Raw genomic sequence first — 144,179 nt, 5'->3', positions numbered from 1 at the left:
TCCAAGGACTCCCAGATCCCTTTCTCCTCTTCATCCTAACCCAGGGTCCTTAGCTTGCACCAGAATATCTGACTAGCTAGTTCTCCAGCTTCAAGTCTCCCCTCTAAACCATCATTCACAAGTGCTTCATGATGGCCTTTCAGAAACGCCTATCTGAGTGCACTGCATCCGGGCCTAGAAGCATTCCCGTGGCTAAGCAGTGACTGCACAATGGAGCCCAAACACTTCAGCAGGCCCTTAAGACCCTTTGCAAAGATGGCTTGCCATCTTCTGATTCCATGTCCCTCAGCACCTTATGTTCTAGCTATATCAGATTTTACCATCCATTTCTTGTCACTTTATTGGTTACTTTTCAAAATCCAATTTAAATATAATTGTACAAGTATATTTAATCATTCCTTTTCTGTGTTTCTATAGTATCTTATTTATATAACTAAAAAAATACCTTTATACTGGGTAGTGGTTACTCAGATATCTATCGGTTCTCTACTAGTCTATGAGCTATGAAGGAAGGGTCTATGTTTCTATTTTTTATTTTCTATTAATTTCATAGAAGCCTGATGAAAGCCAAGTTAAGAGGTAAAAGACAATGCACAAAACACATTTATCCTCACATTATTCATGATGTGTGCACAGAAGATACTGCATTTTCCAAATGGAAAGAGCCCACCCATAGCCTGGATGCCATCTACAGGCTGCTATGATATGCTCACTGCTCAGGTTTGTCCAGAAACCTGGCATTTTCCTTGTCTTTGGAGGACCAGCCATGCTTCTCCACTTTTTCCAGTTCATCTGACTGTGCTCTGTGGAAAAACAAAAGCCAAGTGGTTGTTAGATAATCATGATCTTAAATACAGGAAAACTCCATGTATTTTGATATTTTTAGCATCTGTTTGAGGTAAATCTTGACTTAATTCATGTCATTTTAAAATGTTTAAATATGTTTAATACAAAACAGCTCATCTCCAAATCTTCCAAATGCTATTGGCTATTAGTGATGTGCCAAAAAATTTTTTTTTAATTTATTCCAGCATGCTTTAAAACAGTACAGTTTTCCTCCCTTGTTTTTTTTTGTTTTTGTTTTTTTTTTAGCTGTTTATAATGCTGTCTGTAATGGAAGACTTTCATTTTAAAGGGGTATTTCTCTCAGAAAGTAATCAAGTTTAATTTGAAAGTAATTTGATCCTAAAGGTGTTATAACAATTTTAAAGAAAAGAAATATGTATTTAACTATTTCAGTCATTGTTTCTGCCTCTTTGTTTTCAGAAAAGAAAAGTACAATTTAATTATTAAGTCATGGAACAAAAAGAAAAGATTTTGATTCTTTCAAATTTTTTTTGACACAAAACTGGCTCTAGGCTTCTTTTCTTTCTCACTATCCTCTTTCACCCTTTAAAACCCAAGCTAAAAATTTGTTGCTCTCAGTTTGGATATAGCAGAGGATCCTCTGCATTTTAACATACGGCAGAATATTTTATAGGTTTCAAAAAACACAAAATTTATTCTTAATAGAGAATTTAGATGATTTTTATTTTCAGTCTTATCTCTATAATTCACAAAGATGTTTCAAAACAGTCAAAATCCTATATTTTCTAAGTGCATTAAGAAGTCTGAGTTGACCACCATGTCTTGGTTTGAGTCTAGTCCTCAGAAGTTAAAATCCCTTCAACATTTTTTGTTGTTTAAACATAAAGGCAGCTCAGCCATAAACTGCTGTAAATGATAGAACCTGAGAGATTTCTAACAAAGCTATTTTGTGTTTTGTCTTCGCTGATTGATTTGAAATGCAGGCTTTTCTGTTGATGGGATTACCCAGCAAAGGCTAGCTCCTCAAAGGAAGCTTCTTCCAGCAGGGAAAGAAGATTTGATGACAGATCAACACTATCTTCTGAGGGTTTGATCCATTTGGCTATTGGAAGGTAATAGAACAAAAAGATAAAGAGAGGTAAAGGAGATGGTTTGGCTTCAGTATAACCTTCACTAAAAAGCCTGCCTTGCCCACCTTGATCCTCATTATAACAAATCTCTGTCCACAATAACACAGAACCTTATATTCTGTTCTGTGCTTACTACAATGTCTTACTGGTGCTACACATGTATGTCTACTTCTTCTACTGACTGGAGCTTATTGGAGAGAAGGGCTATGTCCTGTGTATCTCTGTGGTCCTAGTGACCAGTATGATTCACGGTACAGTCAGCACTCTGTATCCATGGGGTCTGCATTTGTGGATTCAAAGAAACACAGATCCAAAATACTCAGGCAAAAAATTTCATGAAGTTCCAAAAAGCAAACTTGAATTTGCTGTGCTCCAGTAACAACTTACATAGCATTTATGTTGTATTAGAAATTGTAAGTAATCAAGAGGTGATTTCAAGTATACAGGAGGATGTGTGTGGGTTATATGCAAACTACAAACAGTTTTATTTAAGGGATTGAGCATCTGGGGATTTTGGTAGCAATTCCCTGCAGATACCGAGGGATAACTGTATGTAGTTACAAGTCAGTAATTTTTTTAAAGACAGAAAAATTAAATCAGTAATTGAATAGGAAAAAAGAAGGCCTCCATGTCCTGGGTGAAGAGAGAGATAAAAGGAAGAAAGTCAATAACAACACAATCAAAATAAGAAATATTGAAGACATAATGATATACAGATAATGCCAACTGTTTACCATCATCCTAGAGTAAAATGAGGGTCTTTTTTTTTTATCTTGTATCTCCATTAGGAAAACATAGCATTATTGAGTTACTATTACATACATCCAATGAAGAACTCAATCATTGATCACAGCGTTAAGAGCTCCTGGGTTTTGGTCCCATCAGCCCTCTTTGAAATGACCTATAAAATGAGGGTCCTTATGAGGTAATTTGAAATCCAAATAGATACCTATGCTTGCTTGAGACAGAACTGGTCATGTCAAACACTAGGATACAACTAGATTAAGAAATAAGGAGGCTGCATCCAGCAAAGGTACATGTGAATTCACTCATCTATACATTCATTCAACACAACGCCCTCGTGTACATATCATTTATCTCTTATGCAGGAATACTTATGTGTAGAAAGTTACAAAAATAGAACTAACTTACTGTTAATCAAATCTGCAACATTCTGCTATTCATTGCTACATCAAGGCCAACTGTTTCTTCTTGCCTGATATCTTGGCTTTCTCCTTGCAAGACATGTGGGATCAAGCAAAAGTCAGTATTTTTCTACCTGTCAAAATCCCCAATTTCTCACTCTTATCAGCAACCATCAACTATGTCAAACTAGTGCTACAAATTCATACCAGAACTTAGAGGTCATCTCGATACTTTTGGCTTTGTTTCACCTCCAAAATTTAGTCTCAAGTGTTCTCCTCTGGTTCTTCTTTTAAAAAAATGAATTTTAGAGATTATTTATTCATCCACCCATGCAATCAAAAGCTGACTGTTTACCAGGCATTACACTAGGCACTGGAGATAACAAGATAAATGCTGGGCTTCGGATTCCAGCAAAATCCCACCTCACAAAACACCCAGTTACTCATAATATCACTCTTATTTGCTCAAACCTTCTATAGTGATCTTCTTCCTCTGCTTTTTAAAACTGTATATAACCCTCTATGAAGAGGATGTTGGTGATCTCACTGCCATACCAGTGGTGATGAGAGTTACTTATTGAAATAGGTCCATTTTTCCTTATGGCCAAAGCTATGTGCAAAGTAGCTACACACTAACACATCAATTACCAACATAAAAGAACCTCCAGGTTATAAACATTTAAATAACAGACTTTCACTCTGCAAATCCCAGGCACATACTTTCTAAGATTAAATCATTTCAGTCTCCAGGACAGGGGCTATTTTTTGGTTACTTCCTTTCTTTTACTGTTCACCCCTTCCCACCCTGACCCCGATTATCTGCAGAAGGTTTCTTCCAGAATATCATTTTCTCGGTATCCTATTTGCCTATACATGAACTAGTCCCCTGCTGCTAAGTTGGAGGCTTTCACTGGTTACCAAAGATTCATCCCACCCAACACCCAGACACGCTATTTACCCAACCACAGGCCAGAATGGATCCAGATTCCTGGCTGTCATCTCTGATTTCACCAAATATTTTGACCTCCACTGCTCTAAACCCACAACACCCTGACACTGAACCCTGCTATTTCAACGCCTGAGAAAAACTGTAACTTTCCCAGAGAGGTGGTTGGGGAGCAGGGGTGGAGAGACTGAGGAGGATGTTGAGAGGGACGGATGCACAGTTCTGTGGCCGAGTCTGTTAATGACACCCAGCAGGTGTCTCTCCAGTGCTGTTCCAGAGAACGTGGACTTGGATTCCTGAGAGTCAGTAAGTACTGCTGCATGGGCCGTCCACCCTGAGACTCACGGTGCTAGACAAACACTCTTCGAAGTTATGTTGTTGACAAACTGCTTCATCTTAACAGTGATCCCCATACTTACTCCATCATGAAACATGATTGTGCACGAAAGAGAGAAAAAGAGAAAGACAGAGACAGAGAGACAGAGAGAAAACATGACAGTAACACTCCCAAGGACCCAGTGCTCTAAGGGATATGGATGAAAACACTGTGCTAGGCCAGACTTTTACGAGTTCCTTAATTCAGTTTCTACAATGTTCATACAATTTCTATTCTAAATCTAATCTTTAAATCTTTGCCTCTCTCCTCAGACACCGCCATGCCTCTCACTCTTAGGCTTGCCTCCTAATAATATCCCCTTTGATTACAGTACTGTAACCTCTTTCCTGGAATTCCTCTCACCCCTCTGCTGACCTCCTCAGTCTTCACTGCCCAGTCTGAAGCCCTTGTTTCCATCGTAATCCTTTGTTTTCCTTTCATATCCACACATACAACTACTTTTTCAACATTTCCAAGAAGCATGTTGGATCAAATAAAAGTCTAAAAATAAACTCATGTTTTCTTCCCCCAAATATTCAGTGATCCTGATTACTGGAAACTGGAAACTAGTCACCCAGCCACAAAGCTGAAAGTCATTTAAACATCCCTCCCTACTTTGCCTCCGCATCTGATGCATCACTAAGTCTCCAGTTCACTTACTTCCCTACATTTCCACGGCCATAACCCTTGTCCAAACTACCTCCTCTCTCAATTTGCCTCCTTTGTTACAGGGCTTAGTCTCCTCATAGTCATCCATGGCTCTCTCTAATATAAGTCCTACAGGGCACACAGTGTCATTTCTTAAAGATGTGGACCAGAGCATGTACTCTATGTCACTCTACTTAGGACTCTGTAACAGCTAACCGCCATTCTTAGAATAACACCCTAGACCTTGGGTGCCTACGATGTCCACATGGCTCACCTTCCTCCACCTCCCATCGCAGGTCTTGCTTCTACTTGCTGAACACACTGGTCTTGGTGGCTTTCATTCACTTCCACAAACATGTCACATTTATCTTTCATAAATGCTGTGTCCTGTGTCTAGAACATTCCCCACGCTCCTCAGCTTCCACAGTACCCACTACCTCATTTCAGCTCCAATCTCTCTACCTTGGGGAGGCCTTCCTTACCCTCCACATCCATGCAGAATCCCCCTGGCAATATAACTCCACTGTATAAATTCCCTACCCCTCACAGCACGTGTCACAACTGTGCATGAACACGTAAGGCTTGACTCCCACATTCGAAGGAAAGCTCCATAAGCACAAGGATAATGTCTATTTTGTCATCATCATAACCAGAGCACACACCTGAAATAAAACAGATGCTTAATAAATGTCTGATGGTATAATAATAAATGTCTGGAGTTTATTATATAAAAATTCCTAATGTCCTAGGTCCTCATTCAGTCTCACCTTTCCTCTGTTTCTCTCCTTTCTGTAACAGGAGCTGCAGACTACCAGGAGCTGAAGTGGTGGGTGACAGTTCCAGTGGGTGTCTGATTTGGAAGTGATAAAGGTCAACATACTTGGTGGCATCAGTGATGACAGTCAGGAACTGGGCTTTGTGCTGGATGGGTGTTCAGGGCAGAGTGTGCCTGGTCTCAGGGAATAGTTTTCTTTCCTTTATACCCGGGTATTAAATCCAGTATCAGCAGCAACCTGGCTCTTTCTGTAACTTACCTGTTTATTTCTCCCTCTTCAGTCCTTTATTCTTTCCTATCTAAACTTCACACTCCTTTCTCCCCCAGTCACTTCCCTGAATCCCTTCACAACCCTCTCTCTACTTGTCCAGCAAAATACCTTGAAGGTACACTGACTTCTTTTCTCATCTTTTGCTTGGTTTTTGAATCCCTGTAACCTGGCTTTTGTTCTCACTTAGATCACTCTCACTAAGCCCAAAAACGATCTTCTTAGAGCCAAGAATCTCATCTATAGATAAAACCAGAGCTCAGTTTTACTGGGCCCTTAGTAACAGTCAGGAATCCTGCAACTCACTTTACATGTATAATGTCACAGACACAGGCATCATTAGCAGCAACAGCATCACCCCCATTAGCACGATGAGAAAGCCGAGCCTTAAGTCCCAACCAGGAAGCACAGGTGCCAAGGTTCACACACAGTTGGAGTGGCTCCCAAGCCCTCATCCCTCATCTCCTGGTGTCAATGTCCCTACGCTGAGGTCTCTTCACAAAGCTCTACTGAGTCTAGACCGCCTCCTGAAGTGGCTCAGGTCCTTAAAAACCAACATGGGGCTAAGATGAAGTCACTCCATTGCTGCCAGTCCTTCTTGTGACTAAAAATCCTGGCATTAAGACCACAAACAAACACAGGAAATCTATCAAAAATGGAGGGAAGGCTGACTGGCCAGGAAGCTGACAACGTGAGGAGTCATGAAGCTCCCTGGGTTTTCTTTCCCCTTCACCCCTTATGAGGTGCTGGAGAAGCCTGGACCTGGAACCACCAGAAGATAAGGGTTGTAAATAAAGCCTCTCCCTCCCTCTAGCCCAGGGACAGGGAAAGGAACATCTCGCAGAAAAACCTTGTTCTTAATACTGGCTCTACTCCAGCCAAGACCAAAAGAAAACTGGCCTCTTGTGGAATCAGTGTGGCCACATGCAGAACTGGACCTGCAGCCTGACCTGGCAGCACTGAGGTAAAGGTGAGTGGGAGGCTATGGTACTCAGCAACCTGCTTCCCTCAGCCTTCCCCCAGGTTCTGGGGGGTCAGAAGACACTTCCTCCCTGCCAGCAGCAATGAGGCAGAACAAGGTAGCTCAGAGTGGTGATACTGAGCACTACCATGTAACTAGGACATGGGCAAAGACATAGATACTTTTTATGAAAGAGAGTACACAGAAGACAAACACATGAAAACATTTGCCATTAGGAAACTGCAAATTAAAATCACAATGAGATATTACTCTATACCTACATATTAGAACAGCTAAATCTGTTTTAAATGGTGACAATACCAAGGATGTGGCAAAATTAGATATCTCATATATTGCTTCTGAGAATGTTAAAATGGTACAGTCATTATGGAAAATAGTTTGGCAGCTTCTTAAAAATACATTCTAAATGTACATTTAATATGCAACACAGCAGATGCAATGCTGGCCACTTATCACAAAGATATGAAAATGTATCCACACACAAAAGTTAATACATATGAATATTCATAACAGTTTGATTTGTAATAGGCAAAACTTCAACACAACCCAAATGTCCCTCAATGTATGGAACACATTTTGGTGCATACATAACACGGAACACTACTATTCAACAATGGAAAGAAGTGAACTTTTGATACACTCAACAATTGGATGGATCTCAAGGGAATTAATTCTACTGAGTGAAAAAAAGCCAATATCAAAATATTACATAGTATATGACTCCATTTTTTTAATACTCTCAAAAATGACAAGAATTACACAGATGGAAAACACATTCGTGACTGCAAGGGGTCAGGAAAAGGAAAAGGGAAAGAGTGTGAGAGATTTTGCAGAGGAAGGACAATTCTATATCTTGATTGTAGTGATGGTTACACAAATCAACATGTAATAAAACTGCACAGATACAAAGAGGCATACATGCACACACACATACACGGGTGCCCGGGAAACCGGCGAAATCACAAAAAGTTCTATAGATCATACCAATGTCAATTTCCAGATTTTAACACTTTTGTAAGTGTTATCATTCAGGAAAACTGGGTGAAGGCTACCTAGGATCTCAGTGTACTAGTTATGCTATAATTATTTCAAAATAAAAACTTAAAAGAAATCAATGTGACCAATTGATCCTCTGTTCCTTTATATCCCCAGTGTCCATCCTCTGAATAGCCAACCTTGGTTTATGGCCATCCGGTCCAAACACCCAAGGAAGAAGTCTTCTTCCAGTCTCTCCCCTCCACATCCAGTTAGGCAACACTTCCTATCTAGGTCAGCCCTGAAAAAAAATCTCAGAAGCAGATTTCTCCCTCTCCAATCTCACTGCCACTCCAGAATGCTATGGCCACATCCATCTCTGTCAGTCTCAACCCCTACCCAAATCCCATTCCAATTCCCCTATATATTACCCTCCTCCAACTCAGAATTCCTCACCCCAAATACATTTTATAAGAACAGCCCCAAATGTTGCCTCACCATGAAGATTACCCCAGGTCCCCCAAGAGCAAGAAATCGTGGCCTCTTCAGCAACTATCCTGTTCTTTCCATAGAACTCTAGCCTAGCACTTACCACAGTAGGCTGTAATTATTTAGTTGTGTCCCAGGGAAATACAAACACTCCCAGAAAACTCCCAAGGACTGAACCTGATTGTCAATCTACACAAGGCCAGGCTAAGAAAGAGCAGAAGCTGGTACTGAAAAGCCTTCCAGACCTGTGACAATCCAGACTGGTCACACATGCATCCATGGAAATGCAAACTCCCTCACACTCAGAGGGGAGACACAGTGGCAGATGATGACCCTTCCCAGGAGCTACCATCCTCAAGCTTCAATCAGCTCAAGTTGCACCACTGGTAGCCACATTTAAGTCTTTATTAAGTAGTTATTTATTTATTTTCGCTTTTCCTCTATTATTTTCTATTAAATCTTCCAAAGCCAAAGGTTACTTCCCAAGAAAAATGAACAAATTAGTTTTATATCAGCTGACAAAAGAATGACTGAACTATGCTGGCATATACATTCACATGCAGATTTGGAAAAAGTCATAGGTTTATTAAAATAACGTGAAATATATTACTGTTTCTCATGCAATTCATTCCTTCTTTCATTTGCATTCATACTGCTTACGTAAAGTGAATTACATTTGGGATAAAGTAAACTAGTTAAAAAATCCTTTATGAAATTTCCATTTCAGTTAAGAATTAGACAATTCACAAAAGACTGTACTTTACATGGAAATGGTAATAAAAGCTTGAAGGGAAATGAGGCAGGGAGGTGGAAAGGATGGTGATGCATGGGGCTGTCATCATTGTTCTTACTGGGTGATCACTACAAGGGATCCTGCGAGATCTTACTGACAAGTAGGCATTTGAGCCAAGACCTGAAGGAAGGAGGGAGACCACCACGTATGTGTCCAGGGTGGATTCAACGCAGAGGGAAGAGCTAATGCCAGGCCCTGGGGCAGCATATTCTCAAGAAAGTAATGGACAATACACAGAATGAGAGACTATTTTCCACAAATCATATTTCTGAAAAGAGCCTTTTATCTAGAATATATAATTTCTAATACATACTGCTCCAAAGAAGATATACAAATGGCCAACAAGCATATGAAAGAAGCTGAATATCAGGGAAGCGCAATCCAAAACCACAAGGAGATGCCACTTCAGAACCATGAGGATGACTATCATCAAAAAGACAGACGATGACAGGTGTTGGCTATAATGTAGAGGTAAATTGGAACTCTCATAGTCTGCTAGTGGAAATATGTAAAACGGTGCAGCCACTTTGGAAGCAGTCTGGAGTTTCTAAAAAGGCCAACCATAGTTTCCTTATAACCCAGCCATGACAACCTCAGGTATGCAGCTGTGAGAAATAAAACATAGATCCCCAAAAAACTGGCATACAAATGTTCACAGCAAAATTATTCCTAATAGAAAAAACAATACAAATTATTTGGACACCAGTTCACGTAACCTGTCTTCATCCTGAGGCGCAGCCCCGCCCCAGACCACAGGAGCCAATCCGCGCGCTCGCTGCCAGGACAGGCCCCGCCCCAGAGCCTTCTTCAGCTGAGCCACTCCCTCCGCCTACCGGCCCGCCCCTTGGTCAGGCAGGGAAGCCGCAGTTGGCAGTTGGTCTTAGCAGCCAGCGGTTCCGACGCGCGGCAGCTCTTCCGAGGCGGCTGCTGCGGAGGCGGCGGCGGCAGCGCGGTACCTCCGGGAGGCGCGGCGTGGGCCGAGCGGCGGCCGCGGAGCGTTGAGCCCAGCGCGGCGGCGACGGCGGCGACGGGCGCGGGCCCCGAGCTGGTCCGCGGGCAGGTGTTCGACGTGGGGCCGCGCTCCAGCAGCCTCAACCGCGAGGGCGCCTACCGCGTGGTGTGGTGAGTGTCCGCGCCCCGCGTGCCGGCCGCGCCCGCCCGGCCTCCCGATGGGCCTCGTTGGATGCAGCAGTGGCGTCGGGCCCAATTCGAGACCCAGACCCTGGCTGGACCAAAGCCGGGCTGCCCTGTCGTCCGCGTGCCGGGGGTCTCGGGCGGGGCCGGTCCGCTTGGGACGGGGCGTTACTTGCGGCGCTTCCCGGGAGGTCCTCGCTGGCGCACGGAGTGGGGGAGGGGCGCGGGGGTCGGAGACCGAGATCCGGGAACCCCGGGACCCCCGGGACGGGAACGGCCCCCACCCCAGGGTGCTCGCCTCGCGGATTTCCCTTGACGTCCCCATAGTGAAGCCACGAAGTACTTCAGATGCTTGAGGAGGCGGCTGCGGTCTGGAAAGTGGTTCTCAGCGGCGCGTGTGCACAACCCCGAAGTCACCGTCTTGTTTTCTCCCCTCCCTTGCCTTTTGCCCAGACGGCTTTGGTTCAGCACCTTCCGTGGTGCCGGGGTGCTCCCCTGCACAGGCTCTCTAAAAGGCATTTAGTGGCACCAGTGTGGGTGTGGAATGTCTCCATCTTCAACTGTTTAAGTGGGTTTGGGCATGGTACTGTTCGCGTTTCAGGAAGAGTAAGTCAGCATCGCTGTTGTGATTTATTTAAGGAGTCTTTTGGAGTTGGGCCTAATTTGACTTTTCCCCTCTTTTACCCGGCATAAGCTCTCTTACTAGCATAAAGGTTTCCAGAGGTTTTAGCACAATGACTGTGGACTTTCCCTGTTAATGCTTATGTGGCCAGTGTGTATGCGGCCCTGATGGAGTTCTTGCAGAACCACATGCAGGCTGCCTTTGTCTGGCTCCAGATCCCTCAGAAGTGTTCGTGGGATGGGGTTCGTGGTGTTTTTTTGTTTTTGTTTTTGTTTTTTTGTTAGAACCAACTACCTGTGGTATTTTGTGCTGATGCAGACTTGTGGAGGTGTAGGCTTCCTTACGCCTAACCTTCATGTGAGTGTGTCTTTTGTGTTGAATGAAGGAAGCAGACTATGATCACTTCATGTCAGGTACTGTGCTAGGTACGTTTATCTCATGTTACCTGAACAGCCACCCGCAGAGAGGGAAGGGCAGGGCTAGCTCTATTTCAGATGAGAAAGTGTTTTGAGGTGAAGCCAGTTCTGAAGGTGCCACAACTAAAGAGTCAGACTTGAGATGGTAGACTGAGATCCTGTTTCAGTTGCCAGAGCTCTTTTCATTACTCCCTATTTCCTTAGTGTTATTAATAATTTTGAAATTTTAGCATATTTTACTCTTACAAGCAAATTTATTTCAGAAACATTCAAATTTTAACTTTAATAATTTTAGAAATACATAGAGGGAATATTTTACCATGTATGTTAGCTAGGTACAAAGACTAGTTAAAATACTTGAATATTTGCATTCTCTTCAGGAGCGGAGTGCTTCACAGTACACAGCTATGAAGATTCACGTGAACTCAGTAGGCTAGGAGCCATAAGAGGAATTAAATTAGGTCAGGCCTAAAAGAAATAAGGTCCTAGAAGGTAACAGAAAGATGGTACTGCCCACAACATCACTTATCTGGAGTAAGTCTGATTGCTGTGCACCTGCTGGTATGTCTGCTAGTCACCAGGTCTTGTTGTGAGAGGCTCGGAATTGCCCATCACATCCTTGGGCCCTTAGAAAAAATTAATGCTTAAATGTGTACTGAAAAAGTCTAATTTAATGACATCTCAGTCAAAATTTTTTTTTTTAATCTGATGAATTTGTCCTAGCCTGAAGATGATTTAGATCTGGTAACTTTCTATCTCGGCTGTGGACTTAAGTGACTTAAGTCTCTATTAGGTGAAATGTCAAGTCCACTTACTAAATATATAATTTTCCTTTCTTAAGAAAGATCCAAGTACAAATAATATTGGAATTAGAATCCTGGGACCAGATTATAACTTTTTACCTTCACGTTGATGGTACTTCATATAACAGTTTAATTTCCATTGTGCATTATTAGTATTTAGTAAATGTTGGTTAACAATGCTGGGTTTTTGAAGTATTTCTTGATTGAAATATTAATAATATTTGAAGAACTGATATTTTAAAAAGCTTAATGTTTACAGAAGGACTTAAATTTTAAGGAAGAAAAAATTTTTTTTAATTTTCTGAATCTGTTCATCAGGAATTTTGCCTTTTCCATGAAAAGTCCTTTCCTAAACATTATGTAGGGGATATAAAGAGTGGAGTTTGAACTGAGCCTTTCTGAGTGGTGTGATTTTGATAGAAAGATAATAGGTGCGAGTGACAATCTAAGCTATGGGATCCAATCCTGCAAAAGGACTTAGGTGGCAAATTGTGGAGGACTCTGTAGGCAGAAAGGAGTTTGATTTTATGTTTGTGCAATGGAGAAGCATCAGAGTTTTTGAAGAGAGGCAGGCACATGATCAGTTTTGAAATTCTGGGAACCTCTAGGTTGACACAGGTGGAAATGACAGGAGGAAACTGAGGTGGGGAATCAGCTAGGCTAGTGACCTTCTAAAGGTGAAGTGAGGTAGCGGTGTGGAGGATGGAGATGTTAGAGTCAGTAATGGGCTCTTGTCAGAGGTGTGGTGGACTTTTCATCATGGCAGGTATGGGATGCAAAGGATGATGAGGTCTTACAGGGTAAGAGGCTTAAGAGGTGGGATATGGATTTGGGAGAGATTCTGAGACAGGACCTGGTGATGTGGTATGGGGAAGGTTGTTAGTTGCAAGGCTTCTAGCTTAGGGACATGGTGGTGCCATTATTAGAGGAGGAATACTGTAGGCAGAGGAAGTTTGTTAAGGAGAATTAGTGAGTTCTGGTTGGACTTGTTAAGTTTATGATGCCAGTAGGTCCTTTGGGTTGTATCCACAAGGTATCCTGGAAATAAGAGGGACATAGAATCTGGAGATGAAAATTTGTGTAAGTGGTAGTCTGGTGTACAGGAACACAGATTCTTATTTGAGATCATTGGTTAGGTGAAATTGCATTCATATATGCTGTGTGTTTATCTTTCCAGTAAACGATCCATATCATTTGTAGATTTTCAAAGGGTTCATATCCCAGAGAAGTTAAAAACCAGTGAGACAGAACAGAAAGACCAAAGAAGAAGCCTTGGCAAGCAAGTAGTTCTAAGAGATGGGAAAGTAAGAGGAAGCTTAGGACTGGTGAGATGTATAAGACCAGAGAAAAGGGGAAAAAAATGGCATGAAAGAGAGAAGTTTAAGCTGTATGCTTCATCATCTAATTAAGGTAACCATCTATGTTGTATAAATCCAGCTTGAAACATTTTCTGAATGTAACTGAGAGGTCGTGGGGTCATCTCCATAGATCTGATAATTGAAGGCTTGAGAGGGGACAGATGAGAAAAAATGTGTGAGCTGAGCTGAAGGAATGCCTGAGTTTAGGTGTCCTTAGTGGGCAAGCTACAGAAGAGGAGGAGGAGGAGGTGTGGTCAGAGGCCAGAGACCTGGGAGTCCACATTGTCGGAGGAGCTAGGGACATAGTGGTCACTAGGGATCGGTCCTGAGGACTGTAGAGAGCACAGTGCAGCTGGAAGATAAGCTGTTGGATTTGTTGACTTTCAGCTGTCCTCAAAAAAACATAGTTTTAACAAAAATTTGTCGTGCTCATATTCCTGATGGCGCAGTATCTGGTCCTGTTAATGTTTCTGTGATCACAGCAGGCTGGTAAGAACTACCATTTAGTCAATGTTTTCTGGTATTTTTTTAAGCATATATTCATTAGTCCTCTTAACCACACTGCAGGGGTGGTTCCTTTCGGTAAGTGGGAGTCTGAGACACAGCGAGGTTACTTTATTTGCCCACAGATACCCAACTAGGAAGTGGTAGAGCATCTGTGTCTGCTTCCTAAGTGATACTCAGCCAAAGATTAGAGTTGAGAAAATGCATGCTTTCAATAGCAGAAAATATCTATTGTCTGCTTTTCCCATGGTTTGCTTTTTAGCCTTTTAAAACCTTTCATGCAAGGTCATTCACTTAGAATTCATTCAGCACCAGTTCTCTGCAAGGACTCACGTGGCACCTGCCCTTCAGTAGCTCTTGTTCCAGACAATGGAGTGCAGTTGGGCAGGAACACAGAAGCCCCTGTAGAGTGCTGTGGGTGACAAAGGCCTGAGTGGCATGCGGCTGTCCATGTCTGGCTTCACAAACCTTCGCGCTGGGTGTTGGTGTCTGACTGGGAGTTTGCCGTGAGACGTGCACTCCGGGTAGAGGAGAGTGCACACGCTGAGGCACAGCAGTCTGTACACGGCACAGCCAGTCAGGAAAACCAGGAGTTGTCTGAGAAGTGAGGCTGTGGGTGGGTGCCTTGGGGAGAAAGCTGGAGTGGAGGCAGCTGGGATGGGTGGGGCCAAGTTCTGAGGGGCTTTGTTTTCTAAGGAGTTGGGACTTGATATGGTAGGGTAAGGTCCCCGAAGGATGCCCTTTTTCTGCTGGTTCCTCATCCAATTTCGTGTTTCCCTCTTTGTCTCTGTGACTTTCTACCTGCTGCACTTGTCTCTTCTGTCTACTTATTTAGGGCTACTTAGTGGGTGTGATTTTTATCCAGTCTCCACAGGAATTTTGAAATGTATGTGGGTTTTGTTTCACTTTGTTGTTGCATTGATTAGAAGTATTATTGGCCTCCAGTGTGTATGTGGTGGAGGTGGATGTGCCAAATGACCTGCATGCAGTTTGCATGCAGCACACTCAGTTCCTCCACCAGAGGAGTGTCCTGTTTAGGTACCAGTGGAGTTACCCTCCAGCCCATCCTACAGAGGTGCTGGGCCCTAGTCAGGTCCTGCCTTCCTCTGACATTCGTCTCCTCCATCAACTTGTCCTTACTACTTTCACCTCTAGCCCTCCGTCCATCCCTCCCTGGGACTTTGCTGGGTATTGGTACCACCTGTTTCAAAAGCAGGACCAGGAATGATATAAGTCATCTACAGAGGCTCCAGGCCAGATTCCTAGTTGTGCTGGTTTAGCTGTTAATTTGACTTTTAATAAAGAAGTCTCTTGTCTGGTTTTCAGAGCTCAGAGATGGGATGAGACCATTTTACATGAGCAACAGAAAATCCAGAGTTTCTGAACAGTTTTGAGTGAAAGTAAAATGCAAACAAAATTCATTTTGATATTAGTAACATCCCTAATAATGTGCTTCTGGTGGTTAGCTATAATATATATGCCATTCTGGTGAATTGAATTTGTATGTTCTCAATTCTCAAGTATTAATAAAAATACTTTAATGAAAAGCATCCTGGTTGAGTTTTCCAGAAACTATAGTTTATTCCTCACCTTGCTTGCAGTAATGTACCTACTAAGTAAAAATCAAGCGATTCCCCCAAAAACATCTCAAGCGACCCCACCACACATCCAGCCTGCTCTGCCCACCCACCTGCCTGACCCTGAGATGCTGTTTCTTCCTTTTTGCTTCTCTTTTCTCTTTCACTTCTTGAGGCTTCCATACATTGGAAAGCCAACTGGATAGATGTTCTCCAGGGTCCCCCAGATGCTCAGTCTTAGGGCAGGCTCTGGCCTCTGAACCCATCCATGACTGGTAGGAGCTGGGGATGGGGTGTAGGGGTGTAGTCTGCAGGACTTCACCATGACCAGCTGACTAGGATTAGTTGCAAGCTTGCCTTAGGTGCTGTGGTTTCAAAGTCCTTTTCATCCTCACCTTTGAGATATTATTTTTTTCACTACACAGATAAGGAAACCAGGTCTCAGGTAACTTGTCCAGGGTTCACAGCCCGTATATGTATAGCAGAAGTGGGATTTGTCTAGACCTCAAAACCTGTCATTATTCTTTTTTTCCCGTAAACTACTGTAGACTTTCCTCTGTTATAGCGAGTTACCTGAAACGTGCTTCTTCCAGCCTGGTTTCCTGAATGTATTGTCACCAAAGTATAAAATGATGATTGTCATGGCAAACTTGGGCCTGTTGTGGAGATGGAAGAAGGAGGAACCAGAAACTTGGAATGGGTGAGGAAGGTAGGGTCAAAGCAGCTACATTTTTATCAGAAGGGTGTTTATCAGTGTTGATCCTTCTCACTCATCCTACGTACCTCCACCAGTTTCTTGATTTTCATTCATTTAGGAATGATACTGAGCGTGTACCTGACCTGTGTGCTAAGCAGTACGATCGAAGTGGTTTTTATTTTTTGGTGCTTACAGTCTAACAGGAAAGTAATCACATTTACTGAAAATGATGAGGTGCACAGTGCTTCCCTTTATACCCATAAAAACTGGAGCAAAGCTTTGAGGAGTAGTCCAGGCCGGTTTCCTGGAGGAAGTGCTGTTTAAGCTGGGACCTGGAGAATGACTTAGAGCTTGCTGAGTGAAAGAGAGGGAAGGGTGCTAAAGTGTTTCAGGCACTACATGTGGGAAATAGATGGTAAGAAGGTAGGAACTAAAAACTAGATCAAAGCAGCTGCTCCCCACCCTTTGTACATTTACAAAATCTTCTTGTATCCTGCATCTCTGCACAGCTGTTTTTGTTTGTTTGTTTCTTCTCTTTTCACTTTTACCACATCCCATGCACTTGGCAGAAGAGAGCTGACCCTCGCTCCCCAGAGATATTTGTCTTCAGAGCAGTCTGATTCCTGGGGGAGAGAGTCTGATCCAGCCTGGGATAGTGTTCACCACTGGTCTGGGAACCTGAGACCCAGGTGGAGTCATCTGATAAGGCTGAGCCTCTCTAAGGTGGTGCAGTGAGGTGGGGGTGGTCATGAGATGTCTCCCGCTGGCCTCTGACACTTACCAGGGTAGCTATTGGTGCTGCTTCCCCCGCTCTTGTGCTGGGCCGAGGCCTGCTGATGGGGGCTGCGGGGGAGGAGAAGAGGGGAGGGCAAAGTCATTTAGGCAGGAGAGGGGCTTTGGGCTGCTTTTAGGGTGCTTCTGCTTTCCTGTCTCTGGCAGTATGGGGGTGGCAGCCAAACTGGGTGGCGTTCTTTACAATGTATTTAATATTTGATACGTATCTAACATGTGAGTTATGCAGCCTAACCGTAAACACCCAGGAACCCCACCACCCACTGACTGACTTCACACCAGATTGTCGGAGGCCCATGTTCTGATCTCTGGCTGGGAATCTGTATAGTAGAGCAGGGAATAGTGTGGGTTCTGGACACCTGTATGTGACCTGAGCTTGTTTTTCTCTCCTGTAGAGAGGGGGTAGCGATACCCACCTCAGGGTTGGGAGGATTGAATGAAACACATCGGTGAGTGCTGAGCCCTTGGCCTCGGGTTAGTGCTCTAGTTGTTACTCCCTGGAAGTGAGCAGGCCTGGTGAGACCAGTGTCCTCCCTCCCCTCAGTCTCTTGGACATCATCCTGGAGTGTGAAGCAGAGTCTGTGGAAGTGAGACTGTCAGACTTGTGTCACAGTGTTATGTGGGCTAGGGCAACATCCTCTCCTGGTGAGATTTATCACTTAGAGCATCTTCTCTGCCTGGCCCTGGCCCATGTTCCTGCCCACCCTGAGGAGAGCTGCAGGTGGTGTAGGAGACAGACAGATAAGGAAATAGATAACTGTGTCAGTTGGTGAAAACACTGATACGAGATAATTCTGGACAGAACCGCTAACTCCACCTGGGTTTCCCAGTTTGTAATTAATTCAGCAAGTGGTGTCGGTATGCATTAGGACACGTACTAGTTGTTAAGCTACTTCAGTGAATAAAACACCTAGTCCCCGGGAGGCTCATGAACAGTGTATGCCTGGCTTAGAGTGAGCCCATTCCATAGGTTGTTGTTTGGTTTTGCTTATGTTTTCCCTTGCTGTGCAAAAGCTTGTAAGTTTAATTAGATCCCATTCATTTGTTTTTGCTTTTATTTCTGTTTCTTGAGTAGACTGCCCTAGGAGAACATTGCCGAGATATATGTGAGATAATGTTTCTCCTATGTTTTCTTCTAGGAGGTTTATTGTGTCTCGTCTTATGTTTAAGTCTTTAATTGATTTTGAGTTTAGTTTTGTCTATAGTGTGAGGGAGTATTCTCACTTCACTGATTTATGCTGCTGTTCAGTTTTCCTAAAACCATTTGCTGAAGAGACTGTCTTTATTCCATTGTATGTTCTTGCCTCCTTTGTCAAACATTAATTGACCAAAAGTTTGTGGGTTCATTTCTGCACTCTCTATTCTGTTCCATTGGTCCATAGGTCTGTTTTTGTATCAATGCCATGCTGTTTTGATGACTGTAGCTCTGTAGTACTGTCTGAAGTCAGGGAGGATTATTTCTCCAGCCTCGTTCTTTTTCTTCAGTAGTGCTGTGGCAATTCTAGGTCTTTTTTGATTCCATATAAATGTTATTATTATTATTTGTTCTAGTTCTGTGAAATATGCCCTGGGTAATTTAATAGAGGTTATATTAAATCTCTATGTTGCCTTGGGCAGAATGACCATTTTAACAATATTGATTCTTCCAATACAAGAGCATGGGATATCTTTCCATTTTGTTAAGTCTTCTTTAATTTCCTTAATCAATGTTTTCTAGTTCTCCGTGTATAAGTCTCTTACCTCCTTGGCTAGATTTATTCCTAGGTATTTTATTACTTTGGGTGCTGTTTAAAAAGGGACTGTTTCTTTACTTTCTTTTCCTATTGATTCATTGTTAGTGTAAATAAATGCAACTGAGTTTTGTACATTAATCTTGTATCCTGCTACCTTGCTGAATTATTTGTTTAGTTCTAGTAGTTTTTGTATGGAACTTTTAGGTTTTTCTATCTATAGTATCATGCCATCTGCATATAGTGACAATTTTACCTCTTGTTTTCCAATTTGGATCCCTTTTATTTCTTTTTCCTTGCCTGATTGCTGCGGCTAGGACTTGAAGACTGTTGAATAGGAGTGGTGAGAGTGGACAACTTTGATGGCCCCAGATTTTAGTGGGAAAGTTTTTAGTTTTTCATCTTTGGGTACTAAGCTGGCTATAGGTTTGTCATAAATAGTTTTTATTATGTTCATATATGTTCCCTCTATACCCACTGTGGTGAGAGTTTTTATCACAAATGGGTGTTGAATTTTATCAAATGCTTATCCTGCATTGATTGAGATGATCATGTGTTTTTTGTCCTTTCTCTGGTTGATGTTGTGTAATATATTGATTGATTTGCTTATGTTGAACCATCCTTGTGTTCCTGGGATGAGTCCAACTTGATCATGGTTTGTGAACTTTTTTATGTGCTGCTGGATTCTGTTTGCTAATATTTTGTTGAGGATTTTTGTATCTATTTTAATCAGTGATATTGGCCTGTAATTCTCTTCTTTGGTAGTGTCTTTGCCTTGTTTTGGTATCAGGGTGATGGTGGCTTCATAGAATGAGTTTGGGAGTACTGTCTCTTTTTCAGTCTTCTGGAAGAGTTTGAGTAGGACTAGTATGAGTTCTTCTTTGTATGGTTGGTAGAATTCCCCAGTGAAGCCATCTGGTCGTGGACTTTTATCTGTAGGGAGGTTTTTTTATTGCTAATTTCATTTCATGTCTAGTGATCAGTTTGTTCAAGAGGTCAGTTTCTGCTTGATTCAGTCTTGGTGGACTGTATAGTTCCAGAAACTTGTCCATTTCTTCTAGGTTTTTCACTTTGTTTCTATGTAGTTGTTCATAGTATCCTCATATGATATTTTGTATTTCTGTGATATTGGTGGTCCTGGATTTTTGTTTGTAGGAAGTTCCAAAATTTACTGATTCTTACTAGTTATCAGTCTGCTTTGGAGCTCTCTGGGCTTCCTGTAACTGGGTGTCTGTTTCCTTTTCCAGGTTAGGAAAAGTTTCAGACCTCGTTTCTTGAAATATGTTTTCTGCCCCCTTTTCTCTTCTCCTTCTGGAGCTCCTATAATGAGAACGTTATTGTGCTTGATGTTGTGCCATTAATCCTCTTAGCTACCTTCACTTTTTTTCCTTACTTTCCCTTTTTGCTTCTATCTTTGAGGTAGTTCCTCATACCTGTCCTCGAGTTCACTGATTCTTTCTCGTGCTTCATCTATTGTATTTTTAAGTTCAATTATTGTGTTCTTTAGTTCTGTGACTTCTGTTAGGAACTTTCTTATATTTTCTAACTCTTTGTTGAAGTTCTCACTGTCTTCATCCATTATTCTTCTGAGTTCAGTGGGCTTTATACGAGTGTACTTTGAATTCTTCATCAGGGTAATTACTTTTCTTCATTTCATTTTTTTTTTCTGGGGTTTTATCTTGTTCTTTCCTTCGGTACATTGTCCACAGTTTTCTGTGTTTTCATTTCACTTGACTCTGTTTGTTGGTTTCTATGCATTAAGTAAAACAGCCACCTCTCCCAGTCTTGAAGAGTTGTGTGGGAGATGAACTTTGTCAGTTAGCCCTGCCTACTCTTGGTTGTCAATGAAACTGTGATTATCCAAGCAGCTAATTTTATTTTGACAGCTCCCAGCAGTTGAGGGTGTGCCAAGACCAGTCAGTATCTCAAAGGGGAGGATCTCAACACCAAGGTTCAGACTGATTGGAATCCATACCCCCCAGGTAACAGCTTTTGAAGAATATAAATATCGAGGCTTGGGACTGCAAATGTAGTCCCTGCTGGCCCCTAGAGCTAGGAAGTCTGGAGGTGTCCCCTGGAGAACAGTCACAAAGAACAGGGCTTCAGATAAGTATACAAGCTCCCTTCTGGGAAATGTCAGTGAGCTGGAGCAAGGCAGGCTGAGAGTGTAATGAAGGCGCCCCCAGCCTACCTTCCCTGAGAGCACCTCAGTAGCCTCCTGATGTGTGCCAAACCTGAAGCCTGCCTCCAAGTCCAAAGCTCCTGGACTAGAAAAGGAGGCCTTTTTTCGCATAAAGGCTGGGGGTGTGTCTCAGTCTAATGTGCAGGGCCCTGAAAGTGGTAGCCTGCCAGGAAGTGTGTCTCCAACTGTTACAGACCCATGGGACCGAGACATGCAGTCGGTCCTGGCCTCCAGAGCCAGGTGATCAAGGAGCATGCCCTGAGTGGAAGCCACAAAACCTGGGTCACCAGTGTGTAGACATTCCCTGCTTGGAGATACGCTCACTCTGCAGCCTATCAGAGGGAGAGCGCAAATGTGGCTGGAGTGAGGCAGTGGGAGGGTGCAAAGATGACACCTTCTGAATAAAGAGGAGCAGAAGAAATGGGAAAAGATGAAGTAAGAAATACGGCAAGACAGAGGGAGAGCAGGGAAGATGGCACCTGCTGGCTGGAGCATAAAGCTGGCACCCAAAGGGAAGGGGAAAAAAAGATGGTACCTGCCAGTTTTATTAAGGCAGAGGGAGAGCAGGAGGATGGCACCCACCACCAGCCTCAGTCCATGAGGAGTATCCCAGCAGCCCCTGCCCCTCAGACCAATGCTTTAAATTTTGGAAATGAGTCTCTTTCACATAACGTGTGGGTGCTTTTCCAAGAGCCACTTCTGCACTTGGCCCTGGACCAAGAGCACAGGCCCTTTGAGAGTGGTTCCTGAATTCACCACATCCCAGTGGGTCTCACAGCCATGTGTCCTGAGGGTCTTGCAAGTCAGATGCTTTGGGGGTTTCTCTCTCAGTTGTCAGCCTTCAAAGTTTGAGTCCCCAGTGCGGGGGTACAAACCGTTCACACCTCAGGGAGAAGTTCCATGTTCTGAGCTCCCTCCTGAGTGTGTCTGTGCACACCAGGGGTGGGGTTTCTGGTGAAACTGTGCCTCAGCCTTTCCCACCTGCTTTGATGTGGTTTCCCTCTGGTTTGCCTGATGTGAAGGGGTTGCTCCACCATTTCTCAGGCTTTTCCAGAGGAAATTGTTCCACATATAGCTGTACATTTTGTGTGTTTGTGGGAGGAGGTGAATTCAGGATGTTTCCATGGCGCCACCTTGAATTCAAACTTATTGTATATGTTTTAAATTTTGGTTTTCAATTGCTCAGGTCACTGCTAGTATATGGAAGTATGATTAATGCTGTGTATTCATGTTTATGTATGGATCTCATATTCTGGGATCTTTCTAAAGCTATTTATTATAATTTATTATGAGTTTTCTTACAGATTCCTTGCAGTTTTCTCCATAGACAATGATGTCATCTGTAAATAATGACAATTATATTTCTTCTTTTCTAATCGGTATGACTTTATTTCCTCTCTTGCTGTACTGCACTGACTAGAACCTGTAGTAAAGTTGCAGACGGACAGAAGAGAGCAGACATTATAACGTTGTTTTCAAGCCAAGAAAAGCGTTCATTCTTTCACCATTATAATGTGAGATGTGGGTGTTTTGCGGATGTTCTTTGTTAGGTTGGGGCAGTGCCCTTCTATTAGTTTCTGAGCATTTTTTATATGAATGGGTGTTGAATTTTGTTTAATGCTTTTTCTATATTAATTGATGTGACTGCATGGGTTGTCTTCTTTGGACTCTTCATAGGGTAGGTTACAGTGTTGATTTTTGACTATTGAACCAGGCTTGCATTCCTGGAATAAATTCCCCTTGGTGATTGTCTATTCATGTGGATGCTTATGGCAGGTATTCTTGTGAATTTCCTGCTGTAGGCTAAATTATGGTTCCCCGAAGGGGTCCATGTCTAATCACTTCTATGACAACGAGTGAGTGTTACCTTGTATGGCAAAAGGGAGTTTGCAGAAGTAACTAAGTTAAAAATCTTGAGATGAGTTTATCACAAATTTTCTGGGTTTACTTAATATAAAAGGAGGTACACAGGAACTGAGTCAGAGAGACCATGAGATGATAGAAGCAGAGACTAATGTGATGCACTTTGAAGATGGAAGAAGGGGCCAACTGCAAGGATGACAGACATCCTCTGGAAGCCAGAAAGGGAAAGGGAACAGATTCTCCTGTGAGGCCTCAGAAGCAATCAGCCCTGCTGACACCTTGACTGACATCAGACTGCTGACCTGCAAAACATTACTATAATAAATTTGAGATATTTTAAGCTAGTAAATAGTAATTTGTAATTTAATGATACAGTTTGTAATTTGTAATACTTTACAATAATTTGTCATAACAGCCAGAGAAAATGAACACACATATTTTGTTGAGAATTTGGGTGTGTATCCTGCGGATATTTGTCAGAAATTTTGTTTTTTGAGCTGTCATTGTCAGGTTTTGGTGTTACGTTATGCTGGCCTTATAAAATAAGTTGGTACATAATCACTTTGCTTCTACTTGCTGAAACAGATTTTGTGGCATTCATATTATTCTTTATAAATGTTTGTGATTTTCAAGGAATTTACCCACTTCATGTTTCTTCTCCCTGCGTTTCTTTGTGTGTGTGTGTGTGTGTCTGTATAATTTTTTTTGAAGTGTAGTCGGTTTACAATGTTGTGTCAATTTCCGGTGTACAATATATTGCTTTAGTCGTAAATGAACATACATATATTTACTTTCATATTCTATTTCATTAAAGGTTACTGCAAGATGTTGAATATAGTTCCCTGTGCTATACAGTATAAACCTGTTGTTTATCTATTTTATATATTGTAGTTAGTATCTGCAAATCTCAAACTCTCAATTTACCCGTTCCCTCTCCCTTCCCCTCTGATAACGATAGTTTGTTCGCTCTGTCTGTGAGTCTGTTTCTGTTTTGCAGATAAGTCCATTTGCATCTTCTCCTTTAGATTCCACATTTAAGTGATATCATATAGTATTCATATTTCACTTTCGGGCTAATTTCACTTAGAATGCCCATCAAAGTCTATGCATGTTGTTGCAAATGGCATTATTTTATTCTTGTTTATGGCTTGAGTCGTATTCCATTGTGTAAATATACCACAACTTATTTATCCAGTCATCTGTCGTTGGACATTTAGGTTGTTTCTGTGTCTTGGCTATTGTAAGTAGTGCTGCTGTGAACATTGGGGTGCATGTTTCTTTTCCAATTAGTGTTTTCTCTGCATATATGCACAAGAATGGGATTGCTGGATCATAGGGTAAGTCTTTTTAGTTGTTTGAGGAATCTCTGTACTGTTTTCCGTAATGGCTGCACCAAACTGCATTCCCTAAAACAATGTAGGGGGGTCCCTTATAGGAGGAACTGTTTCATATGCAAATACAAATCTGTGTTGACACCAGTCCACACAGTTCCAGCCATGGGTGGGAAGGGAACAAATTGTAATTGTGGGGCCCCTTTGCAGACTCGTTAGTTCTTAAGGCCACAGCAAGATGGGTCATCCTCCCTCACCTGGACAAGATGCTCCCGCACAGAAATCCCACAAATCCCACAGCATCGCTGAATATCATTCCCCTTTTACACAACTTTAACAGGCACCCCGTGAACTTCCTCTCAGCCCATTCCCCTTGTGTCCTTGGGATTAAGAGGAAGCTGCCTCCACCACTCCCCACATTGCAGTAATCCCAGGAGGATAGAAGAGGCTCCCTCTACAATGGTGCAGAGAGACAAAAAGCCCTGTCTCTCAGGCCAAGTCTTCCCCTCTGCTCAGGACACCCAGACAGGAAACCCTGGCCTGTCATCTGGCTGCCTCAGGGAAGCAGACTGAAGCTCCCCTAAGACAAGGGCTGCCTCCAGGCTCCATTCTAGAGAACTGGTTCATGTCCAGAGGGCTGAAAGGCATGAAAACATCTCTCCATCCCTAGTTTGATCAGGGGTTCAGATGATGATGGGATGCCCCACAGGCCTGTGGCCAATCAGGCTCGAGGGAAAAGGACAATGCAGGGGTCCCTGGGGAAAGTGAGAGCTGCAGGCTGCCAGGAGCAGTGTGAGGACCTCGTGTCAATGCAGAGGAAGAGCTAGTAAGCCCCCTGTGGATCTGTAGCTCCTGGGACCTCCTCAGCCACCTTCTCAGGACCCCTCTCTATAGAGCAGCACAGACGGGAATAAGACTACAGTGGTCTGAGATCATTTCCAAACAAAAGTGTCATTATGCACATTTTACATACATCACCCCAAGGTGCTGCTCCCACCCAGACCCACCTCACCCCGCCTCTAACTCCCCACCACCCCACCCTGGCCCTGATGGTCCACCCTCCTTCCCTGCCCTTCCTCCCTGCCTCCCACATCAGCTGGGATCAGCACTGAATGAGGAGGAGCCCCTAAGGTCCCCTGGGGACCCCCTGGGGGCTGGCAGTGGAGGGCTGGCCTGCTGTTCCCTACTGGCTGCAGTGCCTCGTTCTCCTCCTCCTCCCTGTGACAAACAGGTCACACCTTCTCTTTTTTGCCTGTTAGGGGCGAACCAGCCCCAGAGTTAAGGCTGGCCTCCCAGAGACCCTGAGGTCAGGCTTGGGCAGGGACAGCTTCCCAGCAGGTACTGGGCCTCCACTAGAGGTCGCTTCCTTGACTTGGCAGCTGGTGGAGGTGCTGGGCTGAGACCATTTCTCTGAGGGGAGGGGGCCTGGGGGGCCCCCCGACCTCCAGGGCACACAAATCTCAAGGGCCCTGGGGCAGAGCTCTGGGACATCCCCCAGAGCCAAAGGCTTTACTGAGAGGCCAAGAGGAAGGCCAGGCTGCGGAGCTCCTCCTTGTGCTCACTGGACCCATCCCTTGGCCCTGGGGCCTCCCTAAGAGGAGACGTCTCTCTGAGAACTGAAGCATCACTGGGTCCCAGGCTCCGTGCAGTGCGCTTTCGACCCTGGGGAGGCAAGAGGGGCTGTCCAGCACGGAATGGAGGGAAACCGCGATGTCCTGGAGAGAGAATAAAGTCTTTGGTCCTGAACAGGCCATTGTCTGCTCAGTAGTGCCTTAGAAGTTCCTCAAAATCAGTGTCTGGTGGACTGTCTTTATCACTAACCCCTGGCTGAGGGCCTTGGTCATGTGTCTGGCATCTAGGCCAACATTAGACTCACGAGTGCTTGAGTCCAAATGGGGTGCACTGTGGCTGGTGGGTGCCCGCACACCGAACTCTTTGTTTAGGTCCAGGAATCGTTTCTGCACCACCTGGTAGGAGGGAGGTGTACAGTGACTGGCCCCGCATACATGAGTGAGGGGAGAAGCAGGGCTGGGCAGGGGGATGATGGCATTGGGGAGCAAGAAAAGGGGCATTGCCAGGACTCCAGTCAAAGTACAGACACTAGAGCACTCCTGCTGTCCTCCTGGGCCTTATTCCGAGCTGTGTGTCCTTCCTTTCCCTCTGGGCCCCCATCCTCTCCTTCCTATGGTCTTGCATCGTACCCAGTCCCTAGCAGGCCCTCCACAATGCCAGGCCTTCCAGGCAGGGGAGAGATGAACAGAGCCAGGTGGGCCTCCTGTTCTGCGTTCCCATCCCTCCCCCAGCTGACCTGGGTCCTTGCCTCCCTTGGTTACCTAGGTGTCTCTCGCCTTCCCTCTTCTACCTGGGGTCCATCCCTCCCTTGTCTCCCTGAGTGTCCCTCCCTCCTCTGGCTCACCTCTTCAAGGGTGAGTCCTTCCTTCTGTTCCAACTCTTCAGCTAGGGCCAGGAGGTCCAGGTGTGGCCCTGGGGAAAGCAAGTCTATCAGGAATCAAGGGTGAATGACTGCCTCTACCTAAGAAGGAAGGAAGAGGCCTGGAGTAAATTTTGAGTCATGAATACCAGGAGGGAAAGTGAAAAACAGACCCACCCCATTGTCCTCCACAAGGTAGCCTGTTTTAAACCACCGAGGCAGTCATCTAGACACACAGAGAGAGAGAGAGAGAGAGAGAGAGAGAGAGAGCAAGCAAGAGCACTCAGGGACAAGGATCAGAACTTAAGTCCCAAAGACCCAGCAGAACCCCAGTCCTGGGTGTTGAGAGTGCCAGTCCCTGGAATCTTGCAGCCCCCAGGCTCCAGGCCCAGCCCACCTTGGTGACGCAGGCTTCCTGGGAGCACAGCTTGTCAGTGTAGCCCAGGAGATCCGGGTCCATGTAGGTCCCGTTCTCTTCCTGCTTCAGTTCATTTCTGTCCTCTTGGAATTCTGCATCTAGCTCCCCAGTGGCTGAGGGGACAGGCCCCGCCAGCTCCTCCATGGTGTCCACATGATCTTTCACAGCCTCAGGGGGCATCTCCTTAAGTGCCCTGGTCTCCCAGGGACACTGGGATGTGTGTACCTTCCTGGGCACACACACTGGGGCAGAGCGGGAGGAGGAAATAAAGGTGAGGGGCTCCTGCGTTCAGCTCCTGACCACGCAGCACACATGTTGGTTCAGACAGTGTTTGAACAACATGGACGTGGGTGTGGTTCGAGTGAAGGCCAACTGTATCTTCACCCACAGTGATGGGGAATGAAGAGATAGAGGTAAGGGAGCTTCTAAGAGAGTCACATGTGAGGAAGTGTGGAACCTCCAATTTTCCAAGTGTCTCCCCATCCAGCCTGCTTCTCAGGCAGACTGTATGTGTTGGCCATAGGTAGGGAGGCGGGAGTTTTGTAGCTGACCAAATCAGTGCCCCAGGGTGACAAAGGACTGCTGAGACCCCTCAATGGCTGTTGAAGGTGAAAGACCAGTAACCCCCTTGAGGGAAAAGGACTGATGGGGGGACAGTGGCTGTCCCTAAGCCCCTGTTACCTTTGTGTTCAGCTCCAGTGGGCACATAGGTACCTGGCTGAGAGCCTACTTTTGGGCTGGGAACCCCCAAGGTTCTGGCTTTGGTGGGGCTGGAAGAGGCAGGCCCAGTACCCACTTCATCCACTGCACCTGCTGAGTCTGCATGTCCTCCTTTGCCTCAAACTCCATGAATCTGAGGGGTGAGGGAGGCACAGGCCATGCTGAGAAAAAGGCCTGGGCTCTGAAGCCCACCAAGGAAGCAGAGACAGAGGCATCAGAAGAGGTTTTGCTGGATACAGTCTAGGTCTGTGAGGTACAGTCCCCAGCAGGGAACTGCTACTGGGGCAGATACCAGGCCTGGGGACACCCCTGCCTCCCCAGCACCGGATGGTGTTCAACAGCATACACCCAGGTCACTGAATTGAAATGGGCCTGCATGGAAGGCATAGAGAGGAGATCAGGTAGGATTCACGTGAACTGTACTGAGAGAACTACCTGGATGTGATATCTTGTGTGACGGTGACTCCTGGGAGAATAGAAGCCCTGGAGGGCAGGGCTGTTGTCTGCTGGATGCATTAAATGATGGTTGTTCCTAGGAAAGCACCTGTCCCTAGTGGACCTTCCTATTTGAGAAATGAATGAGCCCAGTCAGCCCCATCACACAGATCTGAGTGGACCTGGGACCCCACTTCTCCCTCCCAGGGGTCCCTGCCCTCACTCTCCTAGGACAGGGACAGCTATTGGACCACAAGTCCCTTTTGAAATGGGAAAACAGCTCCACCCAAGACCAAAGTCCCAGTGACCCAGAGGCACTGGGTTTCCTCATGGGCAGGAGGACAATGACCAATTAGCCCAAACACATCCCTTCCAGCTGACGTTTCCAGGGGCCAGGGCCCCAGGAAGCACTTTCCATGAAGGGCCCCCTCTGTTCCTGCCCTCCTAGGGCCTGATCCTCTCTTGACCCCAGTGTGCAGAGGGGAAAACTGAGGCTCACAGAGGTAGGGTGACAATCCCACATGTGACTGCTAGTAAGTGGCTGAGTCATCAATGTCCCATGAGAACAGAGTGCTCACCTTTGGAACAGAATGTCCAGCACCTGATGGGCGGTGGTGAAAGTTTATAGTTGCCCAAGAATGTGTGCAGGTAGGAGGGGTGGCCGCACAGGATGGCAGGCACCATGTTCACCACCAGCTTCTCCAGCCTGTGTCACTGGAGTCTCCACACCCTGTAGGTCTCATCCCTGCTCCCTGATGGTCCAGCTCAACCCTGGGGTAGAAAGAGGAGAGACATGAGTCAGAGGCAGCACCAGGGACCCCCAGAGGATTGGGGCTGGGGCTCAGACCAAATGGTTAAGCCTAAAGTTCTTGTGCCAGAGGTGGAAGAGGGAAGCCCTGAGCAGACTCAAGGTTCTCAGCATCACCAGTACAAGGGGCGGAGGGCGATGATTAAATGCATTAGTGTCTCAGATCATTGTGTCAGCACAGCAGTGACAGCACCTCCCTGATGAACTACCTCATCCCTGTGACTGCTGCCACAACATCCCATTCCAGAGATGAGAAGACAGAGGCTGATCCCTGGGAAGGAGGGATCAGGGTCCTCAGGCCAATGTGGACACGTGGGGATGGAGGAGAAACAGGACAGTCTGTAGAAAAATGCATAAACTTCCTTGACTTAACATGAACTGAGATTCTGTCAAAGTCTCTGAGATTCTGACTCGTATGTGGGCACTGACTTTCAATCTGGCCAAGGCAGGGCCTGGGTTGTGAGGGCGGGTAGGAGAGATGGGGAATCAGATTCCTTTGCCAGCAAGTCTCTAAGAGGGAGCCCAGGAGAGGAGCAGGGCAGCTCTGGGACCCGGGCTTCCTGGGTGTGGAGTCTCCTCACTTGCACTCACCCTGAGCCTGTCCTGGACTCTGTTGGTGTCGTGGGTCACCTGCCCTTCCTGCAGGGAGATGGCATGGGGTAGTCTATGGACCAGGTCCTGTGAGGAGTCCTGCAAACACAGTGCCCAGCAGCCAGGCAGAAACCTCAGAGCCCTGTCTGGTTGTCCTGACTGGTTCTCAGACCCAAAAGACAGCTCCAGTCTCGACACGCACACACCACTCTCTGCACAGACCTCCATCAGGGCCAAAAAAGCTGACAACCTGAGGGGCTTGGATTCCCACTGGCACGGAGAAGAGGCCCCTCAGGAGGTCTCTTTCCCCCCTGCCAGCCCTGTACTCGGGTGTGGCCATGACAGGACCACCAGGTTACCACATGTTCAATGGCTGGTTCCTGCCCAGAGGGGACACCTTCCCTCAAGTCCCCCTTCCCCCACATGGAGATGAGGGGAAGTGGGCCTGCCCAGGGAGGGCTCCCAGAGGAGGCTGGTCCCAGATTGGCCTGCTCCAGGCTGCCCGGTGTTACCTTAAGTGATCACTTCATAATAGAGCAGAGGTGTTGGGGTTGAGGGTTCAGCCAACACCTACGGCCTCTCAGAAACCTCTCACTCCAGGGTTTCCTGGAGGAGAAGCCCCGAGAGTTCACGAAACAGAAAGAATATGTTTCTCTCTGAACTGTCTCCAGCCAAGTGAGGTTGCTCTGGGGCTGTCCCTAGAATGTGGGTGCCTGGTAACCAGGTTCCATTTCTGTTGGGGTCTGTGGTAAAGGAAGTGATGTCACTTCCTGGGGTCCACTTCCTTGAACCCCCTCCTCAGACAACACCTCCACACACTGCCCTCTGGGCTGCTGCCTGCTCACCCCCTTCTCGTCACAAACCCACCTCTTCCACAGTTACAGCAGCTGTGCCCTCTCCACGGCTCCCGGGGAGGCTCTGTGTGCAGCTGCGAGGAGAGGACTTGGCTTCCAGACTCAACTCCTCATTGTTACCTGTTCTACATCTTGGATTTATCCTGGTGTTTCTCCAGGATGGTCTCCCCATCTGCACAGTGGGGCTGACTCTAGTCGTACTTCTAGAGATGTCCTCAGGCGCATGTGCGGTAAGACCTGAGAAGTGTGGGGGTGGTGTCACTTATAGGTGATGCCTCCAACCCCATGATTTTTTGTCCTATAACCAAGCTCACATCTGTTCCAATCCTGATCCCACCCCATAGTCCTTAATGTCACTGTGCATGTGTGTCTATGTGTTTGTGTTTCTATTTTTTCTTTTTTTTTTTAACATTTTTTATTGATTTATAATCATTTTACAATGTTGTGTCAAATTCCAGTGTTCAGCACAATTTTTCAGTCATTCATGGACATATACACACTCATTGTCACATTTTTTCCTCTGTGAGTTATCATAACATTTTGTGTATATTTCCCTGTGCTATACAGTGTAATCTTGTTTATCTATTCTACAATTTTGAAATCCCAGTCTATCCCTTCCCACCCTCCACCCCCCTGGTAACCACAAGTCTATTCTCTATCAGTTTATTTCTGTCCTGTATTTACGCTTTGTTTTTGTTTGTTTGTTTTTGTTTTTGTTTTTTAGATTCCACATATGAGCGATCTCATACGGTATTTTTCTTTCTCTTTCTGGCCTACTTCACTTAGAATCACATTCTCCAGGAGCATACATGTTGCTGCAAATGGCATTATGTTGTCAGTTTTTATGGCTGAGTAGTATTCCATTGTATAAATATACCACATTTTCTTTATCCAGTCACCTGTTGATGGACATTTAGGCTGTTTCCATGTTTTGGCTATTGTAAATAGTGCTGCTATGAACATTGGGGTGCAGGTGTCTGTGTTTCTGTGTGTGTGCTTGTGCACAAGTTCAAGCCAGTGCTCACTCTCTGTGTGGCCAGCAGAAAACTCCCCCAACGTGGGAGGGTTGGGCAAGAGCTTCCTGAGATCTGAGGGTTTCTAATTTCCAAAGCAAACCCGGTGAAAGGGGTTCAAGCCTTGGCCAGCAGGTCAGAGCCCCGTGACCCCAGGCCATTCAGGCAGCAGGGGCTGGAGCTGGGGTCACAGACTCACACAGTCTGGTTCCACTGTCCACACTCAGAACCACAGTGCTGGGGGCAGGGAGACTGTCCCCTTCATGGGCACACAGCCTGGCAAGGTCATCTCTGGCTGGATACACAGTGTTCCAGGGACAGACGGGCAGTTGAAGGGTTGCTGTCACCAGAGAGATTTGACAGTCTCATTTGTTTCTACCTCTATGTTCCTGTCCTCAAATCCCTCTCCCCAAGTTCCAGCCCCAGTATAAACCGTCACCTTCCCCAGGAACAACAGGATTTTTATCCGCTGGAGTAAGAAGACCCTCAGTCTCAGTGGAAATTCCCTGGTAATCAGCTTCTCCCAGTGATTTCATGAGGAATGTGTATTAGATTTGATCTAATCTCCTAAGTGTCTAAGGTTCAGTCTGCCCCAAGCTGCCTTCAGGAACTCTCTTCCCGCCCATTCCTCTGTCCATGCTGCAGCTTCATCTCCCCACCTGCTCAAACCAGAACCTGGGGCCCTGTCTGTTCCCTCTTTCTTCCTCACCCTACATGCAGCCAGCTCCTCCCCTGTCCCTGGGTCCCAACTCCAAGTGCATTCATCACCTCTCTGTATCTCCCTCCCCTCCCTGTCCAGGCCACCACTGACACTGTCCTGGATTCATGCTCTTTGCTTCCCTTTCTCACTCCCTCTGACCCAAGGGAGGGATGGTTAAAAGACAAATCTGTTCCTGTCACTCTGCTAACAGACAGGGAACCTCTCAGAGGCACTTTGGGGAAAAGCCCCAATCAGCCAGACCTGAAGGCCCCCTCCTGCCAGCAGCCCACCTGGCCTTGCTCCCCTCAGTCCAGCCACTCTGGCCTCTGTCTGTTCTTCCAAGAACCACCCACAACCCCTTCAAAAGCCCTAAGCTGGGAGCACATTGAGCACTTTACCTGGATGACTCCTTCTTCAGGTTTACCTCAAATGCTTTATGTTGGTCTGCCCTGGGCCCTCAGCTCCTCCCCCAGGGCTCTTTCCATCAACCAGGGAGTCGTTATTGTAGTCTGCTGGGCCCCAGGGTTGGTTTGGGGAAATTTCAGGAACCTGGGATCCTGGGCAACCTCCCGGTGCCCAGCCCTGTGACTCCTCCTGCCACTAGCTTGCAGGTGACCCAGAGTGCTTTGTCACTCCCTGTCAACCTGGGAGAAGAGGCCCTGCAGCCCTCCAGAGCCCCTCCTCCCTGCTCATTTTCCAAGGTGAATTAAATGAAGGAGAAAGCCAGAGCAGTGGGAGGGGCTTTCAGATCCTGACCTGCCCATTACAAGCACAGCTCTTCTTTAGTTTCCTAGGTTGGTCTTCCAGGGCTCAGGGTTCCTAGTCACCTGGTTGCAATCCTCACTTCTTTTGTTTTATGATGTGGCTGGTACAACTTGCCTGGCACCATTCCAGGCACTGGCAATACTGCAGTGAATGAAACCTACAGAGCCTGCCTGCTTGGAGCTTACAGTCTAGTGTGGGGAGAGTGATCATTAATATGTTTACATCTCTGTTGGATCTGACCCCTGCCCTCTTCATCCAGGTGCTACCCCATCTCTCCTTCCCTTTAAAGGAGACACTGTCAGAGGCCTGTCTAGACTCTGCTCTGACTGCTCTGATGGAATTATCTGTCTGTGAGAAGAGCATTCTGAGTGGAGCAAACAGCAAGCCACAGGGGTGTTCAAGGGATTCAGATAGTCCAGGGTGCTGGGGTGGGTGGCAGGGCAGCAGGGATGAGGCCTGGGAGGGAACCCTAGAGAGAGGTGTGCTTCTGCTCTGCATGAGGGGGAGACAGGAGGGCTCTTGGCCCAGGAGTGACAGGATAGACACCCAGTAACTGAGTCACTGTGGCTGCTGTGGCTGAGAACAGACTGCAGGGGACAAGAGAGGAGCCCCAGGTCCAGGCAGGGGTGATTGTGCTGTCAGGAGGCCAGGGTGGTGCTGGTGGATGGGTGAGAAGAGGTTGGATTCCAGGTCTCAGTTGAAGCTAGAGAGGTTAGGGTTTGTTGTTGGATTGGATGTGGGGTTTGAGGGAAACTCACAAGTTTCACCACATCAGAAAAGCTGGAACTGTCTGGGTAGGGGAAGGCTATTGGAGAAGCAGGCTTAGGGATGGAGAAAATATGTTAATAATTAAGATCAGCCAACAAATTAATAGTAATACTGTCTACAGCTTTCAAAATGTATTGCAGGAGTCAGGGAGAGAATGTTGACAAAATTTTAGGACAATAGGAAGCCAGAAAAAAGACATAATGTAAACATAAATACATTATCCAACTATAGAGCAGAGAATGTAAGAATGGACAAAAATTACGAAAACTGTATGCATCATGGTGTCGATGGAATAATTCGTGCATGTGCAACATATACACATACTAGAGAAAAACATACCAAAATATTAACCTTATATTTTTGGACTACAGAATGGCAGATGATGGAAGAAATTTTCATATGCTGAAATATGGATAAGTCATTCTGGCTTATACATGATTTGGCTTAAAGTTTATGCTAGCTAGAACAGACTGTTTTGAGGGTTTCAAACATGAATTGTACATCTGCTTTAACTATGAAAGAAAAGAATGCATTCAAGAACAAAATGGATCAGTACCATACTGTTTTAATTATTGTAGCTTTGTACTATACTCTGAAGTCAGGGAGCATTTTTCCCTTAGTTCTGTTCCTCTTTCTTAAGATTGTTTTGTCTATTTGGATTCTTTAGTGTTTCCACACAAATTTAAATAATTTGTTCTAGGTCTGTGAAAAATGCCCTTGGTATTTTGATAGGGATTACATTGAATCTGTAGACCGTCTTGGGTAGTACTTAACAATACTAATTCTTCCAATCCCAGAACATGGTATACCTTTCCACCCATTTGTGTTGTCTTCAACTTCTTTCGTCAGTGTCACTATAGATGTGTTCCTATATTACTGAAAACTTGAATTTTCTGCACTGAATCATACTTGAGGACACCAACAGTCATTCTCAAAACAATATCTGCTAATAGTTGCTAGCTGTAACCTCATGGTCTCAGGGTCTCCCCTTGTAACTATGCAACCACTTTGGCCCATTCTTTGCTTAACAAACACCTTTACTTCTTGCCAGCTCCAATTCTAATTCTTGACAAACAACATATGTAATTTTGCAGTTTTTGCATGTATAAGTCTTCCCCATTTTGTGCTTCACCAGAACATAAACCAAGTGCTTCTTGATTCTTTGTCTTCCAAGCCACAATCCTCAGATTGGCTCAAATAAAACTGTTCTCTGTTCCTACTGTAAATTGCTCATTGATTATTTCCATTGATAAAAATAAATATATTTTCTTCTCCACATTTTTCCATGTTGCCTGATGTTCCATACTGAAATGTTAGCACTTCTCCGTTACAGACTTGGCTGAATTCTAACCTATGTCCTCTATAAGTTATATATATTTTTGACGACAGGAATCTTTTTTTTTTTTTAATTTTATATTTCTTCAGTGCCTAAGAGACCACTGAGACTCGGGATGTGATTATTTCCTTTAGAAAGCACCTCCGGCTTCAGGGGCACAGAGAGAAATGAGAAATCAGGTTGAACTATGTTAACACAATTCAGGCACAAAATAATGAGGGTGCAGAGTTAGGGTAATGGCAGGCGGAGTGAGGAAGGGGCTACCTGGGGCCTTTAAAAATTCGAATTTCACTTTATTTTCTTGACCATAGTACATCTAATTAGGTGGAATCTGAAAAATTCAGAACCGCGGAAAGCAAGTAAAAATCACCTGTAAGGCCAACCATCAAATCCGTATTTTTTTGGTTTAATTCTTAATTTTTGAATGTGTGTATTCTCACTCTTGTTTTCTCACTATATGCATTTATTTTAAATGATATTTTAATACATATTGTATTTCCAAGCAAATTAAGGTTATACTGTTTTGAATTTTATTTTTCACCTTCACATACGTTTCAGTGTTTTACAGCATGTTGCTAAAGAATTCTCCAGTATGTGATATTTAAAAATTCAGTGGGGGGGTGGGTAATAGCTCAGTGGTAGAGCACGTGCTTAGCATGCACAAAGTCCTGGATTCAATCTTCAGTACCTCCATTAAAAAAATAAATAAAATAAAAATTGAGTGATTACCTATTTTAGAGTTCATTTAATCAGTTCCTTTTGTTGGACTTTTGCTTCAAATCTTATTTCATCTAGAAATGTGTACAGCTAAAAGGTAAGATTTTAAAGGGTCTAAGAAACAGACCCTTCTCACACCTGAAAATGTTAATTCGTTTCTTGAAGACAAATACTTAGTGTTTAAATTTCTCCAGATGTTCAATTAATTTTTTTCTGTTTCTTTTTTGCATTTTGTGTGTTGAGGTATTCAATTTTGTTCAAGTAAATAAATAAGTTCTGTTCATTGCAATGATACATAGAGTTTGCACATTGTGGTTAATCCATCCCGAGCTTTTTAGTATCTGGTGTGAGCCGTGAGGTTTAAATTTAAAAAATGCATGTAAACATCTGTCAGACTGTGCTTAGCATGTGCTCAGTATCCGCTACAAGTCTTGTCTTTTCCCCTTGGTTTCATCAGGCAGCTGCTTCTTTTGTTTGTTTTTAAGGAACCAGCCCTTAGATTTCTTTCTTAATTTCTCAATTCCCTCATTCATTCATAGTTGTTTTCATTTTTCCTTCTTTTACCTTCTTTTAGTATGTCTTACTGATCTCGTAGTGTCTTCATTTATTGAAAATTCAATTGCACACCTTCCGCACACCGGGCTTTGTGCCAGGTGTTGGGAATGCAGTGGTCAGCAGATAAAGATGCCCTGTCCCCAGGAAGCTTATAGTTGAGCCCAGACTTTAATTCTCTTTGTTTAATAATAAAAGCATATGTATATACAGATAGATAGGCAGGTGTATGACTGTAGATATGGCTGTTTTCTGTAATTTTTGCTATAGAGTCATATTCCCATTATTGTGTAAATCTCTACTGTATAATGTTGAATCATAGAAAATTGTTGATATTCAGGATCAACCCAAAGAGGAACATACCAAGGCACATGGTCATCAAATTGACCAAAGTAAAGGATAAGGAGAAAATATTAAAATTAGCAGTGGAAAAGCAACAAAAAACATACAAGGGAACTCCCATAAAGTCATCAGCTGATTTTTCAGCACAAAATCTACAGGCCAGAAGGGAGTGGCTCGATATATTTAAAGTGATGAAAGAGGAAGACTTAAAACCAAGAACACTCTTTCCATCAAAAGCTTCACAGGTAAACAAAAGCTAAAAGATTTCAGCACCACCAAACCAGCTTTACAATAAATGTTAAAGGACCTTCTCTAGTCATGAAACCATAAGAAAACAGAACAAAAAGAGGAAAGTGGAGAAAAAAAAAAGACAAAAGATTTCTTTGGCTGTTCGGGGTATTTTGTGGTTCCTTACAAATTTTGAAATTGTTCTAGTTCTGTGAGGAATGTTGTGAGTATTCTGATGGGGTTGCGTTGGCTCTGTGGGTTGCTTTGGGCAGTGTGGCCATTTTGATAGTGTTGATTATTCAAATCCAAGAGCACAAGAAATCTTTCCATTTCTTTGTGTCATTTCAGTTTTCAGGGTATAGGTAACCTCCTTGGTTAACTATATTTCTAGGCATTTTGTTGTTTTTGATGTAGTAGAACTATCTCTGCCAGTTAAAAATGTCTGGTTTTTGAAGTGAAAAAAATTGAATGAAGGGCCACAAATGGCAAAATATCCTTCTTTTTCATAGGTGAGTTAATTCCATTATATACACATATACTGCATCTTCATTATCTATTCAACTATTGATGTGCACTTAGGATGCTTCCTTATCTTAGCAATTATAAATAATGTGTTAATAGCAAGGCGTATGTATCTTTTTAAACTAATTCTTATTTTGTGGTTGGCTTTATTCCTTTGATAAGTATGTAAGTTTATAAAGCTAAAGCTCTAAACATTCATAGAGACAATAAACAGTACATATAGGTAAAATTTAAAAACATAGGTCAGTAAAAAGAAAAGTGAAAAAGAAAACCATGAGAGACAGGGAAGTAACTTAAAAGACCTATTACTAAATGAAAAGAGCCAGTCTGAAAAGGCTACAAACTGTATGATTCCAACCAAATGACATTCTGGAAAAGGCACAGATACAGGAACAATAAAAAGATCCTGGGGAGAGGGAGGGAGGGAGGGATGAATAGATGGTGCACAAGGGATTTTTAGGGCAATGAAATTATTCTGTGTGATACTATAGTGGCTACATGTCATATGCATTTGTCAAAGCCCACAGAATGTACAACATCTAGAGTGAACCCTATATAAACTATAGACTATGGTTGATAATAATGTGCCCATGTTGGTTCATCGATTGTACCGCATATGCCACAGTGATGCGGGATGTTGAGGCTAGGGGAGTACGTGTGTGGTGGTGATGAGGGCTATGTGTGAACACTCTGTATTGTCTGCTTAATTCTGCCGTGAACCTGAAACTGCTCTAAAAGAATAAAGTCTATTAAAAAAAAAAGGATGGATCAATTTGTGATATAATCTTACAAGGACGAATTATTCAGGCCTACAACCAGAATGAATGGCATAGTCAATTAAAAACATGTATCTTTAAAAATGTTACTTACAGCAAAAGAGACAGACCTCACAGTGTGCAGTGTGATTTTTTTCATTTTTATCAAGTTCAGCTACCATCAAACTGATGGATACATGTTGTCAGAGGGTGTGGTTCAGTTGAAATGTGACAGAAGTGGATATTCTGTGTTAATGGATATGATTCAAATATATGGCTCATACATTGACTTTTTGGATACTGTGGAGGGTTAGAAATTTGAAAAATTTGTGAAATCAATAACTTAACATTGATACATTTCACTCTATTTTTTACTGTATGTAGATATAAACACAAAAAGAAAGAGGTAAGAAAAGTTATCATTGGACAGTAATGGAGAGAATGACACTTTGGTTACAACCCTCCCCTCTGACGCACCCCCTCCCCCACACATGGTAACTGACCAATCCAGGATGTCAGTTGCTGGTTGGTTTCCGGGTGGAATGTTGGGTTGTCCCCGGGGCTTGTTGTGGCTGGTGGCTCCACGGTAACTGGGCAGAGCTCTGGGTGGGTCAGTGCCATGGAAGGGCTGCTGTCCTCCATGGAGCTTGGCTTTGGGCTGATCCTGAGGGAGCTGAGTGCGGTCCTGGTGGTGCTGCTGCGCGATGGCCTGTGTTCTCAGTTCATCTTCCAGAGCCTCCAGTGGGAGGCAGTGTTGAGTCTCCCTGTCTTCACCTCGTTGGTGGGTGTCTTATTTACCTGCAGGCTTATTCAGTGTGATAGAAGTCACTGTTATCAAAGCTATGAAAAGCAGCAGGCTGAAACACTGGCTGCCCAGATCGCAGTGAAGTGCCACCTCATTGACCAAGCTATATGCGGCTAAACAGGAGTGTGCCAGCATGGAGACGACTTTAAAGTATGCTGGGCTAGAGAAGGAGCCAGTAAACGTACGCAGCCTCGCTAACGCTTACAGACAGTTGATGACGGTCAACCTGAATTCAAGGAAGGAAATCAATTTTCGCATTGAAGAACTGAGGAAAGAGAGATCCCTGCAGTCTATTCAAGCAGAGGTGGCAGAGATGCTGAAAGGGCGCACGTTCCTGGAGGAGGTCACGAGAATCAGCACATCACAAGGGGCTGTTACAAACCAGCCAGGGGACCGAGCACCAAGTCCTGCTGGTCCCTTTCCCAGGAGTGGGCCCTCGTGTTAAACCTGTGCTGTGCCCTCACTCCACTCAGACCTCCCAAGCTGCCTCTGCCCTTGGACCTGGCACATGCGAAATTCTGTGTATGTGTCCCAAGAGAATGAAATCTGTTTGCCCCAGTCACATGGGGCTCCTGGAGGTAAGCCCCCTGGCCTTCAAAACCACATGTCCTGGGCTCTTCTCTTACCAACGCTGGACCCCAGGCTGGGGAGCCTGACATGGGGCTCAGCGCTCTCAGTCCTGTGGGAGGGCCTCTGTGACTTAATTACTCTTTAGCTTGTGGGTCACCCACCCAGGCGGTATGGGGCCTGATTCTACTGTGAGCATGCCCTCCTACTGTCCCCTGCAGGTCTCTCTCTATATTTCCAATTAAAGAAGATCTTTTTTGCTAGGTTCCAGTCTTTTTTCTCAATGGTTGTTTAGCAGTCATTGTGGTTTTTTTTTAGTCGTGAGAAGAGGTGAATTCGTGGTCCTACGACTCTGCCATCTTGACCCTCCCCGATACTCTATTTTCTTTTAACCAGACATAAGGTGTGATGTAGGTCAGGTGTAACCAGTACTTTCCCATCCTATCCAGGCTTTGACTTTTTAAACTTGGGACCCAGTGCCTGACTCGGGTGCCCAGTAGTCCCTGATATACTGTGCTTGGGAAAAAGCCTGTGTTTTCATAGTGTGAAATAACAAGACAATTCCTTACCCTGTATATGTGTTTGGTTAGAATCTTGCTCCATTGCATCTCCAAAGACTCCCAGATCCCTTTCTCCTCTTCATCCTAACCCAGGGTCCTTAGCTTGCACCATACTACCTGACTAGCTAGTTCTCCAGCTTCAAGTCTCCCCTCTAAACCATCATTCACAAGTGCCCCATGATGGCCTTTCAGAAAAGCCTATCTGAGTGCACTGCATCCGGGCCTAGAAGCATTTCCATGGCTAAGCAGTGACTGCCCAATGGAGTCCAAACTCTTCAGCAGGCCCTTAAGACCCTTTGCAAAGATGGCTTGCCATCTTCTGATTCCATCTCCCTAAGCACCTTATGTTCTAGCTATATCAGATTTTACCGTCCATTTCTTGTCACTTTGTTACTTTTCAAAATCCAATTTAAATATAATTCTACAAGTATATTTAATCATTCCTTTTCTGTGTTTCTATAGTATCTTATTTATATAACTAAAAAAATACCTTTATACTGGGTAGTGGTTACTCAGATATCTATCAGTTCTCTACTAGTCTATGAACTATGAAGGAAGGGTCTATGTTTCTATTTTTTATTTTCTATTAATTTAATAAAACAGTTGTTGAATGATAGGTATTAGACATAATATCTATGAGATTCCTTACTGATCTAAATATCCTAATTTTTTATTATTCAATTCTATTTTAGGAACCAAACCACCCTTTAATTCATAAGTTGCCTTTCTAGAAAGCATTTTGGTAATAAAAGTATCAGGAATCTTTAAAAAATGTCCATTAAATCTGATCCAGTAATTGTAGTTCTAATAATCTATATTAAGGAAATAATCAAAAATATAGTGGAAAAAAAAAAGCTATCAATAGGATGTTCTACACAATATTTCTTAAGAGCAGGGAAATTTGGAGTCTAATTTCTTACCAGAATCTAATGACTTACTAAATTACAGCACAATCATAAGATGGATTATTATCAAACCATCTTAAACAGTTCTTGAATTATAGTAAATGACATAGGAAATGCTCATGGTATAACTTTCAAGGAGAAAACATATATAAAAGAGAATACAGATGTCCAGTCAAATGGAATGATGAATTCATAGGCTGAGCCTTTCTTCTGCTGAAAACACATAGCAATGAATGGGAACATAAAAGAGAAAATCAAACCAACACAATGTGCTTTACAAAAAAATGTTAATATCTCTTTGGACCAGAAATAGCAGAGAAGCCCAAGTTAATAAATAATGTGGAGATGAGAGGTCACTGGAGTGTGCACATGGAGGAGAAGGTAAAGATCTTAGCTTACATGGAAACTGGTGGGGAAAGAGGTCACACAGCAGGGAATGGAACTGGTCTCACCACTGGAAACCCAGAGCTGTGACCGGGCTCTAGACTCATGAAAGGAGGGTGAAAAGAGCTATGGTCCACACACAGCTGTGTGGCTAGGGCAGCAACAGCAGACAGATACATCTTTCCAGGCATGACCTGAGCCAAGTCGTTCACTAGCTTGCTGACCGAATCTGCAATAACTAAACATGTCCATATGGCAGGACTCCCAGGCAGACTAAGTCAAAATAATTGAAAAAATTAAGAGAGTGCAGATGTGTGGGGTCAGGGTACGGGAGAGAGCATGGGACAAACAGATTGACAGGCATTTTCTGTCAGAACTCCTCAACTCTTCAGTTGTAACACAAAAGCAATCATACATAATTCATAAATGATTGGATGTATAAGGCTATATTCCAATTGAATTTTATTTACAAAAAGCTCACAGGCTGTAAACTTCTGACATCTTCTGACACCTGTTTTAAATCAACATTCAAATACCTTAAAGAAAACTAATGAGTAGAAACAAAGCATACAGCTATTAACAAATGAAAGATGAAACAAAAACTATAGAAAATCCAAACAGAATTTTAATATATTTTTATAAGCATCAAAGAGATAAAGGAAAGATAATATTCAAAAAAAGAACAAGAAATTATTTTAAAAGTAAACATAGATATGGTAAAAGAAAACATATTATAACTCTTAAGAAACAAAAAGTTATTATGATTTTAAGATAATTGCATTGAAAATATTAACATCAGTTTGGACAGAGTCATAGAGAGAGTTAATGAACTGGAAGACATTGTTGACAAATACATGAAGGTTATAGCAAAAGGAGTGGGGTAGGTTTTAAAAATATAAAAGACAAGTTAGGAGACATAGAGTGTTGGACCAAATGGCTCCGATACCCTTCTAAGAGGAATTTCAGGAAAAGAGGAGAAACTGATCAATATATGAAAAGGTAATTGTCAAGAATTCTTGAAACATTAAGGTACACATCAGTCTTTAAAATAAAAGTTCTAAGTACAGGGAAAGATAATAAATAAATAAACAGACAAATAAACAAATAAATAAAGTCATACTACATATATTAAAGCAAAGCCAAAGATGAATAAGGATGAGAAAATACAAAAGTCAACAAAAATAAAAGACATTATCTACAAAAGAATGACAGATTGAAAACAGATTTATCACTGATAAGAGATGGCAGAAGAAAAACAGTATCTTCAAAATATTGATGAAAATGTGTCAATCTACAATTCTATGTCCAGCACACTGGTCATTCAAAAATAAGAAAGACAATTTTTTGCAGTCATTTCCAGACTCAGAACTTAACACCCACCAAGCCTCACTGAGCAAACAACCAAATGAGAAGGGAAAAATGGGATGCAAAAGTGGTGGCAGAGTGATTAAATATGTTGGTAAATATTATTATTTAAGGATTATAAAATATCAGTAATTTTTAAAAGAAAAATGATACTAGTAAAAGTCTGAAAAACAGAAGAAAGAAAAGAGTAGTTAATTATTAGTCAGAATGTTCTAAAAGTTTCAGCTTATTTTGGAAGGTAAATATATTGAGTAAATTTATGGGATATTTTAAAACTATATACATTAAGAAAATATGTTAACAATTAAGATCAGCCAACAATAGTAATACTGTCTATAGCTTTCACAATGTATTGCAGGAGTCAGGGAGAGAATGTCAACAAAATTTTCAGACAATAGAAAGCCAGAAAAAGACATAATGTAAACATAAATATATTATCCAACTATAGAGCAGAGAACATAAGAATGGACAAAAATTACAAAAATTGTATGCATCATGGTGTCGATGGAATAATTCGTGCATGTGCAACATATACACACACTAGATAAAAACATGCCAAATATTAACCTTATATTACTGGACTATAGGATGACAGATGATGGAAGAAATTTTCACATACTGAAATAAGGGTAAGTCATTCTGGCTTACACATGATTTAGCTTAAAGTTTATGCTAGCTACAACAGACTGTTGTGAGGCTTTCAAACATGCACTGTACATCTGCTTTAACTATGAAAGAAAAGAATGCATTCAAGAATCAAAATGGATCAGTACCATACTGTTTTAATTACTATAGCTTTGTAGTATACTCTGAAGTCCGGGAGCATGATTCCCTTACTTCTGTTCCCCTTTCTTAAGATTGTTTTGGCTATTTGGATTCTACTGTGTTTCCACACAAATTTTAGTAATTTATTCTAGGTCTGTGAAAAATGCCCTTGGTATTTTGATAGGGATTGCATTGAATCTGTAGACCGCCTTGGGTAGTACGGTCATTTTAACAATACTAATTCTTCCAATCCCAGAACATGGTATACCTTTCCCTCTGTTTGTGTTGTCTTCAACTTCTTTCATCAGTGTCATTATAGATGTGTTCCTGTATTACCAAAAACTTGAATTTTCTGCACCGTAGCAAACTCAAGGACACCACCAGTCACTCTCCGAACAATATCTGCTAGTAGTTGCTAGCTGTAACCTGATGGTCTCAAGGTCTCCCCTTGTAACAATGCAACTGTTTTGGACCAATCTTTGCTTAACAAACACCCTTACTTCTTGCCAGCTCCAATTCTAATTCTTGACAAACAACATATGTAATTTTGCAGTTTTTGCCTGTATAAGCCTTCCCCATTTTGTGGTTCAGCAGAATACAATCCAAGTGCTTCCTGACTCTGTCTCCCAGGCTATAATCCTCAGATTGGCTCAAATAAAACTGTTTTCTGTTCCTACTGTAATTGTTTATTGATTATTTCCATTGATAAAAATAAATATATTTTCTTCCCTACATTTTTCAATGTTGTCTGATGTTCCATACTAAAATGTTACTCATTCTAAAACCATATTAAGAAGTAATTTTTAAAAAGCTACTGGTTGCATTTGAATTAAGTTTATAACATCATTTTTTCTTTTCTCAAACAAAAATAAATAAAATCAGACATCTACAATTATAAATGTAAGTGTTCAAAACAAATATAAATCAATACAAATAAGTCTATGAGCTGATTTTTCCTGTATATATCTGGACAAAGACATTATTTCAACTTGAAATGATAGGTAATGAATTTTAAATATTTTCAAGTCAGATACTGAAGGTGGGGGAGGGCAGGAGGTACAGGGAAGAACGTGCATGAGAACATTCGTGCCCAGTTTCAGGAACTTAAGACCTTGTGTTCCCCACTGTTCCAACCTAATCTCCAAGTGGACGCACAGCGGTTTCAGGGTGGGGTCTCAACTGTGTACACTTTCCTGTTTTCACCCTCCTAGACCAGAAAATTAGCTCATTAATTTTTATGTTTTATTATTAAAAGTATAACTACCATCTAAACTGAAAAGGCAAACTCTCTCCAGCATTTCTGCACAGCTGGGCCAACAGTGCCACTCCAACAGTGAGTCTGACCGAGGCTTGTTAGTATGTAGATTAAGAAAATTTTAAAGTTAAGTATTATTTCAAATAAGCTGGAGCTTTAAAAAAATGCAAAGACATATTATAAATCACGTTAGCAATTGAGATGTAGAAATTAACATCCAGGTAGCTATAAATAATGCAAAATGTGTGTAGTTCCAAAGAAAAAAGTAAAATTGTTTCATATCTAACAAAGAAGAAGCTGTTCACCTTCTTTCTGGCACATTTAGAGACATTAATTTTTTTTCATTGCTGAAAATCTGGATATGTGAAACCTAATAACATGTTTTTTAAAACACCCTCTGTAATACAAGCTTTGTTTTGTGTGTGTGTATAATATTCAATTAGCCAGGACTATTTCCCCCATTGATAAAAAGAGCAACATGGCTTTATAATCAAGTTTGACATGACATGATAATATATCTATTAGATTACCCATATAGTAATATATTCTGTACTACTAACATATCTGTATACAGTGTATGTACAGCTATGGTAATAAAAGTGATATATTTTTAAGAAACAGGATTGTTTGTAAAATGATTTAAGCAACTTGACTTCCTTTGTCTTTCCTAACTTGTAAATCAGTGAACTGACTAGCAATACCTGAATCAATTAACAAAACATGTAGTAAATGCCTGCTGATAGGCACGCTGAGCAAAATTAATTCCGAGTGATTGGAGTAACAGCTCCATCCACGTGGGTATACAAATAGGACTAACTATATACATATATAACTATATAAATATAGTTATATGTGTTTTATACAGAAAGAATGAAATCAGGAAGACTTTGCATAGCTCTTGTGAAATTATACAAAAATCTTGCTTCATTACTTTTTACTCAGATTACTTCTTAATTCTTTAAATTAATGAAATTTAACGTATTGGAGGATTGAATAAGATATATTTACCAATACAAAAGAAATCTTTATTCATATACAGTTATGATCCTCAGACTCTGTTTCAAATCCATTGTTATAAGTAACATTTACAAAAACTACTTGTTTCAATCCAAAAATCAGTTGTTAAAAACTATTCAAGAGCTAGCATATGTTTAGAAGAAAGTTTTTGTTTTTAAAGAAATGTGATTTAACAGGTTGACAAAGTGGAGATTCCTATGAAAATGTGTATCATACAGATAAACAGCGTTTGAACAAATATAACCATAAAAAATCACAAAAATTACATGCTCTTCATGTCCTAAGCAAGGATGATGTCTTCCCCAATTTTGGGAAAGCACGATGTCAGGCATTTCATAGAAGCCCGATGAAAGCCAAGTTAAGAGGTAAAAGACAATGCACAAAACACGTTTTTCCTCACATTATTCATGACACGTGTGCACAGAAGATACTGCATTTTCCAAATGGAAAGAGCCCACCCATAGCCTGGATGCCATCTACAGGGTCCTATGATACGCTCACTGCTCAGGTTCGTCCAGAGACTTGGCATTTTCCTTGTCTTTGGAGGACCGGCCATGCGTCTCCATTTTTTCTAGTTCATCTGATTGTGCTCTGTGGAAAAACAAAAGCCAAGTGGTTGTTAGATAATCATGATCTTAAATACAGGAAAATTCTGTGTATTTTGATATTTTCAGCATCTATTTGAGGTAAAGCTTGACTTAATTCATGACACATTTTAAACTGTTTAAATATGTTTAATGCAAACCAGATCATCTCCAAATCTTCCAAATGCTATTGGCTATTAGTCATGCACCAAAAAAAAAAAATTTTTTATTTATTCCAGCATGCTTTAAAACAGTACAGTTTTCCTCCCTTGTTTTTAGGTATTTATAATGCTCTCTGGAATGCAAGACTTTTATTTTAAAGTGGTATTTCTCTCAGAAAGTAATCAAGTTAAATTTGAAAGTAAAGGTGTTATAACTTTTTTAAAGAAAAAATATGTATTTAACTATTGCAATCATTGTTTCTGCCTCTTTGTTTTGGGAAAAGAAAAGTACAATTTAATTATTAAGTCATGGAACAAAAAGAAAAGATTTTGATTCTTTCAAATTTTTTCGTCACAAAAATGCTCCAGGCTTCTTTACTTCCTCACTGTCCTCTTTCACAAAATTTGTTGCTCTAAGTTTGGTTCTTTATAGGAGAGGATCCTCTGCATTTTAACATAAGGCAGAATATTTTACAGGTTTCAAAAAACACAAAATTTATTCTTAATACAGAATTTAGATGATTTTTATTTTCAGTCTTATCTCTATAATTCACAAAGATGTTTCAAAACAGTCAAAATCCTACATTTTCTAAGTGCTTTAAGAAGTCTGAGTTGACCACCATGTCTTGGTTTGAGTCTAGTCCTCAGAAGTTAAAATCCCTTCAACATTTTCTGTTGTTTAAACATAAGGCAGCTCAGCCATAAACTGCTGTAAATGATAGGACCTGAGAGATTTCTAACAAAGCTATTTTGTGTTTTGCGTTCGCTGACTGATTTGAAATGCAGGCTTTTCTGTTGTTGGGATTACCCAGCAAAGGCTAGCTCCTCAAAGGAAGCTTCTTTCAGCAGAGAGAGATTTGATGACAGATCAATAGATCTTCTGAGGGCTTGATCCATTTTGCTTTTGGAATGTAATGCAACAAAAGATACATAGAAGTAAATGAGATGGTTTGCCTGCAGCATAACCTCCACTAAAAAGCCTGCCTTGCCCACCTTGATCCTCATTATAACAAGTCTCTGTCCACAATAACACAGAACCTTATATTCTGTTCTGTGCTTACTACAATGTCTTACTGGTGCTACACATGTATGTCTACTTCTTCTACTGACTGGAGCTTATTGGAGAGAAGGGCTATGTCCTGTGTATCTCTGTGGTCCTAGTGACCAGTATGATTCATGGTACAGTCAGCACTCTGTATCCATGAGGTCTGCTTTTGTGGATTCAACTGAACACAGATCCAAAATACTCAGGGCAAAAAATTTCATAAAGTTCCAAAAAGCAAACAAATTTGCTGTGCTCCAGCAACAATTTACATAGCATTTATGTTGTATTAGAAATTATAAGTAATCAAGAGGTGATTTCAAGTATACAGGAGGATGTGTGTGGGTTATATGCAAACTACAAACAATTTTATTTAAGGGATTGAGCATATGGGGATTTGGGTAGCAATTCCCTGCAGGTATCGAGGGATGACTGTATGTAGTTAGAAGTCAGTAATTTTTTTTAAAGACAGAAGAATTAAATCAGTAATTGAATAGGAAAAAAGAAAGCCTCCATGTCCTGGGAGAAGAGAGAAGTTAAAGGAGGAAAGTTAATGACAAGACAATCAAAATAAGAAATATCAAAGACATAATGATATACAGATAATGCCAAGTGTTTACCGTCATCCTACAGTAAAATGAGGGTCCTTATGAGGTAATTTGAATCTCAAATAGATACTTATGCATGCCTGAGACAGAGCTGGTCATGTCAAACACTAGGATACAAATAGATAGATTAAGAAATAAGAAGGCTGCGTCCAGCAAAGGTACATGTGAATTCACTCATGTATACATTCACTCAAAAAAACACTCTCGTGTACATATCATTCATCTCTTATGCAGGAATACTTATGTGTAGGAAGTTACAAAAATAGAACTAAAACTTAATGAAATCTGCAATATTCCGCTATTCATTGCTACAGCAAGACCAGCTGTTTCTTCTTGCCTGACATCTTGGCTTTCTCCTTGCAAGACATGTGGGATCAAGCAAAAGTCAGTAATTTTCTACCTGTTAAAAACCCCAGTTTCTCACTCTTATCAGCAACCATCAACTATGTCAAACTAGTGCTACGAATTCATGCCAGAACTTAGAGGTCATCTCGATAATTTTTGCTTTGTCTGACCTCCAAAGTTAATATAGTCTCAAGTGTTCTCCCCTTGTTCTTCTTTTAAAAAATGAATTTTAGGGATTATTTATTTTCCACCCATGCAATCAAAGGCTGACTGTTTACCAGGCATTACACTAGGCACTGGAGATAGCAAGATAAATGCTGGGCTTCAGATTCCAGCAAAATCCCACCTCACAAAACACCCAGTTACTCATAATATCACTCTTATTTGCTCAAACCTTCTGTAGTGATCTTCTTCCTCTGCTTTTTAAAACTCTATATAACCCTCTATGAAGAGGATGTTGGTGATCTCACTGCCATACCAGTGGTGATGAGAGTTACTTATTGAAATAGATTCATTTTTCCTTATGGCCAAAGCTATGTGCAAAGTAGCTACACACTAACACATCAATTACCAACATAAAGGAACTTCCAAGTTCTAAACGTTTAAATAACAAACCTTCCATCTCCAAATCTCACTCATAAACCTTCTAAGATTAAATCATTTCAGTCTCCAGGACAGGGGTTATCTTTTGGTTACTTCCTTTGTTTTACTGTTCACCCCTTCCCACCTCCACCCCAATTATCTGCAGAAGATTTCTTCCAGAATATCCTTTTCTGAGGGTTTCCTGTTTGCCTGTAAATGAACTAGAGCCCTGCTGCTAAGTCGGAGGCTTTCACTGGTTACCAAAGATTCATCCCACCCAACACCCAGACACGCTATTCACCCAACCACTGGCCGGAATGGATCCAGATTCCTGGCTGCCATCCCTGATTTCACCAAATATTTTGACCTCCGCTGCCCTAAACCCACAACACCCTGACACTGAACCCTGCTATTTCAACGCCTGAGAAAAACTGTACCTTTCCCAGAGAGGGGGTTGGGGAGCAGGGGTGGAGAGACTGAGGAGGATGTTGAGAGGGACGGATGCACAGTTCTGTGGCCGAGTCTGTTAATGACACCCAGCAGGTGTCTCTCTAGTGCTGTTCCAGAGAACGCGGACTTGGATCCCTGAGAGTCGGTAAATATTGCTGCATGGGCCATCCACCTTCAGACTCACAATCGTAGACAAACACTCTTAGAAGTTATGTTGTTGACAAACTGTTTCGTCTTAACAGTGATCCCCATACTTACTCCATCATGAAACATGATTGTGCGTGAGAGACAGAAAAAGAGAAAGACAGAGACAGAGAGACAGAGACAGAGAGAGAGAGACACAGAGAGAACATGACAGTAACACTCCCAAGACCCAGTGCTCTAAGGGATACGGGTGAAAACACTGTGCTAGGCCAGCCTTTTACCACTTTCTTCATTCAGTTTCTACAATTTTCATACTATTTCTACACTAAATCTAATCTTTAAATCTTTGCCTCTCTCCTCAGACACCGCCTAGCCTCTCACTCTTGGGCTTGCCTCCTAATGCTGTCCCCTTTGATGACAGTACTATACCCTCTGTCCTGGATTTCCTCCCACCCCTCTGCCGACCTCCTCAGTCTTCACTGCCCAGGCTGAAGCCCCTGTTTCCATCATAAGCCTTTGTTTTCCCTTCATATCCACACAGGCAACTACTTTCTCAACACTTCCAAGAAGCATCTTGGATCAAATAAAAGTCTAAAAATAAACTCATGTTTTCTTCCCCCAAATATTCAGTGATCCTGATTACTGGAAACTGGAAACTAGTCACCCAGCCACAAACCTGAAAGTCATTTAAACATCCCTCCCTACTTTGCCTCCGCATCTGATGCATCACTAAGTCTCCAGTTCACTTACTTCCCTCCATTTCCACGGCCATAACCCTTGTCCAAACTGCCTCCTCTCTCAGTTTGCCTCCTTTGATACTGGGCTTGGTCTCCTCATAGCCATCCGTGGCTCTCTCTAATATAAGTCCTACAGGGCACACAGTGTCATTTCTTAAAGATGTGGACAAGAGCATGTACTCTATGTCACTCTACTTATGACTCTGTAGCAGTTAACCAGCATTCTTAGAATAACACCCTAGACCTTGGGTGCCTACGATGCCTGCATGGCTCACCTTCCTCCGCCTCCCATCTCAGGTCTTGCTTCCACTTGCTGAACACATTGTTCTTGGTGGCTTTCATTCAGTTCCAGAAACATTCCACATTCCTCTTTCATAAATGCTGTGCCCTGTGTCTAGAACATTCCCCACGCTCCTCAGCTTCCACAGTACCCACTACCTCATTTCAGCTCCAATCTCTCTACCTTGGGGAGGCCTTCCTTACCCTCCACATCCATGCAGAATCCCCCTGGTAATATAACCCCACTGTATAAATTCCCTTCCCCTCACAGCACGTGCCACAACTGTGCATGAACACGTAAGGCTTGACTCCCACATTCAAAGGAAAGCTCCATAAGCACAAGAATAATGTCTGTTTTGTCATCATCATAACCAGAGCACACACCTGAAATAAAGCAGATGCTTAATAAATGTCTGACGGCATAATAATAAATGACTGGATTTTATTATATAAAAATTCCTGATGCCCCAGCTCCTGAATGAATGAGGAGCTGCAGACTACCAGGAGCTGAACTGGTGGGTGACAGTTCCAGTGGGTGTCTGATTTGGAAGTGGTAAAGGTAAACATACTTCGTGGCATCAGTGATGACAGTCAGGAACTGGGCTCTGTGCTGGACGGGGGTTCAGAGCAGACTGTGCCTGGTCTCAGGGAATAGTTTTCTTTCCTTTATACCTGGGTGTTAAATGCAGCATCAGCAGCAACCTGGCTCTTTCTGTAATTTACCTGCTTATTTCTCCCTCTTCAGTCCTTTATTCTTTCCTATCTAAACTTCACACTCCTTTCTCCCCCAGTCACTTCCCTGAATCCCTTCACAACCTTTTCTCTACTTCTACAGCAAAATATCTTGAAGGTACACTGACTTCTTTTCTCATCTTTTGCTTGGTTTTTGAATCCCTGTAATCTGGCTTTTGTTCTCACTTAGATCACTCTCACTAAGCCCAAAAACGATCTTAGAGCCAAGAATCTCATCTATAGATAAAGCAAGAGCTCAGTTTTACTGGGCCCTTAGTAATGGTCAGGTATCCTGCAACTCACTCTACATGTATAATGTCACAGACACAGGCATTATTAGCAGCAACAGCATCACCCCCATTTGAACGATGAGAAAGCTGGGCCTTAAGTCCCAACCAGGAAGCACAGGTGCCAAGGTTCAGACACAGTTGGAGTGGCTCCCAAGCCCTCATCCCTCATCTCCTGGTGTCAATGGCCCTACGCTGAGGTCACTTCACAAAGCTCTACTGAGTCTAGACCGCCTCCTGAAGTGGCCCAGGTCCTTAAAAACCAACATGGGGCCAAGATGAAGTCACTCCATTGCTGCCAGTCCTTCTTGTGACTAAAAATCCTGGCACTAAGACCACAAACAAACACAGGAAATCTATCAAAAATGGAGGGAAGGCTGACTGGCCAGGAAGCTGACAACGTGAGGAGTGGTGAAGCTCCCCGGGTTTTCTTTCCCCCTTCATCCCTGATGAGGTGCTGGAGAAGCCTGGACCTGGAACCACCAGAAGATAAGGGTTGTAAATAAAGCCTCTCTCCACCTCTAGCCCAGGGACAGGGAAAGGGATGTGTGGCAGAAAAACCTTGTTCTTAATACTGGCTCTACTCCAGCCAAGACCAAAAGAAAACTGACCCCTTGTGGAATCAGTGTGGCCACGTGCAGAACTGGACCTGCAGCCTGACCTGGCAGTGCTGAGGTAAAGGTGGTGAGTGGGAGGAGTGCTACTCAGCAATCTGCCTCCCCCAACCTCCACTCCGTGGGACTAGGGGGCCAGCAGGTGCTTCCTCACCCCCTCCCCCAGCAGCAACGAGGCTGACTGAGGTGTCTCAGAGTGGTGATACTGAGCCCTGTAATACAACTAGGACATGGGCAAAGACATAGATGTTTTTATCAAAGAGAATACACAGAAGACAAACACAGGAAAAGATGGTCATTTGCCATTAGGAAACTGCAAATTAAAATCACAATGAGATATTACTCTATACCTATCTATTAGAACAGTGAAAACTTTTTAAAATGGTGACAATACCAAGGATGTGGCAAAATTAGATACCTCATATATTGCTTCTGAGAATGTTAAAATGGTACAGCCATTATGGAAAATAGTTTGGCAGCTTCTTAGAAATACATTCTAAATATACATTTAATATACAACACAGCAGATGCAATGCTGGTCACTTATCACAAAGATATAAAAATGTATCCACACACAGAAGTTAATACATATGAATATTCATAACAGTTTGATTTGTAATAGCTAAAACTTCAACACAACCCAAATGTCCCTCAATGTATGGAACAAATTTTGGTGCATTCATACCACGGAATACTACTACTCAACAATGGAAAGAAGTGAACTTTTGATACACTCAACAATTGGATGGATCTCAAGGGAATTAATTCTACTGAGTGATAAAAAGCCAATATCAAAAGGTTACATACTATGTTACATACTATTTAACACTCTCAAAAATGACAAGAATTACAGAGATGGAAAACACATTCGTGACTGCAAGGGGTCAGGAAAAGAAAAAGGGAAAGGGTGTGAGAGATTTTGCAGAGGAGGAACAATTCTATATCTCGATTGTAGTGATGGTTACACAAATCAACATGTAATAAAACTGCACAGATACATACAGGCATACATGCACGCACACATACACGGGTGCCTGGGAAACTGGCAAAATCACAAAAAGCTCTATGGATCATACCAATGTCAATTTCCAGATTTTAACACTGTACTACACTTTTGTAAGTGTTATCATTCAGGAAAACTGGGTGAAGGCTACCTAGGATCTCAGTGTACTAATTATGCTATAATTATTTCAAAATAAAAACTTAAAAGAAAAGAAATCAATGTGACCAATTGATCCTCTGTTCCTTTATGTCCCCAGTGTCCATCCTCTGAATAGCCAACCTTGGTTTATGGCCATTCGGTCCAAACACCCAAGGAAGAAGTCTTCTTCCAGTCTCTCCCCTCCACATCCAGTTAGGCAACACTTCCTATCTAGGTCAGCCCTGAAAAAAAATCTCAGAAGCAGATTTCTCCCTCTCCAATCTCACTGCCACTCCAGAATGCTATGGTCACATCCATCTCTGTCAGTCTCAACCCCTACCCAAATCCCATTCCAATTCCCCTATACATTACCTTCCTCCAACTGAGAATTCCTCACCCCAAATACATTTTATAAGAACAGCCCCAAATATTGCCTCACCATGAAGATTACCCCAGGTCCCCCAAGAGCAAGAAATTGTGGCCTCTTCAGCAACTATCCTGTTCTTTCCATAGAACTCTAGCCTAGCACTTACCACATTAGGCTGTAATTATTTAGTTGTGTCCCAGGGAAATACAAACGCTCCCAGAAAACTCCTAGGGACTGAACCTGATTGTCAATCTACACAAGGCCAGGCCAAGAAAGTGCAGAAGCTGGTACTGAAAAGACTTCCTGACCTGTGACCTCCCAGCCTGATCACACATGCATCCATGGACATGCAAACTCCCTCACACTCAGAGGGGAGACACAGTGGCAGATGATGACCCTTCCCAGGAGCTACCCATCCTCAAGCTTCAATCAGCTCAAGTTGCACCACTGGTAGCCACATTTAAGTCTTTATTAAGTAGTTATTTATTTTAGCTTTTCCTCTATTATTTTCTATTAAATCTTCCAAAGCCAAAGGTTACTTCCCAAGAAAAATGAACAAATTAATTTTCTATCAGACGACTAAAGAATGAGTGAACTATGCTGGCATATACATTCACATGCAGATTTGGAAAAAGTCATCGGTTTATTAAAATGAAGTGAAATATATTATTGTTTCTCATGCCATTCATTCATTCTTCCATTTGCATTCATACTGGATTACCTAAAGTGAATTACATTTGGGAAAAAGTAGTAACAAACTGATTTAAAAAATCCTTTATGAAGTTTCCAATTCAGTTAAGAATTAGACAAGTCACAAAAGACTACTTTACATGGACATGGTAATAAAAGCTTGAAGGGAAATGAGGCAGGGAGGTGGGATAGATGGTGATGCATGGGGCTGTCATCATCTTTCTTACTGGGTGATCACTACAAGGGATCCAGGGAGATCTTACTGACAAGAAGGCATTTGAGCCAAGACCTGAAGGAAGGAGGGAGACCACCATGTATGTGTCCAGGGAGGATTCAATGCGAGGGAAGAGGTAATGCCAGGCCCTGGGGCAGAATATTCTCAAGAAAGTAAGGGACAAGCCGCAGTATGAGAGACTGTTTTTCACAAATCATATTTCTGAAAAGAGCCTTTTGTCTAGAATACACAATTGCTAATACATACTGCTCCGAAGAAGATATACAAATGGCCAACAAGCGTATGAAAAAGCTCAATATCAGGGAAGCGCAATCCAAAACCACAAGGAGATGCCACTTCAGAACCATGAGGATGACTATCAACAAAAAGACAGACAATGACAGGTGTTGGCTATAGTGTAAAGATAAATTGGAACCCTCATAGTCTGCTAGTGGAACTATGTAAAACGGTGCAGCCACTTTGGAAGCAGTCTGGAGTTTCTAAAAAGGCCAACCATAGAGTTTCCTTATAACCCAGCCATGAGAATCTCAGGTATGCAGCTGTGAGAAATAAAACCTAGATCCCAAAAAAACTGGTATTCAAATGTTCACAGCAAAATTATTCCTAATAGAAAAAAAAATACAAATTGCGTGGATACCAGTTTAGGTATCCTGTCTCCATCCTGAGGCGAAGCCCCGCCCCCAGACCACAGGAGCCAATCCTCGCGCTCGCTGCCAGGACAGGCCCCGCCCCAGAGCCCTCCTCGGCCGCGCCCCTTCCTCCGCCTACCGGCCCGCGCATTGGCAGTTGGCAGTTGGCCTGAGCGGCCGTGAGTTCAGATGGCCTGCAACTCCCCCGAGGCGGCGGCGGCTGCTGCTGCGGTGGCGGCAGCGGCGGCGCGGTCCCTCCGGGAAGCGCGGCGTGGGCCGAGCGGCGGCCGCGGAGCGTTGAGCCCAGCGCGGCGGCGACGGCGGCGGCGACGGCGGCAGCGACGGCGGCGGCGGGCGCGGGCCCCGAGCTGGTCCGCCGGCAGGTGTTAGACGTGGGGCCGCGCTCCAGTAGTCTCATCCGCGAGGGCTCCTACCGCGTGGTGTGGTGAGTGTCCGCTCCCCGCGTGCCGGCCGCGCCCGCCCGTCCTCCCGCTCGGCCTCCTTGGATGCGGCAGTGGCGTCGTGTCCGATCCGCCACCCTACCCTGGCCGGACCGCAGCCGGGATCCCCCGTCGTCCGCGCGCCGGGGGTCTCGGGCGGGGCTAGTCTGCTTGGGCCGGGGCGTTACTCGCGTTGCTTCCCGGGCGGCCCTCGATGGCGCGCGGAGTGGCGGAGCGGCGCGGGGGTCGGAGACCGGGACCCGGGACCCCCTGGACGGGAACGGCCCCCAGCACCAGGGTGCTTGAGTAGCGGCCTTCCCTTGACATCCGCATAGTGAAGCCGCGAAGTACTTCAGATGCTTGAGGAGGCGGCTGGGGTCTGGAAAGCGGTTCTCAGCGGCGCGTGTGCACAACCCCGAAGTCATCGTCTTGTTTTCCCCCCTCCCCTGCCTTTTCCGCGGACGGCTTTCGTGGTGCCAGTGGTGCTCCCCTGCGCAGGCTCTCTAAAAGGCATGAAGAAGCACCAGTGTGGGTGTGGAATGTCTCCATCTTGAAGTGTTTAAGTGGGTTTGGGCATGGTACTGTTCTCGTTTCAGGAAAGATAAGTCAGCATCGCTGTTGTGATTTATTTAAGGAGTCTTTTGGAGTTGGGCCTCATTTGACTTTTCCCCCCTTTTACCGGGCGTGAGCTCTCGTTCTAGCATAAAGGCTTCCAGAGGTTTTAGCACAATGACTGTGGACTTTTCCTGTTAAAGCTTTAGTGGTCTGTGTGTATGCCGCCCTAATGGAGTTCTTGCAGAACCACATGCAGGCGCCCTTGACTGGCTCCACATCCCTCAGAAGTGTTCGTGAGATGGAGGTGATGGTGGGTTTTTTTTCCTTACTTTTATTAGAACCAACTACCTGTGGTATTTTGTGCTGATGGAGTCTTGTGGAGTTGTAGGCTTCCTTACACATAAACCTTCATGTGAGTGTGTCTTTTGTGTTGAATGAAGGAAGCAGACTATGATCACTTCGTGTCAGGTACTGTGCTGTGTACCTTATCTCATGTTACCTGAACAGGCACCTGCAGAGAGGGAAGGGCAGTGCTAGCTCTATTTCAGATGACAAAGTGTTTTGAGGTGAAGCCAGTTCTGAAGGTCGCACACCTAAGGAATCAGACTTGAGATTGTAGGCTGAGATCCTGTTTCAGTTGCCAGAGCTCTTTTCATAACTCCCTATTTTCCTTAATTAGTGTTATTAATAATTTTGAAATTTTAGCATATTTTACCCTTACAAGCAAATTTACTTCAGAAACATTCAAATTTGAACGGTAATAATTTTAGAAATACATAGAGGGAATATTTTACCACGTATGCTAGCTAGGTACAAAGACTAGTTAAAATTCTTTAAAAAAATACTTGAATATTTGCATTCTCTTTAGGAGCAGAGTACTTCACAGTACACAGCTGTGAAGATTCACGTGAACTCAGTAGGCTAGGAGCCAGAAGAGGAATTAAAATTAGGCCAGGCCTAAAAGAAATAAGGTCCTAGAAGGTAACAGAAAGACGGTACTGCCCACAACATCACTTATCTGGAGTAAGTCTGATTGCTGTGCACCTGCTGGTATGTGTGCTAGTCACCAGGTCTCGTTGTGAGAGGTTCGGAATTGCCCATCACATCCTTGGGCCCTTAGAAAAAATTAACGCTTAAATGTGTACTGAAAAAGTCTAGTTCTATGACATCTCAGTCAAAATTTTTTTTTTAATCTGATGAGAATTTTTCCTAGCCTGAAGATGATTTAGATCTGGTAACTTTGTATCTCGGCTGTGGACTTAAGTGACTTAAGTCTCTATTAGGTGAAATGTCAAGTCCACTTACTAAATATATATTTTCCTTTCTTAAGAAAGATCCAAGTACAAATAATATTGGAGTTAGAATCCTGGGACCAGACTATAACTTTTTACCTTCAGGTTGATGATATTTCATATAAGAGTTTAATTTCCATTGTGCATTATTAGTATTTAGTAAATGTTGGTTAACAATGCTGGGTTTTTGAAGGATTTCTTGATTGAAATATTAATAATATTTGAAGAACTGATATTTTAAAAAGCTTAGTGTTTCCAGAAGGACTTAAAATTTTAAGGAAGAATTTTTTTTTTTTAATTTTCTGAATCTGTTCATTAGGAATTTTGCCTTTTCCATGAAGAGTCCTTTCCTAAACATTACGTAGGGGATATAAAGAATGTAGTTTGAATTGAGCCTTTCTGAGTGGTGTGATTTTGATAGAAAGATAATAGGTGCAAGTGGCAATCTAAACTATGGAATCCAATCCTAGAAAAGGACTTAGGTGGCAAATTGTGGAGGACTCTGTAGGCAGAATGGAGTTAGATTTTATGTTTGTGCAGTGGAGAAGCATCAGAGTTTTTGAAAAGAGGCAGGCACATGATCAGTTTTGAAATTTTGGGAGAATCTAGATCGATACTGGTGGAAATGACAGGAGAAAACTAAGGTAGGGAATCAGCTAGGCCAGTGACCTTCTAAAGGTGAAGTGAGGTAGCGGTGTGGAGGATGGAGATGTTAGAGTCAATAATGGGCTCTTGTCAGAGGTGTGGTGGACTTTTCATCATGGTAGGTATGGGATGCAAAGGATGATGAGGTCTTACAGGGTATTGGTTTTGCTTATGTTTTCCTTTGCTGTGCAAAAGCTTGTAAGTTTAATTAGATCCCATTTGTTTGTTTTTGCTTTTATTTCTATTTCTTGAATAGGCTGCACTAGGAGAACATTGCCGAGATATATGTGAGATAATGTTTTGCCTATGTTTTCTTCAAGGAGGTTTATTGTGTCTTGTCTTATGTTTAAGTCTTTAATCGACTTTGAGTTTAGTTTTGTACATGATGTGAGGGAGTATTCTTGTTTTATTGATTTACATTGCTGCTGTTCAGTTTTCCCAAAACCACTTGCTGAAGAGACTGTCTTTATTCCATTGTATGTTCTTGCCTCCTTTGTCAAAGATTAATTGACCAAAAGTTTGTGGGTTCATTTCTGCGCTCTCTATTCTGTTCCATTGGTCTGTAGGTCTGTTTTTGTACCAGTGCCATGCTGTTTTGATGACTGTAGCTCTGTAATATTTCTGAAGTCTGGGAGGGTTATTTCTCCAGCCTTGTTCTTTTTCTTCAGGAGCGCTGTGGCAATTCTGGGTCTTTTGTGATTCCATATAAATGTTATTATTATTATTTGTTCTAGTTCTGTGAAATATGCCCTGGGTAATTTAATAGAGGTTACATTAAATCTCTATGTTGCCTTGGGCAGAATGACCATTTTAACAATATTGATTCTTCCAATACAAGAGCATGGGATATCTTTCCATTTTGTTAAGTCTTCTTTAATTTCCTTAGTCAATGTTTTCTAGTTCTCAGTGTATAAGTCTTTCACCTCCTTGGTTAGATTTATTTCTAGGTATTTTATTACTTTGGGTGCCGTTTAAAAAGGGACTGTTTCTTTACTTTCTTTTCCTATTGATTCATTGTTAGTGTAAATAAATGCAACTGATTTTTGTACATTAATCTTGCATCCTGCTACCTTGCTGAGTTATTTGATTAGTTCTAGTAGTTTCTGTATGAAACTTTTAGGTTTTTCTATCTATAGTATCATGCCATCTGCATATAGTGACAATTTTACCTCTTGTTTTCCAATTTGGATCCCTTTTATTTCTTTTTCCTTTCCTGATTACTGTGGCTAGGACTTTCAAGACTATGTTGAATAGGAGTGATGAGAGTGGACAACTTTGATGGCCCCAGATTTTAGTGGGAAAGTTTTTAGTTTTTCACCTTTGAGTACTAAGCTGGCTATAGGTTTGTCATAAATAGTTTTTATTATGTTGATATATGTTCCCTGTATACCCACTGTGGTGAGAGTTTTTATCACAAATGGGTGTTGAATTTTATCAAATGCTTATCCTGCATTGATTGAGATGCTCATGTGTTTTTTGTCCTTTCTCTCTTGATGTGGTGTATTATATTTACTGATTTGCTTATGTTGACCCATCCTTGTGTTCCTGGGATGAGTCCAACTTGATCATGGTTTGTGAACTTTTTTATGTGCTGCTGGATTCTGTTTGCTAATATTTTGTTGAGGATTTTTGCATCTACTTTAATCAGTGATACTGGCCTATAATTCTCTTTTTTGGTAGTGTCTTTGCTTGGTTTTGGTATCAGGGTGATGGTGGCTTCATAGAATGAGTTTGGGAGTACTCCCTCTTTTTCAGTCTTCTGGAAGGGTTTGAGTAGGACTAGTATGAGTTCTTCATTGTATGGTTGGTAGAATTCCCCAGTGAAGCCATCTGGTCTTGGACTTTTATCTGTAAGGAGGTTTTTTATTGCTAATTAAATTTCATGTCTGGTGATCGGTTTGTTCAAGAGGTCAGTTTCTTCTTGATTCAGTCTTGGTGGACTGTATATTTCCAGAAACTTGTCCGTTTCTTCTCAGTTTTTCACTTGGTTTCTATGTAGTTGTTCCTAGTATCCTCGTATGATATTTTGTATTTCTGTGATATTGGTGGTCCTGGATTTTTGTTTGTAGGAAGTTCCAAAATTTACTGATTCTTACTAGTTATCAGTCTGCTTTGGAGCTCTCTGGGCTTCCTGTAACTGGGTGTCTGTTTCCTTTTCCAGGTTAGGAAAAGTTTGAGACCTCGTTTCTTTAAATATGTTTTCTGCCCCCTTTCCTCTTCTTCTGGAGCTCCTATAATGAGAACATTATTGTGCTTGATGTTGTGCCATTAATCCTCTTAGCTGCCTTCACTTTTTTTCCCTTCCTTTCCCTTTTTGCTTCTATCTTTGAGGGAGTTCCTCATACCTGTCCTCGAGTTCACTGATTCTTTCTCGTGCTTCATCTATTGTATTTTTAAGTTCAATTATTGTGTTCTTTAGTTCTGTGACTTCTGTTAGGAACTTTCTTATATTTTCTAACTCTTTGTTGAAGTTCTCACTGTCTTCATCCATTATTCTTCTGAGTTCAGTGGGCTTTATACGAGTGTACTTTGAATTCTTCATCAGGCTAATTACTTTTCTTCATTTCATTGTGTTTTTTTTCTCGTGTTTTATCTTGTTCTTTCATTTGGAACATTGTCCACAGTCTTCTGTTTTTTCATTTCACTTGACTCTGTTTGTTGGTTTCTATGCATTAAGTAAAACAGCCACCTCTCCCAGTCTTGAAGAGTTGTGTGGGAGATGAACTTTGTCAGTTAGCCCTGCCTACTCTTGCTTGTCAATGAAACTGTGATTATCCAAGCAGCTAATTTTATTTTGACAGCTCCCAGCAGTTGAGGGTGTGCCAAGACCAGTCAGTATCTCAAAGGGGAGGATCTCAGCACCAAGGTTCAGAGAGATTGGAATCCATACCCCCCAGTAACAGCTTTTGAAGAATATAAATATCGAGGCTTGGGACTGCAAATGTAGTCCCTGCTGGCCCTGAGAGCTAGGAAGTCTGGAGGTGTCCCCTGGAGAACAGTCACAAAGAACAGGGCTACAGATAAGTATACAAGCTCCTTTCTGGGAAATGTCAGTGAGGTGGAGCAAGGCAGGCTGAGAGTGTAATGAAGGCGCCCCCAGCCTATCTTCCCTGAGAGCACCTCAGTAGCCTCCTGATGTGTGCCAAACCTGAAGCCTGCCTCCAAGTCCAAAGCTCCTGGACTAGAAAAGGAGGCCTTTTTTCGCATAAAGGCTGGGGGTGTGTCTCAGTCTAATGTGCAGGGCCCTGAAAGTGGTAGCCTGCCAGGAAGTGTGTCTCCAACTGTTACAGACCCATGGGACCGAGACATGCAGTCGGTCCTGGCCTCCAGAGCCAGGTGATCAAGGAGCATGCCCTGAGTGGAAGCCACAAAACCTGGGTCACCAGTGTGTAGACATTCCCTGCTTGGAGATACGCTCACTCTGCAGCCTATCAGAGGGAGAGCGCAAATGTGGCTGGAGTGAGGCAGTGGGAGGGTGCAAAGATGACACCTTCTGAATAAAGAGGAGCAGAAGAAATGGGAAAAGATGAAGTAAGAAATATATCAAGACAGAGGGAGAGCGGGGAAGATGGCACCTGCTGGCTGGAGCATAAAGCTGGCACCCAAAGGGAAGGGGAAAAAAAGATGGTACCTGCCAGTTTTATTAAGGCAGAGGGAGAGCAGGAGGATGGCACCCACCACCAGCCTCAGTCCCTGAGGAGTATCCCAGCAGCCCCTGCCCCTCAGACCAATGCTTTAAATTTTGGAAATGAGTCTCTTTCACATAAAGTGTGGGTGCTTTTCCAAGGGCCATTTCTGCACTTGGCCCTGGACCAAGAGCACAGGCCCTTTGAGAGTGGTTCCTGAATTCACCACATCCCAGTGGGTCTCACAGCCATGTGTCCTGAGGGTCTTGCAAGTCAGATGCTTTTGGGGTTTCTCTCAGTTGTCAGCCTTCAAAGTTTGAGTCCCCAGTGCGGGGGTACAAACCGTTCACACCTCAGGGAGAAGTTCCATGTTCTGAGCTCCCTCCTGAGTGTGTCTGTGCACACCAGGGGTGGGGTTTCTGGTGAAACTGTGCCTCAGCCTTTCCCGCCTGCTTTGATGTGGTTTCCCTCTGGTTTGCCTGATGTGAAGGGGTTGCTCCACCATTTCTCAGGCTTTTCCAGAGGAAATTGTTCCACGTGTAGCTGTAGATTTGGTGTGTTTGTGGGAGGAGGTGAATTCAGGATGGTTCCATGGCGCCACCTTGAAATCAAACCTATTGTATATGTTTTAAATTTTGGTTTTCAATTGCTCAGGTCACTGCTAGTATATGGAAGTATGATTAATGCTGTGTATTCATGTTTATGTATGGATCTTATATTCTGGGATCTTTCTAAAGCTATTTATTATAATTTATTATGAGTTTTCTTACAGATTCCTTGCAGTTTTCTCCATAGACAATGATGTCATCTGTAAATAATGACAATTATATTTCTTCTTTTCTAGTCGGTGTGCCTTCATTTCCTTTCTTGCCGCACTGCACTGACTAGAACCTGTAGTGCTAAGTTGCAAACTGACAGAAAAGAGCAGACATTCTAACGTTGTTTTCAAGCCAAGAAAAGCGTTCATTCTTTCACCATTATGATGTGGGATGTGGGTGTTTTGCGGATGTTCTTTGTTAGGTTGAGGTAGTGCCCTTCTACTCCTAGTTTCTGAGCATTTATGAATGGGTGTTGAATTTTGTTTAATGCTTTTTCTGTATTAATTGATGTGACTGCATGGGTTGTCTTCTTTAGACTCTTCATAGGGTAGGTTACAGTGTTGATTTTTGACTATTGAACCAGGCTTGCATTCCTGGAATAAATTCCCCTTGGTGATTGTCTATTCATGTGGATGCTTATGGCAGGTATTCTTGTGGATTTCTTGCTGTAGGCTAAATTATGGTTCCCCAAAGGGGTCCATGTCTAATCACTTCTATGACAACGAGTGAGTGTTACCTTGTATGGCAAAAGGGAGTTTGCAGAAGTAACTAAGTTAAAAATCTTGAGATGAGTTTATCACAAATTTTCTGGGTTTACTTAATATAAAAGGAGGTACACAGGAACTGAGTCAGAGAGACCATGAGATGATAGAAGCAGAGACTAATGTGATGCACTTTGAAGATGGAAGAAGGGACCAACTGCAAGGCAGGCAGGCATCCTCTGGAAGCCAGAAAGGGAAAGGGAACAGATTCTCCTGTGAGGCCTCAAAAGCAATCAGCCCTGCTTACACCCTGACTGACATCAGACTGCTGACCTGCAAAAGATTACTATAATAAATTTGAGATATTTTTAGCTAGTAAATAGTAATTTGTAATTTAATGATACAGTTTGTAATTTTTAATACTTTATAATAATTTGTCATAACAGCCAGAGAAAATGAACACACATATTTTGTTGAGAATTTGGGTGTGTATCCTGGGGATATTTGTCAGAAATTTTGTTTTTTGAGCTGTCATTGTCAGGTTTTGGTGTTACGTTATGCTGGCCTTATAAAATAAGTTGGTACATAATCACTTTGCTTCTACTTGCTGAAACAGATTTTGTGGCATTCATATTATTCTTTATAAATGTTTGTGGTTTTCAAGGAATTTACCCACTTCATGTTTCTTCTCCCTGCGTTTGTTTATGTGTGTGTGTGTGTGTGTCTGTTTGTATAATTTTTTTTGAAGTGTAGTCGGTTTACAATGTTGTGTCAATTTCTGGTGTGCAGTGTAATGCTTTAGTCATAAATGAACATACATATATTTGCTTTCATATTCTATTTCATTAAAGGTTACTGCAAGATGTTGAATATAGTTCCCTGTGCTTTACAGTATAAACCTGTTGTTTATCTATTTTATATATTGTAGTTAGTATCTGCAAATCTCAAACTCTCAATTTACCCGTTCCCTCTCCCTTCCCCTCTGATAACGATAGTTTGTTCGCTCTGTCTGTGAGTCTGTTTCTGTTTTGCAGATAAGTCCATTTGTATCTTCTCCTTTAGATTCCATATTTAAGTGACATCATATGGTATTTATATTTCACTTTATGGCTAATTTCACTTAGTGTGTCCATCTCCAAGTCTATTATTGTTGTTGCAAATGGCATTATTTTATTCTTGTTTATGGCTTGAGTCGTATTCCATTGTGTAAATATACCACAACTTATTTATCCAGTCATCTGTCGTTGGACATTTAGGTTGTTTCTGTGTCTTGGCTATTGTAAGTAGTGCTGCTGTGAACATTGGGGTGCATGTTTCTTTTCCAGTTAGTGTTTTCTCTGCATATATGCACAAGAATGGGATTGCTGGATCATAGGGTAAGTCTTTTTAGTTGTTTGAGGAATCTCCGTACTGTTTTCCGTAATGGCTGCACCAAACTGCATTCCCACCAACAATGTAGGGGGGTCCCTTATAGGAGGAACTGTTTCATATGCAAATACAAATCTGTGTTGACACCAGTCCACACACAGGTCCAGCTGTGGGTGGGAAGGGGACAAATGGTAATTGTGGGGTGCCTTTGCAGACTCGTTAGTCCTTAAGGCCACAGCAAGATGGGTCATCCTCCCTCACCTGGACAAGATGCTCCCAAATCCCACAAATCCCACAGCGATGCTGGCTGTCATTCCCCTTTTACACACCTTTAACAGGCACCCCGTGAACTTCCTCTCAGCCCATTCCCCTTGTGTCCTTGGGATTAAGAGGGAGCTGCCTCCACCACTCCCCACATTGCAGTAATCCCAGGAGGCTAGAAGAGGCTCCCTCTACAATGGTGCAGAGAGGCAAAAAGCCCTGTCTCTCAGGCCCGGTCTTCCCCTCTGGTCAGGACACCCTGGTCTGTCGTCTGGCCACCTCAGGGAAGCAGACTGAAGCTCCCCAAGGCCAAAGGCTGTCTCCAGGCTCCATTCTAGAGAACTGGTTAGTGTCCAGAGGGCTGAAAGGCATGAAAACAGCTCTCCATCCCTAGTTTGCTGAGGGGTGCAGATGATGACGGGATGCCCCACAGGCCCGTGGCCAATCAGGCTCGAGGGAAAAGGACAATGCAGGGGTCCCTGGGGGAAAGTGAGAGCCGCAGGCTCCCAGGAGCAGTCTGAGGACCCCGTGTCAATGCGGAGGAAGATCTAGTAATCCCCCTGTGGATCCGTAGCTCTGGGACCTCCTCAGCCTCCTTCTCAGGACCCCTCTCTGTAGAGCAGCACAGACACGAATAAGACTACAGTGGTCTGAGATCATTTCCAAACAAAATTATCATTATTCGTATTTTACATACATTACCCCAAGGTGCTGCTCCCACCCACAGCCACCCAGACCCACCTCCCCCAGCCTCTAACTCCCCACCACCCCACCCCACCTTGGCCCTGATGGTCCCCCCTCCTTCCCTGCTCTTCCTCCCTGCCCCCCACTTCAGCTGGGGTCAGCACTGAATGAGGAGGAGCCCCTAAGGTCCCCTGGGGACCCCCTGGGGGCTGGCAATGGAGGGCTGGCCTGCTGTTCCCTACTGGCTGTTTCTCCTCCTCCTCCTCCCTGCGACATATAGGTCACACCTTGTGTGTTTTGCCTGTGAGGGGTGAACCAGCCCCAGAGTCAAGGCAGGCCCCCCAGATCCCGAGGTCAGGCCTGGGCAGGGACAGCTTCCCAGCAGACACTGGGCCTCCACTAGAGGCCACTTCCTTGACTTCACAGCTGGTGGAGGTGCTGGGCTGAGGCCAGTTCTTTGAGGGGAAGGGGCCTGGGGAGCCCCCTGACCTACAGGGCAGACAAATCTCAAGGGCCCTGAGGCAGAGCTCTGGGACATCCCCCAGAGCCAAAGGCTTTACTGAGAGGCCAAGAGGAAGGCCAGGCTGCGGAGCTCCTCCTTGTGCTCACTGGACCCATCCCTTGGCCCTGGGGCCTCCCTAAGAGGAGACGTCTCTCTGAGAACTGAAGCATCACTGGGTCCCAGGCTCCGTGCAGTGCACTTTTGACCCTGGGGAGGTGAGAGGGGCTGTCCAGCCTGGAATAGAGGGAAATCATGATGTCCTGGAGAGAGAATAAAGCCTTTGGTCCACTGTCTGCTCAGTAGTGCCTTAGAAGTTCCTCTAAATCAATGTCTGGTGGGCTGTCTTTATCACTGACCCCTACCTGGGGGTCTTCGTCACGTGTCTGGTATCTTGGCCAACATTAGACTCACGAGTGCTTGAGTCCAAATGGGGTTCACTGTGACTGGTGGGTGCCCGCACACCCAACTCCTCCTTCAGGTCCAGGAATCGTTTCTGCACCAGCTGGTAGGAGGGAGGTGGACAGTGACTGGCCTTGCATACGTGGGTGAGGGGAGCTAGAGCACTCCTGCTGTCCTCCTGGGCCTTATTCTGAGCTGTGTGTCCTTCCTTTCCCTCTGGGCCCCCATCCTCTCCTTCCTATGGTCCTGCATCACACCCAGTCCCTAGCAGGCCCTCCACAAGGCCAGGCCTTCCAGGCAGGGGAGGGATGAACAGAGCCATGTGGGCCTCCTGTTCTGCGGTCCCATCCCTCCCCTGGCTGACCTGGGTCCTTGCCTCCCTTGGTTACCTGGGTGTCCCTTACCTTCCCTCTTCTACCTGGGGCCCATCCCTCCCTTGTCTCCCTGAGTGTCCCTCCCTCCTCTGGCTCACCTCTTCAAGGGTGAGTCCTTCCTCCTGTTCCAACTCCTCAGCTAGGGCCAAGAAGTCCAGATGTGGTTCTGTGGAAAGCAGTTCTGCCAGAAATTGAGGGTGAATGACTGCCTCTACCTAAGAATGAAGGAAGAGACTGTGAGTATCCTTGGCCTGGAGTAACTTGTGAGTCATGAATACCTGGAGGGAAAGTGAAAAAGAGACCCACCCCATTGTGCTCCACAAGGTAGCCTGTTTTAAACCACCGAGGCAGTTAGCTAGACACAGAGAGAGAGAGAGAGAGAGCGAGCAAGCGAGAGCACTCAGGGACAAGGATCAGAACTTAAGTCCCAAAGACCCGGCAGAACCCCAGTCCTGGGTGCTGGGAGTGCCAGTCCCTGGAATCTTGCAGCCCCCAGGCTCCAGGCCCAGCCCACCTTGGTGACACAGGCTTCCTGGGAGCACAGCTTGTCAGCGTAGCTCAGGACATCCGGGTCCGTGTAGGTCCCGTTCTCTTCCTGCTTCAGTTTATTTCTGTCCTCTTGGAATTCTGCATCTAGCCCGCCAGTGGCTGAGGGGACAGGCCCCGCCAGCTCCTCCATGGTGTCCACATACTGTTTCACAGCCTCAGGGGGAATCTCCTTAGGTGCCCTGGTCTCCCAGGGACACTGGGATGTGTGTAGCTTCCTGGGCACACAGACTGGGGCAGAGCGGGAGGAGGAAATAAAGGTGAGGGTCTCCTGTGTCCAACTCCTAACCATGCAGCGCACATGTCGGTTCAGTGTTTGAACAACATGGACATGGGTGTGGTTCGAGTTAAGGCCAACTGTATCTTCACCCACAGTGATGGGAAATGAAGAGGGAGAGGTAAGGGGGAGCTTGTAAGAGAGTCACATGTGAGGAATTGTGGAACCTCTAATTTTCCAAGAGTCTCCCCATGCAGCCCACTTCTCAGGCAGGCTGTATGTGGTGGCCTTAGACAGGGAGAGGGGAGTTTTGTAACTGACCAAATCAGTACCCCAGGGTGAAGGCGGCTGAGACTCCTCGATGGCAGTTGAGGTTGAAATACCAATGACCCCCTTGAGGGAAAAGGACTGATGTGGGGACAGTGGCCATCCCTAAGCCCCTGTTACCTTTGTGTTCAGCTCCAGTGGGCATGTGGGTACCTGGTTGAGGGCCCACTTTTGGGGCTGGGGGCCCCCAAACTTCCGGCTTTGGTGGGGCTGGAGGAGGCAGGCCCTGCACCCCCTTCATCCACTGCACCGGCTGAGTCTGCATCTCCTCCTTTGCCTCAAACTCCATGAACCTGAAGGGTAAGGGAGGCACAGGCCATGCTGAGAAAAAGGCCTGGGCTCTGCAGCCCACCAAGGGAGCAGAGACGGAGGCATCAGAAGAGATTGTGCTGGGGGCAGTCAATGTCTGTGAGGTACTGTCCCCAGTGGGGAACTGCTACTGGAGCAAATATCAGATCTGGGGACACCCCTGCCTCCCCAGCACCAGGTGGTGTTCAGTAGCATACACCCAGGTCGCTGAATTGAAATGGGCCTGTGTGGAAGGCGTAGAGGGGAGATCAGGAAGGAGTCACGTGGACTGTACTGAGAGCACTACCTGGATGTGACGTCTTGTGTGACGGTGTGACTCCTGGGAGAACGGAAGCCCTGGAGGGCAGGGCTGTTGTCTGCTGGATGCATTAAATGATGGTTGTTCCTAGGAAAGCACCTGTCCCTAGTGGACCTTCCTATTTGCAGAATGAATGAGCCCAACCAGCCCCATCACACAGATCTGAATGTGCCTGGGACCCCACTTCTCCCTCCCAGGGGTCCCTGCCCTCACTCGCCTAGGACAGGGACAGCTATTGGACCACATGTCCCCTTTGAAATGGGAAAAAAGTTCCACCCAAAGCCAAAGTGCCAGTGACCCAGGAGGCAGAGGCTTCCTCATGGGCAGGAGGACAGTGACCAATTAGCCCAAACACATCCCTTCCAGCTGATGTTTCCAGGGGCCAGGGCCCCAGGAAGCACTTTCCATGAAGGGCCCCCTCTGTTCCTGCCCTCCTAGGGTCTGATCCTCTCTTGACCCCAGTGTGCAGAGGGGAAAACTGAGGCTCACAGAGGTAGGGTGACAATCCCACATGTGACTGCTAGTAAGTGGCTGAGTCACCAATGTCCCATGAGAACAGAGTGCTCACCTTTGGAACAGAAGGTCCAGGACCTGCTGGGCAGTGGCGAAAGTTTATAGTTGCCCAGGAATGTGTGCATGTAGGAGAGGTTGCTGCCCAGGACGGCAGTTACCAGAGTCACCACCAGCTTCTCCAGCCTGTGTCACTGAAGGCTCCACACCCTGTAGGTCTCATGCCTGCTCCCTGATGGTCCAGCTCCCCCCTGGGGTGGAAAGAGGAGAGACCTGAGGCAGAGGCAGCACCGGGGACCCCCAGGGGTTTGAGGCTGGAGCTCAGACCAAATGGTTAAGCCTAAAGTTCTTGTGCTAGAGGTGGAAGAGGGAATCCCTGAGTGGATTCAAGGTTCTCAGCATCACCAGTACAAGGGGCGGAAGGCGATGATTAAATGCATTAGTGTCTCAGATCATTGTGTCAGCACAGCAATGACAGCACCTCCCTGATGAACTACCTCATCCCTGTGACTGCTGCCACAACATCCCATTCCAGAGATGAGAAGACAGAGGCTGATCCCAGGGTGGGAGGGATCAGGGTCCTCAGGCCATCGTGGACATGTGGGGATGGAGGAGAATCAGGACGGTCTGTAGAAAAATGCAGAAACTTCCTTGACTTAACATGAACTGAGATTCTGTCAAAGTCTCTTAGATTCCGACTCATGTGGGCACTGACTTTGCATCTGGCCAAGGCAGGGCCTGGGCTGTGAGGGCGGGTGGGAGAGATGGGGAATCAGATTCCTTTGCCAGCAGGTCTCTAAGAGGGAGCCCAGGGGAGGAGCAGGGCAGCTCTAGGACCCGGGCTTCCTGGGTGTGGACTCTTCTCGATCACACTCACCCTGAGCCTGTCCTGGACCCTGTTGGTGTCGTGGGTCACCTGCCCTTCCTGCAGGGAGATGGCATGGGGTAGTCTATGGACCAGGTCCTGTGAGGAGTCCTGCAAACACAGTGCCCAGCAGCCAGGCAGAAACCTCAGAGCCCTGTCTGGTTGTCCTGACTGGTTCTCAGACTCATAAGACAGCTCCAGTCTCGACACGCACACACCACTCTCTGCACAGACCTCCATCAGGGACAGAAAGCTGACAACCTGAAGGGCTTGGATTCCCACTGGCATGGAGAAGAGGCCCCTCAGGAGTCCTCTTTCCCCCCTGCCAGCCATGTCCTCGGGTGTGGCCATGACAGGAGCACCAGATTACCACGTGTTCAATGGCTGGTTCCTGCCCAGAGGGGCCACCTCCCCTCAAGTCTCCCTTCCCCCACATGGAGACGAGGGGAAGTGGGCCTGCCCAGGGAGGGCTCCCAGAGGAGGCTGGTCCCAGATTGGCCTGCTCCAGGCTGCCCGGTGTTACCTTAAGTGACCGCCTCGTAACAGCAGAGGTGTTGGGGTTGAGGGTTCCACCAACGCCTACAGCCTCTCAAAAACCTCTCACTCCAGGGTTTCCTGGACGAGAAGCCCCGAGAGTTCACAAAACTGAAAGAACATGTTTCTCTGTGAACTGTCTCCAGCCAAGTGAGCTGGCTCAGGGGCCGTCACTAGAATGTGGGTGCCTGGTTACTGGGTTCCAATTCTGTTGGGGTCTGTTATCAAGGAAGTGACATCACTTCCTGGGGTCCACTTCTTGGGACTCATTCCTCAGACAACACCTCCGGACAGCCCTCTGGGCTGCTGCCTGCTCACCCCCTCCTCCTCACAAACCCACCTCTTCCACAGTTACAGCAGCCCTGCCCTCTCCACGGCTCCCGGGGAGGCTCTGTGTGCAGCTGTGAGGAGAGGACTTGGCTTCCAGACTCAACTTCTCATTGTTACCTGTTCTACATCTTGTATTTATCCTGGTGTTTCTCCAGGACGGTCTCCCCATCTGCACAGTGGGGCTGACTCTGGCCATACTTCTAGAGATGTCCTCAGGCGTGTGTGGGATTAGACAAGAGAAGTGTAGGAGTGGTGTCACTTGTAGGTGATGCATCCAACCTCATGATTTTTTGTCTTATAACCAAGCTCACATCTATTCCTCTCCTGATCCCGCCTCATCGTCCTTATTTAATGTCACTGTGCACATGTGTCTGCGTTTGTGTTTCTGTGTGTGTGCTTGTGCACACATGCAAGCCAGTGCTCACTCTCTGTGTGGCCAGCAGAACACTGCCCCCATGTGGGAGGGTTGGGCAAGAGCTTCCTGAGGTCTGAGGGTTTCTAATTTCCACAGCAAACCTGATGAAAGGGGCTCAAGCCTTGGCCAGCAGGTCAGAGCCCCGTGACCCCAGGCCATGCAGGCAGCAGGGGCTGGAGCTGGGGTCACAGGCTCACACAGTCTGGTTCCACTGTCCACACTCAGCACCACAGTGCTGGGGGCAGGGAGACTGTCCCCTTCATGGACACACAGCCTGGCAGGGTCATCTTCTCTGGACACACACTGGTCCAGGGACAGGTGGGCAGTTGAAGGGTTGCTGTCACCAGAGAGATTTGACAGTCTCATTTGTTTCTACCTCTATGTTCCTGTCCTCACATGCCTCTCCCCAAGTTCCAACCCCAGTATAAACAGTCACCTTCCCCCAGGAACAACAGTTTTATCCACTGGAGTAAGAAGACCCTCAGTCTCAGTGGAAATTCCCTGCTAATCAGCTTCTCCCAGTGATTTCATGAGGAAAGTGTATTAGATTTGATCTAATCTCCTAAGTGTCTAAGGTTCAGTCTGCCCCAAGCTGCCTTCTGAAACTCTCTTCCCACCCATTCCCCTGTCCATGCTGCAGCTTCATCTCCCCACTTCTCAAACCAGAACCTGGGGCTCTGTCAGTCCTCCCCTGTCCCTGGGTCCCAACTCCAAGTGCGTTCATCACCTCTCTGTATCTCCCTCCCCTCCCTGTCCAGGCCGCCACTGACACTGTCCTGGATTCATGCTCTCTGCTTCCCTTTCTCACTCCCTCTGACCCAAGGAGCAGATGTTTAAAAGACAAATCTGTTCCTGTCACTCTGCTAACACACAGAAGTCTCTCAGAGGCACTTTGGGGAAAAGCCCCAATCCTGGACAAGTCCTCAGAAGCATCCCCAGGAGGTAGCACCTTCGTCCTGTGGGTTTACACACTGGTAAAACACTGGGATCCCCAGACAGAGTAAATCAATCAAATTTTCATTTCATTGCCACGTAAAATAAATGGTGTATAGTCAAGAAAAACTGCTCATGGAAATGAGTGTGTCCATGAACAGGGTTATCTGATTCATTAGGGGTTGTGTCTAGCTGGATGCCTGAGTGTGGGGAAGGAGTTATCTTCCAGGTTAGCCAGGGCTCCAGGCAGATGCAGGTCCCCTAATCACTGCCTCTTGGGAAAGTGGGGGTTCAGCTCTGAGAGGCTGCAGGCCAGGCTGTACCTGACGTAGGATGGGATGAGTTGGGAAGGGCTGAGCCTCTCACATTCATTTCAAAGAGTGTCTGGAGTCTCCACTTTGTAGCTCTTAGCTCAGAAGGAATGGTGACACTTGGGTATCCCATCACCAATGTGGAGCAGATGTGAGTTGGGTCCAGTGAGACCTGGGGCCGCACCTCACTTGTGGACACCTGCAGCCCCATCCTTCATGAGGGCAGAAGACATACAACTGGCACAGAGTGTGGTGTGCAGAGTCAGGGTGGGTAAGCCTCCTGTGAGCTCCCTGGTGGCCAAGGGGACAAGGGCTTCTCCCTTCGGTCTTGACTCTCTATTCAGAATCAGTGGCCCTCTGGCTAACCTCTGATGCCCACTGAAGACATAAATGGTTGACATGTCTCTGGCTGCCCAGGGCCACCCTAGGCCCCTGCTCTGTAGAGACATGTCTGAAAAGTAGTGAGCTGGCCTCAGCATTCTCCCACCAGGACCCTTCTGGCAAATTCCATCCTGGCCCGTCCACTAACTCCTCCTTCACATCTTGCTGCCCTCCCCTCTGTGTTTGTATGTGTGCTTCTAACTCCACACTTTACCTTCTGCTGTTTTCTCAGTTTGGGATGTGCGCTTTCTTCCTTGACTCAGCTCATGGGCTCATCTCAGCCCGTGTGGAGCCCACTGCAGGGACCTGCTGCAGCAGACGGCAGGGGCGGGAAGGCCTCTGGGCAGTGGTGGGAAGGACAGGAGGCCTCTGTGCTGCTCCACATCCTGGGTGTAGAGCCTTGGCAGTGACTGATCAGGGTGTGAAGACCCGAGTTTTTCTCTGGAGAAAGATAGCCTGGGGTTTGGTTCCCTGCTACTTGTCCTTCCTGGGGGGATTGGGAGCTCCCTCAAGTGCAAAATGGCCAGAGTCGCAGGGCCCAGGAGCCAGGGAAAGGAGAAGCCTCCTCAGGCCTTGTAGTGGGGGAGCAGGGATCCCTGCATGCAACCTGGGAAGGGCCTGGGCCAGCCTTTGGGCTCCGGAGAGATTCATCAAGGAGAAGTTTTCAAACTTTAGACTCTCAGCAGCAGAACACTTTCCTTGAAGACAATGGACTTAGAGCACAGAAGTTCAAGCCTGAGGGAAGTGGGGTGGGGCTAGATCCCTGGAAGCCAGGACCTCCTCTGAGGAACACCCTGGATCCAGGCTGGGGGCACACACACACCTGGAGGACCACTGCTCTAGGAGGAAGTTGGGACACAGGCTGCCCCAGGAGGCCTGGGACTGAGATGACAGCTCAGGTTCTTCCTGGTAACCGAACCCTCCTTCTTTTTGCTCGCCTTTGGTATTTGGTAATGGCTCTCTGCAAACTCCTGCCTGCCTTTTCTGCCCTTCAGAGGAGCCTATGGAAAGGATGGACCTTGCTGGACTCCATGGAGCCAAAGGGAGCCCTGGATGTCAGCATGAGAGCCACAGGCGGGCTTGAGCTGGCATTTGGGCCTGCCACCTACCATGTCAGGGAGGCCTGGGTCCAGGGACCAGATCTCTGAGGTTCTAGATTGCTTTTTGCAGAGGAGGCAACTTCTCACGGAGGTAACATTTCAGATTATCCTGGTTTTAAGCACACTGCACACTCTAAATGGGCCCGTTTCCTGACCACAGAATGGGGATAAAGAGAGGCCCCTGCCCTGCAGACAGGAGGTGCTCCTGTTTAGGGAGGATACGCTGTGTGATTTCCTTCCTCCTCACTGGCCTGTGGGGCGTGGCTCCAACAAATGGAGGCCTCCTCACCTGGGCTGCCAGACATGGGTCCCTGCACTGTGCCGCTGGTGTTGCCAAGTCCGAACTCACTCTGCTAGCCACACGACAGGCCAATAAATTGGGAGATGAGATATTGGGGCAAGGAATAGCGACAGAAAGCCGACAGATTTAGAGGATGGCAGAACAATATCTTGGAGAACCATCCTGCTCTAGTCACAATATAGGCTCCTTTTATACAAAAAAACCCCCAAAATACAAAGGGGGTGTGGTTGGTTGTTGCAAACTTCTTGCTGCAGGCATTGTTTGTTCTTGCAGCCATCCACTGGGCCAGGTCAAGGTGTCCCTGTAAACTTCCAACAAAAACAAAGGTTTTTCCTCTATTTTGCAACTTACTATCTCCACATGAGTGCAGAGGGGCTAACACCCTTAACCGTCAGAGCCCGGAGAATAGGCTGAGTCCCGAGAATAGGCTCTCCTGTCTATTTCAGGCTAAAGGCAACATTGATTCACAAAAGGTGCAGCGCTGGCAAGACCGAGCCTGGAAAACAGGGCACAGTGGTTAAAACTAAAGGAACAGATCCAATATAGACTCAGGTTTGTTCTCCTCTGTTACATTGTCAATGAAGTAGAAAGAGTACCTGGGGAGGCGGGGTGTGGCCAGGGGGTTGGGCCTACCAGTGGGTCCTGCCTTGCAGGCTGCCGCAAGGCGGGTGCCTGGAGGGCACCTTCAGTTTCACTTGCCCAGCCCCCAAGGTGGAGAAAATCAAAGGCTAACTGAATAGAAGCCTCAAATAATGGAATGAGGGCTGCAAAAGATTGCTGGCCTGGGAAATTGAAAAGTAAAAACCCATGAGGCTAACCAGAGTAAAAATAAAGTAAAAAGTACAGTGGTATAAAAGAAAATGAAATCAAATAAACATATGCTGAGAAACAGTAAAAATGAGATGAAAGAGGTTGGGAGGAAGGGGTAAGGAGGTCGAGTAGAGATGGACAGTTAATGTACAACAGAAGACCAAAGGCAGTGACTGAGGGAAAGCATGAAATAAGGAATGAATACATGTTTTTGTTGTTGTTGGATTGTCTTTTTTTTCTTTTGAAGAAAAACCCAGTGGGTTGAGAGAGGAAAATAGCAGTGGGATTTTCTGAGCTCAGATTCTGGCAGATGCGGGTTTTTTGGAGCCACTGGGTAGAGCCCAGCTTGGAACTGAAGATACAGGGCGTAGAGCTTGGCTCTTTCTAAGATGCTGACCCCTCCCTGGGGGAGGTTGATCCCAGTACTGGGGTTGGCTTCCCCCTTGTGTTCTCAGGGGCACTGGTCTTCTGTGCCAAAGCCTGCAGAGAATCCCCCAAGCTGGGTCTTGCTCTGTCTTGCAAGTGGTCACCTTCATGCAGGTCTGGGCTGAATTAGCTTAGAAATCCTGGGTCAGGGCTCTATGCTGGGGAGGGAGGGAGGGAGGAAGGCATTCTTTCCTGGTACAGTATCTTGTCTGGTTTGGAGGCTTGCTTAAAGGAGCAAATTTGGGGTGGGGATTGGGCAGTGGTGGTTCTACGTGCAACAGACCGTGCCCCAGGGAATATGCCAGGGCTGCAGGCTCCTGGGAAGGTCAGGATACCAGCTGGTGCTCCCTCAGTCCAGTTATTGGCTGAGATGAGAGACGAGACGACAGAGAAAGGAGAGGTCTGCTTTATGGGATGACAAAAGTTTAAGTGACGATGATTGTGGTTTCCTAGTGGGCCACCATGTTTTCTTTTTCTTGACATTTCATCTGCAGGTTTGGTGGCAAACTACAGGCTTGCAGTAGTGTTCCCGTTAAGATTCCTGATGGGCTCAGGGTATCACTTTGCACCTCCTTTCCCAAGTGGGAAATGGGAATACCATCTCCTAGTAAGATGTAGGTGCTGAGCACAGTGCCTACCTATGTGAATATTGAATACATTTAGCTAGAATTGGTATAACTAAAGATGTTTTTAGAAAAAAATGATCACCTGTGTTGGCTAAAGTCTGTTCAAATGAAGGATTTATTGACCCACTTTTAATTTCTATGAATACATCTTTGTTTAGTGAGGATCAAACAGAGGATTGAGTCCTGGGTCTGCCAGCATCTCACCTAGCATCTTGGGCAAGTTACTCCTCTGAGCCTCAGTTTTCCCCTCTGTGAAATGGGTTTATATCGTATGACCCAGAGATTGCTAATCTCTCTTCTCCAGCCAGGTTTAGAGTTGGGGTGAACTTGTTCATCAGGTTGAGTCGCTTCCCCAGGAGTCTGGTTTAGGGGAGCCAGCTTTTGCAGTCCTTCAGGTTATCAGCTCTTAAAGGAACTGGGCTGGCCAGGATCAATAAGTCTTAAAGATTTGATGAGCCTGCTAAAGCCCCAATAATAGCCAATGTCCTTGGAAACTGGTAATCCCAACTTCAGGTGGCAGACAGGATTCAAAGAGTCTTGCCTAGAGGTAGGGGGCATAGTGCCCCAGTCATCTCTGGGGCTGCTTCCCAGCTCTAGGAGAAATGGGACCTGTGCAGAGTGCCCCTCCTGGCTAGTGAATGGCCCCTCCAGGCCATTCCAGTCTAGCAGGGAAAACTGGCTTGGCTTGGGAGTGCAGGAGGATGAGCATTAGGAGCTGAGCATCTTGGGATGGGGAAGGACCCCACACTGTGGGAGATGGAGAGGAAGGGGATACTCTGGCCAAGAGCTTCCAGGGGAAAGCCAGCCTGAGTCATAGCCCTCAGGTCACAAACTAGAGGGACCTCATCATCCAAACTAGAAACTGACAGAAGTCTCAAAACTGTCTGTCTCCTCAAAACTTCTTAGTATTTGGAAGGGGGCCTTGAGATTGGTCTCACTGCAGTCATGCTACCTCTGCCTAGCATAGTATCAAGAAAGCCTTCTAACTGGGTTAGAATTATCACATGCCTACTTTACTGCCATACTGCAGGGGTCCAATTAAGTGTGTTTGCAGAATCCCCTACCCTGTGGCTCTTGTTCTCAAGTTTGAGCCCCTAGAGGGTGAATATACTACCATGCTTCCGAGGTGGAGACAGTCCCCATAGGAACCAAACTGTTATATAATAAAATCCATCCTTTATTTATCCTGTGTCTGCAGCTGTTCAGCCAGTACATGGTAGAATTTCCAGGGAATGAGAAGGGAGACATGGAGAGTTTGTAGAGCCTGAGTGGGGCATGTTGTACAATTCGAGGCCAAGATGGATTTCTTGAGGAAGTGCCTTTGTGTGAGCACCACACTCAGCTGGACAGCTCGGCCTCCTGCATACCGGGTCAATTTTCTGTTTCTGCCCATTGGCCCCTCATCCCGGAAGCCACCTTGCCAGTCCATGTGGCTCCCTACTGTTTCTCCAAACCAGCTTTTCCTCTCCCCTAGGCTGCCCCTGCCCAGCCGAGTCAGTCCCATCAGCCACTGCAAGGGCTGCCTCACTGCTCTCCAAGCCTGCACTGGCCCCTCTCCACGGCCTCCTCCCCCATCTTTCCAAGGTAAAATTTGCCAGTGACTTCTATGCCAGGCAGCACGGGGACACACACACACGGATACACACGGACAGACACACACACACACACACACACACTTCATTTTCCTCTTGCTTTGGCTGGCTAACTAGCATTCAATGCCTGAGAGCCTCACTTCCTTCTCCTTTGGTAACCCTCACTCAGCCTTTAGAGCTGTCACCTCTTCCTGGCAGCCATCCTCTGGCTCTTCCTCCCAGGCTAGATCACAGCCCAGGACGTGCCTGTGCATATACATGGTACTTGGGGTCCTTGCCACATCTTTTAATAATCTGTTTAGCTGTCTGCCTCTCCTCTGAGTGGGGAGTTCTAGGAAAGCATCTCTGAATCTCTCATGCCCAGCACCTGATCCTGATCAAGGTAGAGGCCTTGGGGCCAGGCCAACGACAGGGCTAAGGGGTGCTCCTGGGCACCCAGGAGTGGACCCTGGTAGGAGGCTCTGCCAGGTGCTCCCAGATCAAACTTCCATGGAATCTTGGTCTGGGAACACTCAGCTGTCTCCTCCAAATCTTGGGTGTGCCATGTGGAGCCCAGTCTGTCTGAAACTTGGTGGGGGGTGGGGCGGTGGGGAATGGTGGCTACCCTTCAGGCTTGCCACCTCCTCCCAGGCTGGGGCCCAAATAGCTTACCTCTACATCTGATGGTGGTGCCTGGCCAGAAACATTCACCTAGTGGTGTAGACAGCCCCGCTCTCCACTGGCTCAGAGAAAGGAACTCTCAACCCCAGCTCACGTGTCAGAGGCTCCGTGCAGGGTTGGAGTCTGAGCAGGCCAGCCCCTTGGAAAGCTCCTCACCTCCAGGCGCTGAGGTGAGGGATGCGCTGGTTTCTGCCCATGAATTGGGCTTCAGAGTCTGAGCATCCTGCCTGACTCGCTGCTGAGCCCCAAGTTGTGGGGCAGGGGATGGGCACCTGCCAAGGTCCCAGGGGCCATCTAGGGTCCAGCCCATGGCCACAGCTCTCCTCCAGCAGTTTGGCCACCAGCGGGTCCCCTTGCATCATGGTGCCTGGCTCAGCGTCCCTCCCCATCTTTCTACTGGCTATCCTTGGCCTGGCTCCATGAGGGTCTCTGCCTAGGATGGGGGTCGTGGCGTGAGGCACTGAATGGCTGAGGTCAGTGGGCACCAGTGGGTTCTGGGAACCCCTGAGGGCAGTGCAAGTCCTACACTTCTTCGTTTTCACGTCTGGCGAACAGGGGGCGCAAGGCCCCGGGCCGCCAAGTCTCTGCCCACCGCAGCCCTGGTGGTTCCCCCCACCATCCTGGCCTCTGAGCATCCCCCAGGCTGGGAGTGAGGAGCACCTGGAGCCCTCTCCAAGCTGCGCGGGGCAAGGCTGAGACTCCACAGTCACCTGGAGTCAAGAGGATGGTGGAGGGGAGGGAGGCGGGCAGGGAGGGGAACAGGAGCGGACCAGAGGGTGGGTGGGTTGGCTTCCTCTGCAGTTTGCTCCTCGCAGGGGCCCAGACACACTGTGAGCCATGAGCCGCTGTGTGGGCCCGGCTGCCACAGCCACCACCAGATTCAGAGCAGAGGCCTGATGGCACTGGGCTGGGCTGGGGCAGGCATGCCGGGGAAGATGCACCGGGCTCAGCTCCCCAGGACTGCACCCGGACCGGCGCCTCCCTGCTCCACGCTGCCCTCAGCCTCGCCCTGCCCTGGGCAGATGAGCCGCATGCCCAGGGGACATGGAAACACTGACACTGTGACTTCTCCGCTGGATATGCCAATGCTTGTCAGGGCAGGTCGACTCTTCCACCTCGGTAGGTGCGGTGGGCAGCGGGACAGAGGCTGAGCAGGGGGGCCCCAGCGGTGTGGGGGGCACATGGCGTGCAAACTTGGCTGTTCCCTGAGCTGAGGGGCTTGGGGGTGGTGCTCCCTAGAAGGGCCAGGCCGCGCCGCCCCACGGGGGAGATGTGCATGGGCAGCTCCTTGCTCCTGAGGGCTCCCGCTGCTCCCCGAGTTTCCAGTACCCGTGGGGCCTTGTGGCCTCTGTGGACACTTAGGGCCTAAGCTGTGGGGAGCCCCAGGCTAGAGGCATATCTAGACCCTTGCTGGGCCTCAGGCAGGATAGCGCTAGCCTTTACTCTTGGGTGAGAGTAGCGGGAATCAGGGGGCAGAAAGGGCCCTGGTCTCACCAGGTTGGCAGGGCAGGATCAAAGAGGCCCAACCTGAACTGTGGGTGAACGTGGGTGGGTGGGTGTTGTCAGCGTGTGTGGCTGTGTATGTGCCTGGCACCATGTTGATGTCACTGTAAGAGAGCACTGGGGTGTGTGGGGCCATCCTAGCTTGTGTTGGTGTGTGCATGACTGTCTCTCAGCCTGTTAGAGTAGGCACAGTGTCTGCCTGTTTCCCTGGTATGTGTGTCTATGTATCTCTCATTGTGGGTGTGGGAGTGTGTGTGTATCTGATTGTGGCGATGACAGCCCAATTCTGGACAGTCCCAGAGTTTCCCAAGGCCTAGGTGTTGGGGGCTGGCAGGTGGTCTGGGGAACGAGAGCCAGGGGAGAAGCCTGGGCAGTGGTGTGTTGGGGGAGTGTGTGTGTGTAAGATGAGCAGGATGCGACCAATGGAGGGAGAACCAGGAGAGGAAAGATGAGACAGAGGAGAGGAGGAGGGGGCCTGTCGATGGGGAGTGTGTGGGAGCTGGTAGCAGCATAGGGAAATCCTAGAAAGTTGGGCAAGTTTAGGGGACTGATGGGTTGCTTTTGGGGAGCTCCTCGGCAGTAGCCTTTATAGAAGTTGGGAAAGACCAGAGAGCTGGGAGAAACTGGGGGTTGGGAGGTGTGAGAAGGCAGGAATGATGGGCCAGGCCAGGCAGGGGTGTGAGGGTTGGTGAGGGACTAGGCCTGGGCTTGGTGCGCTGCAATCCCTAGGCAGAGACCCGGGCCAAGCCTGCTTCCCAGTGGTGAGTGGTGGTGTCCGTGGGGCTTGGGTCTTGAGGTCAGTGTTGCAGCTCTGGGTATAGCGTGGAAGGGGACCTCCCTCCTCCTTCCCAGCCCCCAGCCTGGGGATCATTGGGCCCAGCCCTGGGACTGTGATGACCCTCAGGGCCTGGAGAGGAGGGAGGACTCCAGAGCTGTCCAGGCTGCAGAGCCAGGCTTTGGCGAGTCTGACTGATCTCAGGTGTAAGTGCACAGAGTTGGGCAAGGCAAGGATGCAAAGGTCCAGCTGGAGGCCACCCTGGAGGAGCTGTTCATGGTTTAAGAATGGCCCCTTCTGGGCTCAGCCTTCCTGTGTCAGGAGGCAAGGAGTCTAGGAACTTTGTCCAATACCCTCTTCCAGAGACCCCCAGTGTAATCGGAAGAAGAAAAAGCTGGGAGTGATGGAGAACAGGAGGCAGAGCCCAGGCAGCCAGGCTGGGACTGAGCTGCCTGTCATCAGTCACCAAAAGCCCCTGCATAAAGAAGCCCCTGGCACAGGAAAGCCACCGCGGACCTGCTTGCTCTGTTCTAGGCCAGCAGGGCAGAAGGAAGTCATCGATCCATTTTTGGGATAGGGGCCAGGGCCATTGGCCTGCGGGGAAATTTTCTGGCTCCTGGGATGACATTCCTGTGACCATGTCAGGGCCTTTAGGTGCTGCCTGAGGTCATGCCGGCTTGGCTCAGTCCATTCTGTGAGGCATGGCTCATACATGAGGTGGCTTGGTTGTGAGAGACTTGTGTGACCTGGTGGCAGCATGTGCCATGTGCATGTGTAACTCACGTCAAGTGTGTTGGCCTATGGGGGCGGGTGTATTTCTGTGCTGGTGGACCAAGGAGAGCCTTAATCTCTCCTACCCGGCTGGAACTCCAGCCCAGAACTCCCACCACCTGGCAACCTGCAGTCCTGCGAGCACCTAAAGGCCAAAGGTGGAGGTGGGGTGGGGAAGGAGAGCCCCTCTCTAGGCCTGGTCGTGACCCCTCCTCTCCTCCAGGTGCCATGTTCCAGGAGAATGTGGCCAAGGACGACAGGGCATTTCCAGCTGGCCGCAGCAGACCTGAGCCTCAGCGATGACATCCTGCAGAGCTAGAAGATCACCTGCTCCGTCAAGGTCATCGAGGTCAACAACCCTTTTCAGGCCCTGCAGGAAGGTGAGTGGCTGGCCCCTGTGCCCAGGGTTAACAGGGGTGGGGCCTGCCAGGCGGCACAGCACTGGAGACCAGCGGGGTTGTTACCAGCTGGGCTGCGCAGGGACCCCAGTGCCCCTGGGCAGTCGCTGTGCTACACAAGGTGCGCGCTCCCTCCCTGGCCCACCAAAGCCATGGCACAGGGAGTGCTCTGCCCTGTGGGACTGGAGTGGAGAGCTTGTGAGCAGGTGAGCTCAGCTCCTTTTGGACCATGTCACAGGCATGTGAGGCTCGTTTCCAGCTCCGTGGGCCAGTGTGTGTGCCCAGCGCTGGTGGCACAGGTGTGTGTGGCTCAGGGCCCTCTTTTTGTTGTGTTTGTGGGTGGGTGTGTCTGTGCGCCGGGTGTCTGGGGTGGTGCCCCTCCCCTGACCTGGGTGGGCTGGTGTCTTCTTCGCTGCCTATGGAGGAGCCTCTGGCACCCAAGCCCGTGGTCTCCCCTCTCAGGAGCACAAGCCTGGAGGCACAGCATTTCACGGCCCCTCTGTGCTTTGGCCTGCCTTTCTCGGCTGCCCTTCTCTGGTTTTGGAGGAACCAAGCTCTCTTGCCTTCCCTGCCTGGGCCAGAGGTGGGCGCTGTTGGACCAGGGAAGGAATGGAGTTGGGCCAGGCCAGGCTTGGGGGTGGGGGGTGGGAAGAAGAGCAGGGGAGCAGGGAAGCAGGTTGATGTTGATCGCGTGACTCACAGGGAGGCTGCCTGCAGCCACCTGTGTGGGCGGGGCTCTGGGAACCCTTGGCCGCCACTGCACTGAACTGCAGTCTTGCTGCAGCCTTACGCTTCTGAGTGTGCGTCGCGGACAGAACCCAGCCAGCCTGGCCCGGCCCCTGAACAGCTGGCTGTAGAGCCCATAACTTGCTCTATTTGGTGGGCAGGGGTCAGGCAGAGCCAGTTTCAAATCCCAGCTCTGTGACTGATCTGCTGTGTGATCTTAAAAGGTCACTCACCCTGTCCAAGCCCCAGTTTCAGTGTCTGTGAAGTGGGGCTACCTCAGCGTTGTGGTGGTGGGTCTAGAGAGGTAATGTACACACAGCAGGAAGCAGGCTGTTGGCAAGCAGCCATCCCTGGGGAGCCCAGCAGCGGTGTGCTGAGCCCCGTGCTGTAGTTAAGGGTTTGAGCGGTGGCACATTGTACCCTAAGTAGGCCTTGATTCTCTTTATGTCCTGGCTACCATTCACTCTGTTCTCCTGTTCCCTGGACAAGAATACATGACACCCCTTGGTCTCTGGGCCCTGCCTGGTTCTACCAACCCCCAGGTCAGGGCAGAGACATGGACCCTGCTGGCTAGACACCGTCCTCCCCAGGCCCTTGGCTAGAGCTCTTGGCTCAGTCTGTCCCTGTGCCGGCCCTGACGCGGCCTGAGCCCCTGCAGGCTCGGCCCGGGCCTGGCCTGGCAGGCGGTCTCCGTGCTCTCTTTTCCGTACTCAGCCCTCCTGCTCGGTGCCAAGGCAGAGGCATTAGGCCTTGCCTTAGCTCTGCTCCTGGCCTGGGGCTGGGGGCTTTTTTCCATCCTTTTGTCTGAGTACCCAGAGGCCTAGGAGGAAGGGCGGGGCCACACTCTGGGCCCTCGTCTGGGTTCTGGGCCCGAAGCTCTGAGACCTGAACTTCGCACTGGGCTGGGCTCCTGGGGCGTGTCACAGTGGTGCCCATCTTGGGAGGCCGGTGCCAGGAGCTGAGGGGCCCTGACTTGGTTCCACCCCAGGGTCCTGGCTGCCTTCCCTGTCATGGCTGCAGACATCAGGTGCTGCTCCGCCTCAGTCCTGGGTGGTTCCAGGGCACCTGCCCTCACTGGCCTCTTCCTCCTTCCCTCCCTCCCTCCCAGGCTCTTACTGAGGGGGTTGGCCTCCCACTGCCTCAGGGCCCACACGTGTGGGGTGAGATCCCTGCAGCTCCAAGGGCCCTTACACTGGGATACAGTGGCCTGAGGCTCTCTCCACCCCACAGCCCTTTAGATGTTTAAAGACAGCCACTGTGCCCTCAGACTTTTTCAGGCTTCACATCCTGCAGCTTGAATAGTTCTCTTTCAGTTCTCTTTTGGAATTGTTCATTTTGTCCTTGCCCCTCTGAACACACAGTATCCCTGATATCTCTTGGTAGGGGACTTAATTTGCTGACCTCAGCTTTCCTGCCTCTAAGATGGGGACAGTGGTCCCTCCCTTAACAGGTTGTTTCCAGGACCAAATGAGGTAAGGACAGTGGAGAACTTAGCTGGTGCCTGGCACTAATCAGTAAAAGCCCCTGGATGGATAACAGGGCAGATGGACACGTGGGACCTCTGTTCTCTGAGACCCCCTCAAGCTCGGGGTCCCACGGCATGTGGGGTTTGTTGCATTTATAGCTGCCCCGTCCTGCCACCTCATGCCGGCCTTTCCCTCCTGGTCAGCTTCTGGATTTGAAGTCCTCTCCTGGCAAGAAATGATAGGAGCTGATGGCACAGCCTCTCCCGGGCAGGGGCCACTTCCACGGGGGATGCTGAGGCCCAGCACTAAGGCTACGGTCACACCGAGGGGGTTTCCCGTGCTCACCGTCTGGAGTGGGGAATAGTTTTGGGGGACCCACTTCTGGAAGGTGTTTCCCCTCCTGAGCTGTTCTGTCAGGGGCTCAGGGCCACTGGTCTGTCCGTCCCCTCTGAGATGTGCCTGTGGGGCTGGGAGTGGGTGGTGATGGAAGGGAGGTTACCCAGGGGAAGCAGATGCTCACCCTGGGCTCCGGGTGCTGGCCTTGGGGGCTGTGTGGGCTGATTGCTGTCTGGGTGTTGGGTGTGAGCAAGGAACTGGGTTTCTGGTCTTCTGTTTTTAACTGAAGTGTAGTTGATTTACAATGTTGTGTTGGTTTATTTTGTGCAGCATAGTGATTCAGTTATGCATGTATATTCTTTTTAGTTATAGGTTATTACAAGTTAGTGAGTACAGCTCCCTGTGCTCTACAGCAGGACCTTGTTGTTTATCTGGTCTGTATGTAGTAGTTTGTGTCTGCTCATCCCACACTCCCAATTTATCCCTTCCCTCTGCTTTCCCCCTGGTAACCATAAGTTTGTTTTCTGTGTCTGTGAGTCTCTTTCTGTTTTGTAAAGAATTTTACTTGCATCTGGGTTTCTGTTCTTGTCCCCACCTGGGAATCCTCTGGCGGGCTTGGGAGACCCCCTCCCTGGCCTCAGTTTCCACATGTGTGAAATGGGGATGATGACTTGGGGAAGGGAAGCGGGAGGAGGAGAGAGGAGCAACTGGAGGTGTGGGGCCTGCGAGCCTGGCTGCTCGAGCTGCCGACAGCATTACCCCCGCACCCCTGCAGGAGGTGGTGAGTGGTGCCCATTTGCAAGGAAGTAGCTACCAACCCTCCCGTGTTGGCCTCTGAGGAAGCAGGAATTAGAACCCTCCTGGTGAGCCAGGGCCGAAGGGGCTTTGAAGCTCTGTGTTATTATTGATGGAGTCCTCATTTGGAGCATCCTGGGGAGCACAGCTCGGGGGTCCAGCTGTGTCAGGCTGCTTAGCTCCTGGAACTTCATTAAAGGGAGGACTGTGGGTCTGTTACGAGTATCAGCTCCCACTGAGCAGTGCTGGTGAGTGCTCCAGGGGAGCTTCTAGATGGCGGGGTGCAGCTAGCTGGACAGGGACTGCATGCCAGCTCTGCTCCAGCCTTGCCTCTGGGGCATTCTTTAGGAAGCCCTCCCTGGCTGCTCTGTTCCCTGAGGGAGCTGGGGCCTTCGCTCTGTGGCCATGCCATCCTGCCCATCTCCCCACATGTCTTAGGGGTCACCTGTGGGGTCTGGGAACGCAGGCACCATTTGTTCTGCCTCTCACGACTCCCAGCAATGCAGGAGCACAGCGAGTGTTTGTTGAGTGGCTGTGTGACTGTACCTGTGGCATGTACACGTGTGGGCCTGCAAACACACAGGAGTGTCGCCTGTGTGTCCTAGTGAGCTCCCCGGCATAACACCTGCAGATGGGCTGAGACCCTGGTGGTGGGAGGGTCCAAGGATCGTCTGCTTAGAGAGCCCCTTCCTGTCAGGACCCCACTTCTGTGACAAGGAGGCTGAGCTACATGCCCTGGGTGATGTGGAGTTTCTGCCTCACATGTCTGAGAGGAAGCTATTGCCCCCTTGTGTGCTTGCGGGACTGCTAAGTTGGACCACCTGAGAATACCGCCCCCCAGCCTCACATCAGGGAATCCTGCCGAGGGTCTGAAGTCACTCTCCGTGTTAGTTATGTTAGTCATGTGGGTGTCAGGAACACCTGTACTGGCCTAAGCAAATAGGGATATTTATCAGGCCATATAGTGGAAAAGGCCTCAGGCTGTGTAACTTCAGGCGTGGCTGGATTCAGGGGCCCAAATGGTATCCTTGGGACATTGCCTCCTTTTCCTCACCCTGCCCCTGCCTACCTGGGGGTGGGCCTCCCTCCCAGCCAGCCTTACCCATTCAGGCCCCCAGGCTGTTGCAGGCTCATGTCTAATCAGCCCAGCCCCCTGGCCCTGCCCCACGGGAAGAGGGAGACTGTTTAACAAGAGCCTCCCAAGTGTCCCAGGATTGCTGCTCATGGGCCCGGCATGGAGACAGTCTACTCCCAGACCAGTCCTGGTGCCAGGAGAGTGGGATGCCAGTCCCTGAGCTGAGAGCGAAAGGGGCAGAATGGATGTGGGCGGTGTCATCTGAAGAAGAGAAAGGAGGCTGGGTCCACCCAACATGAGCTTGCCCTCCACCTCCTCTTTGCTGCCCCCTGGAGGTGAGAGCAGCCACGCTGCATGGGGCTTCTCTGCCCACCAGGTGCTCTGGGGGTCGGGATTGGACTGGAGGCTGTGCGGCCACACTGGTGATGAAACCTTTCTGCACAGTGGATTCCAGACCTCAGACTTCGAGGACTTCAAAGCTCTCTGGGGGCGGGCAGCATTAGGAAGGAAAGAGGCAGGCTTTGAGCTCTGTTCTGTGCTCATGGGGGCAGGTAGGAGACCAGATGGGGGCTGGGCAGTGCGGGAAGGCTTTTGGGGGGAGAGACACTTGCACTGGCCCAAAGGTCATGAGGCTTTGAGTAAAAGATATGAGTGTTTCAGGCTCATAGGAAAGATTGAGCTGAGCTGGGCAGTGAGGGAAGGGTAGGGACCAGCCTGGTGGGGCAGGGGCTGGGAGGGGTAAAGAAGGGAGAGGACCCTGGGTCTAAGCCCCTCCCCCCAGGTGTCCTGAGGGTCCCTGTGGATGTGGTGTGACTGGGACCTCCCTTCACACCCTTAAGTCCTGAAGGGAGGAGGACCTGATGGCCAGGAGTTGGAGCACACTGCTCTGTGGCCTCCTCCAGGTCCTGGGGTGTCTGTGTCCTTCCCCTCAATGTGTGTGATGTCACCATCTTATTCCCAGGAGGGGGGTGGGTGGTGGGTCTTGGCCTTACACACCGTGCCCCCACTTTATATGTAGCCACAACCCATAACCTTGGCTCCAGACTCAGCCTTTCCCACCTGGGAGGATCTTTCCTATCCCCACACCCTGTTGTGGGCAGGGCTGTCTGCTGACTTAGGGATGGCTCATTTGTGGTCACCCCTGAGAGCTCACCCAGGTTCCAAAGGAGGGTGAGAAATCCCAGGTTGGCAGCGAGAGACCTGGCTTTGCCCCATACCCCAGGCCAGCTCTGCTCCTCCTTCTGTCTGGTGGGGACTCTGCCCCAGGCTACTGTGGACCCTGGGGGGCTGGACTGACCATGGCAGAATTAGGAGGGCAGGAGGGAGCTGCCTTATTGACAAGGGCTCCCACATCCTCCTGGGCAGGTTCTGTCCTGCTCTGAATAATTGAATAGAAATCCTCCACACCATGAGGCAGAGCTCTCAGGGCTGCCTAATCTCGTTAAGAAGTCTCCTGACAGTCTCATTAGGTGGCTGGATGCTCAGAGAGGTTTATCTCTGCCACAGGGTGGTTAGGCCCCAAGTGTGTGGACCTGGGATCAGGCCCCTACCCCACTGCCCTCCAAACTCAGGCTTAGGCAGAAGTGGTGCTTCACAGCTCTGCCAGCCACCAGCAGTTCTTACTCAATCAGTTATGGTTTGCTGGGCTTAATTACTTTAAAATTATTAATTTCAGCTGGAGAAAGCAGGCAGTGGAGGTGGAGGAAGCAATGGGGCCCTCCTTAGGGCCGTGAGGCTGGTCAGGGCTGATGGGATGGTTTCCAGCTGGGCCAAGACCACTCTCTGGGAGAGCTCTGGCAGGCTGCCCATCCTGCCTGCCGGGTGTGGCAGGGACAGACAAGTGGGCTAAGAGTATGATCTGTGCCACAGGAGAATGTAGCCAGCCCAGGGGCCCTGGGAGCACAGATTGGGTGCCTAATCTTGTTTGGGAGCAACCATGGGAGGCATCCTGGAAGAAGTGACTCCTGAGCTGGGTCTTGAGGTGGGTATTCAGAGGCTTGATCAGACTAAAGATCAAGATGTTTGATGAGACCATAGGTATTGGTGTGCTGTTTCATGAAATGACACAAAGTCAAGCTGTCTGTCTATTTTTGAGGTGTTAGCAGCAATGATGTTCAGTGCTTATTACATTGGTTAATCCATTTGGGGGTGAGGAATGATGATATTCTAATTACATCATTTCTTTTTTATTTATCAGCTGGTTTAATTTTGTAAAGGGACACTTCCCTTCATCTACAGCCACCCATTGAAGCAGTTCATAGAGGAAAGGCAGGTTAGATGCTTCTTTCTTTTCATTTATTAATCCCATTATTAAGACAATGAATTACTACCCTGACATCCAGCAAAGATGACAAATTAATTTTAAAAACCAAGATGAAGTCAAGGATTAAAACCTATTTGATGGATTATAATGCACTACAGTTATTGTATTTGCTGATGTTCAAACTGTCTCATCTTGTCACCAGTTGGAACCACTTCAGGTTAACTCTTAAGTCCTTTTGATGTGACCCTAGAAGTCTGAAAGTTTCCTTGATATCTGGTTTGCCAAGATGTTTCAAGCTCTTCTTGTATGTTTCCTGCCCAGGACTAGAATCAGTCATTTCTACAAGCAACCTTAGTTTCTTTTAGTGGGAAATAATATTGAATACTAAATATTTGATATTGGTATCCCCCCTGCTTCTGGCTTGATGATTGTTTCTAGGTCTTTTCAGTGCGAAGTGCTAGATAGTACATATATGGAAAAATTCTCTGGTTGTTTATACAGATACATCCAATTCAAATTGAGAACTGTTAAGATTTTTACTTAACCTCTTCTGTGACATCTGTTTCTGCTTTCTTCCTCACTGGCAAATCTGATTCTCAAAGGCACAGGTAATAATTGAATTAGAATATCCAGCTAGTCATTTGTTTCACCTCAATTGATGCACACCCAAGTTCAGATGAAAAATATCCGTAATACCATGTAAGACCTCACTGAGAGAAACTGAACAACAGGAATAAATGGGATGACATTCCATCCAATGGATTTGAAGAGTTAATATTGTTAAAAAATACCCAAAATGACCTACAGACTTAAGGCAATCTTTAATATAATGCAATGGCATTCTTCACAGAAATAGAACAAACCATCCTAAAAATTGTATGGAAACACAAAATACACTCGATAGCCAAAGCAATCCTGAGAAAAAGAACAAAGCTGAAGGCATCACATTCCCTCATTTCAAATGATATTACAAAGCTATAGTGATCAAAACAGTATGGCATTGCTATAAACACAAACCAACAGATGAATGGAACTGAATACAGAGCTCAGGAATAAACCTATGCATATATCATCAGTTACTTCAGTCAATTTACAACAGATGGTTAAGAATATACAATAGGGAACAGACACTCTTCAGTAAATGCTTATGAGAATGCTGGACAGCCACAAGCAAAAGAAAGAAACCGAGCCACCATCTCAAACCATCCACAAAAATTAACTTAAAATAGATTCAAGCCTTGAATGTAAGATCTGAAACTGTAAACCTTCTAGGAAAAAAAAAATGGCAGTCAGCTTCTTCATGTCAGCCTCAGTGATAATCTGCCTCCAAACCAAAGGAAACAAAAGCAAAAATAAACAAGTGGGACTACATGAAACTCAAAAGCTTCTGCACAACAAAGGAAACCAACAAATAAAAAGCTCCCTGTGAATGGGAGAAAGTGTTTGAAAATCATAATTGACGTGTGGATAATATCCAAAACATGTGAGAAATCATATAAATAAATAGGAAACAAAAAATAAACAAGCTCTATGATTATAAAATGCATAGAAGATCTAAATAAATACTTTTTAAGAAAGATATACAGGTGGCCAGTAGGTACAAGAACAAAAGCTCAAAGTCACTAATCATCAAGGAAATGCTAATGAAAACCACAATGAGACATCACCTCACAGTGAATACAATGGCTATTATATATATTTTAAAAAAGCCCAAGACCTAACAAATATTGGAGAGGATGTTGAGAATAGGGAACCCTTGGGCACTATTGATGGGAGTGTAAGTTGGTGCAGTCACTATGGAATACAGAATGGAGTTTTCTTAAAAAATTAAAAATAGTACGACCAACAAACCTGCTATCCACTTCTGATATTTATCCAAAGAAAAGGAAAACACTAACTTTTTTCTTAAAAATTGAAGTAGAGTCAGTTATAATGTGTCAATTGCTGGTGTACCATTCAATGTCACAGTCATGCATGTAAGGAAAACACTAACTTGAAAATATATATGTACCCCTATGCTCACTGTAGAATTATTTATAATAACCAAGATATAGAAACTACACAAGTGTATGATGACAGATGAGTGGATAAAGAAATGGTGATACAGGTGTACAATGGAATATTATTCAGCCAAATAAAAGAATGAAATCTTGCAATGTGATAATATGGAAGGACTCCAAGAGCATTATGCTCAATGAAATAACTCAGACAGAGAAAGGCAAATACTGGAGGATTTCACTTATATGTGGAATTAAGAAAGAGATCCAAGCTCATAGATAACAGAGAACAGACTGGTGGTTCCAGAGGCAGGAGGTGGGTGTGGTGAAATGGGTGAAGTTGAAGAGGAACTATCTTCCAGTTTTAATACAAATGACGCATGGAGATGTAAGAAGCAGCATGGTGACCATACTTAGTAATATTATACTGCATATTTGAAACTGGCTAAGAGAGTTGACCTTCAAAATTCTGAGAAAAAAAATTGTTTACACATGTATTGTGATGTTAATCTAGACTTCAAATAGGGAAAAACAAACCTGACTCCATATTGATCTGTTTCTTTGATTTCAACCTTTGTATTCTATTGCTTTTGCTACAAGGTAATCACTAAAAGAATGTTGCCTCTAGCATGAAATGTACAGGAGAGCCTATTCTCAAGGCTCTCTCTCTTAAAGAACACCTTTCTATTCATGTAGAAATAAAAAAGTTGCAAAACAGAGAAAAACATTGGTTTTGTGGAGATTTATAGGAACATTGTGAGCAGATCTAAAGCAGCAATGAAAGGATCAGGTACTTGGAGGTTTGTACCAACCAACAACAACCCCTTCCCTTTTAGTATAAAAGAAACCTGAATTCAAACTTGAGTAAGAAGGTTTTGTGAGACACTAGTCTGCTATTATCTCCGTCGGCTGGCTTTCTGTATAAAGTTGCTATTCCTTGTCCCAGCGACTCCTCTTTCAATGTATTGGCCTCTTAAGTGGCAAACAGTACCAGCTTGGACTCATTAACTGACTTATTGTGATTACTTCACAGTGTATACAAGTATGGAATCATTATGTTGCTCATTTGAAACTAACTTAAGTTGTGTGCCAAGTGTACCTCAAAAAACAAACAAACAGAAAGCTATGGTATCCTAGCACAAATATAATATAGAACTAGCTGTGACTGCTGAAAAGTTCAAACTTTTGTTGCATCACATGTCAGGTCTCTCCTCCCGCTTCCCCCCATCTTGTTTGTACCATTTCTACATTCTCAGAACATAAAGCCATTAACAGATAGGCTGGGACCTGGGACCCTTTACCCAAGGGCTTGTGTTGATTTTATGGCAGAAAACCCAGTGACACCATGTCTGCTACAGGGCCAAGTACTGTTTGTCCTCTGTCTAGGATGTATATTTCTATATTCTGTATACTTTTTAGTTTTTAAAATGTAATTTTATAAGGAAGCAAAATAAGGTGGCAACAGTTGATCTTTTTCTCTTTTCTCTAGTCTCCTACAAAATCTGTATATAGTGCCAGACATTGGACCCATCCAGACTGAGAACTACCTGGGCCACCGGGAGTAAAACCTCAGACTGTCACAGTAAGTGAGCTGTAAGTGTCTTTCTGAGATTCCTACTAATGTTTGGGCATCGAAATTGCATCTGGCCAAGGCAGGGCCTGGGCTGTGAGGGCAGGTGCGAGAGATGGGGAATCAGATTTCTTTGCCAAAAGATATCTATGAGGGACCCTAGGGGAGGAGCAGGGCAGCTCTGTGAACCGGGTCTTACTGGATGTGGAGTCTCCTCTCTCGCACTCCCCCTGAGCCCATCCCGGTCTCTGTTGTTGTCGTGGGGCACCTGCCGTTCCTGCAGGGAGATGGAGCAGGGACTCCATGGACCAGGTCCTGTCCCATCTCCTGTGTGGGGTCCTGCAAACACAGTGCCCAGCAGCCAGGCAGAAACCTCAGAGCCCTGTTAGGCTGTCTTGGCTGGTTCTGGATCTACAAGACATCTCCAGTCCAGACACACACACACACAACCCTATGCACAGATCTCGATCAGAGACTAAAAAGCTGACAACCTGAGAGCCTTGGATTCCCATTGGTACAGATTAGAAGCCCCTCAGGAGTCCTCTCTCCCCCCTGCCAGCCCTGTTCTTGGGTGTGCCATGACAGGACCACCGGGTTACCAAGTGTTCAACAACCTGTTCTTGCCCAGAGGGGACACCTCCCCTCAAGTAACCTTTTCCCCACATGGAGATGAGGGGAAGTGGGCCTGCCCAGGGAGGGCTCCCAGAGCTGACTGGTCCCAGACTGGCCTGCTCCAAGCCACCCTGTTACCGTAGGCGACCTCCTTATAATATACCAGAGGTGTTGGGGCTGAGGGTTCAATAAATGCCTACAGCCTCTCAGAAACCTCTCACTCCAGGATTTCCTGAATGAGAAGCCCTGTGAGGTAGTGAAACACATGGAGAACATGTTTCTCTGTGAACTGTCTCTAGCCAAGTGAGCTGGCTCTGGGGCCGTCATTAGAATGTGGGTGCCTGGTAACCAGGTTCCATTTCTGTTGGGGTCTTTGGTCAAGGAAGTGACATCACTTTCTGGGGTCCACTTCCTTGACCCCCCTCCTCAGACAACACCTCCACACACAGCCCTCTGGGCTGCTGCCTGCTCACCCCCTTCTCCTCACAAACCCACCTCTTCCACAGTTACAGCAGCCCTGCCCTCTTCACGGCTCCCAGGGAGGCTCTGTGTGCAGCTGTGAGGAGAGGACCTGGCTTCGAGACTCAGCAACTCATTCCTACCTATTCCTCATCTTGGATTTATCCTGGTGTTTCTCCAGGATGGTCTCCCCATCTGCACAGTGGGGCTGATTCTAGTCGTACTTCTAGGGACGTCCTCAGGCGCATGCGGGATAAGACCTGAGAAGTGTGGGGGTGGTGTCACCTGTAGGCGATGCCTCCAACCACAAGTTTTGTCTTATTACCACCTGCACATCTGTTCCTCTCCTGATCCCACCCCACAGTCCTTATTTAATGTCACTGTGCACGTGTGTCTGTGTGTGTGTGTTTCTGTGTGTGTGCTTGTGCACATGTACAAGCCAGTGCTCACTCTCTGTGTGGCCAGCAGAAAACTCCCCCCACGTGGGAGGGTTGGGCAAGAGCTTCCTGAGGTCTGAGGGTTTCTAATTTCCAAAGCAAACCTGAGGAAAGGGGTCCAAGCCTTGGCCAGCAGGTCAGAGCCCCGTGACCCCAGGCCATGCAGGCAGCAGCGGCTGGAGCTGGGGTCACAGACTCACACAGTCTGGTTCCACTGTCCACACTCAGAAGCACAGTGCTGGGGGCAGGGGGACTGTCCCCTTCATGGGCACACAGCCTGGCAGGGTCATCTTCTCTGGCTGGACACACAGTGTTCCAGGGACAGATGGGCAGTTGAGTGGTTGCTGTCACCAGAGAGATCTGACAGTCTCATTTGGTGCTGCCTCTTATGTTCCTGTCCTCAAATCCCTCTCCCCAAGTTCCGACCCCAGTATAAACCGACACCTTCCCCAGGAACAACAGGATTTTTATCCACTGGAGTAAGAAGACCCTCAGTCTCAGTGGAAATTCCCTGGTAATCAGCTTCTCCCAGTGATTTCATGAGGAAAGTGTATCAGATTTGATCTAATCTCAGAAGTGTCTAAGGTTCAGTTAGCCCCAAACTGCCTTCTGGAAATCTCCTCCCACCCATTCCCCTGTCCATGCTGCAGCTTCATCTCCCCACCTGCTCAAACCAGAACCTGGGGCCCTGTCTGCTCCCTCTTTCTTCCTCACCCTACATGCAGTCAGCTCCTCCCCTGTCCCTGGGTCCCAACTCCAAGTGAGTTCATCACCTCTCTGCATGTCCCTCCCCTCCCTGTCCAGGCCACCACTGACACTGTCCTGGATTCATGCTCTCTGCTTCCCTTTCTCACTCCCTCTGACCCAAGAGAGGGATGTTTAAAAGACAAATCTGTTCCTGTCACTCTAACACACAGGGAACCTCTCAGAGGCACTATGGGGAAAAGCCCCAATCCTCAGCCAGACCTGAAGGCCCTCCTCCTGCCAGCAGCCCACCTGGCCTTGCTCCCCTCAGTCCAGCCACTCTGGCCTCTGTCTGTTCTTCCAAGAACCACCCCCTGCCCCACCTTCAAAAGCCCTAAGCTGGGAGCATATTGAGCACTTTACCTGGATGACTCCTCCTTCAGGTTTAGCTCAAATGCTGGGTGTTGGTCTGCCCTGGGCCCTCAGCTCCTCCCCCAGGGCTCTTTCCATCAACCAGGGAGTCGTTATTGTAGTCTGCTGGGCCCCATGGTTGGTTTGGGGAAATTTCAGGAACCTAAGATCCTGGGCAAACTCCCAGTCCCTAGCCCTGTGACTCCTCATGCCACTAGCTTGCAGGTGACCCAGAGGGCTGTCACCCCATGTCAACCTTGGAGAAAAGGCCCTGGAGCCCTCCAGAGCCCCTCCCTGTGGGTTTTCCAAGGGGAATTAAAGGGAGGAGCAAGCCAGAGCAGTGGGTGGGGCTTTCAGATCCTGACCTCATCACAAGCCCAGCTCTTTAGTTTCCTAAGCTGGTCTTCCAGGGCTCAGGGCTCCTAGTCTCACCTGGGTGCAATCCTCTCTTCTTTTGTTTTACGATGTGACAGGTACAACTTGCCTGGCACTCTTCCAGGCACTGGCAATACTGCAGTGAATGAAACCTACAGAGCCTGTCTGCTTGGAGCTTACAGTCCAGCGAGGGCAGAGTGATCATTAATATGTTTACATCTCTGTTGGATCTGACCCCTGCCCCCTCCCTCCAGCTGCTACCCCATCTCTCCTTCCCTTTAAAGCAGACACTGTCAGAGGCTTGTCTAGAATCTGCTCTGATGGAATTATCTGTCTTTGAGAAGAGCATTCTGAGTGGAGCAAACAGCAAGCCACAGGGGTGTTCAAGGTATTCAGATAGTCCAGGGTGCTGGGGTGGGTGGCAGGGCAGCAGGGATGAGGCCTGGGAGGGAACCCTAGAGAGAGGTGTGCTTCTGCTCTGCATGAGGGGGAGGCAGGAGGGCTCTTGGCCCAGGAGTGACAGGATAGACACCCAGTAACTGAGTCCCTGTGGCTGCTGTGGCTGAGAACAGACTGCAGGGGACAAGAGAGGGGCCCTGGGTCCAGGCAGGGGTGATTGTGCTGTCAGGAGACCAGGGTGGTGCTGGTGGATGGGTGAGAAGAGGCTGGATTCCAGGTCTCAGCTGAAGCTAGAGAGGTTAGGGTTTGCTGTTGGATTGGGTGTGGGGTTTCAGGGAAACTCACAAGTTTCACCACATCAGAAAAGCTGGAACTGTCTGGGTGGGGGCAGGCTATTGGAGAAGCAGGCTTAGGGATGGAGAAAGGAGCTCACCTGTGGACAAGTCCAGTTAGAGCTGAACACAGGACCTCTAGTGCTGATGCTGGTTAGATGCTGATGATAAAGGAGAGGAATTCAAAGGAAGTCTTGGCTGGAAACCAAGGTTTGTGGGTCAGGGAGAGACAGCACTTAAAGCCTTGGAACTAGGTGAGATCATTTAAAGACCAAATGTGAAAAGGAAAGGGCAAAACGTGTGTGTGTTGCGGTGGTGGGGAGTGGAGTAGACTGAGCAGGAGAAGCCACAGAGGTAAGAATCAGGAAGCTGTGGAGCAGGGAGAGCAGGGCCAGGTGAAGTGACTGTTTCATGGAGAAGGGGATGTCAGCTGTACCAAATGCTGATGGGGAAAGATGAGAATTGAGGGGTGACCACTTGATTTAGCAACATGGAGGCCACAAGTGACCTTTACAGCGTGATTGGGTGAATGGTGGGGGTGAGGCTTGGAGTGGGTTCTAGAAAGAAGTGGCAGAACATTTGGAGGGGAGTCTGGACAAGCCTCTGACAGTGTCTGCTTTAAAGGGAAGGAGAGATGGGGCAGCAGCTGTTGGAGATACGAGGGTCCAGATCCGATAGAGAGGTGAACACACTGATGCAGGAGAGGAGGGAGTTACTGGAGTGATGTCCTAGGGTGGAGAGCTTGACTTTCCAGGAGCAGAGAGCCAGGGGAGGTGGAGACGGAGGAGGGTCCGAGGAGCAACTGCATCCCGGCCGAGCCGACACCGCGGGCCAGGGCAGTTGGACTCCCGCGGCAGGAGGAGCTTGATCCTCCGAGGTGGCGGGGCGCTCCTTTCCTTACCCTTTCGGAGCTGCTCCTGCTCCCTCTTCGGAGCCATACTTCATCGTGGGCGCGCGGTCCTGGCGTCGGGTAGCCGGCCTGGCGCAGCCCGGAGGCCTGGGGTGAGGATCGGTTGGTGCGGGCGGGGGCGCCGGGGTCTAGCCCGGGGGACGGAGGGCGGCGACCGGGCCCGGGCTGGGGTCGCGCCGCTCTTCGGGGTCCCTGGGGGCTCGGCTTGTAGGGAGGGGGCGCTGCGATGGCGCGTCAGGGAGCTGGGCTGGTGGGCAGGGTATTGGGGATGGGGGGGCCTGTGGTTTCTGTCCGGGGCTGCTGAGGCTGAGTCTGAGGGAGGAACACTGAGCCTCGGGACACGCCCGGGCCTGGGTGGGGGACGGGACTCTGCCTTCCCAGCCTCCGCAGGCGGTTGGGGTTAGGGCGCTGGGCCTGGGACGCCACCCTAGGTCCTGTCTGCCCTGGGGATGGGGCCAGTGGACTTTCCCTCCAGGTTCCCTCCTTCATTCTTAAGGACAAATTGTTAGGAGAATTGTTATTGTCTGTTTTAATGTTCTGCCTATGTGAGTTTGGCACTGGCACTTGTCTAACTACCAGCAACTTTAAATTTAAATCTTAGAGGATCCAAACTTCTAGTACAGATGGTGCGATGTTGCCAGGAAGGTTTGCACGTATAAAATCCGTGTCTTGTATGTATATTTTCTTGCACAGTTCAGGTGAGTGAAAGCGGCTTGCAAGGTCCTGAGGGTTTCGGATTCCTGGTTGTGAGTATTAGACCCTAGTGAAAATACGGGCGAGGACGACTGGCTTACTGGCCCTTATCAAGTGACCCGCGGGCTCTGACTACTTGGAGAATGCTGTTCATAGGGATTATTATTCGGATAGTTTTGTGGTGGCTAAACTTGATTTTTAGAGCATTTTTCAGCAGAGTAATTTTTTCTCCCTTGCTGTGGAATTGCCCAAATGAGATTCCGGTGTTGCAACTTCTGGGCGTGTTTTGTCTGGGGAGACTGGGAACAGACTCTGGAAGTTAAGTTCTCACAGCCCCCTTGTGAATCCCCTAAGCTTGAAAGCTTTGGCTGTGGGGTAGTTGTTTACTTTGTTTTCTGTTCCCTCTGGGAGGAAGCATTGTCTCCTACTTTGTATCTTCCAGACATCTGTGGCCTCCCCCACCCCGCCCCCCTGTTTGTGAGCAGTGAATGAGGAGAGGCTGGCCTAGTGGTATGCAGAGGTCTGCAAAAGGAAATCCAGGAGTGGTTTTAGTGAAATGAGAGCTTTGTGCCATGAATAGCGGTGGCTCAGACCAGACAGCAACTTGAAGAGATGGCTGTCCTTTGATGAAGCCTGGGCTGATGTTTTTTAGATCGCTGAGTTATGAAGTATTTTGTCTGGAACCTGGGAAGCCATTTCATTATTGCCATTTGGTGTACGTTCAGTACCTTCCAGTATCACTGATGTTAACTTGTCTTTGTCCTAAGAAATATTAGTCGCAGCTTGAAGTGTTATTTACATAGTGCTGCTGCTTGGTTATCTGCCGATTTCATGATGCAAACTTCCTCAGACTTCTACTTTGGAGGCTTTTCTTCCTGGTCTGAACTAAGGCAGCTGCTGCATTTATTTTACTTTTACATTTAAACCCACAAAAATCTCTGGATTAAAAAAAAAAAGTGCCTTTAAGGTTTGAGAATCTCCTTTCACAAAATTTGATTACTTTGCACCCAATATTCATTACTTTGACCTCGTCTTTGTTCTGAAGGCCACATACAAGGCACTAAAGTTATTGCAGAAGTAACTTGAAAAACTTGGGAAAGACAATTCTATAGGATTAAAGGAATGCTGAGACTATTCAAGTCTGAAGTCCTTGAAGAGGAAATAAAAAACTGCACTAGGAAGTGTAGTGTAGCCTGTAACTGGAGTCCTTGTGGGGCTCTGGGCCTGAGATTCTCCTAGAGGCTAGAAGAGTCACTTAAAATAGCCTTCAGGAAAAACCAATTTTTAAAAATAAGGTGGCAAAAACCAACCAAACAAAAACACCCAACATTTAGCAGTGTTCAGGTGTCAGTAAGCAAGGTTTTCTTTCTTTTGAAGTGTCATTTGACTACTTCCCTTACCAAGATAATTGTGTGGAAAAATGTAGATTCCAATATTAAAATTTAAAGTGAATTGAGTTTCCTACTCTTACTAGTGATGACTGGAGTAAAAATTATCCATATAAAAAACTCTCTAGTTTTGTTTTGTTTTTTTAATTCTGAAAGCTTTCTAGCTTCTTTCCTATTTAGGTCTTTAATCTGCCTGGAATTTACTTTGGTGTGTGGTGTGAAGAGTAGTCTCTTTCCCATGTGAATATTGAAGTACCATTTATTAAGAAGAATGCTGTTTCCCTACTGACCTGCTGAGGCATTTCTGCCAGATATCAAGTGTTGGTGTATGTAAGTGTCCTTTCTGAGCTCTCTGTGCTGTTCCATTCTGTCTTTCTATCTTTAGATCAACAGCACGCTGTCTGAATGTCTACTGCATTATAATAGGTGTTACTGTCTAGTAGACTAGATTTTCCCATCTCGTTCTTTAAGAGTGTCTTGGCCATCTTGGCACTACACTCCCTACAAGTTTTAGAATCTTTTGACATCTTCTACCAAAATCTCTGTTGGGATTGTTACTGGCATTGATACCTATACTATACTTGCTTGTGCAGTGTTTATTCATCACATACCTTTCCGTCTACTTAGGTGTTCTTTGATACTTGCCAATAAAGGCTAATGTAAGGTTTCTTCCTGCACACTTTCAATCCATATAGTCCATACGTTGTTCATAGTACTTGATGCCAGTGTAAATGCTATTTCTTTTTCTCTTTCAGTCCATTACAATGCGATGAATGTCACTGATTGATTTTCCAGTGTTAAACTACTTTTGTCCCTAGAATAGACTGGTCTGCTCATAATGTATTATTCTCTTTATATATTACTGGATTTGGTTGGCCGATGTTATGATTACAGTTTTGGAGTTTACTTCCTTGAAGGCCATTGGCCTGTAATTTTTATTTCTCTGTCTTTGTGAAGTTTTAGAATTAAGGCTGTGCTGGCTTTGTGACCAAGCTGGGGTTTGCTTCCTCTTTTTCTGCTCTCTGCAGGAGGTCCTGTACTAGTGACATTATTTCTTCCTTAAATGTTTGGTAGACTTCATCAGTGAAGCCACTGGACCTGGAAGATGTATATTCCTTTAATAATTATAGGACTATTTAGATTTTACATTTCTTTTGGTATAAATTTTGGTAATTGTATTTTTGAAAGAAATATATCCATGTCATCTGAATTTTTAAATATTGTTCATAGTATTTTCTCATTATTTTCCATATATATAGGATCCTTAATTAATTTCTTTTTAAAATCTTGCTTGTTTTTTGTTTTCTTTCTCTCTTTCTCAGTTTCTGATCACTCTTGCCAGCCAGGGATTTTCAACTTTATTAGTCATTTCAAAGAACCGTGTTTTTTCTTTTCTTTTGATCTTTCCATTGTATATATTGCATTATTTTATATGTTATTAATTTCCACTCTTATTTATTCTATGTTTTTGGGTTATTTTCTTTTTCTAATATCTAAAATGGATGCTTTCTCATTAGTTTGCTGCATTTCTTACTTCAAGACTAAAAATCTACTTAGAAGCACAAACTTTGACATGTAACATTGAAATTTTTCTTTATTGACAGATAGTTGATTTATAATGTTTCAGATATGTAGCAAAATGACTCAGTTATACATATATAAACATATATTTTAGATAATTTTTCATTGTAGGTTATTACAAGTCATTGAATGTAGTTCCTCGTGCCATACAGTAGGTTCCTGTTATTTATCTATCTTATATATAGTAGTGTGTATCTGTTAATCCCAAATTCCAGATTCATCCTTCCTCACTCCCCTTTCCTCTTTGGTGACTTTAATTTTGTTTTCTATGTCTGTGGGTCTAGTTCTGTTTTATAAATACATTCACTTGTGTCACTGTTTTAGATCCCACATGTAAGTGCTATCACATGATATTACTTTTTCTCTGGCTTACTTCACGTAGGATAATCATCTCTAGGTCCATCCATGTAGCTTCAAATGGCATTAATTCATACAGTATTCCACCTGAATACCACATCTTTATACATTTATATGTCGATGGACATTTAGGTTGCTTCCATGTCTTCGCTGTTGCAAACAGTGCTGCTGTATGTGTCTTTCTGAGTGAGAGTTTTCTCTAGATATGTGCCCAGGAGTGGGATTCCTCGATCATATGGTAACGCTATTTTTAGTTTTTAAAAGAAGCTCCATACTGTGCTCCATAGTGGCTGCACCAGTTTTATTTGTGGAATTTTTGTTATTATTATGTTCTAAAGAGTTACTAAGTTCCATTTGGTATTTCCTTTTTGTCCACTGCATTGTTTAAGAATGTATTTCTCCATTTTCAAATATATGGGGATTTTCTCATTATCTTTTCATCATGTCTTGCCATTATTGATTGCATTGTTGTAAATCATGTTTACCACTCTTTCAATTAAGCATGGTCTTTTTGTAAATGTTTCAGATAGAATGTGTAATCTGTTCTCATTGGGTGTGAGTTGTAGGTGTGTCATTAGGTTAAATGTGTTAATAGCTATATTGATCAAATTGTCTATTTCTTCACTGAATTTAACTGCTTTTGACTGCTTTTTCTATCTATTCCTCAGAGACTGTGTTAAATCCTTCCATTGATATTTTGGTTTTTCTATATCTGTAGTTTTGAGTTTTACATATTTTGAGCTTCCTTTCTTAAGTACATATCAACCTTAAATTGTTACATCTCCTTGGTAAGCTGAACTTTGTATTACCATGTAATAACCCCCTTAATCTCTAGGAATACTTTTTTACTTTAAAATCTATTTTGTCTGATACTAACATAGCCACACTAGCTCTTTTTGGGTTAGTGTTCACACAGCGTATTTCTTTTATTCCTTTTTCTTACAGTCTTTCTGTATCTTTATGTTTTAGATGTGACCTTTGTAAAGATACAGTTGAATTTTTTAAAAGTCCGATTTACAACTATTTGCCATTTAACTAAAGCATTTAATTATCTTACATTTGATAGAGTTATCAATGTATTCATGTTAAAAGTAACATCTTATTTTGTTCTCTCTATTCATCATCCTCTTTTATCTTTCTTTTTCTTTCCTTTCCTTTCTCGCTTCTTGGGTTTGTTTATATTTGTCACTCCACTTTCCCCCCTGATTTTCCTCTCTGCCCCTCTTTGTGTTTGTCTGTTATTTTCTCCTAAATTAAAATCTGCATTCTTAATTTACCAATTCTACAGTTAACCAATATTTTTACTATTTTCCTGGACAACACATCTGCTGGCTTGTATTTTCATTCTTTTACTTTTGCTTTACTCCACAGACATCACTGTTGTGGACAGTGCTCATTTATATCTACCAACCTATTAAATGCCCTTTCCTTTCCATTCCTTCTTGTGTCTCAGTCCTTCCTCCTGGGATCACTTTCCTTTTGCATGAAATACCTCCTTTAGCATTTCCGTTAGTGCAAACCTGCTTCTCAGTGAACTCTTTCAGTTTTGTTTGCCTGAAAACAATATTTCACCCTCTTTCTCGAAAGCTATTTTTCCCCTAGTCTGGAATTCTAGGTCAGAAATGTTCTTTAGTACATCAGAGTTTCATACCACTATTTTCTGCCCTGTGTGTGTGTGCACACTGTTGAGAAGTCCACTGTCAGTCTAAGGAGTCTGTTATTTCCTCAACCTGCTTTAAAGAATTTTCTGTCTTAGTTTTCTAGTGTTGCTTTACATTATATCAACATGTTGGCTTTTTACTGAGGTGTTCCAAGTGCATAGTGATGGGTTTTTGCAGTTGAGAGGCCTGGGGGATAGGATGAGACACAGAGATGCATAGAGTTTGTAGGAATTTAGACTGGGATTTCCACATCTTTGAGCCTCAGTTGTTGGTTCTATGAAAGAGGTTTGGTGATATTTACTTGGAATTTATGTATTTATGTTGTATACCTGGAGCGTCCACTAGGTGCCAGATCCTGACCTGGGGAGTGTGAACACAAAGATGAGCCTCTGCTTCTGAGACTCTTCCAGCAAGTTGGGTTCCGGTAGGCTTGTTAACAGACATGTGCAGAGGGGAGCGTTACAGCCAAAGGCAGTACAGGATGGTGGGTTCTATGAGCTCTCTGGGGTGTGAGTCACAAAGACTTCCTGGTTGGTGGGGCTTGAATTTATCTTAGAGGTTGAGTAAATTTTCACTGGACAACTCAGGAGAGAAGGTATTTGTAGGAGAGAGAAGAGCATGAGCCAGGGCTGAAAGGTGGGAAAGAGCATGGCTCTTTAGTGGTACTGAATTGTTCGGATGGGAGAGGGGAAGCCTTTGGGAAGGTGCTGATTGGCTTAGTTGGATGAGTGGCCATCCCGAGACCAATCGTGTGAAGCCTGGGCCAGGCTCTTGCAAGACCTCCGTTACTGCTGCAGCCCTGAGTGCTGGTGTAGTTCCCAGGGGAGGAGGTGTTACTGGGTGCCAGTCCTGGAGGTGTTCATTGCAGCTTGAGCAGTCTGACCTTTGTTTGGCAGTCAGAGGAGTCAGTAAAGGATTCATTTAATTTAATTAATTTTAATTAAATTTTTAATTGTGATGAAATACACATAACATAAAATTTGTCATTTTAACCATTTTTTAAGTGAACGACTCAACGGCCCTTCAGTATAGTCACACAGATGTTCAACCATCCATCTCCAGAGCTGTAAAAGCAAGTTGCTATTTGACTCATTTGTGGTAAATGATAAAAGTTACTCAGCATGATTTTTGTATTGTTTATCAATTCTTCCGCTTTATTTAGTTACACACACCCTCTGCACCAGTTTGTGCATTTGGATATTTTCTATTACAAGTTATATGGTAGAACTTTGTCTTTCAAGCTTCTTATGAAATTACATAAAAGAAAAAGATCAGATCTTGAATCAACAGCTAATTTATCATTTTTGTCCATCTCTGAGGGGATTCCCAGGGAATATATAATGATGTCCTAGACTAAGAACTTGCTGTGTTGCTTATGAATACAGAGGGAGCTAACTACTCATGGAAAATTTTTGGAAGGCCACCTATGCCCTGAAATGTACAAAACTGGTAAAATTGATATTTATCTGGCATGTATAATTTTTGTAGCTTGATTAATTAGTAATAAAATATACACTGGTTCGGTGAATAATGTTGCTGTCACTTTCAACCTTAGTTGTACAATTACTCTATCTAATAATACATAGTGTGTTCCCATGAAGAGATAAAGCAAGGTGAGTGCAGTCCTTTTATCTGTATTCTAACTGGTATCCCAGGAGGCCATCAGCATGAGTTTTAATTCAAAACATCTGTGTTACCTAAACATACTAGATACTGAAATACTATTTAGATGATTCTGTTAGATGTTTCATATTTACACACATTAAACAGCATTTTATATAATTAAATGTAAAAAGGTTAAGCAAAATTAATTTTTGAACAAATTTTGAATAAAAGACATTACAGAATTATACATTGACCCAGAGCTTTTATAATCTCCCTTAACTGAAGCTCTGTACCCATTAAACCACCACACCCCATTTTCCCTCCCCTCCCAACCCTAGCTCTTTACAGCCTCCATTCTACCTTCTGTCCCTATGACTCTGACTACTCTAGGGACCACATACGCATGGACTTATAGAGTGTTTATCATTTTGTGACCGATTTATCCTGGAAGCCTTATGTCCTCAAGATTCATCCGTGTTGTAGCAGGTCAGAATTTCCTTCCATTATGAGGTCAGATTGTACAGATATACCACATTTTGTTTGCCTGTTGATCTTATTAATGGATGTTTGGGTAGCTTCTGCCTTTTAGCTATTGTGAATGTTGTGAACATGGGTGTACTAATATTTCTTTGAGAACCTGCTTTCAGTTATATTGGGTATATACCCAGAGGTGGAATTGCTAGATCATATGTAATTTTTAGTCTGTATATTTCTAGTTTTTTAAAATTATGATAGAACTGAAAATAGCATTATATTAGTTTCAGGTGTAAATCATCATGATTCAGTATCTGTATACATTGTGAGATGATCACAATAATAAGTCTAGTTAACATTCACCACCATAGGTAGTTACACAAATTATTCTTTTGGTAATACTATTTTTAGTTTCTTGAGGAATTGATATGCTGTTTTCCATAGCGTCTGCACCGTTGTATATTCCTACGAACAGTACACAAAAGTTACAATTTTTTCACATATTTGCCAACACTTGTGTTAAAAAGGTTTTTTTTTTTGATCCTAATAGGTGTGAGGTGTTATCTCACATCATGGTTTTAATTTGCATTTTCCTAATAACTAAAGATGCTGAGCTTCTGTTTATATCTTTTTTGGCTATTTTCGTATCTTTTTTGGAGAAATATCTTTTAAAATCCTTCACCCATTTGTTTTAATTGAAGGTTAGTTGATTTACAGTGTTGTGTTCTGGTGTACAGCATAGTGATTCAATTATACATACATATAAATATATATTCTTTTTCATTATTTCTTGTTGTTTCAAGATATTGAATGCAGTTCCCTGTGCTCTACAGTAGAAACTTGTTGTTTATTTTATATATAGTTGTTTGTATCTATGAATCCCAAACTCCTAAATTATCCCTCTTCCTCTTCCCCTTTGGTAACTCTACATTGGTTTTCCATGTCTATGAGTCTCTTTGTCTCTTGTTTTAATTTTAAAGATCCTACATATAAGTGAAATCATGTATTTATCTTTCTCTGCTTGACTTACTACACTTATTTTGATTACCTCTAGACCCATCCATGTTGCTGCAAATGTCAGCATTTTATTCTCGTTCTATGGCTGAGTAGTATTCCATTGTATATACGTACCACACCTTTTTATCCATTCATCTTTTGATGGAAATTTGAGTTGCTTTCATGTCCTGGTTATTGTAAATAGTGCTACTGTGAACATTGGGGTGCATGTCTCTTTTGGAGTTAGAGTTTTCTCTGGATGTATGCCCAGGAGTGGGATTGCTGGGTCGTATTCTTCATCCATTTTTAATTTACTTATTTTGTTGTTGTTGAGTTGTAGTAAAGACTTAAGCAGGATGTTCTCATTTTGACCTATGGTTTGGAGAGGACTGAGCTTGAAACTTTTGCAGTAACCAGGGCAAGAGTAGAGGAGGACCAGAGCTGTCTGCAGCTGAGAGGATGCACACTGCACATATAGGTGTTCTACACAATGGCCCACCTGGCTGTCCTTCTCTGGACCTTGGGTGGCCTTGGACAAGGAAGACTTAGGTCATTCCCTTAAAGTCTGGGATCTGCCAAGATCCTTGCCTTGTTAACTTCCATGAAAGGCTCAAAGTAGTCCCAGGCCCATGTGAAATCCAGGGTTTTGGTCCTTCCAAGTGACCCAGGCTTGAATGGCTTATAATCAGGGCTATAGGATGTCTGGTCTTCTGCAGCAGTGGCTGGGGGGTGGGGCAGGCTCTAGAAATCACAGAGAGTGACGCCATGTTGGAACACATAAAAGCAGACTCTCCTATTCCTGTTTTTGACAAGCAGATAGTTCAAAGGGTTGTAGAGTCAGACTGCCTGGGGTCAAATCCTACTTGGTCACTTCCTGGGTGGGCAACTTACATAAACTTCTAGTACCTCAGTTTCCTCCTCTGTCTAATGAGAATAATTAGCATGCTTCCCCTATTAAGAATTAAGAGTAAATGAGTTAATAATGTATGTAAAGCATTAGAGCCACGCCTAGTTCATAGAAAATTATGACCAGTATTGTCATTTTCACTGAGATCAGGGCCTCCCCAGCTTCTGATTTAACTACTGCCCAGCTTCCTGCAGCAATCCCCACCCAGGTCAAGGTGCCTGTATTACCCAACCAGGTCCTGTCTCCTGGGGGTTCTCATGCCCATCATAACAGGGCCTGATCCCAGGCTGCCAGCATAGGGCAGCATTGCACCATGCTGTCCCTGCACAGAGCAGTAGGTCCAGCCTGGGAAGTCTGCATCTGTGTCCCTGGCAGGATCCCCTCTGGCCTGGCATGCTGGGCATGGGTGGCTGGAGACTGTTGTTTCTGCCAGCACAGCTCCTGGCATCCGCCTTCAGGAGGCTCCCAACCCTGTGGGGCTCCTGTAGCTCTTTCTCTGCCCTTTGTGCAGCCTGGAGGCACTAGAAAATGGCCTTGACTTGGTGCACAATCTCCTCATCTGTAAAATGGGAACAACTCTGTTGCAGGGCTTGGCTTAGGGTGTAGGGTGGAGGCAGGAGATGTTTTAACAACTTCCACCATGGCCTTCTTTAGGGAGTGGGCTGGGCTGGGAGGTGATGTCATCTGGTGGGGTTTGGGGGGGTGTTAGGGGAGTGGGGAAATGGGGTGTGGGGGGTTGTGTTTCTGGACATGTAACCTGCTGAAGTAGAGTGTGGCCGTGAGGACGTGCACAGGGGTCTCTGCTCCAGGCTGTGGCTGGCTGTGTAGTCCTGAAGACAGGGCTGATCTGGGCATGAGCGCACCTCATTCTTGAAGAGCCTCAGTGCCTTTTCCTCTGTTTCCTGGAATGGCCCTCCCTTTCTCCTTCATTATCTTCTAACCCTGCTTGGGCTTCTCAGAAGTTCTTAACAGCCTTCTAGGTAGCTCAGGGCCTGACATCAACTTCCCCTGGCCCACGCCAGCCCCCAGCAGCAGTCTTAGCTCCATCTGGGGCTACCCAAGTTCCTGCCACTAGGGCCTGAACCTCACACCAGAACAAGTGTCTGTCCCAACATGGCCTTTTGCAAGGAACAAGGGAAGTGGTCCAGCTTCCAGTAAAGAAGAGTCCCAGCTCAGTGGTTCTAGTCCTGGAATCTCAGGGGCTTCAGGGGTCTAGCCCTTGGCTTCCTCCCCTACAATTCCTTGAGGGCCTTGAACACCGGCCAACCCCATTTTAACCATCTGTGGTCACACACCTCCAATAGACCATGGCAGATGCAGGTTCCCCCCGCCTCCTTAGAAGCTTAGGACCTGAAAAGCCCTGCAAAAGAGCCGTGGACTGGCAAAAGAACACTCTGTGACTCCAGCGATCCAGAAATGCACATTTAAACAACTTTGAGACATAATTGTTCTTACCAAATTACCAAAATGAAAAACTTTAGAAATTAATAACACTTAATGTTGGTGGAGATGCAGAGAAACAGTCATGATTTTCTCTTGGAAATATTAATTGGTTCTAAAAAACTGCTTTCAAAGACCATTTTGGAAATATGTATTAAAATATTTAAATCATGTATTCCTTTCTAGTCATTTATCATAAAAATAATTGCATAAGACCCAAAATGCACATATGAGTACTTTTATAGTGGCATAAAAAAAGTCCATCAGCAAGTGACTGGTTAAATAACTAATGACATGTGCATGGGAGAGAACTGTCATCAGGGGAAAAAAATAAAGATAACAGAAAATAAATTCACAGCCAGGAAAGGGCTCACATTAAAATGTTCATTTACTTACTAATTAATTCATTGGTTTAACTTTAACTAACATTTATTGAACATTGAGATGTGTCAGGCGTTGTCCTGGATAAAGGACATAAAATCATAAATGAGATACACCCTATCTTTCTTTTCATGAGTCTTATCCCTCTATGGGGAGACAGATAATAAACAAATGAAAAATAAAATAATTTCATGTATGATCCTTTTGTCAGCTTGTATTTAAAAATGAATAGAGAAAATGATAGGAAGAGAAACATCATAAGATAAACAGTCGTTTCATGTTGGTGGTTAACAGTTAGCATTTGTGTTACTAATAACTGAAAACTTTACTGCAGGAGCTGAACTAGTCAACGGTTGAACTGTCTCGTGTGTCCTGTGTCCGGGGCTGAGAAAGCCGACCACTGTCATCTGGCAGCACTGCCACCTGGGGTGAGGCTGTCAGTCTCTGCTTGGCTCCTCAAGGTCACATCACAGCCTCTTCTGGATCTGCTGTCCACATTCCAGGTCTGAAGGAAGAATGGGGAAGTGGGAAGGGAAAAGTCTTTCTCCTGGGGTCTTTATCTTTTTATCATCCAGGATCAGAGCTTCAGCCAAGATAGTTTTTCAGAGAGGGCCACGTGGCAGCTTTTAGCTGCAGGAGGGCGGGGGAGAACATGGAGATGGTGTCAGAAGCGATCGTCATTGTCTTCTCCACATTTTGTGGCATTTTCTAAATCAATCAAGGCATTAAAAAGAGGTTTCATGTAGAGGAAATCAAGAGCTTTCTACATTTTAAGAGATAGGGGAGGGGTGGTGTATTGCATTCTCTTAAGGCCTGGCAGGTTGACAGAATCTGGCAGACAGAAAAAAAGTCACAGAGCCCTGGGTGACACTGATGTGCCTCTTTTGTGGAGAGGAGTACATAGGTTTCAGTGGCGGCGGTGGAAAGTGTCAGCTGAGCAGTAGCCCAGCCTCTCTTAGGTTATGACACTGAATCATCTTCAAGTGGAGCTAAATCTCCTGAGATTTGCCCCTTTCCTCATGAGACTAAGTCCTGTGTACAGGGGAGAAAATTCCCTTTGGCCTGCCTGAGAATAAAATATTTTCTTTACTGTCTGTATGGCGTCCCTCCTCAAGCAAAAAGCAGCCCAGCATCTCACAGGTGATCGCCCCTAATCTTAATCAGGTGGAGCAAAATTGCATGAGTTTTTCCACTTTTCTCTCAAGACTGAGTCTTCTGTTCAGAAGAGAGAAACCTTTTTGAGCCACTGAGAATAAAAGCTTTACTTCACTCTCTGTATGACTTCCTTTCTCAGGCCAGAATTAGCCTCTCAGATGATCACCAAGAATAATCTTTAGGTGGAACCAAACCTCGTGAGATTTGCCCCTTGTTCTCCTGAGGCTGTGTCCCCTGATCTGGGGAGAGAATCCCTTCTGCCCTTTTGAGAATAATAGCATTTCTTTACATTCTGTATGGCTGGCCCTCTCAGGCGAGCAGTAGCCCAGTCTGTGACAGGTGATCCCCAATAATCCTAATCATGTGGAGCCAGATCTTGACAGAGGCCCCAGTTTTCTCATGAGACTAAGTCTCCAGATCATGGGAGATAACTCCCTTTGGCACTCTTAGAATGAAAGCTTTTCTTTACTGTCTGTATGCCTTACCTACTTGGGCGAGGAGTAGCCCAGCCTCTCTCAGGTGATCACCAAGAATCCTCTTTAGGTGGGGCCAAGTCTCATGAGAGTTGCCACTTTTTACACGGATTCTTGCTGCTCCTATATGGGAAAGTGACGTCCCTTATTGGAAATGAGGCCTGTCCTTTATTTGGAGGGAAGAACGGACTCCATCTTCAGATGGTGCCCTTTTTCACTCCTGAGACCAAATCCTATCCTCTACGACTTTTCACTCAGAGGAGCGTGAATCCAGCTTCCCTTGGCTCAGTAAACACATATCGTCTCAGAGAAGCCTCAGCAATTTCACGAGATTTTCCCCTTTTCTCACTAGACCCAGTCCCCTGTCCAGGGGGGAGTAATCCCTTGGCCCTCCGGAGAATAAAAGCTTTTCTTTACTGTCTGTGTATCTTCCCTTCTCGTGCGCGCTGTATCGCAGCCTCTCGCAGGTGGTCATCCTGAAGCCTCTTAAGGTTAAGCCATGTCTCGTGAGATCTGCTCCTCTTCTTGCTGAATTCAGGCCTCTCCTTTGGCGTAAAATCATTCCCCGTATTGGAATCAGGTCGGTTCTTCTTCTGAAGGGATGAAAGGGCTCCATCCCCAGATGGTGTTACTCATAGCTCCAGAGACAGCACCTATCTTGTAAGGATGCATTTTCTTCTCACATGATCGTGAATCCAGTCCGACTCATCTCAGTGAGCACACATCCTCTCAGAAGCCCCAGCGGTCTCAGGAGAGCTGCCCCTTTTCTCGAGAGCCTGAGTCCCCTATTCAAGCAAGAGGAATCCCTTTGGCTCTCCTGAGTGTTAAAGCTTTCCTTTCCTGTCTGTATGCCTTCACTTCTCAGGCCAGCTGTAGCCCAGTTTCTCTCAGGTGATCACCCTGAATCCTCTTTAGTTGGAGTCAAATCTTGCAAGATTTGCACCTTTTCTCACAAGACTTAAGTCCTTGGTTCAGGGGAGAAAAATTCCTGTGGCATCCCTGAGAATAAAAGCTGTTCTTTACTGTCTGTGTGGCTTCCCTTCTCAGGCCAGCAGTCGCCCAGGCTCCCATAGGTGATCACCCCTCATCCTAGTGAGGTGGTGTGAAATCTCATGATTTGTCCCTCTTCTCACAAGTCTAATTCCTGTTCAAGGGAGAAGAGTCCCTTTGGCACTCCTGAGAAACAAACATATGGATCAATGGAACAGAACAGAGAGCCCAGAAATGAACCCACAGACTTTTGGTCAATTAATCTTTGACAAAGGAGGCAATGGAATAAAGACAGTCTCTTCAGCAAATGGTGTTGGGAAAACTGGACAGCAGAATGTAAATCAATGAAGTTAGAACACTCTCTCACACTACACAAAAATAAACTCAAAATGGGTTAAAGACTTAAAAATAAGACAAGACACAATAAACCTCCTAGAAGAAAACACAGGCAAAACATTCTCTCACATTTATCTCAGCAATGTTCTCCTAGGGCAGTCTACCCAAGCAATAGAAACAAAAGCAAAAATAAGCACATGGGACCTAATTAAACTTACAAGCTTTTGCACAGCAAAGGAAATAATAAGCAAAACAAAATGATAACCTTCAGAATGGGAGAAAATATTTGCAAAGGCTGAAACTGACAAGGACTTCATCTCCAGAATATATAACAAGTTCATATGACTTAAAAGAAAAAAACAAACACCCCAATCCAAAAATGGACAGAAGACCCAAACAAGCAATTCTCCAAGGAAGACATACAAATGATCAAAAAGCACATGAAAAAATGCTCAATATCACTAATTATCAGAGAAATGCAAATGAAAACTACAACGAGGTATCATCTCACACCAGTCAGGATGGCCGTCATTCAAAAGTCCACAGATAATGGATGCTAGAGAAGGTGTCAAGAAAAGGGAACCCTCCTACACTGCTGGTGGGAATGCAGTTTGGTGCAGCCACTGTGGAAAACGGTATGGGGATTCCTCAAAAGACTAGGAATAGACTTACCATATGACCCAGCAATCCCACTCCTGGGCATATATCCAGGTGGAACCCTAATTCAAAAAGACACATGCACCCCAATGTTAATAGCAGCACTATTTACAATAGCCAAGACATGGAAACAACCTAAATGTCCACTTACAGATGACTGGACAAAGAAGATGTAGTATATTTATACAGTGCAATGCTATTCAGTCATAAAAATGACAACATAATGCCATTTGCTGTAATATGGGTTCCCTGGAGAATGTCATTCTAAATGAAGTAAACCAGATAGAGAAAGAAAAATATCGTATGAGTATCACTCATACGTGGAATCTAAAAAAAAAAAAAGAAGAAGAAGAAGACAAGTAAACTAAAATACAAAACAGAAACAGACTCACAGACATAGAACTCAAACTTGTGGTTGCCATGGGGGAGGGGTGTAGGAGGGACAGACTGGGAGTTTGAGATGTGCAGATACTGAGAGGTATATATAAACTAGATAAACAAGCTTATACTGTGTAGCACAGGGAAATATATTTAAGATCTTCTAATAGCTCTTGGTGAAAAAGAACATGAAAATGGATATATGTATATTAATTTATGACTGAAAAATTGTGCTGTACACCAGAAATTGACACAGCATTGTAAACTGACTATAACTCAATAAAAAGAAAAAACAATTCAAAAAGCCTCTTTTTTTGTTTTCACTTTCAGGTTCTGCTAATTAAGCCAAGTGTGTAGTCTTAGGTGATGGGGGCTGTGTATATATTTCAAGGACATGATAATAGCTATAACTTCAATTTTTCTCCTGGGAAGTTTCTTCTCTCAGGGTCAACATTTTGAAAAGATGTCTCATCAAGTCAGCTTTCTCTACAGTTTTGGGATGTTGAAAGAGCTCCATCCTGGCATTTCAGAGTTGAGTTCTTGCCAGCATTGGCAAGAGAAGAAGCCAGCCAGAGATCCAACAAGTGGCTGCCTCTCCAGGAGCTGTTCAGCTTTTGAGCTACAGTTTCCCATCATTAACTTGGTATCCTAAATCAGCTATGATCTGAACAACCTTCTGAGGGCCTAGTGATGGATCCAAAGTGTGCTGCTTCTGAGTCTAGCTCCCTAAGGAGTTCTTCTTGGGTCTGTTGGACTCTCTCATCTGTCCCTCTCCAGCAGGAACGGCTGGGGGGATTTGGAGCACTAGGTGATCGGCCTTACGGTGCCCACTGTCTAGCGGAATTGACAGAATTCCTATAGTGGGATCCCCTGCAGAAACACTACCCATCAAGAAGACAGATCCACAGACATTCCACTGGGTTCTCAGTTGCCAGAGGACACCTTGTGACCCGAAAAAGCAGATTCCTTTTCTTCAGAGATGAGCACACTCAGTCCCTCATGTCACCAGCAAAGTGTTTGTTCAGACCAAATGTACATAATCTTCCCAGTTTAAGCCTAATATTGAAAAAGGACAGCCAACCCACTTCCTTTCAATATTCCCCCTAGGTCCCTGCCTAGGAAATGTACCAGTACCCTCCCAGGACTCCAAGTCCCAACAAAAACAGCTCCAGTACAATTCAGGACATTATTTAAAGCAATGACATCCTGATATCAGGAGACTCACCAAAGCACCTAGAAAGACCAAGAAGCAGGTGGCATTAGAAAGACCTGTGCTGGTACCACGCTGCAGTCTGGGGTAGGCTTCAGCTGTACCCCGGTGGTGTTTCTAGACTATCTGAAGAATAATACTTTTCTCTCTGAATAAGAACACAGAATTCCAGAAAACACACCATCTGCAGTCAAAGAAAGGAATCATTTCTCCTGCAGTCATCTTCCCTGTACCCAGGACTGGGGAGACAGTGCTGGCCTTCCCAAGGCCAGGATGAGCTGGCTAACACACCCTGTCTCTCCAGCTTCCTCTCACTGTCAGCCCCGGCAGTTTCCTTGCTGGTATTTTTGTCTTGATCTCTGAGTCTCTCCTTACACCTGTCTTTGTCTCTTTTTCTCCCTGTCAGTCTCTGTCCTTGTCACAGTGTCTCTGTTCTTCTCTCTCTCCCCTTTCACTTGCTCTCTTTTACTCTTCTTGCCTCATCTTTGCTGTGGTTGATGCCTGATGAACATGTCTCTGCCTCTCTTAGGTCCTCACAGGCAGGGCTCTTTCATAAAACACAATCACTGGCAAATGCCTCTGTCAAAAATTCACTACACCCAGACGACAGTAATTAAAATCCCATGCTGCCTGGGAAAGACTCATTGACTGGGAGTGACCTCTTGGTGGATACAGGCCATGGCCACTTCTAGGTCAGGAGACTCTTCTGTACTCCATCCCCATCTTTCAGTCGCAGGTCATTGTCTTCAACAGTGAGATGATGTGCTGGCTGCCTCACTAACAGAGACAAAGGATAGTAGGTTTTTTTTTTTTTAAGTCATTTCTGAGTGTTTTGTGTAGAAAATTTGGTGCATCAAGAAAAAAATTTAATAGAGAAAGACTATCTTACAAACCATTGTAAATTACAGTGATCCCTTGTTTTAACAACCTTCTATTATGATTTGAAGCCTGCTAACGAGGCATGTTTGTACCAAAAAAATAGCACATAAAAATCCAGAGGACAAACAACAAAGTATTCTAAAAGCATACTCATTTGCTGGAGCCAACCTGAGATTCAACTGCAATTAGATATTCAAAATTGCAACAGTGCATAGCAGAGTGTCATGAAATAAGCATTTCTCCTGCTTCCATAGGCTTCCCTTCATCGTGCAAAATTTATCACAGGACCCCCCAAAACAAAAAGCCATCAAGCCTTTTAATTTGAATTTTCAAATATTTGAGTGTCTATAACTGCTCAAAATGCTCATTGAACTTAGAGTAAACTTGCTTCTCCAAAAGATGGCCTGTTGCTGAAAAAGAGTACCACCAACAGGAAACACACACATACACACTGTTCAGAAGGCTCTCGAAATGCAAAAATGTCAAAATGGCCATGTCTTTCTAATTTTGGATAGATGTTAGTATGTCACAACTTGCCCTCCAGGAGGCGCTCTGGGACTCAGTAATTGTCATTTCTGTCAATAAAGTGGGAAAATGCTCAAAGGTAACCTGGAGCCTTTTGGATCTGATCCTACCCCTTAAGTCTTTTAAGAAGTGCTATCTGAGTACACTCTCCAGGCGGCTGGTGGTCCAGGGACATCATGTGGTTTCCACACCCACCATCTATGCGCAACCAGAATCCAAAGGCAACATCACAGCTCTGGACACATCGAGGGGAGACTTGAGCCCCGCGGCCCCGACTTTGTGGCTCCTCTCGGGCGGCCGCCTGGTCCAGAGCCCGCGAGCCTCGGGGCAAGTGGCCGAGTCCGGGGCCCGCAGCCCCAGGCCAGGTCCCGCCCCGCCCCGTCCCCCGCCGCAGGCGCCTGAGGGGACGGCCCCGCTGCCCTGTGGGCCCGGAGCGCGCGCAAGAGGGACGCCCTCCACTCAAAGCCGCCTTCGTGGCCCGAGCCCAACGGCCTTACGCTGCCGACAGCGGAGCGGCTGCGACTGGTAGCGGCGGCCCCGGAGCCGAGGACCCGGGTAGGATCGCGGCCTGGCAGCTGGAGACTCGGGCCCCTTGCTGGCGCGCAGGCGGGCGGGGAGGAGCGACAGGCAGGGCTGCCCTTACCAGCCTCTGTGCTTCTCCCCGGCCGCCGGGAGGGTCACATAGTCAGTGACCCACTCAATCTTCAACTTCCTTGTCACGACCCAGGGCCTTCCAGGCACCCACACAGTTCAGGGGTGAATCCCCTTCCCCGCAGCCCTCACACCTGCCTCTGCTCACGCCTGCGCACTGGCTCCTGGGGGGGGGGGGGGGGCTGGGGGCGGCTCCCAGCCTCAGGACTGCCGCAGGGATAGCCATGTTTATTTTTCATTTACTGAAAGTATTTCACTTGGGATCAAATGTAAAAGAAATACGTGGTAAGATTTCTTGTCCAAAACATAATTTAATGACTACAGTCTGCCTTTGTAAGATTTCCTTAGTGACCATTATTTGGATCCCATCAACTGACCTGAGTCAAACAGCAGGTACCAAAATTGTTCAGTAGTACATTTTCCTTGCGTCATCAGTGAGTAATGCATTTGACCATGTGGAGTTTTATTGGATGTGAACTATTTTTACTAATAATCACCTTGATGTCCTATGTACCTCTAGGCTGAAAGTGTGGGTGTCCAATAGGCCTAATTTTTGATGACAGAGTTTTTGTTTTGTTTTGTTTTGTTTTGTTTTGGCAGATCTCAATTTTTGATCCAGTTTTTTGGACATACTGCTTCCCCAAGTTCCTATTCCTCCACCTCTGCCCACCTCATTAGAGAACAGAAGAGGATCTTCTCTGAGCTGCTTCCAAGGAACAGGCAGATGAAAACCCCACTGTGGATCCAATCGCCTGCCTGGGAAATGAAAGCATCTTTGCCACAAGAAAATCCTGGTTAGAAACTGCATCTCTAATTCCCCTGGGAATGAAGAGACACCAAGCAGAGGGCCTCTGTGGTGGGTAAACGAAACCCAACTCATCTGAAAATCACTCCATCTCCTCCCCTTCTTCTTGGTGTTTAGTGTAAGCAAACAGCCCAGGTCATCACCACATGGCTTTCATTAGTTTTTTTACTTAAGAAGAGAAAAGTCATCTAAATGAGGACAAATTCTCCAAATCAATGGTTGACTTCCTAAGGTCTCTTGTAGCTGAAAGTGGCCAGATGAACGTCAGGCAGATTAGAAGTGAGCAAAAGGATCGTGTGGGCTGTGTGGGTTTTGGGGAGACTGTTTAGATAGAGTAGATGCAGCTGAGTTGGCCCTTTGACCCTTCCTCTTTCCTCATTCCTGCCTCAGAGGTAAAGACATGGGGACTGGACAAGGTTGGTGCTCCAGCAGCCATTTTGGACCAAGAGACAGCCTTGAGGATGGACACCAGCTAAAGATACTGAAAGGGTCTGAAAGATGGATAATGGCTGACTACTGTGGTGTGCTGTTGACAGTATGAACTCTCTACACTTGTAGTTCTTTTCCATGAGAAAGGAAAAACCTTACCACTCTACGCCTGTGGTATTCTGGGGTTTCTGCTCTATTAGGGAAATATCGGCATCCAATGAGAGTGGTCCCGTCTGGCCAAGTCAGACAACCTGAGCTGCCCTGACTCTGACACCACATCCCCTATCATTCTCTCTACTTATGAGCTACACAACATCTCAACCTTCTACAGGGTCTAAGGTAGAAAAGGGATGCTCAGGGATCTGTACTGATTGTGTTTTCTAGGGGCAAATTTGGTTTTACATAGAGACTCTGGAATGATGATTCTTAGTAACATCCTACAAACCAACCCAGAGCCTGTGCTCCTAAGCCTCAGGGTAGAGCCTCAGCCCAAGCAGGCCTTCCCGTGGGCCCTTGAATCTCTGCTTCATCTGCTCCCAATTTAAACAAGGGCTTCTGTTTTTCCCCCTCTTGGGAGACCTTGGAATTTCCTTTGTGAGGACCTATGTTCTCTGCACCGGGGGCTCCATCTCTGGGCGGCGAGGAGGGAGGTCACTGACCGTGGTCTCACTAACTCAGACCATGGGACCCCCTTGACCTTACTTTGATGGACATGTTGGCCCTCCTTCCTCGCCACTTGTGCTTTTGGGCAAAAGGCAGAGTCCCTTCCCCTGCAGAAGCTGAATGACAGGATGTTAGCCACGGGGGGTCTGGACCAGGAACAAGGCAGGGAGTCACTGCTGGGGGAGCCTGAGGGGTGGAAGGGCCTGTGCTCAGCTCTGAAGCTCCTGACCTGAAGCTCTGGCCTTCGCGTAGTTTCCTTGAGCACCTGATATGTTTTGTTACAACTGTTTCTGCTCATATGAGCTCAAGTGGGAGCCACTGCTGCAGCTAGGAAATTCCGCTGGAGGGAACACATCCAAGGCCTTGTCTTTAATTTGGTGACACACCTTATTTTTAATATTTAAAATTTATATTTAAAGCAAAAAACCCCATGATAATCAGTCTTCTCATACATTACTCAGCCAGACACAACAGGCTACTGTAATATGATATCACCAGTAAGAATAACCAGGGCTTGTAAATTCACAGCCACATCAGGCACAGTGGGTGTGCCAGCACTGAAGGGGAGGGGAGGCAGCAGAGCCTGACTCATACTTACAGCACTTTCCTTTGATCAAAATGTTCTGGAATAGATATTAAAGGGGGTTATGTAACATTGTGAATGTACTTAATGCCAAGTACACATACAATTTAAAATAATCAAAAAATTAAACTTGAAAGTAACTGTATATCATAGAATAAATAATTTAGTGTATGTAAGAGAACAAATTTATTTTTTTTAAATAAGGAATTACAGGGAAGGGGAAGGACGTCTCCAGTGCTGCTGCTGGCACCCGGGGCAGCTCAGCCCCCGGCCCCGAAGGCACTGCGCGTGCTGGAGCTCCTTGCTGATCGGGTAGCAGCTCTAGGTGTATCCGGGGAGGACCTGGCTCTAGCACCTGAGTAACCAGGAGAACTGGGTGTGTTGTGGTCTCTGATCTAGAACTGGATAACCCTGTGGGGTCACAGCTGGGCCAAAGCACAGTGGCACCCCAGGGCCGGTGGGGGAGCTCTTGCTGAGGTTGGCTGAGGCTCTGGATGTGAGGCCGGGCAGGCGGCTGGCTGAGGTGGTAGAGGAAGTGCTCGAGCAGCTTTTCCTGATGTTTCGGGCTCTGAGATGGAGGACAGCTGTTGCCTGAACCTCCTCTAGAATTGGAGCCTGTGCAGGTGCTTTTCCTGGCTTTGAACTTAAATGAGAGCTGGGGCGGGAGCAGGCTGTGGCTCTGGAGCAGTCCTGGGCAGGAGACGTGCAGCAGGCTTTAGGTCTCCAGGTGCTTCCGGAGCTTGCTCTGAGCTGCTGCTGTAGCTCTAAGACGGGAAACTGTCATCAGTAGGACTGCTTTTCCACGTGTCTCCCCAAAATAGGCAAGTCCTCACTGCCAGGCAGTGAAGCCTCAGTCCAAGAGCCCATGCCCAAGAAGCATTCTCAGATGCAGTCCAGGGCAAATGGTCTGAGGCTCCGCATTGCTCCTGGGCCAGTTCCAGCCTCAGGAGGCTCTGCTCTGTGGGGTCCAGTGCTTTCCCGTCCTGACTCACCCCATCACCCACCCTGCATGGTCCCCACCATCACCCTCTGCCTCTGGGAGCTCCAGCTGTGCCAGAAGATGGGCCTGGTGCTCCAGGTCTGAGCCAGGCATGCTCTGCTCTGCATAAGCCAGTACCATCTTCAGGCAGGGAAATTCTGGGGGCTGGTGGAAATCCTCTGGGCACTGGGGCAGCCAGGTGCGCAGGACGGAGGACATGGCCCTGGGGGTGATAGTGGGGAAGCAGAGTGACAGGCCTGGCCTTGCCTCCCACGCTGTGCTTGCATGGCAGCCCTGCGGGGACATGGCCACTCTGCCCTTGGCTCCTGCCCATCCAGAGGCCGGCTCTGCTCCATGTCCCATCTCACCTGGCAGTCTGTGCAGAGGAGGGCCTGGACTCAGAGGAGGGGCTGCTACAAGCCTTCTGAAGGGACTTCCCTTTATCTGTGGTTTGACCACTTCTCCCCTTTTCAGGGACGCCTGTCACACTGCTCTGTCCCCCCAGTCCCTCCCCACTGGACAGCACCTCTCTGAGGACAGGCAGGTTGTCTGCTCTGGGCACTGCCATCTTGGGAACACAGGAGCTGCTCTATGAGTGTCCGATCCAGGAGGGAACAGACAGGCTATGTCTGCCTCCCAGGCTTCCCACAGGCCTCCTCACACCCCAGACTTTAGCTCCTGCACCTGCCTGCTGCCTAATCCTCCAGGGACCCTGCCTGGGTCCCCTCCTGTCCCTGCCACTCACCTCCCACAGGGTGGGCTCAGCTGTCCCCTGAGGCTCACTGGATCCCCTGAGCACCAGCTGAGTCTCCACCATTGAGGCTCCACCAGAGGGTGGGCAGGATGCTCTCCACCCTTTGTGTTCTGGGTCCCAGGAAGGGGGTGGGGGCAGGCCTGGGATGGAGAGGGGATGGCTGTGGGTTCACTTAGGGGCTGATTCTGCCCTCTGACCTCCCAGATGCTTCTCACAGCACCACAGCCCCAACCACAGCTCTCTGTGTCTCCTTTCCTCTCTGCCAGAAGAAGCCCTAAGACTTCTACTCTCAAGCCAAAACCATAGGCTGTGTGGGATTCAGGGTTTGCCCCCCCAAACTTATCAACACAGTCCACAGCTCCACACTTACTTAGGCAAGGGAGCCCCTCTCTTCAATCAAAGAAACTCCCCATTTCAGCTCATACAGGGGTCCATCCTCACCAGTGTAAGGGAGGATGTATCCATATCTAGAGGAGGCCAGGACTGTGTCACATGGATTGTCCTGAGCACATGAACTGGATGTGATGTCTAGTGTGACAGTGTGATTCCCGGGAGTATGGAAGCCCTGGAGGGCAGGGCTGTTGTCGGCTCAGTGCGTTAAATGATTGTTGTTCCCATAAATGTGCCTGTCCCTGGTGGACCTTCCTATATACCTGAGGAATGAGTGAGCCCAACCAATCCCACCACACAGAGCTGAGTGGGCCTAGGACCCCACTTCTCCCTCCCAGGGATCCCTGCTCTCACTGACCTAGGACAGGGGCAGCTAATGGAATCATGAGTTACACTTGAAATAGGAAAACATTTTAACCCAAGGCCACATTCAGTGATGCAGGAGGCAGAGGCTGCCTCAAGGGCAGGAGGAGATGACCAGTTAGCACAACCACAGCCCCTTCCGCTGACCTTTCCAGGGGCCAGGGCCCCAGAAAGCACTTTCCGTGAAGGGCCCTCTCTGTTCCTAGTATCATCCCAGGGCCTGATGCTCTCTCACCCGAGGGTGCACAGTGACAAACTGAGGTTCACGTTGGTGGAGTGACATTCCCACATCTCACCACTAGTATGTGGCTGAATCACTGATGTCCCATGAGGGCAGAGTGCTCACCTTTGGAATAGAAGGTTAAGCAGCTTCTAGGCAGTGGCCAAAGCTCTATAGGTGCCCAGGAATGTGTGTAGGAAGGAGGGGTTGCTTCCCAGGACAGCAGGCAACAGATTTGCCACAAGCATCTCCAGTCTGTCTCTCTGGATGCTCCACACCATGCAGTCCTCATTCCTGCTCCCTGTTGACACATCTTCCCCCTGGGGTGGAACAGAGGAGAGACATGAGTCAGAGGCAACACCATGGACCACCATGGGGTTTAGGGCTGGAGCTCAGATTGAATCCACAGGCCTCAGGGACTTGTGCCAAGAGGTCGGACAAGAACACTCGCGGCAGAATAAAGGTTCTCAGTATCACCAGGAAAAGTGTCAGTGGGTGATGACTAAGTGCATCAGTTTCTCAGATCATTGTGTCAGCCCAGTGTTGACAGCATCTCCCTCTATTAACTACATCATCCCCTTGACTGCTATCAAAGCATCTCATTTTAGAGCTGAGAACCCAGAGGCTGATCCCGGAGTGTGTGGGATCAGGATTGTCAGTCCAACATGGACACGTGGGGATGGAAGGAAAACATGAACATCTGTACAGAAACACAGAAACACCCTTGACGTAACATGAACTGAAATTCTATCAAAGGCTCTTTCAGAGATTCTAATATGTGGATGTTGACTTTGCATCTGGCTAAGGCAGGGCCTGGGCTGTGAGGGCGGGTGGGAGAGATGGGGAATCAGGTTGCTTTGCCAGCAGGTCTCAAGAGGGAGACCAGGAGAGGTGGAGGGCAGTTCTTGGACCCAGGGCTTCCAGGGTGTAGAGTCTCCTTGCTTGCACTCACCCTGAGCCCGTCCTGGGTTCTGTTGGTGTCTTGGGACCGCTGCCACTCTTACAAGGAGATGGAGCAGGGGACTCCATGGACAAGGTCCTGCGTGATCTCCTGTGTGGAGTCCTGCAAACACAGTCCCCAGAAGCCAGGCAGAAACCTCAGAGCCCTTTCTGAATGTCTCGGCTGGTTCTCAGATCCACAGGACATCTCCACACCAGACTCACACATACCACTCTGCGCAGATCTACATTAGTGACAAAAAAGCTGACAACCTGAAGCCCTTGGATTCCCACTGGCACATGTAAGATGTCCCTCAGGATTCCTCTTTCTCCCCAGCCAGACCTGTCCTTGGGTGTGGCCATGACAGGACCACCAGGTTACCAAGTGCTCAACAGCCTGTTCCTGCCCAGAGGGGACACCTCCCCTCAAGTCCCCCTTCCCCCACATGCAGATGAGGGGAAGTGGGCCTGCCCAGGGAGGGTTCCCAGAGGAGGCTGGGCCCAGATTGGCCTGCTCCAGGCCACATTTTTTACCTTAGGTGACCTCCTGGTTAAAGTCCAGAGGTGGCCTGGTTGCTGGCTGAACCAAAACCTACAACCTCTGAGACACCTGTCATGCCAGGTTTTCCTGAAGGTGAAGCCCAGGAGTTCAGGACACAGAAGGAGAACATGTTTCTCTGTGAACTGTCCTCCAGCCAAGTGAGCTGGCTCAGGGGCCGTCACTAGAATGTGGGTGCCTGGTTACTGGGTTCCAATTCTGTTGGGGGTCTGTTATCAAGGAAGTGATGTCACATCCTGGGGTCCACTTCCTGGAACCCCCTCCTCAGACAACACCTCCACACACAGCCCTCTGCTCACCCCCTTCTCCACACAGACCCACCTCTTCCACAGTGACAGCAGCCCTGCCCTCTCCACGGCTCCCGGGGAGGCTCAGTGTGCAGCTGTGAGGGGACGCCCTGGCTTCCAGACTCAGTTCCTCCTCCTTACCTGTTCTCCATCCTGGATAAGTCCTAGTGTCTGTCCAGGCCTGTGTGTCTCCCCACCTGCACAGTGGGGGTGATTCTACATGGTACTTCTAGGGACGTCCTCAGGCGCTTGTCAGATAAGACCTGAAAAGTGTAGGAGTGGTCTCACATTTAGATGATGACTCCAGTGTCGTTTCTGCCTCTTATTTCCTCCTCTGTGTCTGTTTTTCTCTTGATCCCACCCCATGGCCCATATTTAATGTCAATCTTCGTGTGTGTCTGTGTGTCTCTGTGTGTGTGTGCTGTGTTTTTAGGCTTATAAGCCAGTGCTCACTCTCTGTGTGGCCAGCAGAAAACTGCCAGCACTTGGGAGGGTTAGGCAAGAGCATCCTGAGGCCTGAGGGTTTCTAATTTCCAAAGAAAAGCTGATGAAAGAGGGGTTGAGGTCTTGGCTAGGAGGTCAGAGCACCATGACTCAGGCTATACAGGTAGCAGGGGCTGGAGATGGAATCACAGACTCATAGACAGTCTGGCTCAACTGCCTACACTCAAAACCACAGTGCTGGAGGCAGGAGACTGTCCCCTTCATGGGGCACACAGAATGGCAGGCTGGGCTTCGCTGGCTGGACGCACAGTGGCTCAGGGACAGACAGACAGATGATGGCTGCCATCACCAGACAGGCTTGTCAATCTCATCTGCTGCTTCCTTTATGTTCCTGTCCTTAAGTCACTCTCCCCAGGCATCAGGCTGGCTGTCAGGCTTTATCCAAACCCAGTATTACCAGAGTCCAGGTCAACAGGCACAGAGTCTTTCTTTGTCACCAGTAGTACTGCATCCTGCTTGAAACCCCCGGGAAGCAGTTCCTCCCAGTGACTTCATTATAAGATGGAATCACTTTTACCTTTGTTTAGATTCCTCATATTAATTATATCATAATATTTCTCTTTGTCTGACTTACTTCACGTAGTATAATAATCTCTAGACTTCCCAGACATACAGCTCAATATTCACGTCAGCTCTGTTTATGACAGCCAAGAGGTGGAAGCGCAGTCAGTGTCTGTCTACAGTGAGTGGGTAACGAAGACGTGGTATACGTACACCTCGGAGTACTAGGTAGTCACTACAGGAGGTAAAAGAGTGTTGTTTCCAGCTAAATGGAATGGACACAGAGATTAGCATACTCAGTGAAGTAAGTCAGACAGAGAAACATAAATATATAACTTATACGTGGAATCAAAAAAAAAAAAATACAAGTAACCTTATTGACAAAACAGAATCAGACTCACAGACATAGATAACAATCTGTGGTTACCAGGGGGAAAGTGGTGGTGGGGAGGGAGAAAGCAGGAGTGTGGGATTACAGATACATAGCAGTATAGACAAAATTGATAAAAAAAAAAAAAAAAAGGACCTGCTGTACAGCACAGGAAACTATATCCAGTAACTTGTAATAACCTATAATGGAAAAGAATGTGAGAAAACATATATACATGCATAACTGAATCATTATGTTGTACACCACGGACTTATACAACACTGTAAATCAAATACGCGTCAATGTAAAAATAAAGTGTATCAGAATTGATCTAATCTCATAAGTGTCCAAGGTTATGTGCCTTCTGGAACTCTCTTCCCACCCTTCCCCCATCCATGCAGTAGCTCCATCTCCCCACCTGCTCAAACCAGACCCTGTGGCTCTGTCTGCTCCCTCTTTATTCCTCATCCCTACATGCAGCCAGTTCCTCCCCTGTTCCTGGGTCCCAACTCCAAGTGCATTCATCACCCCTCTGCATCTCCCTCCCCTCCCTGTCCAGGCCACCACTGACACTGTCCTGGATTCATGCTCTTTGCTTCCCTTTCTCACTCCCTCTGACCCAAGGGAGGGATGGTTAAAAGACAAATCTGTTACTGTCACACAGGAAATCTCTCAGAGGCACTTTGGGGAAAAGCCACGATCCTCAGCCAGACGTTAAAAGCCTTCCTCCTGCCAGCAGCCCACCTGGCCTTGCTCCCCTCAGTCCAGCCGCTCTGGCCTCTGTCTGTTCTTCCAAGGACCACCCCCTGCCCCACCTTCAAAAGCCCTAGGCTGGGAGAACACTGAGCTCTTTACCTGTGACTTCTTCAGGTTTACCTCAAATGCTGGAGGTTGCTCTGCCCTGGGCCCTCGGTTCCTCCCCCAGGGCTCTTTCCATAATCCTGGGAGATGTCAGCCTGGCTTTATGGGCCCCAGGACTTGCCTGGGAAGTGGCAGGAAGCTGGGGCTCTAGAAAACCTCAGGTTCCCAGTCCCATGACTCATCCTGCAACTGCCTAGCAGGTATCCCAGTGGGCTCTACAGCCCTGGGCAACCCCAGGATAAAAGGCCCTGCACTACTCAGGAGCCCTGGCCCCTGCTGGTTTTCCACATGTAATTTAGAGAAGGAGAAAGCAAGCCACAAGTGTAGTGACCCAAACAGTATGGTACTGGCATAAAAACAGGCACTTGGACCGATGGAATAGACTACAGAGCCCAGAAGTAAATCCACACATGTATGGTCAAGAAATTTACAGCAAAGTAGCCTAAAATGCAGAGTCAGGGAAAGGAGAGTCTCTACAATAAATAGCATGTGGACAACTGGGCAGTTACATGCAAAAGAATCCCACTGGACTGCTCTCTTACATCATCCAAAAACAGAAGTCAGAATGGATTAAAGCCTTGAATAGAAGACCTGAGACCATGTAACACCAAGAAAGAATAGGTAGTGAGCTCCTTAACATCAGATTTGGTTTTTAATCGTTGGCTCTGACTACAAAAAATAGAAGAAATAAAAGTAAAAATTAACAACTGAGGCTACATCTTGTTGAAAAGCTTCTGCACAGCCAAGGAAACCATGCACACACTGAAAAGCTGAGGTATGAAATGGGAGAAAATATCTGCAGTTCAGATCTGATTAGGGGTAATATCCAAAATATACAAAAACTGACACAACTCAATAGCACACAACGTCTCGTTAAAAAATGGGTACAAACACTAAATAGCCATTTTTCCAAAGATGACATACAGATAGTCCACAGGCACAAGAAAGATGCTCAGCATCATTAATCATCTGAGAAGTGCACATCAAAACCTCGATAAGATATCATCTCACACTTGCCAGAATGGCCATCATCACAAAGGTCACAAGTAACAGATGTTCACGAGGAAGTGGAGGAAAGGGAAACCTTGTACAGCATTGGTGGGAATGTAGATTTTTGCAGCCATTTTGGGAAAAACATGGAGCTTCCTCAAAGCCTAAATATAAAACTCATATGATCCAGAAATTCCACACCTGGATATATGTTTGAAGAAAAGAAAAACTCCAATTCAAAAAGATACTTGCACCTCAATATATATAACAGAATTATTTACAATAGCCAAAAAAATGGAAGCAATCTAAGTGTCCAACAATAGATGAATGAATCAATGAATGAATAAATAAATAAATAATATATAATTTATTTTATTTGCATTTATACATATAGGATGGACTACTACTCAGTCATAAAAAAGAATGACATTTTTCCCATTTGAAATGACATGGAATTATCTGGAGGATATTGTGCTTAGAGGAATAGGTCAGACAGAGAAGACAAATACTGGATGTTATCACTTATATGTGGAATCTGAAATATAAAACAAGTGAACGTATATAATAAAACCAAAACAGTCTCACAGGTATAGAGAACAAACTAGTTGTTACTGGTGGTGAGAGGGAAGGAAGAAGGAACAAGAAGGGGTAAAGGATTAAAAGAAACAAAGTACTACATATAAAACAAATAAGCTCTGTGTCTATAGGAATGTTTACTTGTGTGTTTTAAACTTAAGCCCCAGTTTCATCCTGAGGAAGCTGGTGGATGCTGGGGTGGGGAGAAGCTACCTTTGTAAAATAGTTGCCAAGCTTTCCAACAACTCAAAGACATCAGCTCCTCAGGCCAACCGAGGTGGATGTCTGACCTGCTTCTACATTTCTTTTAAGAAATTGGTCTGTCCGAAGTTTCTGTCCTTTTGAGATTCAATTTTGGATTCATGAATTTTATTTATGGGGGGGGGGGATAATTAGGTTTATTCACTTGATTTTATTTTTAGAGGAGGTACTGGGGATTGGACCCAGGGACTCGTGCATCCTAAATATGCGTTCTATCACTTGAGCTATCCCCTCCCCTTGAGACTCAATTTTGTAACTTTTGTTTCCAGAAAATTATTCATGTAGCCTAACAGGGCCAGTATATAGGTATGTAGTTGTTCATTATCTTTTTATAATACATTTTTGTAAATTATTTCTTTGTCTTATTCATAATTAACTAACTTATTTTTTATTGGCTTGACAGGGTTCACCTATTTCCAAATAGAAAACAATACTTTCCTTTTGCAAAAACCAACATTTATTTGTATCCATCAAGCACAGTGGTTGGTTTCTAATTGGTTATTTTAGATTTTTGATATTAATTTCTCGTCATTTTCCACTGAAAAATACTGTATGATATCTCTCATATACGGAATCTAAAAAAAAAAGAAGAAGAAGACAAATGAACTTATATATAAAACAGAAACAGACACACAGACGTAGAATACACACTTGTGGTTGCTGGAGGGAGTGAGGCGGGAAGGGATAAACTGGGAGGTGGAGATTTGCAGATATTGACAGGTATATATAAAATAGATAAACAAGTTTATACTGTACAGCACAGGGAAACATAGTCAATATCTCGTAGTAGCTCACAGTTAAAAAGAATATGAAAATGATTATATGTATATTCATGTATGACAAGAATTGTGCTGTACACCAGAAATTGGCACAACGTTAAAACTGACTATAACTCAATAAACAAAAATGAAGGCAAAAAAATAAAATAAAAATGGGAAAAAATATTATTTTAGGAACAGGTCTTACCAATTGGAGTCCCATGAATTATATCACGAGAGCCATTTCTCAGACAATTGATAAATGATTATAAGATTGACAAATTCTCATAAGGGAAAGAAAGGTGGAAGAATGAGCGAGATGGCCCAAGGGCATGGTTTGGGGACAGCCGGCCCAGAGATGCAGTGCTGCTCCGAACTGAGCGATTTTGAATTTTGAATTTCAGATTCTTGGCTGTAAATGCCTCACTTTAGAGCCCCTCAGATTCAAACCTGACCTAAGACACAGGCTCTTTTTCTGTGATTACTGAACCCTTCAATGTTGGTGCTCAAATATCATTTGCTGAACAAATCCTCACAGATACTTCAACATCACACGTTTTCATGAAGCTGAACCTGAATAAAGAGATCTCCATGTCAGGATAGGGCCCCTGCTCTGTTTTCAAAGGGGACAAATGCTGAATTTCTTTCTTTGTCAAAGTAGTTATCTAGTTTTTGAATGCTAGTTTGTTTCCCCATGTTTTTGATAAAACTGAATTGATTGGAAAGGTAAAATAAGAACTCCTTTCCCCCAGGGCTATAGTCATTCTTCCAAATTGAGCTGGAAAACACTGTTGTTAGTTTTAGTAGCATTTTAAAGAACTTCTTCCCCATATATTGCTTCTAGAGGACATTCTTAAGCCTGGGTAACCAGTATGAAAGATGTGGAAAGAATCAGGTATAATGAGAAAGTCTGAAGGCATTTCTCTTGAGCAAACTAGCCTATTTCCAATAATGCCATTATTTTTATTAACATTATTTTTGATTTATAAAATAAATTTGTGCAATAGCAATCTCCTCTCCTTGGGGCCTTAGAAATAATATCCACCATCTGTGGAGAATTTATTACATTCTGGTCATTCAGCACATGCTAATTTGATCCTCACAATAATCCTATGAGGAAGGTCATAGGATCAGAGAAATTCAATACTTTCATCACACCTACCAGGGTCTGGAGCAGGGATTTGAACTCAGGGCAGAAGGAGGCTAAAGCCGATTTTCCCACCTTACTGTGCTGCTTCCCTAGGACACCAGGAAGCTGCTTTGTATCCAACATGAAGCTGAACTCAGTTAGAAACAAGCACATGGGCCGAAGACCTACCTCCCACAGGGAAGATGGCTTGGTGCCGCTCAGAAAACGTCAGCTTAACACCCTGAGATTAGTTAGCCTTGCATCTCTCGTCCATGAAGGGCTGTTTAATTCAAGTCACGTGTGGGCATTTTCGCTCCGAGTACAACATCAGTTCTAAACCTGGTGGTATCTCACAGAGGCACACGTCAAAACCCAGGAAGCAACCTGAGCTGTTACTGTTCCCAAGCAGAAATATCCTTGGAAGTTTACCTGAACAGAAGGCCTATCTGAAACCCTGGAGGTTTGCCCAGCCTTGGATTCCTGTCTGACTGAAAGCAGAGAGACGCAGACACGGAGCCAAGGGGTTTGTGCTTCTGGGATCAGCAACCTCAGTTTGAGGATTTGGACCAGCGAGGCTGCATGCAGCCTGCAGCCAGGGCCCTGCCAGCACCACCAGTCCGGGGGCCCAGCAGCACAGTGAGACACCGGAGGAAGAAGGTAAGCGTTACAAGCGTAACAAGGCAACGGGGCAAACTGACTTCCCACCTGGCGGAGAAGGGGAGACAGATCCCCCGGGGTTATTTTTATAGATTACCCAGGAGGGATCTTTTGCTGCCTGCAGTACTGCCGGTAGCTGATGTGTACTGAGCACTTGCCCTGCTCCTGGTGCTTAGCACCTCACACATAGCATGTCAGTGGTGAGTAATTATAATGAGTGGCTGAAAAGGCAAGCGTGCGGCTTTAAGGCTTTCTACAGAGGCTGCTGTTTCGGCACAGTCTTCGCTAGAAAGAGCTGCCTCCGTTTCTAGAGCTGCTCCACCTCAGCTGCCTGCACCGTTTCCTACGCCCCAGCGCAAGGTGGCCCCGAGTCAAGGCGCTGTGGTGTTGCCGTGCCGCGGCCAGGACTGGAACAACAGCCCCAATGCCTGCTTTGGGAAGCAGGGCCTCAGGTGCACCCACAGCCCTCCAGCAGTTATTTCCCGCCATCTCCCCATCTCCCTGTGATGCTTCCTGCTCTGGTTAAACTTAACCATGGGGAAACCGTATCTCTTCCCTCCTGAAAACCCTCCCTTTGCTTAGGGAAGACGGGGCAATATGTGTGGGGGAAAGGGGAAACTCTCTTCAAGGGTTGTTTTCTAAGGAAGGAGGGAGATTTCTAGGTATTCCACAGCAGACTTGCTGTCTCATTGGCCAGAATATTTTGGTCAAGTACCCATTTCTAAATCTAACTTTTGCAGAAATGAGACTGCCGTGATTAGCTTAGACTCACCGGGATCGTCCCCTAGAGCTGGGGGTGGGGTTGACGTCCCCAGAATTATGTGAGCAGAGGTAGACACCTGAGTAGATGGAGGTTAGGAAGGGAGAGCCGGGGGAGTGGACACTGCGTAGCAGCCCTCAGTGTCCTCTGCAGGCGGGGAAAGTCCTTCCTACCTCTGACCCAGACAAAGTCTTACTTTCCCACAAACATCACTGCGCTAGGGCTGGGTCCTGCTATTAAGGAAAAGAAATTCTTTCCTCTTTATGTCTCCATGCCACTCTATACCAGCCTCTATTATAGCTCCTACATCTTCTTGTTTTTAAACATCTTCTTTTTATGCATATCTCTTCCAGGTGGGTTAGGAGCTCTCTGATCAAAAAGGCCTGCATTATTCATTGTTGTATTTTCAGCACCCAGCTGAAACATAGGTGCTCCGTAAATGTTGAAATGATTTCTGAATTTCTTTTATGAAGGTCTATTTCATCATTACCTAGAATGCAGGTATGGGGTGCGTGTTTGGTTTAAAATGTGGGAGAGACCATAGGATGATTCTGTTGTTGGTTGGTTGGTTGGTTGGAATTAATTTTTATCCTGCCTAATTTAAAAAAAAAAAGGATGTAAGGGAGCAGGGGCGCTGGGTGTGATGTACTGTGCTGAGCGTCGCTGTTCCTTTAATCCCCACAGCACACAGGACAGAGGGATGCAGCAATTCAGACCTCATCCACCTGTGCTCCAGCTCAAAGACTGACATATTTCCCGACTTGCCCAAGGCTCTGGCAAGGAAAACTCAGGTCCCCAAACCCAGGTCATTCTGGTGCAGCAGTAACCAGCTGGGTTTTCAGCAACTTGGATGGAGCCATCTGTTTTCCCAGCCCACATAAAAATATGCACAACAAAGGTACAAATCAGCAAATCTACAGCTCCCAGGGGACCCAGCTGGGCTGTGCCCTCCCTTTGGGGACCACTGAAAGGTAAATCTGGCCCTGGAAGACAGAGGGCCAGCAGCAAGGCTAAGGGGCTAAGCAAACCCAGACTCTCTCATCCCTTTCCTGCCTTTGCCTAGAACAGAGTCAACCTGGCTCCCTGGCCTCGTGGCCATTGTGCCTGTGCAAGGGGCACCACAGGGCATGCTGAGTGCCCATAAAATTACCAGCAGCCTCATGTAGTTTGCACCAGGCCACCAGGAACTGGCCACATAGGAACTCCCTTCTCTGACACTCCTGGGTCCTCAGACTGTCTGGTCAACACCCACATTCTCACAGAATAAACATGGTGAGCCCAGGTGGTCAGGAACAGAGTGGGGTTTTGTGTCCTGGTCTTAGAGAAGAGAGCCCCTTAGCTTTTCCCACATAGCTGCCTTCTGTGGCCGCAGCTTCTCCTTCCCTACCACACCACATCACAGAAGGGAACTTAGAGCCATCTTGGCTCTCCAGTGAAGACAGAGGACAATAGATTCCACATGAAAAATGGAACAAAATGGGGGTGCTGTTAGCCAGCCACCTAGGTGCAGGTGGCATTTGGTAACCCAGGATGGGGTGGTGATTTAGAGGGGCATTTCTCAAAGTCATTACAGTTAGTTATCACAGAGTTACAGACTCATCAGCAGGCAAAGAGCCAGCTCCAGATCCCCAGGGAAATTCAGATGGCTTAATAAGCAAAGTGGCATGCATGTAAGGCAGCTGATTCTCTATAAAGAAATGATTTCATTATTTCTTTATTCCTCACTCCTGGATCCCATGCCTATTATATACTCACCACATCTTGGAAGGCATGTGTCCAACAGGGCTCTGGGTCTGGGAAATTACTGTGCTCCTTGTTTTTAATTTAGCAGCACACTTTCACCACGGGAGCAGTGCATTTTTTCATGACTCCTGATTCATCTCAGAAAGGTGCATTTCAATCTGGTCATCTTCTAGACTCCGTGGTATTCACAATTGAACCAAAATTCTGCAGAGACACTGATGCAGTCTTAACAATGATGGCATGAATGGCATCACCACCATTTACGTATAGAAAGCCCTTGCACGTCTGGGAGCCAGAGCAGGAGCTTAATGGACATCATACACAGAAACAGGGGATCTGTTCATTAGAGCTGGTGCTGAACAGAAAAGAAATGTACTGGGCTTTGAACATTACTTCCTCTTCCGGTTTCTTTTTCTTTGATTGTTGTGCTAAGGTCTCTATCATTACTCCTGAGAAGCAGGAATCATCTCAGAAAGTATCCTGCTCTTTGTCAGAAACCCCTGCTGACTCATCCTGCCCAACAAACCCTGCTAGTCCAGCGTAGATGAAGAGGGCTGTGTGTCTGCTCAAAGCCACTCTCCCACAAATATGGGTGCCTGGATTCCTGTTTCTTTGCTGCTTGTGAATTTCCATTTTCTCTGAGCCTTCTCTCCTCATGTAGCCCCGAGGAGCAGAGGTTAATGAAAAAATGAAGAGCTTGACTTTATAAATGAAGTAGAAAACACATTCTCTAAAAAAGCAAAAACTAAGTGAGCTAATATCTGTGGAGGATAAGGAAAAGATTTTTCTGAGCTAAATAAGAGTAGTGATTTAATTACAGTGTTGCTACTTGAAGATATTTTATTGCGCTCATTATTGCTGTCTCCTTTTTATTATTTTTCAGTGTGACTGAAGAGCCTATCATATCAAGTCTAAGCTTCCAGTATTTAAAATTACATGAAAATTGTGCAGAAAATAATTGACTTGCTCCCAGCACATCAACTTGTCAGGCAAGACCTGGGTGGAATAATACTTCACATCAGGGGACTGCAAACTTCTTCTGTAAGGAGCCAGAGAGTGAATATCATATGTTTTGTGGTCCATGTTGGTTCTGCTGAAACTGTTCAATTCTGTCCTTGTTAACACAGAAGTAGCCATACCCAATATGTAAACGAATGTGTGTCCTTGTTCCAATAAAATTTTATTTATAAAAACAAGCCACAGACCAGATTTGGTTCTTAGGTAATGGCTTGCTGACCTCTGCTTCCTAGCAAAGCCCTAATAAATTTTCTTCTTTGGCTAAATAGTGAATGGGAGTTTGTAAAACCACAGCCATTCTGAGGGGATGACACAGCCCCATATGAGGTGGTAGCCAGCACACAATACCTGGGTTTCTTTCTTCTACTTTCTAACAATAATAATAACTGATAATTTAACAGCTATTTTCAGCTTAGAAAGTACATATTATCTACTTGAACTGCAAATTCTGTGAGCTAACATCATCACAGTGCAGATTATTTATTATCTCAGGCTTCCAGTTTCTGGGGATAGTGGGTGGGTTATCCATACCAAGTATCCTACTGAAAACAACTGAAGAAGCTGAATATAATACAAAAAGCATCTACCTAAAAGCACCTGAGAGCTAGCAAGTTAGGAAGAAACTACCAGACCTAAAAGGAGAGAAAATATTAAGACGCTCAGAAGCAACTTCTGCCCTGTCGCTATTTGCTGATCCTGGCAAAACTGAACTTTGCTTTTGGTAATTCATGGGGTGATCAGGGCTGAAATCAAAGCCTAGGGCCTGTACAAGCTAGAAAATCTTTAAGAAATCACCAGTACTGTATACTTGAATCTCTGGGGTAAAAGAGAGCCAGAAGTGAAGCTGACTTCCTGCAAATAAGCGGGTAGATTTCACATCCCCACGTGGATCAAAGGCCCTCTAGCCTTGAACTTGGCTGAAGGTGATAGTTCCTCCAGACATCTTTCAGAAGCAAAGATATGTCACATCTGGATGAAGGCACATATACTTTATTCTGGGCCTCAGATTACTCCTGTAAATGATTTCCCAAGCAGGAGGACCTAGCACGACAGCAAGAAAATAAGCTACACAATTAACTGGAGCACCAGGATGTCAACAAGAACAGATCTGCAAACACTTTAGCTGTTAGAAGTATCAGAGACAGCTCAGAGAACAAGTGTGTTTACTATTCTTAAAGGAAAAGAGCGAGCAGGATTGATAGCAGAAAACCATAAAAATGGCGGTGTAAATTTTTCTTTAAAGAAATAATAGAACATCTAAAAAAAGGAAAATCAAACAACCAAAAATTAAAAACTTAATAGAAAATTTTAATAGCAGATTAGACCTACAATAAGAGAGAATCAGATATTGGTAGCCCCATATTTGGAGAAGATGTGCCCAATAGCCCACAAGTAGCAAGGGCCCCAAAATGATAAGTTTATTTCTTTGGAGTTGAAGATCCCACTAACTTTTCAATATGTGGCCAACTTTGTGATTATATGTGTTTATATTGCTAAGGGAGAGAGGAAAACTTACCATCTTTTCCTGCCCACCTTAAACTGATGATTTTTGATCCAGTTTTGGAGCTTCATTCTGCCTCCTGATGACAAGTCCCCATCAGGCCACCAGGACGTTCCTTCTGTCCTATCTAGGAGTTTTGGTCTTGTGACCAAATTCACTTGATCTGCCACAACGGAATTCAATGGAATACACTTTAGTTTCAGTTTTTTTCTAGATAATGAAATGAAAAAAAAACAGCCTGCTATTCATCAAATGACCCTTGTGTTTAATAACCAAACATAAATCGAGTTGGGATTTGAGGGGGAAAAAATAATGAAAGAGTATTAATAAAAGTATTTCTTCATGTAAAAGTATTTAAAAGTCTACACATGAGAGTGTTGGTGGCACGGGTAGTCCCGCTGCTCAGAGCGGGCCGTGTAATCCTGTTCTCCCTCAGCCCTGGACACTGCCCTTAGCCTGATGCTCCCAAGGTCCCCTGGCCCCTTTTGTACCTAACTTCACTGGGACTGAACTCTGCCCACATACCTTCAGAGGGATCACAAAGACTTGACCAATTCAATGTGATTGATGTTTTTTGTCTTCAAATAATAAATGATAATCTAAATGACTCTCCACCCTAATTTTGTGTTACAGTTTTCATAAACTGTAATTCTCTGTATATTTTAAGCCCTGCAAAACTATAGATAGCATTGTACTTACCACCTACTCTTTCTCTTGTTCTTTATTCCTTTTTGGATTTCTGTAGTAACTTTCCTCCTGTCCAGAGAATTCCTTTTAGCATTTATCTTAGTATGTGTCTTCTGGTAATGAGTTTCTCTGTTTTTATTTGTCTAGAAAACTGTTTATTTCACCTTCACATTTGAAAAATACTGTCACCTGATAATCAATTTCAGGTTGATATTTTTTTTTTTCTCTTGCATTTTGGAGACATCATTGCATTGTCTTCTGGTTTTTAGTTCTCTTTTGAGAAAATAGCTATCATTGATGCTTCTTTAAAGGTGTCAGTTTTCTCTGGATGCTCTTAAGATTTTGGCTTGCAGAAATTTACAACCATGAGCCTAATCGTGGCTTCTTTTGTACTTACCCAGCTTGGGGTTTGTAGTACTTCTTTGATATCTTTCACCAGTTTGAGGGGGGAATAATCTCAGCTACTGTTTTTTCAAATACTGTTTCTGCACTATTATCTCCCTCCATTTCTTCTCTGATTCCAACTACATATGTGTTGGACCTTTTCTCCATATGCATGTATCTCTTACGTGACTTTTCTGCATTCTTCAACTTTCTGCTCTCTGTCATTCAATTTGAATATTTTAACTGACTTAATCAGTTAACAAATCCTCCTTTTTGTTATGTCCAGTATGTGATTAAACCTTCTATTTAGATCCTAATTTCAGTTGTTACATTCTTCAGTTGTAGAAATTTCATTTGATGCTTTTATAGACTTTACTTCTCTGGTGAAAATCCCTTTTTAAAATTGATTTTTCTTGAATATATTAATCAGGATTTTTAAAAATCCATGTCTCTTAATCCTAGCATCTAGCTTAACTATGGATCTGTTTCTATTGTCAGTTTTTGTTTAGAATGCTGTTTCCTGGCATATGTTGTACTATTTTACTGAATGTGTAATGTTATTTATGAAAAATTGTAGATGTTCAGGATTATATTATCTTTCTTCCAAGGAAATTTATCCCACCCTCTGACAAACAGGTACAGTAAACAAGAGACTGGGCTGATTCCAACAACTTGTAATCTCTGTAAGGCTTTAATACCTCTGGCAGATCAACTGAGAGCCTAGGGTACTTACTAGTGAAACTGAGGACAGTCATCGGTTAGGTCCATTAAACTATAACCTGCTTAATAAAACAGTAAACTGTAACCTACCTCAATAATCAAGCTCACTTTGTCTTTACAGAAACTCACATGTCCTTCAAGCATCATGCAGCCTAAACAATGTTTGCCCAAGTTGTTTTTCAGGAAATTGGAGTCAGCCATTTTCAAGTTTGAGCCCCAGCTAGTTAAGATTAATTGGGACCACTGACCCACCAACTGGGTTATGCACCAAGTGTCCAATCCATGATCTGTTGGCATCAGAGGGTCAAAAACTCCACCCTCAGAACATGCTAACACCACCATTTCCTGAACACGCATCCCATGAAGAAGCATGTACCTTAGGTGCCCCTGCACAGAACAAGGATGACATCACCTTTTTGTTACCTCCAGTCACCTTTCCCCACCATGCCTCACACCATCCTGCTTCTTTATCCTGTAAATATCCCTTCACCTTTGGGGAGGCAGATTTGAGATTTGTTCTCCCATCTCATCTTCTCACTTGGCTGCCTCATGAATAAACCTTTTTTAAAATATATATTTTGTTGCAGTTTAGTCAGTTTATAATGTGTCAGTTTCTGGTGTACAACATAATGCTTCAGTCATACATGAATATACATATATTCATGTTCATGTTGTTTTTCACCATAAATTACTGCAAGATACTGAATATAGTTCCCTGTGCTATGCAGTATAAACTTGTTGTTTATCATACATATATATAAATAAAATTAGTATCTGCAAATCTCAAACTCCCAATTTATCCCTTCCTCCCTTCCCACCCCCTTCCCCCAGTAATAACCATAAGTTTGTTTTCTGTCTGTGGGTCTGTTTTTGTTTTGTAAATAAAGTCATTTGCCTTTTTTTTTTTTTTTCGATTCTACATGTAAGTGATATCATATGGTATCTTCTCTTTCTGGCTTACTTCACTTAGAATGACAATCTTCAGGTCCATCAATGTTGCTTCTCTGCAGCAAACCTCAGCATCTCAGCATTTCGCTTGCTGCACATCAGGGAAATGAGCTTGGTTCCGAAGTCTTTCTGAGCAGAACCTGAGCTCCATTTTTTACCACGTCACCCTTCTGAGACTGCCCTAAACTCCTTTTTTTTTGCTTTTACCCTGCTTTCTGCGTGACTTTTTAGCTTCTTGCCTGTAGAATTTAGAATTTAGAAAGTGCCTTTAGGTGAAACCCAGAGTATCCTCCACACCTCTCGTTTCAGAGGTCTTAGCCTCAGGTCCTGTCTTCCCAGGCAGTCCTGAACTCCAATTTCTGTCTCCCTAAATGTGTGAGATACTGAAAGCTCTGATGGATTCTTGCCTCTTAGAATCTACCTTCTGCCCAGTGCTCAGCCTTTCCTCCTATGCCAAAATTTGGCAGGTACCCTGAATGTGGCACAGAGAATATTCAACTTACATGAGTTTCTCTTCTCCTGTGATCTTAACCATTCAAGTCCTGGGTATCTTGGCTGCTCTTTAATAGCTTATAAAAATGTGTATTTTGTGTTTTATGTGGATTCTCTAGGTGTTTCAGCAGGAGGCTCGATCTGCTGTGAGAGACTCCGTTATCGCTGGAAGTAGGATAAGCTTCCTATAACAGAAACACGCACTTGTCTCTCTGCTTTCATCACTTGTCAGGCACAAGAAAATTAGACTCTAGATATCTTCTCGGATACATTAGAATCTTCTTCCAATACCAGTTAGATGTCTTATAGTTTAATTACTTTAGGGCTAAGTCTACCTAGTTTGTATGTATGAATATGTCCAAACCTTCAAGTAAAAGAATGTGTGTGTCACATGCTGCCTGAAGTGTGGTCTTCTGGTCCAATGTCTGGGAAGACATACTTCCCTAATTTGAGTTTTTAGGCTTCTGGTTAATCTCTACTAATTTCTGAATGTCTCTAATTCAGTGAAATTCTCCTGTTGTTTAGAAGTGGAGTTTCCTTATTTCTCTTGCAAACATTCATTCAGCCCCAATAATTTCCTGGTCTTTTGCTTTTTGAGCCTACACTTTTGTTACAAAATGCTTCAAAATAAGGAAAATAGGAGACATTCCTATGTAGATCTGTTCATGTGAACATTGCTATTCTTCTCTTTTGTGATTCTTTAAAAAAAATCTTTTAACTGTATTTAGACTCCATCCATTGAGGCCCATTTATTACAAACCCATTAGACATTATTAAGTCAATTAAAATATATCATTCAGTAGACACTGTATCGAACCTAATTTAAAATGCATATGTTGGAACTATAGTGGATCACTGTGTTGTCAGATATGGTGGTTCTTCATCTGTTGCTGATAATGATGAAACTGTTTTGAAAAGTAAAAGCCATCTGCAGCTGCTTGGAAAGTCAATTGACATTTTGTTAATTAGCATTTATTTACAGTAGTTGAATAACAATATCAAACTACAATAAGGAATGAGCAACTGACATTTAAAAAAGCTGGTAACATTAAGTTTTATCATTTGGCATCAAGTGAAAAGCACAAACTCTTTCACAGTCTAAAATGGGATTCATTGAAATCTGCTTAAATCAGGAATAAACTAGAAAAGGGAATGAGAGTTCCCAGAGAGGTGGGGTTAAGGGGTGGCCTTGGGTCTTAGAATGTCACAGATGAGAAAACCACTAGTTGAGTAGCCAGTTAAGCAAAAGGGGAGGGTAAGAAGTAGGTGAAGTTATTTCCTTTTCTAGTGGCTTTTTAACATATGCCAAATTATCACCGGAATTTTGGCAGTTAGGTAATACCAAATGACTTGATGATCAAATTAAGATGTCACATTCAACTCAGGTCCTGAACTGTTACCATCAATCTCTGTGCATGAAGCAGTCAAGGAGCCAGGGAGAAAGAGAGGAGCTGATTTTATCAGGAACATTTTGACATATTAAAATTTGACGTCAGAAAAAACATATTGAGTGTTTTGACCTGTTGCTTGCTTTCTTCCCTCCCCATGACTCCTAAGAAATAAGAAGCCAAAACTGAAAGGTACTAACATATTTTCATAAAAAATAGGTGGTCCTGTCACCAAATTTCCAGTTGATCTTAAGTGATGGTATCAATAAACAAATGAGCCACAATTTCATACATGGTGAAGCACATTTGCACCTCTGTATTCATCCTCTATAACTGGCATATGAGATCGCTCATATGTGGAATCTAAAAAAAAAAAAACCAACAAAATAAAACATAAATGCTACATGTTCTTTGATGAAGGAGAAAAAATAAATTATTCTGCTCTTGTGTCTTTTAAGAATGTTAATGCACTATCTAACACAGGAGGTCCACTGTGTCATAAACTTTCATAAGAAACTTTTTCTTTCTTAAAAATGCTGGCAAGCTGGCTTTGCCTTGCAATTACGATACCCTGTAGCAGCAAAGGCAAAACATATTGCCAGTAAACAGCTAATGATTTCCATGATTGTAAGTATGCGAACAGCTATGCATTTATGAAACTAGAAATCCATTCTCTCATGTCTCTGCAGGCTTGGTGTGATTCTCCTACCCAGCCATAATTCCCACTCCAAGAAGTAGGATGGATACTTAGTGATCTGGGAGACAGCCTGTCAGTATTGGATGAAATCTGAAATTCCACTGATCTTAATGGCTATGGACAAATTAGGAATATGGATACAGAACATTTTAACAGAAAAAAAAAATGCATCAACTTTTTCATTCTCCAATTCACTCCAGCCAAGTGACACCAATGGACCATCTCTGACCAGGGGTTCAAAGCTAGTTTTTTAAAATACTCTCATTTACTAAAAAGTAATGAATGAGAGACTGTAAAGGCCAGTTACACAGAGAATGTTCACTCCACTGAAGCCAATAATTGTAGCTTAAAAATGGTGGCTTTACATTTTAATTATCAATCTCATTTTCAGCAGATGTGTTCCGAATCTGCCCAGCTACCCGTTGGCTTCAGTTAATGAAATATTTCTTTTGTTATACCTACAAGATGCTAGTAAAAGAAAAACTGGCTCTATAAAGTATTTCTTTTATGAATATGATTAGTTAAGACCCATAAATTTTCCTAAAGAGTTAAGATAGGGAGTTTTTTTGTTTGTTCATTTTGTTGTGTTTTTTAACACCCAGCCTAAAGTGTGATATGACAGCAGGGCACCATGTTCTTTTGTTCATTGGATCTCCACTTGGCCTTTTTTTAAAAATTGAAGTACAGTCAGTTACAATGTGTCAATCTCTGGTGTAGAGCACAATGTCCCAGTCACGCATATACATACATATATACGTTTTCATATTTTTTTCACTAAAGGTTACTACAAGATATTGAACAAACTTCTCTGTGCTATACAGAAGAAAAAGTTTTTTAAATCTATTTTTATATCAAGTGGCTAACATTAGTGAATCTCAAACTCCCAAATTTATCCTTTCCCACCCCTTTCCCTGGTAACCATAAGATTGTTTACTATGTCTGCAAGTCGGTTTCTGTTTCATAGATGTTTTTTTTTTCTTTTTCTTTTTTTAAGATTCCACATATGAATGATAACATATGGTATTTTTCTATCTCTTTCTGGTTTACTTCACTTAGAATGATGATCTCTTGGTCCATCCATGTTGCTGCAAATGGAATTATTTTATTCTTTTTATGGCTGAGTAGTATTCCATTGTATAAATATACCACAACTTCTTTATCCAGTTATCTGTCAATAGACATTTAGATTGTTTCCATGTCTTGGCTATTGTATGTAGTGCTGCTATGAACACTGGGGTTCACGTATCCTTTTGAATTAGAGTTCCCTCTGGTTATACATTCAGGAGTTGGATTGCTGGATCATATGGTCCCATTAGGTCTTAATATGATTCCAGTTACCTTTTCCATCAAAGCATGGAAAGGTTTAATTTTTTTTTTTATTATTAAACATTTCCCTTCCTTACCAGTAACTTTATTTGAGATCTAGATAGGTCTGAACTTACCTACCCTTGTTCTCACACAGGAGCTCAGTTACTTAAAAAAAAAAATTCTTTTTTTCATGGTGAATTAGCAACCATTTCATATTAAATCAAACTGGGTTCCAGGCACTCTAATGTATATCCAGCTGTGTTAGAAATAATGTGATTCACCTGTTCAGTAACCATGTAAGTTAGGCATTATTATCCCTATATGTAAGTTAGGAAACTGAGGCTCATGGAGGTTGAGAGGAGTTCAAAGTGACACAGCAGAAATCAGTTAATGACAGATTGAGCCTCCTTCTATGATTCCCGTGCCAGTGCTCCTTCTACAACAGAACATTTTGCTCATTGCGTGAAGACAATCAGAAAGAAAGCTGATAGTATTAAGATGATGCCCTTACCCCTAAGGTTTTAATTCTGTTCTGAGCTATGCTGCCTTTGATTTGGATTGGTCCTCTTTTCTCTTAAAAACCAAAACTAATGCCAAACTCTCCATTACAATTAAAACATCCAGGAAAGGCTGGCTTAGTCTCCTGTTGCACCTTTTCTAGTTTAAGACTAAAGTAGGCATATCTATTATTGAGCTTTCAAATTCAGAAGTCAAAGGAGGTAAGAAAGCCAAAATGATCTCTGGAAGTTAATGGGAACTTTCTTATCCTGCCACAGAATCTCCATTTCTCTTGTTTTGTTAGAGACTATTTCTTCCTGCTTTCTCTTCTCACAACCGAGCAATGTTTGCATTTTCTTATATGTTCCTAAGTATGGAGTTATCTTCAGTATTTCAAACTCACTGCAAACTAGCCATTTAAAGAAAGTTCAACATAGGAGAGAATGTGGGCTTTGTCACAGACAGACTTGGCATCAAATTCCTTACCCGAGCCACTCCCACACTGTAAGAAGAGGCAAGCTCGTAACCTCTGAGCCTTGGTTTCCTGATGACATTCACCCCACAGTGTTTTTGCTGAATAAGATAACATTAACATCATGTCTGAGACAGCAGGAAACTTGTGCGGTAAAAATGACTCCCTTTCTCTCCATTCCTCTTTGTTAGTTTATCTAGAGGCAGCTCATTTTCTGCAAAGCAACTTTCTCCATCGCTGCTCTTTCTGGCCTGCACAGTAATTTATTAATTAATTATTATTGTTTTTGTTGTTGTCGTGGTGGTGGTGGTGGTGACGGTAAAACACATATAACATAAAATTTACTATTTTTACAACTTTTAAGGTTACAGTTCACATTGTTCTGCAGCCATTACCACCATCCACCTCCAGAACTGCTTCATCTTCCCAGACTGAGCCTCTGTACCCAGCAAACATTAACTCCCCATTGCTTCCTCCCACCAGCCACTGGCAAACACCATTCTACTTTCCCTCCACCAATTCAACTACTCTAGGCACCTCATGTAAGTGGAATCCCACAATATTTGTCCTTATTTCCCACAATGTAATGTCCTCAAGGTTCATCACTGCTATAGCACGGGTCGGAGTTTCCTTCCTTCCTGAGGATGAACAATAATCCATTGCATGTCTATGCCATGCTCTGCTTGTACTTCCATCTGGATGGTGATTTTGACCATAGGGATGCTTGGGCAAGAACCTGAGACTGATTTCCTTCAGAAAGGACCCCTGTAGCTCATTCTGGGAGCTGAGTAGGTTAAGTAACCAAGAAGCCCCCAGGAAACCTAGCGCTGGTGGGTTGTCCTTGGCATCCCCCTCCCCGCTTTCTCCTCTCTGTGATCCAGTGCTGTTTGCTTGCTGTCCTTTCCGTCCTCTGTGTTGGGTGTGCCATCTAAATAGCAACAGCCTAACCCGCACCCTAACCCCAAGCTCTCATTCCGACAGTAAACTAGGCAGCCACCCAGTGTGAGGACAGGTACGTGACAGTTACTGTGAGTTTTAAAATCTTCCTGAAATGGAGCTTGGATTGATGACTCGGGACTTTTACGCCTGTGAGATTAGGAGAGAGTCTGTTTTTACTCATCTGTCTCTCTCCTCCCCCTCTTCCTGTCTCTCCCTGCCCCTCTTTCATTTCTTAAGCTTGTGATACTTCTTTTGCTGTCGTGATACATCTGAGTCTACGTTCCTTCCCTGAAGTGGGGGCAAAGAAACATAGTATTAACTCAGATCAGTAATTTCCTAATTCAAAAATATTCCTAGGAAATTCTCCCCTTTTGGCTCATTTCACTTTGTATCTCTAGGTCTCCAAATCTTAGGAGGAAGAGAAGAGTGAAAAGCTAAATGCCACAGCACAATATTGTGTAGTTTACTGGGAATTTGAAATAATGGAAAATCTGGTACAAATACACCAAACTTCCAGGTTAGTCCTCAAGACATCTATCTTTTTACTGTAAGTAAAAAGAGGACGTAAGACATTCATATTTCTCTTTAGAAAATGAAGAAATGTAAGTCAATCTTAGTTTCTTGCATTCAGAGCACTGTGAAAAGTCATCAGGGGAAAACTTGTGTTCTTCTCAACCTAGGCAGCTCTCTAATTCTCTCTTTAAAAAGAGGAATGAGTGATTTTTATCAGAAGCTTTATAAAGCCCAAGTCCCAAAGCAAACATATTTATAATCAAGCTGTCCCTAGAGGCACGCCTACCACAAACGCTGGATGGCTTGGTGCCATGAGAAGAATTGTGGGGTTTTACAGTTGGAAGGATCTTGGTCCAAAATTCTAAATGGATGCTTCTCTTCTAGTTCACAACATGGAAGAGGTAGGCCCCAAAGAGTAGGGGCTGTGGCATGTATGCTCCATGGTTGTTGTAGGCTGCTGGGGCGTAGGATCAATGTATTTTGGGCAGCATGAAGGTGGAGGAAAGAAAGGCTGAGAGAGGGAGGAAGGAGGGGGAATAATGGAGAAAATAAAGGGAGGGAGGAAGGAGGCAGGGAAGAAGGACAGGAAGGTAAATAGTATTTATTACACACACACACACACACACACACACACACACACACACATAGAATTTTTGTTTAAGAGCTTTTACTATTTAGATTAAATTATCCCAGCAAAGCACGAATAAAGATATTAATATCCCATATTTAGAGTTGAAGAGGTTTAAGTTCAAAGAGTGTGGACTCAGATATTTGTAGCTTATTGGAGAAAAGAGGCACTGATAGGGGAAGCAGAATCTCTCTCGAAGGGGACGTAAGGCAGAGAAGGGCAGAAAGGATGCGCGCGATGGACCCACGCCCATTAACTGCTTCCTACGTTTGACCGCGGCACTATGATGATGAGACCGCGGCCAAGCCCAGGAGTTACACAGACCCTGAATTAATATTGACTGAAATGAATTCCCTCCTTTGTCAGATATGGGAAAAGAAAAGGTGATAG

The 144,179-nt window shown here is 45.3% G+C and overlaps 1 long non-coding RNA gene and 1 other non-coding gene across 5 annotated transcripts; one reads left to right on the top strand and one right to left on the bottom strand.

Moving 5' to 3' along the window:
• Nucleotides 1-2,708: 2,708 nt before the first annotated feature.
• On the bottom strand, nt 2,709-2,840 carry LOC141579275 (small nucleolar RNA SNORA25). Its single transcript, XR_012510431.1, has one exon. It is a non-coding gene; the product is annotated as a small nucleolar RNA SNORA25 (small nucleolar RNA).
• Nucleotides 2,841-55,732: 52,892 nt separating this feature from the next.
• Nucleotides 55,733-126,586, top strand: LOC141579019 (uncharacterized). Of its 4 annotated transcripts, none has more exons than XR_012509899.1 (6): nt 55,733-55,993; nt 81,758-81,914; nt 88,528-88,602; nt 92,080-92,183; nt 108,597-108,765; nt 116,117-126,586. It is a non-coding gene; the product is annotated as an uncharacterized LOC141579019 (long non-coding RNA). The 4 variants fall into 4 exon arrangements; XR_012509897.1 differs by lacking the exon at nt 116,117-126,586 and adding an exon at nt 111,044-115,633; XR_012509898.1 differs by lacking the exons at nt 88,528-88,602; nt 116,117-126,586 and adding an exon at nt 111,044-115,633.
• Nucleotides 126,587-144,179: the final 17,593 nt, after the last annotated feature.

Source organism: Camelus bactrianus, chromosome 11, assembly GCF_048773025.1.
Source record: "Camelus bactrianus isolate YW-2024 breed Bactrian camel chromosome 11, ASM4877302v1, whole genome shotgun sequence".
Classification (NCBI taxonomy): Eukaryota; Metazoa; Chordata; class Mammalia; order Artiodactyla; family Camelidae; genus Camelus; species Camelus bactrianus.
The sequence above is the reverse complement of the archived record's forward strand: the minus strand, read 5'-3'. Positions and strand labels throughout refer to the sequence as shown.